Consider the following 144179-nt stretch of genomic DNA (forward strand, 5'->3'; position numbering starts at 1 on the left):
CAGCTGAAGAGTGGATGGAGGACCTGATAGACTCAGAACTTCAGAGCTGTTTAAATACTCCGTCAAGGCAGGTCTGTAAGGTCTTTGCCTTGGCTGGGAAAACATGACGCATGAGCATGTGATGGGGACATGTGGATGGATGTCTCCGAGGATGTCGGCTCTGCAGACCCCCTGCTGCCCCTTCTCCCAAGCCCTCAGAGCTTGTGGAAGTGGCCCCTTCCCAGTAAGATGGCCCTTCCCTGTGCTGGAAAGACACTACAGAGGCCACGGTCCTGCAGGGCGGCAGGAGTCCCCTCAGGAGCTGCCCTCATCTCCTCTCCTGGCCGCCAGGCTGACAACTAGGGTTCAATTCCAGCATAATTTGGCTGTACATAGACTGTTCCTGATCAGGGAGGAAGATGATTATATTCCAAAGGTGTTGGGAGAATCAGCAAGCACGTGTGGGCAGGAGCCAGGGGAGTCTCTCTGGGATTGGATTTTGAGGGGCTTCATCAAAGAGGCTAGAACATAAGATTGGGTAAGCAAGAATGCATCGATTTGGGGCACTTTATCAGACATGGGGTTTAACACCCTGGCAAGGCCTCCAGAGGAGGGGCAGACTCCTGCTGAGGTGGCCGTTAGAAGCCTGAAGTGCGGCAGCCAACACTGAGTGAGGTGAAAAGGCCTGAGCTGCCCTAACAGATGGTGAAGGAAGGAAGAGAGACTGAGGGGAATGGCCACACTGGAAAGCTTATCCTATGTGAGGCCGAAGACCCACAAAAAAGTTCCAGACGGGGCCATCAGGAACACATGGGGGAGAGGGACCCAGCATCACCAGGAAGTTCAGCGGTGGCTTTCTGCTGCAGCCCAGGGTTGATGGTAAAAGGGATGGCACAGAGCAGGGCTCGTTAATATCCATTTCCCACCCCCATGAAGTAGTAAAGACTGGGTAGCAGTGCTTAGCTACCAGAAACTGGAGGCTACAATGATTTTACAGCAAGATGGGAGGGTGCTTGACCAGCAAGAATCATGGGGATGGTCATTAGAGCATGGTGACCCTTGAGGCCAAGTAGATGGGGAGCCAACAGGGGCACTGCTTAACATCTACAACCAGAGCAAGGCAAGGCTGGAAGAGCGGAAAGCTAAGGGAACTTACCCAAATAAAGTCATGATCCTCTCCTCCGTTTCTGGACCAGAGTCTATTTTCAGGTCTGGAACCCATTACCTGATGAGTGGCCACGTCCTTAGGAAGAAGGACCCTGTAACACCGTGGCAAATGCGTACTGTGATGATCCCCCAGCCTCTCCCTGGAGGGACCTGTGGCCAGTTAGGTGACTGTATACGGGAAGGACAATACCCAGGCATTTGGAGGCTATGGCAAATGCATTCTTTTCTATTCCAATTAGAAAAGAAGATGAGAAACAGTGCATTCACATTGGATGGACAACAAATTCATTTACAGTTTTGCCTCAGGGCTATGTTAACTCTCCTGCCTTCTGTCATGATCTAGTCCAAAGAGAGCTGGATTGCCTGAACTGCCCATGGAACATCACGCTGACCCATCAGTCACATTGATGGTATGCTGATCAGATAGGAGAGCAAGAGGTGACTAGTAAGCAGAGGCCTTGGTAAGACATACGCTCATTAGAGGTGGGAGATAAACGCTATGAAGATTTAGGGACCAACCACTTCAGTGACGTTTTCAGAGGTCCAGTGGTCAGGGGCATGCCCAGATGTCTCCTTCAAAATAAAAGACAAATTACTGTATCTTGCATTGTCCATCAGAGAGAAGAAAACTCAGTGCCTGATGGGCCTCTTTGGCTTCTGGAAGCAACACATTCCACACCTCCAGCCCATACACCAGGTGACATGAAAGTTTGTCAGCTTTGCATGGGGTTGGGAGCAGGAAACAGTTTTGTAGCTGGCCCAGGCTGCTTGGCCCATAATATCCATCAGACCCTATGGTGTTGAAGGTGTCAGTGGTGAAAGAAGATGCAGGGTAGAGCTTATGGAGACCCCCTCGAGTGGGAGAATAACAGCACAGACCCTCGAAATTTGGAACAAGGCCATGCTATGCAGTTGTTTTGGGAAGTAGTTCCTGGTATGTTACTGGGCCTTGATCATGGGGTGCCAAGTGACCATGCAGGACTGTCCATTACGGGTCTTATCACATGACTCATCAAGTCATAAAGTTGAATGGACCCACCATCAGTCCATTGTAAGATGGAAATGGTCCATCCAGAATCAAGCCTAAGCTGGGCCAGATGGCACAGGTGGGCTACATGAGCAGGTAGCCGGAACCCAAATCACCACCAGTGTCATTTCCCCAGCTCACACTTATGGCCTTAAGCGGGGGGGTCCTATATGACCAGGAGGAAAAGACCCAACCTCGGTTGATGGATGGGTTCATCGGTATGTGGGTACAAGCTGCAAATGTACAGTGGCTGCATTACAGCTACGCTCAGGGGTGCCTTGAAAGACAGTGGAGAGGGAAAATCTTCCCAAGGTGTGGAACTGTGAGCAGTACACCTGGCCACCCACTTTAAGTGGAAGGAGACACGGTCTAAGGTGAGACTATACATCACTCTGGGCAGTGGCCAATACCTGGATGTCTGATCAGGGGCTTGAAATAAAAAGGATTGGAAGATGGGAGACAAGGAGGTGGGGTTAGACCATGTGATGGACATACGGGGGGGGCATGAAATGAGAAGTTATCATACATTATGTCCATCAGAAAGCATCACTATGGAAAAGGCAGTGAACAACCAAGTAGACAAAATGACTTAGCCAGTTGACATCAGTCAAACTTTGTCATTGACCCCCTGGAACTGGCATGATGGGTGCACAAGCGGAGCGGCCATGGTGACAATGAGGGAGGCTACATATTAATACATACCTAATATGGACTCTAAGTCCACTCTCTCTACTTCAGGCCCCTGGAGGCCAGTGCTGAGCCCCTGATATGGTAGTCTTCCTCAAAGGACCACCGCCAACCTCTTGGGAGCACGTCAACTACACTTGGCCCCTTCTGTTCTGGAAGGGCCATCAGTTGTTCCTCATCAGAGTAGATACCTATTCTTGGTGTGGGTTTGCCTTTCTTGCCCACAGAGCTTCAGCCAGCACCACTATCTGGGGGCCTCCTGAATGCCTTATCCATGGGCACAGAATCCCACACAGCACGCTGTAAGGCCAGGGGATGCTCTTCACGGTGAACGAGGTGCAGGAGCGTGTCCTCAATCATGAGATGTTGGTCATATCACATACTGCAGCAGCCAGGAACGCTGGCCTCGTGGAGCACCGAAGTGGCTACCAGCACAGTTGCAGCCCCAGTTTAGCAGTAACATTCGGAAAAGGAGAGGTGCCACCCTTCAGAGAGCAGTTTGGGCATGGAGTCAGAAATCTCTATTGTGGGACTGTGTCCCCAGTAGGAGTCCTTGGGGCTAGGAAACAAGCGGTGGAACAGAAGTGGTTCCATTTACCATGACCACTGATGACCCACTGGGGGACTGTGTGCTTCTCGTTCCCCAACTTTGGGCCCTGCAGGGTTGCAGGTCCTAGCCCAGAAAGGGGGTGCATTCTTGCTAGAGTGCACAGCAAGTCCCACTGAACTACAAGGACTGTTGTGGCACTTTCGCCCTCGTGTCCAGTGCCCAGCACGTGAGGGGCCACGATCATGATCGTGGGGACCGGGAGGAACGTGTGTGGACCCCGGGTGACCGGTGTGGCCACCTCCTGCTCCCCGCCTCAGCGTGGCTCTTCGTAGACCCTGGCAGCCCCTGGGCTGTGCAGGCTGTGCTTGCCGGGACTCAGCACCCTCAGGCCAGGAGGTCTGGGTTACACCAGGGACACCCCAAAGACCTGCTGAGGGGAAGGCTGAGGGTGAGGGGAACTGGGAACTGGGAACTGGTAGTGGAAGAGGGCGGGGGTGAGCCCCCGATGTGGCCCCCAGATCAAGTGCAGTGACAGGAGCAGGAGGGTGACCGCCAGCCTCCCTCCTTAGCAAGAGGCCCACGGAAACTGTGGAGGCGCTGCTGCCCAGACGCACGTGAAGACGTAAAGTCGGTCCGTGAGGCGCGTGGCTGAACCGTGACAGCCGTGAACGTGAGCTGCCCAGACGCCCCGCTGCGACCGAGGCCCCAGCCGCTGTCCCGGCAGATCCGTCGCCGCATCTGCGCCGAGGCTGTTTCCAGCCACTGACGGAGCCCAGGGGGTACCAGGACATGAAGACATGGGCTCTTCTGACAGGCCGCCACTGCTCAGGGCTCCCCACCGCCCCGGCTGGAACTTCCTTAGATCTGTGCTGCGGCCCGAGTCTGTCTGCCCTGTCCTTCCTCCCCGATTCCCAGGGCTCAGGCCACGCGGTGCTCTGCCGCCCTCCCCTCCCCCATCTCTTGCATCTCTAATCTCGCCTCGCCTCGGGTCGGCTTCTTGGAGGGTGTGAGCTCACAGAGAGGCTCTTTAAAAAAACTTTTAAAAAAAATTAATTAATTAATTTATTTTTGGCTGCGTTAGGTCTTCGTTGCTGCACGCGGGCTTTCTCTAGTTGCGGCGAGCGGGGGCTTCTCTTGTTGCAGAGCACAGGATCTAGGCGCGCAGGCTCAGTAGTTGTGGCTCACGGGCTCAGTAGTTGTGGCTCGTTGGCTCTAGAGCGCAGGCTCAGTAGTTGTGGGCTTCGTTGCTCCGCGGCATGTGGGATCTTCCCGGACCAGGGCCCGAACCCGTGTCCCTTGCATTGGCAGACGGATTCTTAACCACTGCGCCGCCAGGGAAGTCCCATAGAGAGGCTTTTTGGATTTAAAAGCTCTACTGCTGGGACATTTTCTCAAGGGGTTAAGGGTCTACAAAGAAGTTTAAAAATGTTTAGAACAAAAGGTAGCCTTTAAAACAAAATCAGCTATGAAAATGCAGCATACTGTTCTCATTTTTTTTATTTGCTCCAGATCGCTGAAGGAATCAGCGTGGATTGGGAACAGCGTGAAGCCTGGCGTTGAGGAGCCACCGGAGTAAAAGCTCCTCCTGGGGGCTCTCCTGTTCCCCTGGCTCTGTTGCTGTTTCTCTCGATGAGCCGTGAACTAAATTTGTGCTCACGTTGTGGCAGCTCCTGTGTTTTTCCCGTGAATGATTTGTGAAGAGGGGTAGGGATGGGACTTACTCAAGGATAAATGCCCTAACCCAGCCAACACAGGTGGTGGGTGAAGGCTCACTGTGGGAAGGACTTTGTTCTCAGGCAGTAGAGGTGATGGCTTCACGTGGATTTTCAAACAGCCCCTTCGGAGATGGAGTTGGCCGTTTCCTATGATCAGCATCATAGGTGCTTTTGAAGGCCGCTACCACGTTTGTGCTGTCTTTTGGAATTAATCAAAACTTTAATCCTCTGCTCGAAAAGTTTCTTTTGAACTATGGAAATATCAACCCTGTCAGAAAATATTTCTGAAGGGAAAACTGAAAACAGCTTAAACTCCTCTCTCTAAAGTTTTTTCCGAGTGAGCAATGTTTTAAACTTAAAAATGTTCCCGTGTAATTATGCCTCTGTGTGTATTCGTGCTTTTCTTCTGCTTGACTTCTATTCTGTTTATTCAGCAGTTAGGAGCCGTGCCACACAGGGCTCAGCTGATGGAAGACGTCCTCATGATGTGCTTAGAAAGCGAGAAAGGGGAGCCCAAGGGGAGAAGCCACACGTGTGCTGTGTCCTCCCCAGCATGGCGCTTAAGGGGGAAGGGCATCATCTTTCTGAGAGACCCTCCACTCTCCCTTCCTTATTAAAGGAAACATTTAAAGACAGTGAGAAACGAACAAAAAACGATGTGGGATTTAGGAATCCATCCAACTTAAAATCGGCTGCTGCTGAGCAGACCACACATGAAGAGACAAACGAGTGTAGGGTCAGAGCGACACTTTCCAGCCTTTCGGGAGCAGTGACCCCAGAGCTGCTCACTTGCCCGTTTTCCTCTCCACCCGCCTCAACAATATGACAACCAAGACCCGCTCTGAAGAGACTAACAGCTAATTTTTGGAGCATTTTGCAACACGTCTTGACAAGTGAGGTTCTCCACTATATCACAGAAGCAGAAGCCAGGAAAGTATCACAGTTTATCGTTCTTCAGTAAAAGAAATGGTTGCTCACATTTAGAAATGTATTCTCGGGACTTCCCTGGTGTCGCTTCCACTGCAGGGGGCGTGGGTTCGATCCCTCCTTGGGGAACTAAGATCCCACATGCCCTGAGGCTCAGCCAGAACAAAACAAAACAGAAAAACCCCAAAAACCCCCAAAACTACTAGAAATGTATTCTCTTGAATTTGAGCACATGCTACTAATGGGAGAACCTGAAACCAAAATATGACAAGACCACTCTCAAAGCAACTGGGCAACATACAGAGAAGGCACGTGACAGGCAGTCCCGGGCTGTGAGAGGTCCCGGGGGACAGGCGGGCACCGTGGTAACTGTAACGCCGACTCTGTGTCCCCAGAACCGGAAGAGTGCTTGGCACATAGGACTGCATTTTTTGAATGAATAAAAAAGAAATGAAATTTCTAAATCAAGATTTAACTCTGGAAAGCAGAAGCATCTGATAGTTGTTCGGGATTTGTCAGCATAAAATGTTACATAGTGAGTGTAACCAGAGATGCTAATTTTATATACAAGAGAATTACTAGAATTAAATGAATAGTTTAGGAAAAAGGCAGTCAAAACTGGGAAAGCTAAACACGGGTCGCTCCCTGAAGAACATCTGTTTGTGCTGCAGAATTCCAGCTGCCAGAAGGCCAGAGGCTGTGTCCTTGGGGTGCTGATGCTGTGTCCCTTTATGGAACATGCAGTGGTGGGTGCACGCGAGTGAGCACCGCCAGGACAAGGCAGCTCCTCCCTCCCTCACGAAGAATGATCCTCTGGAAGGACCTGAGGACTCAAAGTCCTCGGACAGCACTGATCTCGGTGTACATGTGGCAGAGTTCCCCTGGCCACTTTCACAGCGTCCTCGTGGCCACTGATCTCACGCTGAGCTCCCTAGAACAGACGACGACACAATGCTCCTCAGCACAGGTTGACCTCCTCTTGCTTAGCGTTAATTCAGTCAATGGTTTGAGAAGAAAACTGACCAGGTATATTGGTTATCTGATAGACAGTGGTGATAGCTTTCACAGGAATTCCTATATACACTACTACTATGTACTTGTAAGTAAGATACAAGTTAGTGACAGTATAGATAATTGAAATTCTCACATAGGATGATGTCTGTGAGTCTTTAAACTTCAGATGTGACAAGGTTCCACCTTATAGCTGATAATTACTAAGAGGGCACCTAGCTGGCAACTTGTTTTGTGTTTCTGCTTTTCCCCTTATTTGTCTTTCTCATGGGTGTTTGTTCATCAGCTTTCCCCCCAAGGTATTAAAACAGATGTTTCCTCCCCTAAAGTTTCTTTTAAGATTAAATTTATTAATTTATTTTGATATGTACTGTTTTAATACAATAAAGTACACTCACATAAATTGTGTAATTTTTATACAAAAATTCCCATTTTTAAATGAGTTTCGACAAATGGATACACCCATGTAACTTTGCCACAATCAAGATGTAAACACATCCATCACCCCAAAGGTTCCCTTGTGCCCTTTTCAGTGAATTCTATCCCACTGCTCTGTTTTCTGTCACTATAGATTAGCTTTGCTGTTTCTGTAATTTCACAATAATGAAATCATACAGAATGTACTCCTCTGTCTGGCTTCTTTCACTCAGCATAATGCATGTGAGATTCGTCTATGTTGTTGTATCAGTATTTGTTCCTTTTTAATCCTGAGTAGTGCTCCAATGTATATATAGACCACATCTGTTTATCCCTTCACCTACTGATGGGCACGTGGGTTGTTTGCAGTTTTGGGCTATAATGAGTAAACTTGCTATGTGGACTTCTGTTTTCATTTCCTTGGGCAAGTTACCCCAAAACCTTCCATGGCTCATTATTGCCTATTAAATTAAGCACATTCTCAATCATCCTCCACAGAATGGTCCAAATTACCTTTCCTGTCTTTTCTTCCTAACCTGTACTCACCTTTCAGCCAAGCGAGGTTCCCTGCAGATCTCTGCACAGCCCCTGTAGCTTCTAGACTCCACTGGGGCTCACACTGTTTCCCGCACCTGGAATGTCTTCCCACCTCTGTCAGATTCCTGCTTACCGTGAGTCCCATTTCAAATGCCTCCCTTTCATAAGTTGTCTCTGACTCAACCATTAGAAGTCATCTCTCCCATCACTGAACTTTGTACCCCTCTGTACAGCACTTGCCTTATAATTATAGTCGATTCTTGTTATTTATGGTAGCTGTGTTCTGTAAAGTCTCCACAAACACTGTATTAGTGAAGACTAAACTCCTACTCCTAGGGAAATACAGGGTTATGTTCCCATGAGCCTCTGGTCACAACGTTTTCATCAGCCAAGTAATACATGACCTTGTTTCTATGTGTGTTTCATAGGTACTCTTGACTCATTGACTTTGACCTCCCCGGCAGCACCATGACTCACGCCTGAACAAGGCTTAACCTGACACACTGTCTCTTCTCCTTAGGCACATCCTGGGCTTCCTGAACTCAGGAACACTAGACAGCACTTCAGCACTATGCTTGGGGGTCATCGTAAACAGCAAAATCACCAATAAAAAGCACAAAAATGCAAAAACTATGGCACTAAATAGACCATAAAAAAGGACAGGTGTTTATAGTAGGAGAACTGAAACAAAAAGGCAGGGTCCTCACCTTGTCTGTCTGACCTGAGCCTGAGTGTCAGGAAACTCAAAATTTTCATCGGTCTGTGCATGTCCATGAATGACTATAGTGAGTAGACAAATTCACAAATTTTATGAAATTCCAAGAATAACAAGGACTGACTGTACTGATTTCCCTTTTGTAAGCTCTAAGGCGGTGACTGTATCTGCCATGTTATCTAACACAATGCTTGGCCTATGGGAGGAATGTGATATTGAGAAGCATTTGGGGGAAAATGATAGAAAAATAAAGTTATACTAGGTCACCAAATTTATCAGGTAACTTAAAATTTGTTATGCACCTCAATGTGCCAGGCCCACATGGGGAGCAGGTACATAGTGGTGAACAGAACAAGAGACCCTGCCCTCACTCGCAGGAGTAAGACTAGGAAGGCTAGCGGAAGGAGGAGTAGCAAAAATTGAAATGCAAAATTTCTCCTCAGATGGAAAGAAGATTCCAGAGACTGAGAGCTGATCACTTACTATAGATACCTTGGAATAAATAGCAATAAAAATCCATCTGCAAGCCCCTCAGGAGAGCCTGAAGGTAGCTCACTGTAGTGGTTAAAAGCATGAGTGGAGTCAGACTGCTCGGTTTTTAATTTTGGTCCTATTAGCTGTGTGACCTTGGGAGAGTTACTTAACCTCTCTGCTTCACTTCTTCTTTTGTAAATGGGAATATCATATCCTCTACCTCTTTGGGTTGTTATGAGGATCGCATGAGTTAATATTTGTAAAGCATTTGGAACAGTGCCTAACGTAGTAAAAAGCAGGTGTTAATCATATTTTGAAAATTACACAGTGCCCAATTCATCTGCCGAAGAAGCAAACCTTGTCAGATCAACGTGATTACCTGTTAAAGAGAAACAGGGAAGTGGAATATGAGGTAGATAATCTCCTGGGCATCTCATTATCAAGCCAGGAAAGGTGTTCTTGGGCTCTCAGGTGAACTGTGTAGTCTGAGGACGTGCCGAGTAGAGATGTTCCAAGACGTTATCAAGGACTGAGTCACGGTTGGTCCTGAGGCTAAGAATCCCCACCCCATTCTGCTCGTCTCCTGGTGAGTCACAGACAAACCTACTGAGAAAATGCTCAGTACGTAGAAAAGGATTAATTTTGGATGGATGGTTAACACTGAAAGAGAAATTAAAGTTTAAATACTTTAAAACATTAGAAAAGAAAAGCTTCTATAAAAACAGCATAGGGAATTCCCTGCAGTCAAGTGGTTAGGACTTCGTGCTTTCACTGCAGTGGCCTGGGTTCAATCCTTGGTTGGGGCACGTGGCACAGCCAAAAAAAACCCCAAAAAACGAAACAAAAAAACCACAACAGCATAAAGTCAGTAGCCGTGAAGTAAAAGCACTGATGGATTAAGAAAACAAAATGTAACAAAAGCAAAAACCGGAGTGAGTAACTGGGTAGCACAATTCTAAGGTCAACCGAGTCCATGAAATCACCCTGAAGAGCATAGGCGGAGAGCTGTGTGACAAACGCCACAGGAGGAAACCTCCCACGTGCCCCAAACGTGAAGCCAAAAGCACAGGACATACAAGTGCCAGAAAACAAGCATTAAGCCCATTTTCTTTCTTATTTTAATCAATCAATTAATTATTAATTAATTAAGTTTTGGCTGCATTGGGTCTTCGTTGCTGTGCGCGGGCTTTCTCTAGTTGCGGCAAGCAGGGGTTGCTCTTCGTTGTGGTGCACGGGCCTCTCATTGCAGTGGCTTCTCATCGCGGACCACGGGCTCTAGGAGCGTGGGCTTCAGTAGTTGTGGCTCGCAGGCTTTAGAGCGCAGGCTCAGTAGCTGTGGTGCATGGGCTTAGTTGCTCCGCGGCATGTGGGATCTTCCCGGACCAGGGCTCGAACCCGTGTCCCCTGCATTGGCAGGCGGATTCTTAACCACTGCACCACCAGGGAAGCCCCAAGCCCATTTTCTGAATGAATAAAGATGCCAAAGGTTCTATGTCCAATTATAATTCATAAAGCGTGGTAGAGGAAGCTGGGGCCTTAGGAAAGGAAAACAGAGTGTATGAGGAAAGACTGAAGGTCGTTATTCTGTCTAGAGGAGAAAGCTGAAGGGTTACTGAATTGTATTCTTTGAGAACAGAAGGGCATTTTTTCCTCTGTATCCTTGTAGAAACCTGAGAAAATAGAACCTAATGACTCAATATAGTAACAAAATCCTTTTACTTGTGGACTCATGACTATGTAAAAAATGCCATGAAAAATGAAAGCTTCATACAACTCAAGGAGGTCTCAAGATTTCTGCACTGTAGCGAACGTAGATGTCAGAGCACATGTGCTCAGAGGAAAAAAATGCCAGTTGGCCGAAGGTTTTCAGCGAGTCCTGCTTATTCTTTATTTCATTTGTCTTGGTATGTGGAGGCCATTTGTTTCATGTAATGTGAAGTCAGTGCCTTTAACTATGGTACGTTAATGGTTGTGAACAGTAGAAAAGAATAAGATTGTGGTTGATAAAGAAATACAGTGACAAGTTTAAAAAACTTTGCTGTATGTTTTTACCATTCGATAGTAATGTAATTATGCTCTGGGATACTGAATCTGGTGCTTCAGTGAAAGGGTTTGTGAAATAATTCTATTAAAACCCCAAAAGATAGTCATTATGACTTCAAGCCAATTCGTGTAATAAAATGTACCCTTGTTTCATGGTGCCCATCACACAGGCAGTGTCTTGGTTATACATGCCTGAGTCACAAATATACACCTAGTCCCTGCTCTCTGCTATTGTTCCTTTAGTCGGAAGCCTGTCTTTCCACCCCCTTCTTGGGAAAGGGGAGGAGTTATTTCACATTTCACATTCCACTTTCTTCTTTCTTTCCTCTTCTCTAGACCAGTTTTCTCAGGAAAAATATTCTCTCATGTCCTTCTCTGCTTCAATTGTGAATTAAAAAAAAATCGATCCTCGTTATGTTTAAGAACAAGCCACGCAAGCATCTTTACCTAAGAAAAAGGCAAAATTAAAGCTCTAAAGTGAAATCAGATGTAACAGAATCAGGAGACTCAATTTCAAATGCCAAATTTCTGAATCTTCCAGAATATCCACAAAGGTCTCTAATTCTCCACCCTCTTCCAGAAACGCACGTAAGAGATTTGAAACATTTTCACTTAATTTCATTGTTAATTTACTTACCCCAATAGTACTGCACCTTATTTCAGTATTTCAAATGCAAAGCATTCCAGTTAATTAGTGATCTGGCCTGGGAACCTATCACTTATGATATTGGTCCTATGAGAAAATACATATCAAGTTCAAAATGGCTGTACCCACTGATTAACTTGGAATTAAATGTTAGAGATTAACTTGGTCCTCAAGAATCATTACCACCATCAACTATTATTGACTTCTTGCTGTACATAGGGTATTTACTGTGAGGACACAAAGGGGGTGTGTAACAATACCTGCCCTGTCAGGATGTAAATGGAGAGGTCAAAGTAGCAGTGAATGCCAAATGGGCAGAAAATATAGCAAGTGCCATGAGAAGGTGCAGTTTGGAAAGTTCTCACAACCTTGACCCTTGACCTGATGCTTGAAAGGTTAAACTTAAGTAGAGACAGGGGAAATGGGATGGACAAAAGTACATTGGGGTGATGTGGGGCGGTGCAAGATCTCTTCAGGGAAATGATGAGGCCAATTTAGCTGGAAGAGTATTCTGTTGGAAAGTAACAAACCGTCCTGAAAAGACGACAGAATTGTACAAGTTAAGCCCAGTCAGCAATGGGGAAACAGTAGAGGTTTCTGAAGAGAGCATGGAGATGATGTTCTCTCTTTAGCTGCAGGTGCAAGGTGAGAGGAAGAAGCCAGAGGCAGAACCAATTAGATCACAGTGCGAAAGGCACTGAGCCTACTAGGAACTAATGGTGGTTTCATAGGTGGGAGGGAGCTTTTTTCTTTTTTTGTAAAAATATTTTTATTTATTTATTTATTTTTGGCTGCTTTTGGGTCTTCATTGTTGCACGTGGGCTTTTCTCTGGTTGCGACGAGCAGGGGCTACTCTTCGTTGTAGTGTGCAGGCTTCTCATTGCGGTGGCTTCTCTTGTGGAGCACGGGCTCTAGGCGCGCAGGCTTCAGTAGTTGTGGCACACGGGCTTAGTTGTTCCGCGGCATGTGGGATCTTCCCGGACCAGGGCTCGAACCCATGTCCCCTGCATTGGCAGGCGGATTCTTAACCACTGCGCCACCAGGGAAGCCCAGCTTTTTTGTTTTTAAACTCTCTGGAAAGCATTGCCACGTTGAAGATACCACAGTATTTATTCACTATGCTATGAGGATCAATAAGCATTTTTGGAATGTAGATTGGTAAGTTGTAATGGTTTTACTATGTAAGTCGTCCCTTGGTATTCACGGGGGATTGGTTCCAGGACCGCCCCCAAGATATTCAAAATCCAAGGATGTTCAAGTACCTTATATAAAAAGGTGTAGTATTTTTTATGCTTTAAATGATCTCTAGACTACTTATAATACCTAATACAATGTAAATAGCTGCTGGTGCACAGCAAATTCAAGTTTTGCTTTTTGGAAGTTTTTGGAATTTTTTTCCCCGAGTATTTTTTTCCCAACATTTATTTATTTATTTGGCTGCGTTGGGTCTTAGTTGCGGCACACAGGATCTTCCTTGTGGCATGCGGGATCTTTCGTTGCAGTGCGTGGGCTCATTGCGGTGCGTGGGTTTCTCTCTGGTTGTGGCACACGGGCTCCAGAGTGCGTGGGCTCAGTAGTTGCAGCGCGTGGGCTTAGTTGCCCTGCGGCATGTGGGATCTTAGTTCCCTGATCAGGGATCAAACCGTGGCTTTGGAAGGAGGATTCTTAACCACTGGACCACCAGGGAAGTCCCTTCCTGAGTATTTTTGATCTGTGGTTGCTTAAATCCGAAGATGTAGAACCTGCAGATATGGAGGGCCGAATGCAGTTGGGATCAGAGGAGAGATGTATTTCTGCCCTCAGAAGAGGGGGAAAAAAAAAAAAAAGAGGTAAAAGAAGGGGATCTGTAAACAGAGGCTAGAATGAAGTGGACCTTGGGTCAATTTTAGGCTTAAAACAAATATGCAGATGTGCAAACACTGGACTAAGTCCTTTGAAGAAAGTGTTTATTTTCCTAGAGAAATAATTTGCTATTCTCCATCATAAAACGTACATTCTTTAGAGAGCTGGACATGCAAGAGAAATATAAACACACTTGATCTTCAGGTCAGCTTTGTAACCTTTGCAAAGCAATCAACCTTTTGACTTTAAAAGAGGGAAAGAATTACAGTGACTGAAATACCAAATTCTGATCGACTGAGATGTCCCTATACCAATTCAGAGAAATAAATAGTAAACTTACCATTCTGTTCATTAATACTGTTGAGAAAAATGCCTCAAAACCCATTCATACAGAAACATAACCCACTGTTTTAGGATAATCCGGTTCCTAGAGAGAAAAGAGGTTGGCTCAGATAGTTTCACATTAAGCCCCTCAACACCTCTGTGAGCAGGGTTTAACATTAGTATAATTATCTTCCTTTAACAAGGCAAGGAAAGAAAAGCAAGGGACTATCCCAGGGTTACAGAGTAAATCTAGGGAGATGCCTGAATTGGATCCCAACTGTCCTGACTCTTAAGGTTTGAGGGGTCTATCTGGGGAATAAGGTGGCACAGTATTAAAAATGCAACTGCTTTCATAACCTTCCTAAATAACTAGGCGAATTAATAAACTATTGTACTGTAACATGGCAATTCTATTTTTGAACTTGTAATACAGGACGAAATTTATAGTTGCAAAGACAATGCATTACCAAGCACTTTTAATGACTAACTACACTCCCTTAAAAAAACAACAAGAACAACAACAAAAAACACCAAACAGCCTATTACATATTGAGGGGGGGAAATCCAATTTAACAAATATAAAGCTACAAAATTGTACTTTCTTTAGAGGAAGTCTTTTCTCTCAGTTGCCTAATTGTATTTTCAGATGGAAACAATAAAAATTAAAATGCAGCCCTGAGTCATTTCATCTTCAAGTATAATGGATACAATTATAGTTTCTAAAAACTAGAACCAAAAAAAAAAAATATGTTCACTTGTCACGGAGAAATATAAGTATTTTGTAATATTATATAGGAAACTATGCTAATACCTGGCACGCAGATATCAAATCTGGAATGGCCTTTGGTGCCATTTAATATTATTTTCTAAGGCAACACAGTCAACTTCAATTACTCACAGACTGACGATTATATCTCATACCATTTACTTAAACTTATCATTGTTCACTATAATTTCCCATCAACATTAAACCAGGATAGATAGAGGAAACTGATGAAATGTCAGTTAACCTTGCTATTTATACACGCTTTGATTAAAATATAAAAGTTAATAGCTAATATAGTTTTGAGCTATCATAGATATGAGTTTATGTACAATTTCAATTCTCCAATATAAAGTCAATTAATATTACACTGTAGTTTGGCCCTGCTTGTCATTTAAAAAAATGGAAATTGTAAAAGAAAAATAAATTTTTATATTTTTTCCACAAAAATTCTCAATACAACGTGCATCTTTGTATAACATACTAGTTATATAGTAGATATTGGCCAACATTTTGTTAAAAATAAAAGTTTTCCTGAGAAGTCCAGTTTACATGAACCGCTAACTGCCCACCTCCCCTTTCAATATAAAGAATGTCAGCACCCAAGGATGATCAGCAATGAGAAACGAAGTCCATCTTTCCATCTGAGGCTCTTAGTACCTGTAATTCTATTTTAGTGCAATATTTCCTGAAGGTAGTCTCCAGACCACCAACATATCCAGACCTCATATTCCCTGGCAAAGAATATTTATGTCCTACTAGGTTTCAAAGACCAGTCAAGGCAAGGCAGAGCTTTCTGTAAGTTATGTCACAACAAGATCAGCAAGGGCTACTCTGCTCTTTTCAAGCTCAGAAAAACTGAGTCATAATTTTTTGAAAACTCAATGTAAAGGTTCTCTTCAAGAGAAGCACCACCATCCTCAGCACTTCCACATAATACGAGAGAGCAAATATTAACTAAATGGCTACTCAGGCTAAATGGCCCAAGAAATCACATTTTCAACAACGGGGTAAAGTGTAAAAACCCCAAAAGAAATAAAAGAAAAAGCTATAATAAACTCTGAAAAAAGCAATATTCATTTTTCTGCCTTAGCTTAAACATGATTGCTTTCACTCATTAGTTAAAAAGCAGCCTGGGGAAATTGATACAAATAATCCAAGAAATGTAGTGGAATGCCATGATGTCATGAGAAGACTCTAGAGAATGAGTTTTCTCTGGTTTATATTAACTATCAAATGTTCTGCTGGGGCATAAATTATCTCCTGTCCCACAAACTTTAAAAACAAGTCACAAAATCCACATTAGAATATAAGTTTTTTAATTTTTATAAATAACTTATCTGTTACAAAGATAGTTTTTACCCAGCTAAATCACAAAACCATCAACTCAAGATATCCAAATTACGTTTTATTAATAAAACAAGTAAAAACTGATTTATCAATCTTCACATAGAACTGCAGATGAAGCTGAAAAACAAGGCCTATTTTTAAAACAAAATGCATCAAAGGTAAGGGCTTTGAGTTTATTGTCTAATTAACTAGGATTGTCATAGTTCTTCCCATATACAAGATGCAAAGCCTGGAAGTTAAGGCTTTGACATTCATATAGAATCACCTGTAATAATCCTGTTTATTTAAAAATATTCATTTGCAAACATTTACAGTGGGTGACAGTCTACATTACCTCCTATCTTTTGCTACATTTCAGCACTTCCCTTAGCCCCATTCTAAGCACTGATATATAATTCCATAATTGTTTTTTAAAATGCATACTGTTATTTCTTTTTCTTGATTTCATTTAGTTATATACATTCCTGATCATCTGAATATTTATTTTCCTTATAAAAATATATCATCAAAATAAAGAGATGCTTGAGGTTGCTTCAGTGTTCAAGTTTGCTTGTTTTTCTTTTTTCCAGCTCTTCTTCAGTTGTCCTAAATATGACTAGCCTTGTTTTATAAATATACATGATACTGCCACCAAGTCAGGTTTAGAAACGGACTGCCCCAACAGTAAAGCATTTAAACTTCTCTCCGAAAAAAGGGCTGTAGGTACTGCTGCTGTTGCTGGTTTTGAAACTGTACTTTCCCAATAGTAATCTCTTGTGAGAGTTCTGTGGGACACGAGGCAGATAAAGCAAGCTTAACCTTGTTGCTGTCAGTGGGTTAAAAATATCTTTTGTTTTAAGCTTCCCTGTGGAAGATAAAACACTGTGTTGTGTTACCCACTGCTAAAGTCAGTATATAGTGTGACCTATAGACGTTAAGTCTTGTAATATTTTCTGCAATTCACTGTGCAGCATCTGTATGTCTTCACAGAACATCGGCACTCATGAGGGCAAAGTACAGAATAAGTAGAGGAAAGTTATTTTGTGCATAGTTTCATTTCATTAATGCTTTTTTTATTTTAAGGCATTGCTTCTCTCAGGTAAGGCTTAAAAAGGGACATGATCGTGCTTAATCACTAAAAGGAAAAAAGAAAATTAGTTAACAAAAGACTATTACACTATACATATAGAAATACAAGAAAATAATAAGGAAGAAAAGAAATCACTTAAAGCAGACTCGAGAGATCTGTACAGTAGGAAAAGCTTTGGGATATTTCACTCCATGTTTGTACAGACAATGCGTGCTGCTTTTCTTTTCATCTTTAGACCCTAGATGCTGGCTTCACAGAGTGGAGACGTTTTCAGGGAAGACAAAGACAAGGCCAAGAGTACCACAGATTTGTGAAGTTCTTCCCCTATCCATTGGCACTATATGGCAGCAAACAGTTTTTAAATAGTTAAACCTTGTTCCTTTTCTTCATGTTTGTAGTGTTTCACCGAAAGCTTTAAAAAAAAAAAAAAAAGCCATTGTTCTATTCCTTCCTCCTGTCAAAATTCAGTAGTGACATGAGGGGAAAAGGTACTGGGAACACCTAGGTATTAATATATTGAGAATTATCCTTAATGGGCTACTGGTAACACTGTACATGGTTAGGCAGTGGGCAACCAAGTCTTTCAGCAGATTACCTTCATGTGATGAATTTCAACTGCCCATGATATTAGACTGAGGTATTATTAGCTCTGTGGGTTGACATTTAACATTAGCACAACACCATCTTGTCACACCTTCAATTTGACAAAATCCTATGTAGCAGTGAAACTTTTCCCCTGATGACAGACTAGTTTCTTGAACTTCAGATGTGGTTTTAGGGAAGATATAGGGCCTCTTGGCTCAGAAATGCCTTGGCATCTCACACTGTTCACAACGGATTAAGGCTGGATGGTTCAAAAAAGTACAGGCAGTACAATTCCACTGAGCCCCCTCATCATCTTCTGTGTCTTGAGTCTTTGGTGTTTTGATGGTGGACCTTTGATCTGTAAGGAAGCAAAAATCACAAAGTCATAAATTACTGGCAACTTTAAACAGTATTTGTACTGCACAGCATGAAACAGCTTGTTAAACAAGTGAAGCATCTAGCTGAAACTGACACACATGCTTGATCCTCACAACCTGTCTCTTATCAGGCTGGCACTTCTCTGCTGGGGAAGAGCAACATGTAAATGACATAACCACCTCAATATCTCCTCAAAGGGGAAAAGAGCATCATTTCCCCCAATTTATAGCAGGAGAAAAGGGAAATCAATTCATATGGTAACTAATAGCCAAGATTACCATAATGTCACCTAAGATGGTGAAAAGGTGTCCAACTACAATGCAATACTGCTAGTGCATTTATGTCTGATTAAAGTTTGAGTTTCATTTCTCACTGAAGTAGTATTTATATTTTTGTTTTCTACCAGGAATGGAAGTTTTTGTTAAATGTTCTCTATCTGAACAACACAAATAAAATATAAAGATGAACTAATTTCTAAAATCTTATTTATTTAACTAAATATCGACAATAGACCTCGGAGGAGTAAATCAGTAGAAAATTTTACCAGACTTTATTTCTCACTTTATTTTAAAATCATATTTATTATGGAACACTAGAAAGACTATTAGATTAAGAGTTGTGAGAATGGAGTTCTACTCCTGGCTCTGCTACTAACTCCTAATTTCTTTGCTCTGTGATCTTAGATAATAAATCATGTATCCTCTACATCTAATCTTTCTTACTTATAAAATAAAGTCACTGCAGCTTTATGAGACCAATGTTCTAGAATGTTTGAATGTACAGAGGTATCTTAAATATAAGGAATAATTATATTCCTCCATGGTTGTGTCTAAGATGAAATTACGTTTATGAAACTACTTTTATGGGGGAGGGAGGTACCATTATAATTTTAGAATAGTATCCCTACAAATTATTGTGGGGACGTTTCAAGTAAAAGGAGCATGCATTGTTGGATCTCTCCAGTCAAGGCTTATAATTTGTAGTTTCCAAACTATGTTAAAACAATGTATATTAATTTGAAAATTCTACCTGCTCCACGGAGTTGGTAACTAAATGATAACTTTTCTGCTATTTTAAAAGACAAACTATTGTATATAGTAGATGAAAATATCAAGTTTCTATAACAAATTTAAAATAATTAAGTAATGTTTGGTACTTTGTACCCCTTTAGCAGCACTTTACTGTCTGGCGTTAAACACTTTATTGCAAAATTCCCACTTTAAGCATTGGTCAGAAGTTTTTGGGCATCACCACAATTTCTGGCACATGCATGAGCAGCATGGAAGTACTATTTATACAGTAATTTTCTTTAAATTGAATAACTTTAAAACAAATATCTATTTAAGGTTTACCTAAGTAAAAATATTTGAAAAATCAAGGGTCTGACAGTACTAATTAGTACCCCCTAAAACACATTAAAATAAATACAGTTAAAAAAAGTTTGACTTTTTACCATCTACAATTATTTCACACTCCATACTTGGGAAACATTTTATAGCATAATTGTTTTAATCTGGGGATAATCCAGTCTACTTACTAGAATTTTGGTCTCACCGAGGTTAGAAAACATTCCTACCTGGCACATTTTCAGTAAAACCTTGTCTTTCCTTTTTGTTTAACTACAAAGGTTTTTTAGGAAGGCTATTCAATCTATATTATTAACACTTCAATATATTATTAAGTGCCAGAATCTTCTTCATTATTTAAGTAATATCTAAGGTATCAATAGAGGACCTAAATTTTTTTAAAATGGAAAAATCTCCAATGGTTTTCTTACATCTGCACAATCTCTTTTGGTACTTAGAATTATGACTCTTATTTATGAGTGTTATTTGGAAACTAAGTAACCACCAGAATTGAAAAAAGAGGAAGTTAGGTTGCACAGGATGACTTGTGATTGCCACACTTCATTTTAGCTGTTAAAAAACCGTGCATTGTCTGTTGGTGGGAATGTAAATTGATACAGCCACTATGGAGAACAGTATGGAGGTTCCTTAAAAAACTAAAAATAGAACTACCATACGACCCAGCAATCCCACTACTGGGCATATACCCTGAGAAAACCATAATTCAAAAAGAGTCATGGGATGGGGCTCTTTGGTGGGGCTAATGGCAGACTCTGGGAGGGCTCAGGTCAAGGAGTACTTCCCAGAACTTCTGCTGCCAGTGTCCTTGTCCCAACGGTGAGCCACAGCCACCCCCGACTCTGCAGGAGACCCTCCAACACTAGCAGATAAAGAAACAGAGGCTAAAGACCCGTTAGCAGGAAAGTCAGCACTGGAACTCAGGACTTTTGACTGCAGAGACCACCCACACACTTCCACGTCTTCTGTCTCTCTCAAGGCCCAGCCCTGTCTTCCGAAGAGAGACCGGGTGCTGACAGGGTCTTGGTGCTCTGGCCGGGTGTCAGGCCTGAGCCTCTGAGGTGGGAAAGCCGAGTTCAGGACACTGGACCACCAGAGGCCTCCCAGCCCCACGTAATATCAAACGGCGGAAGCAAGGAAAAACACGCCAAGACACATATTAATCAAACTGTCAAAAATTAAAAACAAAGAAAAAATATTAAAAGCAGCAGGGAAAAGTAACAATTAACATACAAGGGAATCCCCATAAGGTTAGCAGCTGATCTTTCAGCAGAAACTCTGCAAGCCAGAAGGGAGTGGCAGGACATATTTAAACTGATGAAAGGGGAAAACCTACAACCAAGATTACTCTACCCAGCAAGGATCTCATCCAGATTCGATGGAGAAATTAAAACCTTTAGAGATAAGCAAAAGCTAAGAGAATTCAGCACCACCAAACCAGCTCTACAACAAATGCTAAAGGAACTTCTCTAGGTGAGAAACACAAGAGAAGGAAAAGACTTAAAATAACAAACCCAGAAGAATTAAGAAAATGGTAATAGGAACATACATATTGATAACTACCCTAAATGTAAATGGATTAAATGCTCCAACCAAAAGACATAGACTGGCTGAATGGATACAAAAACAAGACCGGTATATATGCTGTCTACAAGAGACCCACTTCAGACCTAAGGACATATACAGACTGAAAGTGAGGGGATGGAAAAAGATATTCCATGCAAATGGAAATCAAAAGAAAGCTGGAGTAGCAATTCTCATATCAGACAAAATAGACTTTAAAATAAAGACTATTACAAAAGACAAAGAAGGACACTACATAATGATCAAGGGATCAGTCCAAGAAGACGATATAACAATTGTAAATATTCATGCACCCAACATAGGAGCACCTTAACATAAGGCAAATGCTAACAGCCACAAAAGGGGAAATCGACAGTAACACAATCATAGTCGGGGACTTTAACACCTCACTTTCACCAATGGACAGATCATCCAAAATGAAAATAAATAAGGAAACACAAGCTTTAAATGATACATTAAACAAGATGGACTTAATTGATATTTATAGGACATTCCATCCAAAAACAGCAGATTACACTTTCTTCTCAAGTGCTCATGGAACATTCTCCAGGATAGATCATATCTTGGGTCACAAATCAAGCCTTGGTGAATTTACGAAAATTGAAATCGTATCAAGTATCTTTTCCGACCACAACACTATGAGACTAGATATCAATTACAGGAAAAAATCTGTAAAAAATACAAACACATGGAGGCTAAACAATACACTACTAAATAACCAAGAGATCACTGAAGAAATCAAAGAAGAAATCAAAAAATACCTAGGAACAAATGACAATGAAGACATGACGACCCAAAACCTATGGGATGCAGCAAAAGCAGTTCTAAGAGGGAAGTTTATCGAAATACAATGCTACACCTCAAGAAACAAGAAACATCTCAAATAAACAACCTAACCTTACACCTAAAGCAATTAGAGAAAGAACAAAAAACCCCCAAAGTTAGCAGAAGGAAAGAAATCATAAAGATCAGATCAGAAGTAAATGAAAAATGAATGAAATGATAGCAAAGATCAATAAAACTAAAAGCTGGTTCTTTGAGAAGATAAACAAAATTGATAAACCATTAGCCAGACTCGTCAAGAAAAAAAGGGAGAAGACTCAAATCAATAGAATTAGAAATGAAAAAGGAGAAGTAACAACTGACACTGCAGAAACACAAAGGATCATGAGAGATTACTACAAGCAACTCTATGCCAATAAAATGGACAACCTGGAAGAAATGGACAAATTCTTAGAAAAGCGCAACCTTCCAAGACTGAACCAGGAAGAAACAGAAAATATAAACAGACCAATCACAGGCACTGAAATTGAGACTGTGGTTAAAAATCTTCCAACAAAAGCCCAGGACCAGATGGCTTCACAGGCGAATTCAAATCAAACATTTAGAGAACAGCTAACACCTATCCTTCTCAAACTCTTCCAAAATATAACAGAGGGAGGAACACTCCCAAACTCATTCTGAGGCCACCATCACCCTGCTACTAAAACCAGACAAAGATGCCACAAAAAAAAGAAAACTACAGGCCAATATAACTGATGAAAATAGATGCAAAAATCCTCAACAAAATACTGGCAAACAGAATCCAAGAGCACATTAAAAGGATCATACACCATGATCAAGCAGGGTTTATCCCAGGAATGCAAGGATTCTTCAATATACACAAATCAATCAATGTGATAAACCATATTAACAAATTAAAGGAGAAAAACCATATGATCATCTCAATAGATGCAGAAAATGCTTTCGACAAAATTCAACACCCATTTATGACAAAAACCCTCCAGAAAGTAGGCAGAGAGGGAACTTACCTCAACATAATAAAGGCCATATATGACAAACCCACAGCCAACATCGTTCTCAATGGTGAAAAACTGAAACCATTTCCACTAAGATCAGGAACAAGACAAGGTTGCCCACTCTCACCACTATTATTCAACATAGTTTTGGAAGTTTTAGCCACAGCAATCAGAGAAGAAAAAGAAATAAAGGAATCCAAATCGGAAAAGAAGAAGTAAAATTGTCATTGTTTGCAGATGACATGATACTATACATAGAGAATCCTAAAGATGCTACCAGAAAAATACTAGAGCTAATCAATGAATTTGGTAAAGTAGCAGGATACAAAATTAATGCACAGAAATCTCTTGCATTTCTGTATACTAATGATGAAAAATCTGAAAGAGAAATTAAGGAAACACTCCCATTTAGCATTGCAACAAAAAGAATAAAATACCTAGGAATAAACCTACCTAAGGAGACAAAAGACCTGAATGCAGAAATCTAAGACACTGAAGAAAGAAACTAAAGATGATACAAACAGATGGAGAGATACACCATGTTCTTGGACTGGAAGAATCAACATTGTGAAAATGACTCTACTACCCAAAGCGATCTACAGATTCAATGCAATCCCTATCAAACTACATATGGCATTTTTCACAGAACTAGAACAAAAAATTTCACAATTTGTATGGAAACAAAAAAAACCCCGAACAGCCAAAGCAATCTTGAGAAAGGAAAATGGAGCTGGAGGAATCAGGCTCCCTGACTTCAGACTATACTACAAAGTGACAGTAAACAAGAGAGTACGGTACTGGCACAAAAGCAGAAATATAGATCAATGGAACAGGAAAGAAAGCCCAGAGATAAACCCACGCACCTATGGTCACCTTATCTTTGATAAAGGAGGCAAGGATATACAATGGAGAAAAGACAGCCTCTTCAATAAGTGGTGCTGGGAAAACTGGACAGCTGCATGTAAAAGAATGAAATCAGAACACTCCCTAACACCATACACAAAAATAAACTCAAAATGAATTAAAGACCTAAATATAAGGCCATATAAGGCCAGACACTATAAAACCCTTAGAGGGAAACACAGGCAGAACGCTCCATGACATAAATCACAGCAAGATCCGTTTTGACCCACCTCCTAGAGAAACGGAAATAAAAACAAAAATAAACAAATGGGACCTATTGAAACTTAAAAGCTTTTGCACAGCAAAGGAAAACATAAACAAGACAAAAATGGGCAGAAGACCTAAATAGACATTTCTCCAAAGAAGATATACAGATTGCCAACAAAGACATGAAAGGATGCTCAACATCACTAATCATTAGAGAAATGCAAATCAGAACTACAAAGAGGTATCCCCTCACACCGTTCAGAATGACCATCACCAAAAAATCTACAAACAATAAATGCTGGAGAGGGTGTGGAGAAAGGGAAACCCTCTTGCACTGTTGGTGGGAATGTAAATTGATACAGCCAGTATGGAGAACAGTATGGAGGTTCCTCAAAAAACTAAAAATAGAACTACCATACAACCCAACCCAGCAATCCCACTACTGGGCATATACCCTGAGAAAACCGTAATTCAAAAAGAGTCATGTACCACAATGTTCACTGCAGCTCTATTTACAATAGCCAGGACATGGAAGCAACCTAAGTGTTCATCGACAGATGAATGGATAAAGAAGATGTGGCACATATATACAATGGAATATTACTCAGCCATGAAAAGAAACGAAATTGAGTTATTTGTAGTGAGGTAGATGGACCTAGAGACTGTCATACAGAATGAAGTTAAGTCAGAAAGAGAAAAACAAATACCGTATGCCAACACATATATATGGAATCTAAAAAAAAAAGAAAAATGGTTATGAAGAACTTAGGGGCAGGACAGGAATAAAGACGAGCAGACGTAGAGAATGGACTTGAGGACACGGGGAGAGGGAAGGGTAAGCTGGGACGAAGTGAGAGAGTGGTAGTGTATATATGGACATACATACACTATCAAATGTAAAATAGATAGCTAGTGGGAAGCAGCTGCATAGCACAGGGAGATCAGCAGCTCGGTGCTTTGTGACCACCTAGAGGGGTGGGATAGGGAGGGTGAGAGGGAGATGCAAGAGGGAGGAGATATGGGGATGTATGTATATGTATAGTTGATTCACTTTGTTATACAGCAGAAACTAACACACCATTGTAAAGCAATTATACTCCAATAAAGCTGTTAAAAAAACAAACAAAAAAACCCCCTGCATTGCCAAGCAGAACTGATTTCAAGAACTAAGTAAACCTCTGTAAGTGAAACTAGTACCTCCCTATTTTAGCTTTAAGGCAAAAATGACTGATTCTTTATTTCTCCAAAAGTAGCCAGTACACAAGCTTCTATCTTTTGTGCAAAGGTTTTTAAGTACTGGAGTTTCTCTTTTTCTTTTCTTACTTTTTATCACGGGAGAACAGTGAAATAAACCCTCATGCACTTATCCTGCTTCTACAACTCTCAAGACGAATCTTATTTCATCTATATTCCACCTCCCTCCTAACCTCAACACATAAATACTGGATTATGTCGAAACAAAACATGATCTTTTTATATGAAAATTTTAGTTTTTGAAAGAGAGTAAAAAGATTGTATTAAGGCACTCATTTAGAGTCTAAAATACCCACTTTGCTTATTTTAAGAAGCTAGGCTATACCACTGTTTTCTTTATTCCTTTATTCAATTAACATCCAAATAGCATCCAATGTCTGAACACTGGCTTCCCCCATGTACTATGCCAAATACTCTAATCTCACTTTTGCTCCTTTGTAGTAAGAGTTCATTATGTTCCAGCTAACGATGTTTAAAAACATTTAAATTAAAAAATATGAAGATAAAGCTAGGCCTAATTAAATTATACTTGAACAAAAACGAATGGACAGCACAGGATACTGAATGAGACTACGAAAATTCTTGTAACAAACTAAAAAACTAGTAACATACTTGGTTCTTTCTTATTCCCATTTCTGTATGTTTTTTAATGCCTGGAGTAAAAAAACCCACACAACCGTTGCGACATTTCTTAGTTTGGTGTCTATATAGTCTGTGAATATCAGTGATGTAAAAATGATAGTAGGTAATTATTTTAAAAAACCATTCGTCTGAAATTCAGAGGATTTTGATTACAGAGAACTATGCGTAAACTAAATAGGACAGAATACTCATGAAAAATAAACTTTCCTAAGGTGTCTTCCTTAACGTTTGTCTAAAATTTCAAAGAATGCAAGTTTCTGCACCTGGTGATTTTTTTTTTTTTTGGCCAAGATTTGCTATTTTGGGAGTATATAATGAATCCTAAGGACATGCATATTACTTTTCAAGAGCTAAGTACATTACATTTTTGCACCCTCCCCAATTCCCAGCATGTAAGTGAAAATAAATATTTTCCGAATGAATCCATCCAAGAATGCCAAAGTCTGAAGCACTTCTAGAGTGGAAGGTTTTCCAAAACCTTGCTTTTCAAAATGCAACAGTTCTCACACTTACTGGACACACTAACCTTTGGGTTTTGGTGGCACAGGACCTACAAATCCAATATTGTCATAAAAGTTATGAATAGCGCTGGGATTAAAATGTGGTCCTGAAATACATAAAAAGTAAGTATATCAATGCTTATAGCTCAAAAATATTAAAAAAAATTGTTTAAAAAACCAAATATTTTCTTTCTAAAAAATATCACAGTATAAATAGAAGAAATACTTTTTGCACCTCTAATGTCAAATTACATGTCAGGATTTCAAAAACAGCTGAGATAGGTATAATACAGTACCCATAATAGAGGTCTAAGTGGTAAATTGGGGAAGAAGGCAAATTAATGCCAGTAAGACAGACAGTAACAGAATTAGAACTAGACCCCTGTTCTATGTGACAAGATAACTTAAAATTTAACAATTTAAAATACAATTTTAACATGGTCTTAAGCAACTAAATAGCTTGGCTTCAAGTAAGTATAAAAACCTTGTACTAATGTAATACAATGCTTCAGATTTTAAACAAAAGGAACAAGTTCAAGAATTATAGTTTCTAGACTGGCACTAACTTCCTTTTTCTCTCCAAAGTTAAATTATGGCATTTTCAATGAATGTTTCAAGATAAACAGCTTACTTACTAAAATAAAACAAATCATCTTTCAGTTTAATGGATTTTGGCACATACTAAGAAGTATGATTAAGGGCTTATTTTTTGGCTTCTTCCCTTTCCTGTCTTTTCCGTTTTATACATTTCTATTATTTCTAAACTTTAGAATTAGGTTTAAGTTATAAATATTCCTTTTAGTTGTCTATGGAACTGAATTGTAAACATTTTTTTGTTCTACAATAAGCAGTTATTGCTTGTCAATAATAGCTCAAGTATAATAAACTATCATTGTCCTAAAAATATATAAGCCGTATTTTTATTTTCTTCTCTATTTTAGCAATTAAGAAAGTACCATTAGGGTGGCGGTGCCTTTTAAATTATGTTCTTAAAAGCATAATTATTGAAAGGGAAAAAGGAAAAAGGTATATGAGGTTCGTACATTTTAATCTTAATAAATATTGTAACAGATTATACTAATACATAACAGCAATACTTTTGACAATACAGCCAGACACACTAATCACTGTCTTCCCTTAACACATGACTAAAGGGGATTTGAAGGCTATACAACGTATCAAATTACTCCGCAACCAAATACATAACTTTGCGGGGGAGTGGAGAGTGAGCAAAAACAAAAATCCAAGTAGCACTATATGGCTCCAAAGTCAAATCGGAAACAGTAAGATTACAATTGATAAGTCTGTTTTTAGCCGTGGGAAAAGAGTTGGTAAAAATGAATTTCAGCTGAGTATGCATTGAACTTTACCTCGGGCTTGAAAAAGATCAATTTCTTTGGTTAAGCAGTCAATGTCAATCTGGAGTTGTCTATTACAACTTCTCAACTGCTGCATTTCTTCGAGCTGAAAAATAATTCCATGTGAGAAGGATCTACATTGAACTCTTGTGTTATTAGCTAAGAAAGAGTGAAGTTTTGCAGGGGGAGGTAAGGACAGAGAAAGAAGTATGAATTAAGAGCATTTCTAGAAAACAAGATCAAGCTTTTATACTTAGGACAGATTGCCTATTCTCATGTTCAAGCATAGCAGTCACAACAGTTAGAGAAAGAAAGACTTACTGAAGGTATTTGGGATATGGAATTTGATCTTTTCAGACGCCTTCGAGTTAGATTATTTTCCATTTCATTGACCTCAGATTTTAGTTTATCCAGCTTTTTCTTTTGAATCTCAAGTTCTCTTTGAAGTCGTTCCATTCTGGCCTTCTGATGTACCAAAAGAGCTGCAATACATATTAGTAAATATGAGGACCCACCCAGTTTAGTCAATTAACCTTTAAACAGCCTTGGGAAAACAAAACAAATGACTACTTCTGTGACAAACAAAAGGCTGCCAAGAATCCCAAAGATAACAATAACACAAAATATTGTGAGTTAAACATTTAAAATTTCAAAATTTTTTACTTGAAAATTATTTTAATTATTTAAGCATACAAATGTCACTCATTTTTTGGGGGGGGGGAGGTTTTAATATGGCCAATGACAGCATTTTTGCCTATAACCGCTCAAAAGGTCTAGTAGAGTAATTAACCTACTTACTATTTAGTTCAAATTTGACCCCTTGGAAGGATAAGCCCCTCTACTCCAAAAAGTCTGACATGTTTGGACTATACATAAGGTATCCTAATATAGACATGTTATAGATATTTTAGAAGGGAACATGAGTTAGGTTAAATCCATTTTGATGTATACAACAAATAAAACTGATTTCAATTCGCATGAATGTTAACATTAAATTCCTCAAACTGCAAATTAAAAACCATACCATTCAGATAAATCAAACACATTTTCTTATACTGCAATTACATTTTGTGAAAATATTTTCCTAAGATTTCCTAAGGAAAGAAAATAAGCAATCAATCTTGTTGCATGAATGATGAATTGCTTGGGAAACCTTATTAAACCATAAAAATTGGTGTATGTTCTTGCCATCTCTGGACAATGTGAGCTTCACTTCTTAGGACACTGGACTGGTAGTGAAGATACCTGAATAGACTTCTATTAAAAGGCAGCTTGGGATGATTCTACCATGAGAAAACAGGCAGATTTGGGAAAATACAATAAATAACCTCTAAAAATGAAAAATAGTAATAAAATGAAAAAGTCAAGTTGATTAATCAGATTAGATTAATGCTAAACAGTCATCATCAATCAAACTCAAATTTCCATGAATCTAAAAAATAAGGAAAAGGCTATATACATTCAGGCCGTTCAATCCGGTAGTGTATTCTAGAATCAGAATTAGGGTGTGAGGTGCGGGAGGCTAGTTAGGCTCAAGCACTTAAAAATTACCTTTAAACAATAGATAATTTTTCCCAACAAAAATTTGACACTAATATAATCCACAGGTATTTCCTCTGTAATTCTCCTTTCTTACTTATTGGAAGAAAAGAATATTAGGGCATTATGTTTCAAGTTTTAAAAACCATGACTGATTCTTGGTACCCTCTCTCCCATTTTAATATATATTCTAAGAACACAGGGCAGTGTTTTTGGAGGTACACATGTTCCTGGTAGAAAACTCACTGTGTCTTTGTACATCCATACCTACCCCAAGCTTGTTTTGTCAGGCTTTTATTAATTTGGTTTATTTTATTTGAATTGCAGACTTTTACCCCTCTATTTCCAAAATATAAGAATTCTGCATTAGGGTTTATTTTATTCTCTTAAAAGAAGATGAGGAGTGGGCTGTTAATTTTTGAGTGGGATAATAAGAGGAGAAAGATGGAGGCATGAAGTGGGAATGAAGGGCAAGGTAAAGGAGAACTAGGAGTACATAATGCACTTTTCTTTATTTCTAAACCCTGACCACCTACCAACATGTCTCAAAAGTGGCATTAGACATTTGTTCAAATTAATGATTACTTAAAAGCAGTATTTCTTAAAATTAATGGAGATTTTCTCCCTAAAAGGTTTTTTCCTAAATATGTAAAAAAAAAAAAAAAAAAACTTAAAAAAAATACATTTATTTATTTAATTTTTGGCTGCGCTGGGTCTTCGTTGCTGCGCACAGGCTTTCTTTAGTTGCGGCGAGCAGGAGCTACTCTTCTAAAACACATTTACTTAGTGGTTCTAATGGTATGTGATAATTTATATTTGTGCTGAATTAGAAAATAAGATATACATTTGTTATATTATTTAATATTATATATGGAGAGGGGATAAGAACAGATTTTCTAAGAAATTGAAACCCAACCTATATCACACTCTGAGTGGTCAAAATTCATACCACGAGGGCAGGGAGAGAACCTCAAAGTAAGGAGTTACAACAATTAAATACGAAGAATCAATTATATTAGAGAGGACTTCCATTTAAAGATGATTGAGCATTATATTTACATAATCTTCTGCCTCCTGAAACCCCATGAAAATGACAGAGGAATAAAACTGATAGAATCCAACAATGATAAAAAATAGGAAGAAGGCAAGAAATGGACGAGAGATTTCAACAAGTTTCTGGAGAATGAAAGTAGATGAAGTGGCATAGATTTATGAAGGAGAAAGCTACAGTCTCATACACAAGCTAACCTGCCTGCAGAAACCTAAAGAGGCTCCAGACTTTGGAGAATGAAGGTAACAACAGAAGGCAGAAGTGAGGAGTGGGCCAGAAAAGGGGGTTAATTGGATGTCTCTTTATGGAACAGCTGATCTCGCCCCATCCTGTGGAAGGGCAGGTAGCTGTATGCTTATTCTTAAGGCTCCTTCAAACACACATTTCTCAAGCTGGTTCCCATACACAAAGAATGCTAGGTGGTGATAGTGGAGTGTTCTCTTGCAGCAGAAGGCTCTTCACTTATTCCTCACAAAGCAAAGTCTGCCAAGTGACAAGTCTCACTTTCTTAACACAGGGCTTTTAGCCCTCATAGTCCTTCATTCTTAAATATGAAGCAACAGCCAAGGATCACCACACATTTGAGGAACATCTGACATGTGAAAGACCTAGATAAACAAAGAGAAAGACTAAACCCAGACTAAGTGAATATAATTCAGTAGGGAGATGAGAGAACTCAACTTCTAATGAACATCATTAAGAGAGTTCAGACAAGAGCATCCATAAAACAGCAATCTGCTATGAAAAAGGAATTGGAGAACTAGCTCTTAGAAATTAAAAACATTACTGCTGAAATGAACATTTCATACATGGACTGAAAGAAAATTTAAGGAAATCTCAACTACAAAACAGAAGGACAAGGAGGTGGGATATACTGAGAATATGACAATGAGAAATAAATAGAAAATTGGTCCAGGACGTTAAATAGCTGATTAAAATAAGTTCTGGAAAGAGGCAATAAGAAACTGGAAATCAGGAGATTTCCTGGTCTGAAGGGGGACGCTAGCCTTCAAACTGAAGGGGTCCAATGAATGTAGAAAAATGGACGATTAAAAAAAAAAAGAAGACCTATACCTAGGTACATTACTGTAGTCTATATAGAGTAGTTATACATAGAATATATGTGTGTGTGTATATATATATACACACACAAGTATGTATACCTTGATAAAATTAAAATAATATCCAATTATATACAAGTAGTTAAACCATAATAAGGCACAGGTAAAGACTATGCTGCAGCTTCATTTGTAATATTTGCATTGTAATAATATTTTAATTATTCAGCCAAACCACATTAATTTCCCCTATTCTGGAATCCTAAATTATTTAAATAGTAATGGAGCTGAAACTGCTTTTTGTACTAGTTCAAAGGGCATTAAGTAAATTACTACCATGAGTGAAGTGTGAAGGAAGGAAACAAAGGGAATAAACTATGTCAAAAGCTTACATATTATTACTTTGTATTTATAAATTATTTCACACTAAAGGGGAATCTTTTTTTGTTAGATGAGTTCATTTCATTTTTTACTTGGAAAAATTCAGCATTTTAGATTTTTCATGATAAAGTACATTTCTCAATTAAACTGTAATCTCCTTGAGGGTAAACATTTTTGTATCATCTTGTATCTACTTTTAACCGTGAAAATTGTAGGTACTTGATAAATACCTATTAAATGTAAAATAACAACAATAATTTGACTTTTAATGGATAGTAAAATGAAATAGAAATGTCCAGGAAATACTGATAAAACAAAAATTGGACATTTATTTTAAAGTCTCCTTGAATGTGTACTTCTAATATTTTTTACTTAGCAAAATTTTAATAATTTTAAAATATGGCAAGACTTTTTTAGGTTGCTGACACTGCAGAAAGATGGCTCTTTTATATGCTAGTTCTACTAAGGAAATAAGGGTTATATTTAACTTTTCAATCATACAACGATTTCTTTAGTTTTCCAAACTTAACTATCTACCTTGTCCTTTTAAATAGACAAAAAGGGCTTCCCTGGTGGCGCAGTGGTTGAGAATCTGCCTGCCAATGCAGGGGACACGGGTTCAAGCCCTGGTCTGGGAAGATCCCACATGTCGCGGAGCAACTGGGCCCGTGAACCACAATTACTGAGCCTGCGTGTCTGGAGCCTGTGCTCTGCAACATGAGAGGCCGCGATAGAGGCCCACGCACCGCAATGAAGAATGGCCCCTGCTTGCCACAACTAGAGAAAGCCCTCGCACAGAAATGAAGACCCAACACAGCCATAAATAAATAAAAATAAATAAATTAAATAGACAAAAAAGGAGGAGGAATAACAGGCAGAGAAAAAATACTCAGTACGTTTCAAATCTTCTTTCAGTCAAAATTAAATTTTAATGGATAAAGGTAATTTAGGCATGCAACGCCCCCTGGTGGTTGTTAAAATAACTGACAATTAGTTACTTAAAATACATACTAAGGCTCTTAAAACCGCTTCTATAGGCATACTAGATATGTCACACAGCAATCTCCGAAAACGTAGGCTTTACCGAACTTTCGTCAGCTTCCAATAAACAATGGAGACAATTAGTTACTCAACTTTATTTGTAAATAGAAAAACTCACCTGAAGTTTCAGACAGTGTTAGCTTTACTAATTTTAGGCATTCTATAAGTGTAAATGACATCTAATTTCTCCAGAAGTTAAAAAAAAATAAGAGAATTGAATGGGCATATTAAAAAAAAGATGCCTTTGCCATTGGAAAACGTACCAGGCATTTATGGATACAAAGATTTTAGGCTTATTTTTTAAAAAAAGAGAGAGAGTGAAGGAGATAAACTTTATCACTGGAAACATAAGACACTTATTTCTAGTGTCTTTAAAATTTTTGTCTGTCAGGGCAATTTTAAATGCCTAAGTGTGGTACCATGTGGCCTAAGTCATTGTATCTAAAAAGGCACAATGTCACCTTCTAAAATAAATCAAGATTTTTCTGGACTGTAAGTGCTGACAGCAGGGATATTTAGATGTTTTATATTCCACCGTATAATTACAATCACTTATTTGGTGACTCAGTCACAAGATTCAGAGATGGCAATTACTCTTTAAAATAAAGCATGCTGATGTTTTAATCTATTTTGCCACTTTTAAGGACAGCTTGAAATCAGATCTTGCAACAGTGTTGCAACTGGGCCTGTAATCTGGGCAACACATTTTACAACAAAACCATGAATATAATGCTTAACCTCTGTAATTATTTTTAAGAAATTTAAATTATTTATATATTAGTATTAATAATAGATGAGTATGGGACCCCTGCTAGACAACTTTGTTGTCATTTATTTGCATATAATTAAGATGCTGCATGTACTCTTATAGCATTATGATATAGATACTGTCTAAAAGCTTTGTTTTAGAGAAAAAGAAAACTGGGGCCTACAGACACCTCAAGAGCCTCAAAGAAATACAACTGGATGAATCATAATAGGAACTGTGAATGTTTATAGCTTAGAAAGGTTTATACTTTTAAAGGGGATATGGTAGTTATTTTCAAGTTTTTGAAGGGATGCCATATGAAAGAGAAATAAGGCCAGTTCAATATGATTTCAAGGAGTATCACTGTAACTAAGGAGAAGATACACACAAGATTTCTGTTCTTTTCTCAAAATCTTGGAATGCAGAAGGGCTTTCTAAACATAAACAGAAGCCAGAGGAAAAAAAGATTAAAAAGTTTTAATGTATGAAAATAAAAAAATTTATAAAACAACAAAAAAATTTATTGACCAAGTTAAAAGTAACAACATATTAGAAAAAACAGACTAGGCACAAAACAAGCAAGTTCACAAAATAAGAAATAAAAATGGTTTAAAAATTAATACATGAAAAGATGCTCAACCTCACTCATATTCGAAGATGCAAATTTAAAAACACCAAAACAATATATTTTTACCTATCAGACAGACAAAGATGTATTTTTTTCAATCACCTACATAGTGATGGGTGGGAGAAAGAGAGAGGAAAAGGACGTTCTTATAAATATTACTAAAAATGTTCCCCATTTATAAATATGGGAGTATAAACTGGTAGAATCTCTTTAGAGAGAGTCTCAAAATTAAAATTGGCAACATGTACTGAGGCAGTCATCAGTGTCCTTCACCAAATATTTCTGCCTCTCTGCTTTCCAGGTATGTGGTAGAACTGCGCCTCTCCATTCTCTCTGAATTAGGGGTGGCTACGTGGACTTGTTTTTTCTAAAGAGTAACACGTGTCGGAGCAGAACTTAAGGAGTCAGAGGTGATTTGCTGTATGTCCTTTGACCTGTCTGAACAATCATCACGGAAGCACGGAGATGGAGCTTCCCTTAACCTGGGTACCTAAGTGAGGATGATGTAGAAGAGCCCACCAGCTAATCTATTTGGCAAGTGAACTAGAAATAAACCTTTGTTGTTTAAAGACACAGTTTCTTACAGCAGCATAACCAAGCCTAAATGATACATCTATCAAGATTAAAAATACACATATCCTTTGACACAGCAGTTTTCCACTCCTGGGAATCTCTTCTGCCAACATACTTGAGTGTGGGCAAAATTTGTACGCACAAAATTTTTACTGCAGCAGTTTGTAAAAACAAGACCCTAAGATCTGTCAAAAAAAGGACTGATTAGAGATTATGGTACAAAATACTATGCAGTCATTTTTAAAATAAGCAGATCTGCAATGCCTGACATGGAATACTCTCAAAGAGATAAAAACAAAAACACTGATAAAGACAGAGAGTAAAATACTATGTTTCATTTGTATAAAAAAAGGAAAGGTATAAATATATATATGCTTCATATACAATTTCAATTTCTAGAAGAACACAAAATGAACTGTTTGTGACCAGCTACTGGTTGTCTCCGGGGAGGGGAACTTTCCATCATAAACCCTTTTTGGTCTGCTTGCATGTTTTTAAAAAATCAAGTATATTTAGAAAAATATTTTGGTGTTATCCCTATAGAATCCTAGCTGACTTCTTTGTAGAAGGTGACAAGCTGATTCTAAATTATATGTGGAATAGCAGGAGACCTCAAAGAGCCAATCTAAAAAAAGAACAAAGTAGAACTTGCCTGCCCCAATTTCAAAACTTACTACAAAGTAACAATAATCAGTGTAGTAATGGCATAAGGATAGACATACAGATAATTAAAAAAAAAACTGAAAGTCCAGAAATAAACCCATGTGTTTACGGTCAACTCATTTTCTACAAAGGTCCCAAGACCATTCAATGGGAAAAGAAGAGTCTTTTCAACAAATGGTGCTGGACTGCTATATTTAAAATAGGGAACCAACAAGGACCTACTGTATAGCACAGGGAACTCTGTTCAATATTCTGTAACAACCTAAACGGGAAAAGAATTTGAAAAATAGTAGATACAAGTATACGTATAGCTGAGTCACTTTGCCACGCACCTGAAACTAACACAACATTGTTAATCAACTCTACTCCAGCATAAAAAAGAAAAAAAAAAAAGGCCACCTATGGTACAGGAGAGAACTTTGCAGCAACAACACAACAACAGCCCAAATGGTGATGGGACATCTGGACTGCCACATGTACAAGAATGAAACTGGACGCTTATCTCATACCATTACATAGAAATTAACTCAAAATAGATGAAAGACCAAAATTTAAGCTCTAAAACAATAAAATTCTCAGGAGAAAACACGGGTAAATCCTGATGACCCTGGATTTGGCAAATGATTCTTAGATATGACAGCAAAAATATAAATAATGAAAGGAAAAACATAACTTGGACTTCAGCAAAATTAAAAACTTGTGCTTCAAGGACACTATCAAAGTGACAGGATAACTTACAGAATGGGAGAAAATAGCTGCAAATCATATAAGGGACTTATATCTAGAATATACAGAGAACTCATACAACTCAGTAATAAAAACAAATAACCCAATTAAAGAATAGGCAAAGGAAATAAACAGGCATTTCTCCAAAGAAAAGAGGTGACAGATAAAGGGTATGGAGCTTCTTTTTGAAGTGATGAAAATGTTCTAATATTGGTTGTGGTGATGGTTACACACATGTGACTATACTAAAAATCACTGACTTGTACACTGTAAATGACTGATGAACTTTATCTCAATGAATGTTAAAATAATGACTAAAACTTTTTAAAAGTAAATTAAAAGAATGAAATATTCATACATGCTAAAATAAAATGATCTTAAGAGATGTTAAGCAAAAAATGTATATAATATATCCCTAAAGAGTATGTTTATGTTATACATACTGTAGAGTATGTATATATTATATAATGCCACATATATGTATGTATACCCATATACATATATTGCATTCCCATTAAAAAAAAAGTGTGAGTGTGAGACAGAGAGAGAGAGAGAGAGAGAGAGAGAGAGAGTGTAATTATAAAGGGAAGGAGGATCAAGAACTGCTAATGGAGATTACCTCTGATAATTAAACGGTGGGATGGCTGGGGGAAGGGACAGGTCAGGGGTCAAAAGGAGACATTTTTATTGTATCTTCCCTTTTTTGGGTTAAATTTCTTTTACCATATGGATATGTTATTTTCATTAATACTTCTAAAAAATTCAGTTTAACATAGGAAATAACTTGCTAGTAGGCAGAACTCTTCAGAAATGGAATGTGCTGCCTTAGGAGGCAATTTGTCCCTCAGAAAGCACGCAGTACACAATGGGTTTACGCCTGACAGGGGTCCTGCAGGACCAACTGCTGGATGGGTAAGTGGACTGGATAACGTTTGTTGCAGAGTTCTAGATGAAACAAGTCTCTTCCAGCCTTGAGATTTATTCCAAATTAAAAAGGTAGGTAGTCTTAAGACCGGGAAGAACCTACGAGAAGTAGGCCAGATTCGAAAGGAAAAAAATTCTTTAAGTGATTTGAAGTCAAGCTTAATTACTGAGTTAATTTAATGTGACTTCAATGCCAACACAGTGAGTCAATGTTCGAAAAAAGGCATTTCCAATCATCAGGTGAATAAAAGTCAAAGTGCAAATTTTAAAATTTAATTTCTAGTTCCTTTTGAAAAGAATATCTAGCCCCCTCAATTTTTGTCATGATTAGCATTTTTTTTAAAAAATAAAGCCCATTTTTTTTTTTTAATTTTATTTATTTATTTATGGCTGTGTTGGGTCTTCGTTTCTGTGCGAGGGCTTTCTCTAGCTGTGGCAAGTGGGGGCCACTCTTCATCGCGGTGCGCGGGCCTCTCACTATCGCGGCCTCTATTGTTGCAGAGCACAGGCTCCAGACGCGCAGGCTCAGCAATTGTGGCTCACGGGCCCAGTTGCTCCGCGGCATGTGGGATCCCCCCAGACCAGGGCTCGAACCCGTGTCCCCTGCATTCGCAGGCAGACTCTCAACCACTGCGCCACCAGGGAAGCCCCCATGATTAGCATTTTTATTAAATCTCATTAAATAGAAAGGTGTTGTGATTTGGAGGGAAGTACTGCTGAAAAAAATGACAAGGAATGAGAAAGTCCAAGAAGCGAATTTCGTCTCATACATTTTCTTATTTGTATTTCTATTTTAGGTTTAAAGTCATAGCTGCTGTTTGACAATGTAATGGGACCATAAATGTTAACTGGAAAAAAAAGTATTAAAGTATCATTAAAAATGCTTATTACTTTAGCTAGATCAATGCCATAGATGCTTTCTGTAGCGATAACGGAGAAGAAGAAATCATTTTTGGCAGCAATGTTAGTTTGGTAAGAGCCTCTGGCAACTGTAACAAAACACAGACCACAGGCCACTGCCCCCAACCCCCCACCATGAAAACTGGTTTGAATGAGTGGAGCATTTGTTCTCCACACCTACAGAAGTTTCCAGTGTTACAAAAAGCATACTTTTATGAACAGGGGGAGGACACCAGAAAGTCTCAGAAGACAGTGAATGATTAAGGACTCAAGTATAATTTACTTCCTTTACAGGGGGTGATGGCGATAGACTTGGTGCTGAGATGAGCAGGGTCGCGAAAGAAGATTCATTAACTGTCCTCTTTTTTCATTCTATAGCAGAGGGCATATGAAACAATAGATCTTTAAAAAACAAATTCTCATTTTTGAAATTTTTATTGTAGTATATTTATATTTCAAATGTTAAATGATAAATAAATGAAAAATAATGCGTTTTGTTTACCACATTTATTTAGGCATGTTCTCGCCTCAATTTGAGAAAAATATTTTCCAATGATTCTAGTACCTGGCTTAACTTGCTTTTCTACTCTGAAACAGTATGATTCAGGAGCTTTAGAAAGATCAATTTCACTGCAGGAGGCAGAGATATTTCTTTTCTCTTTATTACCCATACCACACAAATTAGAGTTCAGAAAAGATCCTTACTTAAAGATCAGTATTATTCGGGTCACCTCATTTAGTGCTGTGTAAACTGTAAAGCATTACACATGTATAAGTTAACATCGCAAGAGATGCATTTTGCTGGAAAGAACAGTCCTTTGATTTGACTGGAACCAAGTCAATAAAACACTAGATCAAGATTTTGACACTGGATGATACATAAATCTTGGTCAACACCAGTTCCACACTAAACAGAAGGAAATGAGATAAGAGGCTGCAGAACAGCACCCACCCCAATACAGTGTGCACATGCAGATAACACAAGGGTACACAGCCATACGAATGTTAGGAAATTCCTTACATGTGTAGGTATACTTAAAGAAAGTGATCATGGTTGTTACAGCTGTCTGGAGGTTGTTCAGTAAAGACAAATAATTTGTGGCCCATTCTGGCGAAACCTGGTTTTTTTTGGTAGGCTTTGAGCTCTCAAAACAGAGCCCTTATTCATTAGCAAAGTTTTTTTTTTACCTTCAGGTTTCTTTATAAGGTCTTCCGGGACTTCCCTGGCGGTCCAGTGGTTAAGACCCCGCGCTTCCACGGCAGGGGGCACGGGTTCGATCCCTAGTCGGGAAACTAAGATCCCGCATGCCACGCAGCGTGGCCAAAAATAAAAGAAAAAAATAAAAAGGTGCTTCCTACATCTACCAAGGGTATTACTTTATTGTTTCAAGTTATTTCAAATTATATCTATATATTATCTATATTGTGATTTCTTTTGTGATAGCTGCCTCTTTTTATTTATTTTTATTGAGTGATCTTCTAGCTCCATGCTTCTCAAACTGAGGCATACACAGCCCCTACAGTGGTGCACCAGGGGTTATATGAAGGTACAAGATAAACCTGAAGCATCTTTCCAGAGGGTTTATTTTGAAAATCTGGAAAGACAGTGCCGTGGGCCCTGTGAACTGCCTACGTGAGAACCCTGCCCCTGCCCCTTGTCCTGTGGCTACGTATTTAACCTATGTGTTCCTAAGCATTTTAAGCTGAAAACAGGAATACTACTAGTGCCTATTTTATAGTTGGTTGTGAGAAATAAATGGGCTTTCAGAACAATGCCTAGCACATTATAAGCTTTCAGCAGGTACTAGCTGTTATATATCTTAATATTAGATTATTCATTTCCCTGTTGAGCAAATACAAGCAATGATGGAGAGACAGGAAATGCTGGGGGGGGGGTGGATTCAGATAGGGAGATCAGGGATAGTCTCACTGAAAAGGTAGACTTCTGAGTAAAGACTTGAAGGGAGTGAGGGAGTTAACTGTGGAGTCAGGGAGAAGAGAATTTCAGACAGAGGGAATAGCAAGTACAAAGGCCCTAAGGTATGCCTTCTATGTTTAAAGAATAGTAGCATGAAGGCCAGCAGGGCTGGAACAGAGTGAGTGAGGTGGTAAGTAAAAGGAAAAGAGATGGGGGAGAGGCAGTGGATCGCTGAATGAAATAGGTAGTGATCATGTGCAGAGGAGTCATATGATCTGACTTATGTTTTTAAAACTGTATCCCAGTGGATGCTGAGTTAAAACAAGACCATAAGTAGGCAAGGGTGAAAGCAGGTAGGCTACTGCAATAATTCATCTAAGAGATGACAGTAGCTCAGGCCAGAGTGGTGACAATGAACGGGGGTGGTAAGAAAAAAGAATTCTTGATATACTTTGAAGGTTAGAGTTGACAGGATTTATCGTCAAATTAGATGTGAAATGTGAAAGAAGGAAGGAGTCAGTGGTATTTCTGAAGTTTCTGGCCTGATTAAGCTGCCATTAATGGAGATAGGAAGAGTGAGTTGGGGGCAATGTCAGAAGTTGTTTCAGACATATAGTAAACTTGGGATGCCTAGTAAACATTCAAATGGAGATGTTAAGTAGGCAGTTAATTAAACTGCTTGAAATTCAGGAAGTCCAGGTTAGAGTTACAAATTTGGGAGCTCTTAGCATAGAATAATATTTAAAGTTATGAGGCTGATTGAGATCATCTAGGGAATGGTAAAGACAGAAAAGAGAGAAGGCCCAAGGATTGAACTTTGAGGCTTTGATCTCACTTCTTTCAACAAAGAAGTGGAAGAACAAAGAGGTGAAAGGTCAGAGAGATGAGGGAGAACCACCAAAGAATAAAAGGAGAGGTGGAATCCTAGTGTATTATCATATAGTAAGTCAAATGAACAAAATGTTTCACAGAGAAGAAGGTGCTTGACTATGGCAAACGCTACTGATACAGATCAAGGAAGACAAGGGCTGAAAGACTACTGGGTTTAGTAATGATGCTGTCACTGATGACCTTGACAGGAGCAGTTGTGGCTGATTGCAGTGGGAAAAACCCTGACTAGAGAAGACTCAGGAGAGAATGGGAGAGAAGTTGGAGTTAGCACATACAAGCAACACTTTATTTTCACACTCCAGTTAGTATACGAGTATCTCACATCTACTTTAAGCAAAAATTCCCCTTATCAAGTTATCTTCATAAAAAAAATTACTCTCTGGGGGGTGGTGGTGGGAGGAGGAGAGACACAGGTGAGGGAGATTAAGAGGTATAAACTTTCAGTTATGAAATTTTGAGTCACAAGCATAAAATGTACAGCATGGGGAATATAGTCAATAATTATGTAATATTTTTGTATGGTGACAGATGACAACTAATCATCATGATCACTTTGAAACGTACAGAAATATTGAGTCACTATGATGTGTACCAGGAACTAATACAGTGTTGTAGGTCAATTATACTTCAAAAACAAACAAAGAGACATCAGATTTGTGGCTATCAGAGGTGGGGGGGGGGCGGAATTAGATGAAAGCCGTCAAAGGTACAAACTTCTAGTTACAAGACAAATAAATACTAGGGATGTAATACACAACACAGTAAAGATAATTAACACTGTTGTATGTTGTAAATGAAAGCTGTTAGGCATAAATCCTAAGAGGGACTTCCCTGGTGTTCCAGTGGTTAAGAATCCACCTTACAATGCAGGGGATGCGGGTTCGATCCCTGGTCGGGGAACCAGGATCCTACATGCCGCGGGGCCACTAAGCCCACGTGCCGCAACTACAGAGCCCACCCGCTACAACTACTGAGCCTGTGCGGTCTGGAGCCTGCCTGCCACAACTAGAGAGAAGCCTGCACGCCGCAACAAAGAGCCCATGAACCACAAAGAAAGATCTCGCGTGCCACAACTAAGACACGATGCAGCCAAAAAAATAAATATTAAAAAAAAATTAAAAAAAAAGAATAAATCCTAAGAGTTCTCAATCAGAAGGAAAAAATATTTTTAAAATCTATTTCTTTAATATTGTATCTATATGAGACGATGGATGCTCAGTAAACCTACTGTGGTCATCATTTCATGACGTACATATGTAAATCAAATCATTATGTTGTACACCTTAAGCTTATACAATGCTATATGTCAATTGTATAGCAATAAAACTGGAAGAAAAAAATTACTCTCCATTTAAGAATCAGTAACTATCCAAACGTAGGAAATCTACTATTTTGATGGAAGGAGAGTAGAAGAAAGGACTTTGGGGGAAGAACAGGAATTAAGTATCAGTGGAAAAAAATACTGTTATATTAAAAATAATTTACTGCCGAAACTAAACAAAAATGGTTCCAGTTTAGTCACAGATATATGGAAAATAAAGTCTCAGCACAGTTTCTAGTGAAATCAGAATCACCCATGGAGCTTTAAAACACACACGAGCACCCATGCCCATGTGCACCCAGGCTTCACCATTAAGAAGCTCTAATTGAGCAAGTGTGGACTGAGTCTGGGCATTTTTATGTTTTGAAAGCTTTGTAGTTGATTATAGAATTTGAAAGCACCACAGCCTAGCTTGGGCTGTGAATCACTAGAATATAATTGTTTAAAACATAAAATAAACCAAAACAATCAGGCTCCTCTAAGAAACTCAGCAGTAAAATCACTACTTTTAGAAATTCTAAAAAGGACAAGTGGTACTAGTAGTAGTAGGAGGCTACATGCTGCATGGGGGTGATGATGTAGTATTTTCCAATCTATAATACTTGGAACAATTCATTGGCGATATAAAGATGATTGAGATACATCCTTACTCTAAAGGACTCCAGCTAATTTACAAAACCTGCGTCAATATTCAAGACAAGCATCCTCTCCTTTTTTATCTGAATGAATTTAACAGTTTCCTAAGGAAGATTAAATAACTTAAGGGGTCAGATAAAATGTGATATGATAGAAATTATCTCTAATTGAATTAATATAGATATAATTTAGTATTACGCCAATATTAACTAGTCTATTCCAGAAAAGGACAATCAAGTGAGATAGATTTAAAACTAATGTTCTCATTCACAATTCCAAACAAAAAGAAAGGTTGCACTAACTGATGTTTAAGGGAGACTGAAAGAAACAAGTATCAGGAATAGGATTCAAATTTCTCTTTGAGTTATTCAAGAATTCACAGCAATTTAGACTTTGTTATAAAATAAGACAAATAATGTTGTATTAGAAAAATGAAGAACAGAGAATTCTTCTGGTCAAAGAAGGCAGATTTACTATATAAGTTCACTAATCTCTTATTAAAATGTGTTTTTATGAATTTTTATTTGAAGAAAATTTAAAGGGAAAATCTGCATCACTGCAGGTGACAGAGTTACTGAAAAGAAAGTTTTATAAACATTAAGAAAACAAATCAAGAGTTGATTATTCTGAAGATCTGATAAGGTTATCATTCAAGCTTCAAGTTATAAGATAAAACTGATATTCAAAATTTATATGAATACTCTCAAAGGTTCTTAAGATAGCATTATTTCAGGCAACATTTAAAAGATAAAATGATAGTGATATCCACCTCTGCAGTGAAATCCAATGTACACCACTTAAGCCCAGAATGGAAAATGATCCCATTGCCAATATTATTACCTTGTGTGTAGGCAGCATCGTCAGATCCCATACTCAACTTCCGTGCTTCACTTATTCTATCCACATGTGCTAAAGCAGGGTCCGTGAGGTGCTGAATATTCTCTGTTTCTACATAATGATCAGGATGGTTCAGAAGATTTGTAAGTTCAAAGGTAGGGGACACCACCCCTGGTGAAACTGCAGGGGGTTTATTGGGAGAAACTGTAATTTTGAAAGTATATTTTGTATTGGGTTGAGTGACCACCACTCGAGGAGAAGTTGCAGAGTTATTGCCTATTGCTCGACTTTTGGGAGGGTGGTGATGAATAAAGGCAGGCCCCATGCTCACTTGCCCGGACATATTCCTGGAGGCAGCAGATGCTCCAGAGTTTGTGGATATGAAGAGAGTGGGCTGATTCCGCATGACCTGCTCATCTCCTGTGGTGGCATTAGCTGAAATATAGACCTTAGGTTGACTACGGGACATCACCTCATCGGTATTTGGGGGACTGGCAGCTATGTAAACAGTGGGCTGATTTCTGTTTAAGGTCTGGCTGTTGACCGAAGAGGAACTGCTGGAGGTTCGAGGTCCAGAAGAACGCAGTTTCGAAGAACTGCTTCTTTGCGGGGGTTCAAGTTTGATTTCAATCTGGTTTTTCCGAGGTCCTGTTGAAATATTCTGAATGTTATATTGGCTATGGGTAGAAGACTGTGAGCTACCAGACGAATGAATTGTTGGTGGTTGTGGAGTAGTAGGTGAACTGATGGGCATGTAGACATGAGAGGTCTGGTGGCCTTGCTGATTTGGCTGCTGGGCTGAGGTATGTGGCAGAGGATTAGATGCAGGATATGTAGTCCAGGGACCAGCTTGTGAAGGTTGATAAACTTGTTGAGGGTTCATGGGATTAAACTGAGATACCCAGCCAGAATGCTGTTGTGTCTGTCGAGTTGTACCACTAGGAGTTGTAATGTAGGGCCTAATATAGATAGAATTTCCCTGTGGACTGTTAAGTACAGGTGGAGGTACACCATGTATGTGCAAAGATGTAGGAGTATTACGACCAGTCTGGATATTTGGGGCTAAAGTTACCATAATGGGATTAAATCTTGGAGTTTGTTGAGAAAGGTTAGATGTTCCTTTGCTGCCTAAGTGAAATCCAAGATGTGGTGCTGAATTTGAAGCACCAGATGTACTGGACATTCCAAAAACATTAAAGCCTTGAGGAACTTGAGCTGGTGCTGTCTGTGGCTCCTGCTGAAACAGTTCATTATTGGACTGACCACCTTGAAGTTGTCCATCACTAATGCTGTGCGTTAGAGTCCTACTTCCATTCATTCTATTTCCTTCTCTTCCATGGTGGTAAACATTCTGTGACTGCAAGTCCAAGTTGAGAGAAGTCATGTGATTGCGTAGACCAGAAATTCCAGAATCATCCGAAAAATTCAAGTCTCCTTCACCATAAAGATACCTTGTACTCTCCTGAGAGAGAACTGCACAGCAGGCATCCAGGTTATTATTATTCTATAAAACAAAATAAAAACAGCTTGTGTTAACAACCAGAAGCCAACGCATATACTCTCATCACTACTAAAATATTACACGATTAACAAGAGATTAGTTAATACAATTATAACAGATACACTTGAGCTCTTTTACTTGAGAAGAACTAATATTTATGCAAATAGTTGAATTAAAAATCCTCACTACTAATGTAATGGAAAAGTTCTCTAACTAGCAATAGCTAAAAGTGAACCAAGTCATTATTCTGTTTTAGGAGTTATTTTATAGTAAAGTGGATTCATGCAAATATAGTAAAATTACAACTTAATTAAAAATGCAGTTTGAATTTTGAACAAAATATAAGCATTTAACTTAAGCATGTAATACTGTATAATTAATATTTTGCATATTCATGTGCTATGTAATTCTTTTAAACCAATGACCTTTTAAAAACTATTATTTGTGGTATTTAAATTAAAAAGTTCTAAAATTCATAACAAAGGCATTACAGTTCCTTATGTGCTTCCTCTTGTGTTAAAAACAAACAAACCGCATACATATACATATGTAATGTAAGGTCAAGGTAGCCTCCAGAGTAACTGAGTTCACATCTTTGCCTTTAGACAGCATCATATAATTCTACTCCAGAGAAATGAAAAACAAAACAAAACAAAAAAACAATTAGACTGTTTCTAAAGAATTCTCAAAAGAAACTAACCACTACTTATAAATTATCCATAAAAATATTTACTGAACACCTACGATATGTACATCATTCTGTTTGAGACTGTGGAAGACTCAAATGATGTATAAAACCAGACTTTTCCCTAGAAGAGCTTGCAACTCAATTAGGGAGACAAACCATGGATTTATGAAAAGGTAACATTATTAAAACATGAATATATGTCAAACAATAAGTGGTATTGAAGTTCAACAGAGAGTTAATACCATAGGCTACTGTAGAAAGGACTGTGTTAATGAGGGAGGTATAATCTCATGGGTTTCACAGTATATGTAGGACTTGGATAGGAAAAAAGGCATTCCTGGTGAAGGGAATGGCATGACTAAAGACAGACATAAATGTGATAGTAAGGAAAAGTATGTTCTAAACAAGGTGACTGGAGCAGATCTGGCTGGAGTTAAAGGTTTGTATTGGAAATTTTGTGGAACAAATTGTTAGAAAAGCAGATTGGGATTAAATAATTGGGGCTTGTTAAAAATGAGTTATACTAGAGTTTGGGCTCTAATACAGGCAATGGGGAGAGCCACTGAACATTCATTAACAGAGAAGTGAAGACACAAAGGGTGTTTGGGGAAGATAAAGAACTCCACTGATACTTAAGATGAAGAGGAAAGGGAAAACTTTTTGACAAGAAGATCGGTTAGAAGATATGAAATAATGACTGATGGTGGAAACAAATTATGAAAGACTACAAATTAACAGTCAACACAATTTGGCTATAAGGGAGAAAGAGAATTCAAAGAGAACTGGAAGACAAAGAGCCTGACAGAAAGGGGACAGTTTTAGACATAAAGAGGATGAATATAGCCAAGTTAAAATGTCTACAGGTGGTTTGACATGAGATAAAATCTTATTAGAGAAAATGGAACTAAAAGGCATCTCAAAGTCTTGTTAAGAAATGGTATAGTCCACAGTTTGACCAGATAATACGAAAGAAAAGATTAGTGAGCAACGTTTGACTTTTTTTCTTCCCCAAACCAACACTTCAAATCTCTCATGCTATAAAAATCCTTTTATCTTACACATAATTCTGAATTGATATATACTAGTTTTTCAAAGAAAATTTAAAAATTCATCACAATCTTTATCAACTGATTACTCCTTATCATAGTTAGACCTTATCTTTTGCCAAACCTAATTGGTGCTTTTTGCTTCAAGCTAAGTTTATTGTTATTCTTAGTAAATTCTTCTCCCTCCTAAGCCAAAGCTCACAAAGACCTCTTCTTCTCATCTCCTTTGCCGACATTCCCAAATTAAAATGTATATTCCCTACTAAATCCAATCCCACACTTCCTTTTTAAAAGCTGGTACTGCTATTTAAAAAGTCTTCTTCTCTAATTCTCTTGAGCTCTCAAAAATCCTTTCAATTCTTTATAATCTCTCACTATTTAATATGTCCTAGTCCCAGCTATGCCATAACTCATGTGCCCTTAGGTTTTTTACTCTCTACAGACATTAGTTTCTTATCAGCAAAACATAAAAGAACTTACAGGGATTTTACAAGGTTACAATAGGATAAAAGGAAACGTACTTTTTATTAAACATTTTATTTTAGAAAATTTTAAACATGTATGAAAATAGAGAGTAAATACGACAAACTCTCCTATATTCATCATCCATCTTTAAAAATATCAATATATGGCAAATCTTTCTTCATCCAATGTGTACGCCCCAGCTGCTCCCTTCATCAAGCTAGATCAAGCCTGACATTATTTCATTTCCATCTGTAAATACTTCAATATGTATCTTAAAACATAACCACAATGCCATTATCATACCCTAAAATAATCAACACTTAAGATTGCATAATATCCAAATAGTGTTGAAGTCCCTTGATTGTCTCATAAGTATCTTTTTAGTTAGTTTAAATCAGGATCTAAGCAAGGTCCACATATTTCATTTGGTTGATATGCCTCTTAGGTTTCTTATAATAATAATTAATCCTCCCCTCTTTCTCAAATTTTCTAAGCCATTTGTTTTTTGAAAAATGATCATTTGTCCAGCAGATTTCCCATCTGGATTAGCTGATTGCACCCTGTGGTATCAATATTTTCTGTATTTCACTGTGAACTAGAAGGTACAACTAGAGGTGTGCGCAGGTTCATGTACAAATTGTTAGCAAGACCCTGTATGGGCTTTATTTCATAGCGTATCACACAGGAGGCACAATAATATATCTGCCTGTCTTTTTGTGATCTTAAGGCTGATTGGTAGGTTCTGATGTTGTCACAGCTTGATCCAGCTGATGATTTTTATCAGCCAATGATAATCACCGTTTAGAAACTTTATCTCATTAGGGGTTGCAAAATGGTGCTATTGGTGATATTCCAAATATAAGATTCCTTTATCATGTTTTAGCTACAATTCTTCCTCATAGAACTTGATCTCTTTAACTATTTACTTACTCTTTGCACAGAAGAGGCAGGATAAATAAGTTCTCTTTATTGGTTTTTAGAATAATGAATTGGTGCCCTAGCAACTTCCAAAGGTGACACTTATTTTCAGTATCATTATAAACTGTATCTTTAACATTTTGATATGTGTCAACTGATTGTGGGCATTATATCCTATCTTCAGCCTAGCGGGAATGACTCCAAGTTGGCTCCTGTGTACGTATGACATGAGCCCATTAGTCTTTCATAGCTTCCTTGCTTTCTAATATGACAAGATGTCTAAGATCATCTTGTATACTTCTTATCCCAGACCTGGGACCAGCTGTTTCTCAAAGAAGCCCTGGCTACTTTTAGTGGGAAACTGTATAGGACTCCCTTTAAGTGTATCAAAAGAGATGGGATGAGTTTTTAAAAGGTTGAAAAATCACTTCTTTTTTGTATAATACAAATCTGCATTCTTTTCAAAACCACAAAAGAGTCTGAATCATTATTTTCAGTTCATCTTTCATTTCCCCCCAAGCTTCTTGCACAGAGACATTACAGACAATATCAAAGTATACACTATAATCATCCTTCTCAAACTCTGATTCATTCACTCTTTCAACCGATATTTACTGAGCATCCCATTAGGATGTAGAAAGGAATATAATCCCTGCTCTTAAGGATCTCCCAGTCCAGTGGAGGAGATTAATGTGTATGCAAATAAATATAATGTACAATGGTAGGTGTTTCAATAGAAATATGAATAAGGATTATGGGTGGAGGGCACCTGAGAAGGCTTCAATTAAGGATATGGTAAGTAACACAACACATTACTTTGAAAAGAAATAGCAATTTTAAATTTACAGATTTAATCGTCATACTAAAAGAATTAAAAACTAGTGAAAATTTCAGTTAAAAAAATTAGTGTCAACTATGCAATATTTTTACACTATTCTAAGTTATGATTTAATTACCAAATTTTAAAGATATGAATTACATCCACTGATAACACAGCTATCTTAGAGAATTCCATAGCACAAGGAAATGATGTGAGTAGTTCCAAAAAGAGGGGGCTGAACAGTAAACAAAGTCAGGAAGAGAACAGAGGATAGATATTTCTGTTCTCCTCCTAAGAACATGTATACAAAGTGGTAGTGTGACATGATCCTTTAGCTACTAATTTTCAATATTCTATATACTTTTTTTTTCATCTAGAAAAGTTCTGAACCAGTATATTATAGGGAGGATCTCTCCAGAGAAAAGACAGCCTACCCAACTGAGAAAGGGAGAGCGGCTCCCAGAAGAAAGGCTGTCACCAAATAAGAGGTGTTTATACTACATTTAGAGGTAGCTTATTTGCCGTTACAGTTTAAAAGTAACTCTAAATTTGGGAAAACTTACACCTTAGTTGTATCCCCAGAGGAGCCCTCCGCATTCCTTGCTTGTCACATTTTTGTTATCAGCTAAAAGGGACATTATTCGAATGATTAGCAACTCAATTTAAAAAGAGTTGGGCATGGGGAAGCATGTCATACGGAGGTTTGTTTTTGTAAAACCAGATTAACACAGTGAAGGTTGATACTACTGGGTGCCCAAAAGAAATTCTAAATCATCTATTTTCTATTTTTTGGTAAAGTTGAAAACATGTTTACTTATTTTATTTTTTTAAAAACTAGGTAATTCATTTACAAAGATCAAAACAATATTAAAAGATACACGCTGAGAAGTCTCACTCCCATCTGGCCTATTCCTCCTTGCCCACCATGGGTAACCATCTTTTATTAACTTTGTTTTTAATTCTTCCAGTATTTCCTTATGCAAACAGGGGCAAACATACATACATGTGAATATTTATTTATAGATGTATTTACATACATCTATATATACTGCTCTACATTTTTTTTTAACTTAATATATCCTGAAGATCATACTGTAAGTGTTTCTCTCTCCTCCCTCCCTCCCCTCCCCCTCCATGTTCTGGACAGTTCTTTCAGTAGCAAATCTTATTGAAGAACCTATAGTATTTTTGAATTTTTCAATGACTCACTGAACATTCTCAGTATAGTCTTATCAGAAAATGCTATTTGAAGAATTAGGAAGAGGTACCTGAGTTCTAGGGGAAGATACCTTCCCCTCACTATCTCTGCTCCTTCCCATACTTTCTTGAGCTTCTGACTCCATTTTTATTACCCTTTTTTCCTCTTTCATTTCACTGCACATCCGATATCAACAAATATGGGCTATTGATTCATTCACCAAATATTCATTATGGGCCTTCCATTATTATTACTGTTATTCGTATTGGTTGCTAACATTTATTGAGCACTCATTATGAATCAGGTATCCTACTAGTTGTTTTCCTGCATTATCACATTTAACTCTCTGTGAACTTTCTTTATTCCCATTGTACCCCTGAGGAAAATGAGGGTCAGAAAGGTTAATTCAATTGCTGCTAATAACTGTCAAATCTTGAACTCAAGTCTCTTTATCAGCAAAATATATACTATTTGTTATTATTTAAATTTTTAAATTTATTTCCCCCTAGCTTTAACTGAGGTATGATTGATAAATAAAAATTGTATATATTTTGGTTGTACATGATTTTTTTTAAAGGTATACAATGTGATGATTTACTATACATATACATTGTGCAATGGTTACTACAATTAACACATCCACCACTTCACATAGTGAACTCTTCTTTCCTTCCTTCCTCCATCCTTCCCCCCACCCCCCCACCCTGGCTTCTTTCTTTCTTTTTTGGTGGTAAGCATACTTAAGATTTGTTCTTTTAGCAAATTTCAAATATACAATACAGTATTATTAACTCAAAACATATGCTCTTAAACAATACACCACAGAAAGAGCCAGACATGTTTGGAGAATTCCAATCAGTTGAGGATGATTATAGCATAGGGTGTGAGGGAGGAAGGACTGGGTAAGAGATCATGCCGCAGAAGAAGGCAGGATTTTAGATCACAGACCTAGTATGTCCTAGTCAAGATATATAAACTTTACTCTGAAGGGTATGGGGAACAACCATGAGGTTTTTAAACAGGTAAATATATAATAAAATCTGCATTTAAAAAGACATTTTTAGCAGAAGTGAGGAGGATAGATAGGAGAGACCAAAGCTGGGTTAGACTAAAGGTGGGTAGACCAATTAAATGTATAGATAAAAGATGATAGGGTATGAACAAAATGTAGTCACTTGATATCAAGTACAGATATTGAGCCTTTAAAGTTTCATATAATTTCAAACTTTAAAAATCATTCATCAAGAATAAATATGTCTGAAACCAAATCACTTTTTTATATCTCCATTTTAACAAGCTGAAAAATAGTTCTTGATAGAAAGATTTCCAGTTTAATCAAATGAGAAGGTACACTATCATTAAATATTTAGAATTACGGATTTCTAAAATTGTACATACTAAGAAAAATGTAAAAATTTATTAGATAGTGGTATTAATTGGAAAACTTACAGATTAAATTAAAAGATATAAAAAGAAACTTTTTCTTTAGAATTGGGACTTCAGGCATTGTCTAGTCAAATTTCCTCATTTTACAGATAAGAAAACTAAAGTACAAAAGAAGGCATATTACTTGTCAAATATGTTTAGGGTGCCCATTTAGGATTAGATCCCAAGTTTCCTGATTCCTTATTTAATGATTTTCTCACTTTCATATGAAGACCTGGAATTTTTAAAAGTTCTGGCAAAATGGGGAAAGGGGGGAGTGAAGCAAGTTCATAGTAAGTGTGGACCATGTATCAATGCTTTATATTGAGATCTCATTTAATCCTCATATCTACTTTACAAGGTAGGTAGTATCCATATGACAGATGGGGTACAGAGAGCCTAATAACTTGCTAAAGGCCACATGACTATCAGACACCAAAGCTCATCTCTCCATCATAGCACACTAATGCCAAAGAAGATAAAAGAGTTTTCTTTCAGTGTTTAAAAAAATACCAAGTTTGTATTAATAAATTCAGAAATCATTGAACACTGACCTGTAACATGCACCTGGATACAACAACTTCAGGTACTTCAGGGAATTTTTGTCGCAGGTCATGTAAAACCTGAAAATCAATTTGGTGGCTTCCTTGGGCCATTCGTATATTGCCTGATCAGGACTATTTGTACAGTAGGCAATTCTAGGCCTTAGTGGAAACAGTACTCATCTCTTCTGTCCAAGCATTTTCTGTGAAAGAAAGAAAAAAAACTTTAATGAGAACTGTTATAGAATGAATATTGTTGTGGATTTAAAATTTCAATACAAAAGGGTATGTGCTTTAGTACCTAACATTTAATATAAACTATAAAAATATTATTTAGTCCTATAATGCTTCCCATATAGTTATACTGTCTTTTCAGTTTATAACTACTGATGGCAAACTTTAAAATGTTCTAATTCCTATGTATTTGTATGCTTGTATTTGTATGTGCCAAAAGGCATTCAAATGAAACCGTCAAGGTTGTTTTAAAAGGGAAAACTGAAAAATGCTTTATAATGGCTGTACCAAAAGGCATTCAAATAAGAAACTGTCAAGGTTGTTTTAAAAGGGAAAACTGAGTAACTTTACTGATTTTTTTCTTAATGATCAGAGGACAGCCTAAAGTAAGTAATCTTGTTTATTCTACTTAAAATTTTTAAAGTTTGGATCCTGAAAAAGTTTGGTCCTACAAATAGCTTTGCCTGCTTTGTCTAAAACTGATCTGTAAATCAAAACATTTGATATTTTGCCTTAATTTTCAGATATACTTAATCTTAAAATGTGTAATCAATTCATTCTCAGGGGCTTAGCAGCATTTTATTCCCTCTGTTTCTATAAAATCAGTATTTTAAAAATACTAATGCTTGGGCCCCAACCCCAGAGGTTCTGATTTAATTGGTTGGGAGCAGCATGAGTGTATGGATATTTAAAAGCTCCCCAAGTGATTCTAACGTATGGCCCAAGTTGAGAATTACCTAACTTATTTATATTCCTAATATTCCTAATGTAAACCGTGTTTAATCTTGAAAGCCTCTTTGGGATATAAATAGTATAAAGTATATTAAACCTAAATAACATATTAAAATATTTAAAATCATTCCATTTGCATAATAATTAAAATACATTTCATTTTAGTATAAATTTGACAATAAGACAATCTCTTTAAAACAAATTTCTTATCTGTAGTATTTCTCTTTTCCATAAGCTTAAATACAAGTCTGTAAACTCTATGAATATAGTAATTAGGTCTCTTTTGTCCATTATTACACACCTAGCGCTTTGTAGACAGTTTTCAGCATAACAGTAGATATTAAAACACTTTTGAGTAAATTTAGTTATGATAGGACTCCCGAATCCTCAACACAATAAAAGCTCATTGAGATATCATGTTTGGTAAAGACTCTCAAGCTTTTTATTATCATTTGGTTAATTTTTCCTTAATTCTTTTGTCTCTGTGACTTCAGCTTAGTTACATCTCATAGGTAAAAGCACTGCCAAACCAAGTTATTTGCATCACACATTTCTCAAATCTATTTCTAAAACACACACACACACACACACACACACACACACACACACACACAATTTTTAGCACTCAATGTAGTGTTTCTAGAAATGGGTTGCAGGAGAAAAGGAAAGTACTGGAAATTAGTAAAGATATTTAAACACAACAATAAGGGGCAATAAACAGGCTACAGTACTGCTCATCTTGAGAAAGCCTCCTTGACTTCACTCCAGCTATCAGCTCATTTATCTGCCCATTCCCTCTTTTGGGCTGAACTCCTTGAAAGGGTGGTTTATACTTTGTCTTCATTTCCTTCCTCTTATCACTTTTAAATCTACCCCAGTCAGGTTTTCATAGTTTTTCTCCACTGAAACTACACTTATCAAAGCTGTCCTGGATCTTCAGGTTGTCAAACTTAACAGTCACTCCTCAGGCCTCATCTCACCAGACCTCTCTGTAGCTTATGAACTAGTCAACCACTCCCTCATTCTTTAAACAATTTCTTCACTTGGCTTCTGAGATTTATACTCTTCTGGATTTCCTCCTACCCACTAGCAGCTCCTTCTCAGTTTTCTTTGTCAGATCCTCTTCCCTTTCGGAACATCTAAATGTTGGGGAGTTATGGAGTTCAGATCCAGGGTTTCTTTTCAATTACACCTACATTCCTCTTCAAGGTAATCTCATCCAAACACACTACTTTAGAGAGGCTTTGCAAATCTGTATGTCCAACTCCAAGGGAGCTCTCTCTCCCTTGAGTTCCAGACTAATATAACCAGCTGCCTGCCTCACATATCCTTTTGGATATCTAAAATTCACTTCAAACTTACTATGTCCAAAATTGAACTCTCAATTTTCCCCCATCCAAACCAAATCTTTCCCAGTCTCTTTCACCTCCGTGAAAGAGAGATGGTACCACCAGTCATTCAGTTGGTCCTTCTCACATGCCATATCTAATCCATTATAAAGTTTTGTTGGCTGTTATCTGCACAAGAATATTCTGAATCTGACCACTTCTCCCCACCTCTATTACTGCTCTTGTCCAAGCCACCATCATAGTTCACCTAGACTACTACTGCGAAGGTCTCCTAACTGGTCTCCTCCCTGCCTTAACTCTTTGCTCTACCCCCACCTCACACTCTTTTGAACAGAGTGATCTTTGTGAAAAGTAAATCAGAACAATCATTTCCCTGGCGCAAAATCCTACACAAGGCCCCTGGCTAACTACCACCCGTGGGACTTTGTCTCCTACCACCATCTTTATTCCCTCAGTTCCAAACTAAGTTCCCTCACACTGGTTACTTTCCAAAGAGAAGCCAATCTCATTCCTCCCTTAGGGCTTTTAGACTCGTTGCTCCTTCTGCCTGGAACACTTTTCACTCAGATACTTGCATGGCTCTCTCTCTTACTTCATTAACACCTCTGATCAAATGTCACTTCCTCAGAGACTGCTTCCTTGACCAATCTCTCTATCTAAAATAATGCCACACTTGTTTCCCTACCCTCCCTATCACATCCTCATACCTTGCTTTTACTTCATAGCATTTATCAATATCTGACATACCTACCTACCCATTGCCTATCCCTAAAGCATTAGCTCCACAGGATTAAGAACTTTGAAGTTCACTGCTGTATCCCCAGGATCTCAGTCAAAGATGTAACATTTGTTGGATGAAATAAAGGTTTTACTGGATGGTTTCTTCATATTTTTTGCTTCTAAAATGCATTTCAAATAATCTAGATTGGAAATTTATATACATAATTTGAGGGAGAGGCAAATAAATAAATTCTCAGTCTAATTCAGGACAACCTTTCTTATTTAAAAGTGGATGAATCATGAAAATAAATTTCAACTTATTCTATTGTTAAAACATATACAGAAATTTCTAAAGTTCTTTGAAAAACTCTTATCACACTTGCTTGCTTTTCTAATAAAGACTATCAAGTACACTAACAAGAAAATTGTTCAAACGTACAACTGTATTTTAGGGATTCCACTTCCTGTAATGCCTAAGTAGCTCCTACTGGACGAATTCTCTCATGAGCAACTTCTATAACTAGACAACATATAAAGATGTTGAAGGCAGAAACAGCAAAGGGAGAGTGGTGGTGCTGGGGGTGGGGAGGTGAAGGAAGTCAGTACGTAGAAGAAGTGGACAGCACAGGGTGATTTTCCATTTTTTAAATGGCTTTTAGCCAGAGAGCAGGCCTCAGTTGGTTTGCTCAGCTAAAACCCAAACAAGAAAATCTGTAGTCTTACTCACTTAATGAACCAAAGGATAGGTCATGTTGTGGCATGACCACAACAGCTGAAAATCTAGCCAGTAAATCATAGAAAGGAGAGAAGCACCAAATTCTGTGCATAAATTCTGCACGTATCTCTGATCCCCAAACTACACATATGCGAGAGATTCCAAATGGCCAGGCTAAGGCTAAAATAACAGAACTGACATTTCAGTTTGAAGTTTGATTTCAGCCAAGTTAACTGCCTACTGAAACAAACAAGTAAGGAAGCAAACCACCAACAAAACATCAATACCCACTAGAGGAACACAGTAGACTCCAGAGTCTCTACAATGTGTCATTCACAATGTCCAAGTTATAAACTAAAATTATTACACATAAGAAAGAGGAAAAACTGACCCATTCTCAAGAGAAAGGCAACTAAGGGAGACCAAGCCCAAGATGACCCAGATGCTAGAATTAGCACATAAGGATTTTAAAGCAGCTATTTTAACTATGTTCAAGAATGTAAAGGCAAATATACTTGGATTTCTCAGCCAAAAAAAAAAAAAAAGAAAAAAGAAACTATTAAAAAAATGCAAATTCAAGAAGTGAAAAATTTCTGAAATAAAAAAATTCACTGGCTAGATTTAACCACAGATCAGAAATGACAGAAGAAAGAGTCAGTGAACTTGAAGACAAAGCAATAGAAATCATTCTAACCTGAAGAGTGGAGGAAAAGAAGAATGGCTGAGGTAGGGAGACGAACAGACCCTCAGGGGCCTGTGAGAAAGAATCAATAACTCTAATATAATATACCTGTAAGTGGAAACCCAGAAGAAAAGGGGAGAGAGAATGGGGTAGAAAAAAGTATTTAATGAAACAGCGGCTAAAAATTTCCCCAAGTTAGTAAATGATATAAATTTACACATCAAGAAGATCTTGACTGGCTCCCCGGCCATCTTGGAGGTTGCTCTTGGTTGGGCGCCATCCTGCACCTAAGGCAGGAAGGTGGTGGTCATAAAGAAGACAAAAAAGTTGCCTAAGTCAATCAACTCTAGACTCCAGATCAACTCAAGATTCCAACTCCTTATGAAAAGTGGAAAGTACATGCTGGAGTACATGCAGGCTCTGAAAATAAGACAAGGCAAAGTGAAACCTGTCATCCTCACCAACAACTGCTCAGGTTGAGGAAATCTGAAACAGAGTATTATGCCATGTTGGCCAAAACTGGTATCCATCTACAGTGGCAATAATGTTGAATTGGGCACAGCGTGTGGGAAATACCAAAGAATATGCACAATGGCTATCAATGATCCAGGTGATTCTGATATCATTAGAAGCATGCCAAAACAGATTGGTGAAAAGTAAATCATGCAAAATTTTTCTATAATAAAACTGGCCAGAGCCTGTTTTAAAAACAACAAACAAACAAAAAGATCTTGATCAAGAAGATCAGCAAACCCTCAACAGGAAAAGCCAAAGAAAACCACACAGCAGCCTAACAGTAGAAGTGCTGAAAATCAAAGAAAAAGAAAATCTTGAAAGGAGCCAAAGAAATGAAATATAGGGAAACAACAATTCAAATGAATGCCGACTTCTCATAAAAAACAGTGGAGTCCAGAAGATACTGAGATGACAAAATTTAAGTGCTGAAAGGGAAAATAAACAATCAACCCACATTCTGCATCCAGCAAAAGTAAACTTTAAGGACAAGGCAAGATAACTATTTTTAAATGTAGCCTTTGTGGGTGAGTGAATAAGTTTTACAACTAAACACATTACTGAAACAAACAGGTATTTATTTAATTATGAAAGGAAAACCAAGAAATACTTTACAACTTAATCTGGAAAATTATTTCTAATAATAAATAGAAATATATTTTCTATGGTTAAGATGCAAAATGACTGCTCTTCTGAGAAAATAAAGAAATCATACTTTATAGGTATGCTTCTAACAGTAGGTGCAAAATTTTGGCACCTAACCTGCCACCAGCTCAAATGATCTAGGAGGAATAATTTCTTAAGGATTCTAAATAGTAGCAGAGTATACACAGTACTACAAAACCCAACCGTAAATATACTGGCAAGATTTACAAAATGTGCCATGTTCTTTCCTTTCTTAGAGTACGTAAGCAATTTATTTCTGACCTCTCAATACTATGACAGTGCAGAGTACTAAGTATCGGTTAATGGCTCACTCAGACTTCATGTTATGATAATTATCAAGTCTTCATTTTCACTATTGTTTACCATGGTGAATTCTTCCAGGACTGTAAGAGTATAACACAAATAACGGTTTAACTGTACTCACAAGAAGAGACCACAGTCTTCAGATTAAAAAACAACGATAAAGCAAAGCAACAGGACTTATAGGTCTGATCAAAATTTGAGCATTTATGAGGTAACTGGATATTTAAAATTGGCCTATCATCATCATCCACAACCCACGAATTTAAGGAGTGCCTAGTATGCAGCAGGTACCTTGTTGGAGATACAAGTATTAGAGTCTATACCCTTGCTCTCCAGGTCACAGACATTCCTGGATTAAAGGCACATCAAAACAAGCTCATAATTTAGGTAACTATTTTAACTTGTCCACTATTTTATCTTCTGTCTGCCTCCTGCTACCAGATCTGCTGCCTGCTATCTCAGTCTACCTTGTTGCTGACACAGTAATCTTTTTCATCCCTTTCACATCATTCAAAAACAGACTGGAAGGGAGTACATGAGGAAAAACTATAGAGAGCAGCAGCAAGAAAAAGGTAGGGGCCACATCGTGAAGTGCCTTTTGGGCCATTAAAATTTGGAGGTTTTAGCTTCAGGGTAATGGGAAGCCACTGAAAGATTTAAGCTCAGAGGCAGGAAAGGTGACATGATCAAGAAATCCTGTATGTATGAAGAATGGCTATAGTACAGAGAAAAGGGGCAAAAGAATGTATGAGAAGACCAGTTAGAAAAATGCTGTAGTCAGCCATGAAAAGGTTAATAGCTTGTAACTGCAGAGATAGCAATGGACAGTGAGTAGAAGGAAAATCTTCAGGGATATTTAGGAAGTAAAATTTAATAGAACTTTGAGATGGATTAGATATTGGGGTAAAGAAGGAGGTATAAAGGTTGCTTTCTTATTTGCTCAGATGGTGGTCCCATCTATAAACTGGGGAACAACAGAAAAGGTCCAAGAAAACAAAGGGGTAGATTCTAAGTTTAGTTTTGAACATACTGAGTCTAGGGTACCTTTAAAACCTCAAAACAGTGATATCACAGAGGGAGTTGGGATATATGGACCTGGAGCTCAGAGGAGAGGTCTAGGCTGCAGATAAACGTTTGAGAGGCATCTATGGTGCTGCCATTAACTAAAATCTGAGCATAGATGAGACAATCCTACCATAGAATTTAAGAACACTCAAAGAAAAATATTCTTGGTTATACTATGTATAAAACATTATACAGTCATTATTAATTTTTTCCCTAAAGGCCAACATTTCTTCCAGCCCAAACACTAAACATTATATACAAAAATTGATTTTAAAATATCTTAACTTTTTGTTCTGGAACTATTTTAAGGACATACCCTATAATGAAAAATTAAATAAAAATTTAAAGAAGAAAACACATACATAGTTTTTTAAAAGCCAAATAGTACTACAAAGTTTATCGAGAAACCAGCAATTTCCCTGTCTCATGCCTCTCCACTTTTATCCTATTCCATATTCCACTGTCAACACTGAGCTGTTTCTCCACATTCCTACAAAGATGATTATAGGGCTATTTCTTGATTTTTCAATTTTATACATTTTCTATGGATTTCCTACTGTGGAAAATGAAGAGTTAGCTTTATAACTTAGTTCCCATCCCAGAACATAACCATGCTTCTTCACTCCTATGTCCATCTGCCCAATACTTATTTCACAATTTTTTGCTTCAATCCATATTCAGTATTTATATTACTTTTTCCTGTAAATACTGTTAGCCTAGCCACCTAATCTATTATGAGGGGTGGATTATATCGCCAAGGTCCCTCCCCTACTAGCATTTTGGTAAGAAAAGTGTGTGTGTTGTTAATGAGAAAACTGTAGAATATTAACCATATGTGACCAGAAGCTGGCTTTCCATCAAGTCCGAGAAAACAGCAAAGATCTTGCAATTCTAACCCCAGGAGAAATGGGGAGAGATGAGAGGGGAGGGGATAGGGGTAAACACTACTATTCTACTATTGAAATTATAGATTTAGATGAGATGTATTACTTTTAAACAAACCTTGATAAGAGATTAAAAAACAAACAAAACCCCCAAACTATGACTATACAAATATGTAAAAGATTAAAGTTGACTGCTCCTGTCCAGGAGGTACCATACAAAATAAATGATGGAGCAAAGCAAAATTCCCAGAGATCCAACTTTAAAAAAAAAAGGAGTGGACTTCCCTGGTGGTGCAGTGGTTAAGAATCCATTTGCCAATGCAGGGGATATGGGTTCGATCCCTGGTCCAGGAAGATCCCACATGCCACAGAGCAACTAAGCCTGTGTGCCACAACTACTGAGCCTGTGCTCTAGAGCCTGCGAGCCACAACTACTGAGCCCTCATGCCACAACTACTGAAACACGCGTGCCTAGAGCCTGTGCTCTGCAACAAGAGAAGCCACCGCAGTGAGAAGCCTGTGCACCACAACAAAGAGTAGCCCCCACTCACCACAACTAGAGAAAGCCCGCGCACAACAATGAAGACCCAATGCAGCCATAAATAAATAAGTAAATAAATAAATAAATTTATAAAAAAATAAATAAAAAAGAAGGAGTAACTGGTAATGTATCTTATATAAACTACTTAGATTTACATAATTTAAACTTGACAAAGTGTTGGCCTTTATTATTAAAGTCTTATTAAAAAAAGAAATCAATGAATAAATTAAATGTAACTCTCAGATAAGCTTAAAACTTTCCTAAGCAGTAGAATTTCAAGAAACAATACTCTAACCATCTGTTTCTAAAATTTTCTGGCGAAAGAACACATTAATAATTAAAGACAGAAATAACACTGCTAAATATTTCACCCTCAATTTCTACATTAGTGGGCATTGTTTCATTTAATAAGATGAGACAATTAAATGGCTGGTTAAGTATAAATTCTAGGATTCTATAATCTGTGCTCATTTATTTATGAAATTTAATCTGTCACTTACTTGCAGTGTCTTCTTGGGCAAATCATTAAACTCCTCTGTGTCTCAGTTTCTTCACCTACAAAATGGTGATGACAGAGTAGCTACCTCACATGATTTTGAGAATTAAATGAGTAATACACATAAGATAATAAAAAGGAACACAGAGCAAGCAAACAAGTAAATAAAATAGCTTACGTAAATGGTAGCCATTAACACTATCATTTCTTCCTTGTAAAATGAAGGAAACTCCAAGAATTTACAGGGTTAGTGATAACACAGTGAAAATTAATGGTATTACACTTGCCTCGCCTGTAGCAGAAATTACAAACACTAGTAGTAATAATTATTTATTCTAAATATCATGAATTTCCACAAAGTACAAAGGAACAAAACCTTAGCAAACACAGCTGCAGGCCACTCTGGCTGCAGAATACTGAAGGAGTTGACTGAGCCTTTGAGGCCTTCCTTTCCCATGTATATGGGACAAATAATTTGTTTTAATTGGGTAACTCAGATAAAGCTACCTGAAAACCAAATATTAGGTTGCATATAAGTGCCAGATAAGTGATATAAACTGTGCTATAGGTGTTTAAAGGGCTCTCTGGGCTGAGGGAGGGTGTGGGAGGGTCTTGAATCATGGGTACTTAAATAAGAAGGTTAAAGTATGAAGCAAGTCAACCAAATACTGGGCAGGTTCTGGAGACAATGAGTCAGTCACCTGTCTGGCTAAAAGAAGGAGGGACAGGAGGAAAGGGAATTATGAAGAAGGAGTTTGGGGTGGTGAGTATCTACAAGAGAAGACGAGAAAGGCCAATGAAGGCTGCAAGTGTACAGTGGCCTTTATTATAGAAGATCTTGAGTTAACACTAACGGTTTAGTATTATTATGTAAACTGGTATACATACTTTATCTTTGCCCAGTTTGTACATGGTTGAGTTTTGCTGGAACAAATTTAATTATTATAACAAAAAATATATAGTTCATGCTGAAATATCACAGAGAAATAGGATGAAATATATAAAACTAAAATTCACTTCTCAACTGCACTGGGATTCTCCTTTAGCTTACGGACAAGAAGGAGGTCTTTCCACTTTAACCATATATACCATCCTAAAATTTAACTCTGATTTCCATAGTGACTTCCAGAAATGATAATTTTTTCTATAAACAATGGAATCTTGAGTTGGATAGAACCCTAGGAAATTGTCTTGTAAAAGTATATATATTTAAGAGGTTAGAGAAAAGCCTTGCTGCCCAGTAGACTCTTTTTACCAGACTTCCTCTTCCATTCATCTATCCAATTTTACCTCTTAAAACTAACCCTTGACAACAAACAGAAATTTTTACACAAGTAATGTTAGTTTCAAAGTGGAGAGACTACCTTGTTCACTGCTGCTGTACCCTGAATACTTAGAAAGTGTAAGGCAAGTAGTAGATGTTCAAAAAATATTGTTGCAATAAATCTCTAAATACAGATCAGAATACATCTAGATTAAAGACTACTATAAAAAATGGTAGCTATCCCTCCAAACTAAAAGTGTTTGCCTTACCCTCGGCTATGTCAGTGCTGCTGTAATACTTGTTTTGAAACTGTAAATTTGTTTCAATGCAATTGATATGTTAGGGAACAATTTGAACACTAAATGAATTTTGCTGTGATTTCATCTGCCAGAAACACTAGGTGAATGCAGAAAACCATACTCAGCTGAAACAAGCTGCATGTGAATACACAAAATGTGAATGTGAACACACCTCAAACATCTGCCAGCTACCTTAGCTCACTGCATCTTCGTGGAATCAGTCACACCCATCCACAACTTGTGTTCAACTTCCCTTGTGATTTCAGAAAACCCTTCTTCAACCACTTCACAATAACAAGTTTCCACAACTATGTGGAAACTTCTTTTACAAGGCAAACTTCAGGAGGGTTTAAAAGCAAAGTACAATATTTATTTGTATAAATATTGTACAAGTATTTACATATTTCTTAGCCATTTAACATGTGTAAAACTACACTATCATGTTTTTTAAGGTTCCTGTCTTTCTAAATGTTCACTGATGACATTTTGAGTGTTGTACCCCAATTCCATGTTTCCCGTAAGTCTTGTAGGGTTTTGTTTTTTTATTTTTTGACTGTATTATTTTCCATAGTATGGTGTTTTTTAGGAACACATATGTCAAATTGTAACAGAACTGTTTGTACTGCAAAGCCCCTGACCTCAACAACGGTTACTCAATTCCCCAGGATGTCTAATTGGAAGGTAGAATGTTTCAACTTAACATATTTGGTTGTCAATATGATGTTAACAGTTTCTTATTACTAACTTTAACTTGTGTCTCTCTGTGGACTGGCTGACAGGATCAGACTGTGCAGTGAGTTAGCTATAACTTTTTTAAAGTTAAAGCAAGTTTTGAAACTTTTTGGCCTCAATGATTTCAGAATTCAACTTAAAAAAAAAAAAGTATTACCTTCCTAATTACATACACTATTTTAAATGTCTTTTTCATTATTGGTGTAGTATGTAAGTATCTCATCAAATGCCAAGTAGGTAATAGTTGATGCACTTCACATCTGATTAACTTTAAAAGAATTTACAAATGTCATTAATTGAATATGAAAAATCTCAAAATTAATTTTAACAGCAAATTTTTTGAACTGTATTTCTTGGAGCATGATATTACATCTTTATTAAGGCAAAGCAAACTTGCTGCCCCCCAAATTCTATAATATCAAATTATTTTCCTAAGATTTAAAATGTAAGAATTATAGCTATGGCAATTAAAAATCTAAAATTCAAATACTATCATCATTTACAATTAAAAACAGGATAAGTATAATTCACCTGTAGCATAAACTGTAGCATAAAACAGCTGTAATACTGAATCATTTTACATAGATATTTGCAAAAATAAAATAACAGAAACACACCAAGTTAGTCACCTAAATGCTACTTACTTTAAGTTACCTATCATGTTGAGATTTAGTGTTAGTTAAAAGCTTAAAGGGAACAAAGGATTATGTTACCAGAAAATGTATTTCTCAATTTTATAAGCCTACAGTAATTTATTTTCTAAAGAAAAACAGTAAATATTAATAACTGAAGTAACATAATGATCCACATTACCTCCTCTTAAAAAAAAACTTCCCAAATTTCTCATTTAATACACTGCCTCAAGTTCATTGAACGCTGACCATTTCTTATGGTTAAAAGGCTTACCAGTTATAAGTTCCTCTAAAAGGAATGTGCAAGTCAGCCACACTTGGCAATTTATGTATTGTGGTTTTGTGGTGAGTGCTACCATTTTCTAAGGATCAAGAAAAGTGCAATAAATCTAAGGCAGAATGGTTATAATCCATCAAAACATATTATATAACTAACTACCTTGTGTGTATTTTCCAATTCATACCCCATTATTATCTTTCAATACATTAGGGCTTTAAGATGGAAACAAAGTTACTTCTGAGTGTGCCCCTTTTAATGTAATTTTTGGCTAATGCATCCTGTATGCAAATATCTTTAAAAGAAAACATGATATAAATATGTGATATGATAATAAGCTCCTATTTATGGGTAAAAGGGAAAAAAAGAGGAGAAAAGGAAATGAAAGCAATTGAAAGAACCAGTTTACATCTTACATCAACCATAAACATTTGGAATGAACTAACAGTCTCAGTGATATGTGAAAATTATAATAATTTGGTTAAAATATTAATCTAGAATGGCATTTTAAGATGAAGATTCAGAGAAAGTTATAAGAAGTTTCACAAACTGATCTCCATGCAGTTTCAACCCCTTCCTTGACCCCTGTTTTTTCTGTTCATCTCATCTAACTTTGCCCATCTTCTTTCTACTGTCATGGCCCTTAGCTGACTTCTCCCCAGCATAGACTGCTGGCCAGATGCTAGGTCTGTGTGTGTGTTATGGCACTGAGAGTGTGATGATTAACTTCATGAGTTAGACACAGTATAAATGCACAGTTATTCTCGATCTCCAAAACCTTTAATAACTAACAAATAGTTAAATCAGTAATTTAAAAATCATATACATACACTTCATTGGTAATTGACAACTGTGGTGAATCATGAGACTGCTAAGCCTGCTAATGGAGAAAATACATAAGGATCTATGTGCAAAGGAAAACATTTAAATGAAAGATTTTATTACTATAACAGTATTCAGAATCTTCAAAAGAAATTATAGTGTATTTAAAATGAGTGGTTAAAACAGTGAAACAATATTAAATTGAATCAACTCTCTAAAAGAAAATAATTTTGTTTTTTGTTATGTGCCAGTCTTTCAAATCTAACACTACAAAACTGTTGAAAAGTTGGCTATTAATCTTGTTATAGTTATGGGGAATGAATTTTATATTAGATGGTCAAGAATAATCTCAAAACTGTACAGAAACTTCTATCTCAGCAGATTTATTACATATAAATCTATTTCACAATTCTCCAATTATAGATACCCTTAGGGAATACTCAATATTTTTAATTGTATAAAATAGTTGAATAAAGAACCAGAAATCTCATTATACCATACTTATCCATAAATCTAGAGACTTCCATAATAAGAAATATGAACTGCAAAAATATATGAAAGTGATCATCTACTTAACATTTTGATTTATGAAATGACACGTTTTCTAATGTATTATTGTTATATATTATACTTGCATATGTACTATATAGTATACATATTTTGCTTACTCAATAAACATTTGTTGAGTATCTGCTACTCACTCTATATGATAATGGGTGCTGAAAATATTAAAATTAATAGAAGCACAGTTGCCTCCACTCAAGAAATTTACATTTTAGTAGGGGAAGACAATACATCAACAAGTAAATATAATAACTGAATTGTAACTGAGTTGTGCTGCAGTATACATGGGAAACAAAGAAGGGACCCATCAAATCTGAGGGAAGTGGAGGATTTAAGGCAACGATTAATTAAAGAAGGCAACACCGAGACAGCGGAAGCAAGAAGAACTACAATCCTGCAGCCCGTGGAACAAAAACCACATTCACAGAAAGATGGACAAGATGAAAAGGCAGAGGGCTATGTACCAGATGAAGGAACAAGATGAAACCCCATAAAAACAACTAAATGAAGGGGAGATAGGCAACCTTCCAGAAAAAGAATTCAGAATAATGATAGTGAAGATGATCCAGGACCTCGGAAAAAGAATGGAGGCAAAGATCGAGAAGATGCAAGAAATGTTTAACAAAGACCTAGAAGAATTAAAGAACAAACACCTAGAAGAATTAAAGAACAAACAGAGATAAACAATACAATAACTGAAATGAAAAATACACTAGAAGGAACCAATAGCAGAATAACTGAGGCAGAAGAATGGATAAGTGACCTGGAAGACAGAATGGTGGAATTAACTGCCGCGGAACAGAATAAAGAAAAAGGAATGAAAAGAAATGAAGACAGCCTAAGAGACCTCTGGGACAACATTAAATGCAACAACATTCACATTATAGGGGTCCCAGAAGGAGAAGAGAGAGAGAAAGGACCTGAGAAAATATTTGAACAGATTATAGTCGAAAAATTCCCTAACATGGGAAAGGAAATAGCCACCCAAGTCCAGGAAGCGCAGAGAGTCCCAGGCAGGATAAACCCAAGGAGAAACACGCTGAGACACAGAGCAATCAAATTGACAAAAATTAAAGACAAAGAAAAATTATTGAAAGCAACAAGGGAAAAACGACAAATAACATACAAGGGAACTCCCATAAGGTTAACAGCTGATTCCTCAGCAGAAACTCCACAAGCCAGAAGGGAGTGGCATGATATATTTAAAGTGATGAAAGGGAAGAACCTACAACCAAGATTACTCTACCCGGCAAGGATCTCATTCAGATTCGATGGAGAAATCAAAAGCTTTATAGACAAGCAAAAGCTAAGAGAATTCAGCACCACCAAACCAGCTCTACAACAAATGCGAAAGGAACTTCTCTAAGTGGGAAACACAAGAGAAGTACAGGACCTACAAAAACAAACCCATAACAATTAAGAAAATGGTAATAGGAACATACATATCAATAATTACCTTAAACGTGAATGGATTAAATGCTCCAACCAAAAGACACAGGCTTGCTGAATGGATACAAAAACAAGACCCACATATATGCTGTCTACAAGAGAACCACTTCAGACCTAGGGACATAAACAGACTGAAAGTGAGGGGATGGAAAAAGATATTCCATGCAAATGGAAATCAAAAGAAAGCTGGAATAGCAATACTCACAGCAGATAAAATAGACTTTAAAATAAAGAATGTTACAAGAGACAAGGAAGGACAATACATAATGAATGATCAAGGAATCAATCCAAAAAGAAGATATAACAATTGTAAATATATAAGCACCCAACATAGGAGCACCTCAATACATAAGGCAACTGCTAACAGCTATGAAAGAGGAAATCGACAGTAACACAATAATAGTGGGGGACTTTAACACCTCATTTACACCAATGGACAGATCATCCAAATGGAAAATTAATAAGGAAACACAAGCTTTCAATGACACAATAGATTAGCTAGATTTAATTGACATTTATAGGACATTCCATCCAAAAACAGCAGATTACACTTTCTTCTCAAGTGCACAAGGAACATTCTCCAGGATAGATCACGTCTTGGGTCACAGATCAAACCTCAGTAAATTTAAGAAAGTTGAAATCATATCAAGCATCTTTTCTGACCACAATGCTATGAGATTAGAAATCAATCACTGGGAAAAAAAAAACGGAAAAAACATAAACACATGGAGGCTAAACAAAATGTTATTAAATAACTAAGAAATCACTGAAGAAATCAAAGAGGAAATCAAAAAATACCTAGAGACAAATGACAACAAAAACGCGATGATCCAAAAACCTATGGGATGCAGCAAAAGCAGTTCTAAGAGGGAAGTTTATAGCTATACAAGCCTACCTCAAGAAACAAGAAAAATCTCAAATAAACAACCTAACCTTACACCTAAAGGAACTAGAGAAAGAAGAACAAACAAAACCCAAAGTTAGCAGAAGGAAAGAAATCATAAAATTCAGAGCAGAAATAAATGAAATAGAAACAAAGAAAATAATAGCAAAGATCAAGAAAACGAAAAGCTGGTTCTTTGAGAAGATAAACAAAATTGATAAACCATTAGCCAGACTCATCAAGAAAAAGAGGGAGAGGACTCAAATCAATAGAATCAGAAATGAAACAGGACAAGTAACAACTGACACTGCAGAAACACAAAGGATCATGAGAGATTACTACAAGCAACTCTATGCAAATAAAATGGACAACCTGGAAGAAATGGACAAATTCTTAGAAAAGCGCAACCTTCCAAGACTGAACCAGGAAGAAACAGAAAATATAAACAGACCAATCACAGGCACCGAAATTGAGACTGTGATTAAAAATCTTCCAACAAACAAACGTCCAGGACCAGATGGCTTCACAGGCGAATTCAAATCAAACATTTACAGAAGAGCTAACACCTATCCTTCTCAAACTCTTCCAAAATAGAGCAGAGGGAGGAACACTCCCAAACTCATTCTATGAGGCCACCATCACCCTGATACCAAAACCAGACAAAGATACTACAAAAAAAGAAAATTACAGACCAGTATCACTGATGAATATAGATGCAAAAATCCTCAACAAAATACTAGCAAACAGAATCCAACAACACATTAAAAGGATCATACACCATGATCAAGTGGGATTTATCCTAGGGACGCAAGGATTCTTCAATATACACAAATCAATCAATGTGATACACCATATTAACAAACTGAAGAATAAAAACCATATGATCATCTCAATAGATGCAGAAAAAGCTTTTGACAAAATTCAACACCCACTTATGACAAAAACTCTCCAGAAAGTGGGCATACAGGGAAACTACCTCAACATAATAAAGGCCATATATAACAAACCCACCACAAACATCATTCTCAATGGTGAAAAACTGAAAGTATTTCCTCTAAGATCAGGAACAAGACAAGGATGTCCACTCTTGCCACTATTATTCAACATGGTTTTGGAAGTCCTAGCTACGGCAATCAGAGGAGGAAAAGAAAAAAAAGGGATACAAATTGGAAAACAAGAAGTAGAACTGTCACTGTTTGCAGATGACATGATACTATACACAGAGAATCCTAAATATGCAACCAGAAAACTACTAGAGCTAAAACAATGAATTTGGTAAAGTTGCAGGATACAAAATTAATGCACAGAAATCTCTTGCATTCCTATACACAAATGATGAAAAATCTGAAAGAGAAATTAAGGAAACACTCCCATTTACCATTGCAACAAAAAGAATAAAATAACTAGGAATAAACCTACCTAAGGAGACAAAAGACCTGTATGCAGAAAACTATAAGACACTGCTGAAAGAAATTAAAGATGATACAAACAGATGGAGAGATATACCATGTTCATGCACTGGAAGAATCAACATTGTGAAAATGACTATACTACCCAAAGCAATCTACAGATTCAATGCAATCCCTATAAATTACCAATGGCATTTTTTACGGAACTAGAACAAAAAATCTTAAAATTTGTATGGAGACACAAAAGACACTGAATAGCCAAAGCAGTCTTGAGGGAAAAAAATGGAGCTGGAGGAATCTGACTCCCTGACTTCAGACTATACTACAAAGCTACAGTAATCAAGACAATATGGTAGTGGCACAAAAACAGAAATACAGATCAATGGAACAGGATAGAAAGCCCAGAGATAAACCCACGCACCTATGGTCAATTAATCTATGACAAAGGAGGCAAGGATATACAATGGAGAAAAGACAGTCTCTTCAATAAGTGGTGCTGGGAAAACTGGACAGCTACATGTAAAAGAATGAAATTAGAACACTCCCTAACACCATACACAAAAATAAACTCCAAATGGATTAGAGACCTAAATGTTAGACTGGACACTATAAAACTCTTAGAGGAAAACATAGGAAGAACAAATCTTTGACATAAATCACAGCAAGATCTTTTTTGATCCACCTCCTAGAGTAATGGAAATAAAAACGAAAATAAACAAATGGGACCTATTGATACTTAAAAGCTTTTGCACAGCCAAGGAAACTACAAACAAGACGAGAAGACAACCCTCAGAATGCGAGAAAATATTTGCAAACGAATCAACGGACAAAGGATTAATCTCCAAAATATATAAACAGCTCATGCAGCTCAACATTAAAAAAACAAACAACCCAATCCAAAAATGGGCAGAAGACCTAAATAGACATTTCTCCAAAGAAGACATACAGATGGCCAAGAAGCACATGAAACGGTGCTCAACATCACTAATTATCAGAGAAATGCAAATCAAAACTACAATGAGGTATCACCTCATACCAGTTAGAATGGTCATCATTAGAAAATCTAGAAACAACAAATGCTGGAGAGGGTGTGGAGAAAAAGGAACCCTCTTGCACTGTTGGTGGGAATGTAAATTGATACAGCCACTATGGAGAACAGTATGGAGGTTCCTTAAAAAACTAAAAATAGAACTACCATATGACCCAGCAATCCCACTACTGGGCATATACCCAGAGAAAACCATAATTCAGAAAGACACATGCACCCCAATGTTCACTGCAGCACTATTTACAATAGCCAGGACATGGAAGCAACCTAAATGCCCATCGACAGACGACTGGATAAAGAAGATGTGGTACATATATACAATGGACTATTACTCTGCCATAAAAAGGAATGAAACTGTGTCATTTGTAGAGACGTGGATGGACCCAGAGACTGTCATACAGAGTGAAGTAAGTCAGAAAGAGAAAAACAAATATCGTATACTAATGCATATATGTGGAACCTAGAAATATGGTACAGATGAACTGGTTTGCAAGGCAGAAATAGAGACACAGATGTAGAGAACAAATGTATGGACACCAAGGGGGGAAAGTGGCAGGGAGGGGGGTGGTGGTGGGATGAATTGGGAGATTGGGATTGACATATATACACTTATATGTATAAAATGGATAACTAATAAGAACCTGTTGTATAAAAAAATAAATAAAATTCAAAAAAGAAGAATGGGGCTTCCCTGGTGGCGCAGTGGTTGAGAATCTGCCTGCCAATGCAGGGGACACGGGTTCGAGCCCTGGTCTGGGAAGATCCCACATGACATGGAGCAACTGGGCCCGTGAGCCACAATTACTGAGCCTGCGCGTCTGGAGCCTGTGCTCCGCAACGGGAGAGGCCGCGATGGTGAGAGGCCCGTGCACCGCGATGAAGAGTGGCTCCCGCTTGCCGCAGCTGGACAAAGCCCTCGCACAGAAATGAAGACCCAACACAGCCAAAAATAAATAAATAAATTTATAAAAAAAAAAAAAAAAAAAAAAAAAAAGAAGAATGATGACATGAAAAACAAAATGATTACAAGATTATAATTAAAAAAAAAATAAAATAAAGAAGGCAACACCTAAGCTGGGTTTTGGAAGATAAAAATGTGTTCGCTAGATGGTCAGGCAAGAGGGAAAGAATATTTCAAACATAAGTAGTTGTCTGGGAAAACAGTTTAAATGTATGGCAAGTTTGGGAAACCACAAGTAGCTGGTTAATGTTAAAGTGCAGGGAGTGAGACTAACAGGGAGAAAGTGTGATAAAGGATGAGGCTGAAGAAGTAGGGTAGGCACGGGCATATCCTGGATGATCCTAATTGCTTTCCTCTGCACCATATGTGCTGAATCCCACAAGTCAGCAAGAACAACATGCCTCTCACTTTCCAGATTCAGATAATTTATCTCTGAAGTTCCAATCCCTGCCTGGTTCTGTGACATTCCACCAAGTCCCAGAGGTGGGCATGCATTCATTCAGCAACATTCACTCTGTGCCATTTAGCGGTGTATAAGCTGCAGTGCAGATCAGGAGGAAGTGCCTAAAACTTAGGAATTAAGGAGAGGCAGGAGAAACTTCACAAAGAATGTAGTGCTTGAACTTAGCCATTACAGATGAATTATAAAAGTCTTGCAGGATATCACTGACTACTGTTTGTATTTCGGGAAAGACCATGAAAGAATAAATTTGAAGAATTATATCTGTAGTGTAGAAGGGAAGTGAGATAAGGCTAAAAAGGTGGAAAGTTTTCAGTGAAAAATGTACAGATTCTAGATAATGTAAAAGATCTAAGAAAATTCTACTGGCCTAGAACTTTCTCATAAATGTGATCTACTTTTTGGTTCACCAAATGGATATCTGGGATCCATTCCACAAACACTGCCCACTATAAGCCTGGTAATGTGCTCTAAACATGCAAAGATGAATAAAATATAGTCCCTGCTTCTGAGATTATAAATTAGTAGAATTCAGATTTATATTGGACTTCTTATAGCATATATTTGTTATCTAACTTCATCCTCCCCACATGTGAAGCAGAGAAGACAACTGGTAAACCATTTTTTTTTTCTTTTTAACTGAAGAGAATCATGGAAAGACGTATTAAGAGATATATCTACAGTTCCAACTAAGTCAGTAGCAGAGCAGTATTCTAGGCCAGCAGTTCTCAACTGTGGTGTCACTACCCAGTGCTAGCGCAATCAGTTGTAAATGAAATTTGTTGCTGATCATTAAGTACCAGAGCTCTATAACAATATAAAGTATCTAACCTATGGACAAACACATGTGTTTAAAGAGGAGCATATAAGGATGTCACTTCAGTGTATATTACTAAAAGAACAACCTGAATGACCATCGAGGAATGAATAAATAAATTACTGTATAGCAATACTAAAGAACATCATACAACTTTTTTTTTAAGTGGAGTAAGATATCCAAGTAATTATATGCAAAGACCTATAAGACATTACTGAATGAAAAAAGATGCAAGACCCATGTATAATGATACCCTTTGTGTTAAAAAAAAAAAAAAGGATACAAAAAAATTTTTAAACAGATTATTTTTATATGAACGCACAGGAAATGCTCTGAAAGGATACACACTAATGAGAGTCGGCTGGGTAAAGGGACACATGGATGGAAGATGGTCCAAGGAGATTTAGTCATCTCTGTTATGTTTTAATTTTTTATAAGAATATATATTCATGTATTACTTGTATAATTAAGCATAAACAATTGAGCTTAAAGCAGAATATTTTCCCTGTAAAGTTATTTCCTACATATTTCCCCATAACACTACTAGTATTCTGATATGTGGGTAGGAGAGTAAGAGCAGAATAGAAAGAATTATTTGAAAGCACCTGAACTGAGCCAACTCAATGTACTTTCAAATAACTCAAAGCCTATCAATGCTGAAACTGTTACCGATACAGTTAGCAACTGCAACAACGCTCTATCATCAGGAGTCCTGACAGACGAGATTTAAACGTCCATACATAAAGGTGGACAAGAGCACTCTCCTCTGAACTTATAGCATAATCACTCTGGTTTAGCACTCACTACAGGCTGGGCTCTGTGCTGAACGCTGTTAACCTGTATTATTTCAATTACTTCTTACAACATTCCTGTAAGGATTAAATGAGAAACTGCAGGTAAAAACTCTTCACACATAATGCCCAATCACATAACAATAAGTGTTGTCCTTTATAGGTGTTACTACTGCCTAATCTCTAACCTTATCAAGTTTCAGCCCTCACTGTACAGCAGTCAGCTTTTCAAAAGCCTCACTGACTTAAGTGTGCCAATGCTAAGAAATCTGCAATGGAGTCTCATTACCTACTGAACTAAATCCAAACTCCTTCATCAGACATTTGAAAGCATGTGTGACACAGCTCCATCACCCATCATATTCTTCTGTACCCTACTATTCTGTAGGCACATTGGAGTGCTCACAATTTTTAGAATATATTATATACTTTGACTTCCATAACTTAGGAATACTCTTGTCACTCTCGCTAAAGAGTTCTATCTACTCTTCAAGGTTCTGTAGAAATATTACCTTCTCTACAAAGTTGATTCTCTCTGGCACTCTGAAGTACATTGTTTGCACCTCTATTATGATACTTTTTTTGTATTACTTGTTTGTAAGCTGACTGAAAGCAAGTTTTATTTATTTTTATATCCCTACTGTGCCTAGCACAGTGTTTTATACACAATTTGCATTTAATAATGTAGAAAACTTTCACCATTACTCATAGCCCCAGTGATAACCAGTACAACTTGAAATTCAGAAGTAATTCTCTCTAATTTCCCCTTCAATTCACCTACCAGTGGTAATGACCCTATAGTATCTCTGGTAGTAACTCTTTCCAGTCCTAATTCAACACTCAGTGAGATATAATTATTTCCATACGAAACAAATGAAGTGGCACATAATCAGTGACCTAATGCTGACAAGATTGGCTGACATTAAATTCATTATGCATTAACACTGGAGGAAGGAATACAAAGCATAAGCTAGAATATTAGAATCATCTTTTAAAATCACAATTGGGATATAAAATTCCTCTGTTCAATTTTGGGTAATCTCTAACCTAACTGAATTGAACTTTAAAATCAAAGGGTGTGTAAGGTCATCTACCCATTTAGTAAATAAAGTCACCTTTTATGGATTAATTATTTCTAAATCTATACAAATTGGTAAAAGCAGTAAATGTCCTTAAAAGCTAACTGACCTCAGCCCTCTGACCATTCGTAAGTGGTTTTTTCTCGGTTAAAATCTAAGGTAGCAAGAAACCTCAGTTTTTAGTTTTGTTGTTAAATTTCACGACATTCCAACTACTAATGACTTTGGTTTCTTTTGAGCAATCAAGTAAAAACATAGCAACTACTAGTTATATACTTACATTTAAAATATAATTAAATTCTTCAGGCGAAAGTATTACATAATACGTTACTTGATTCTATCCAGGAATCTTACTTCTTCCAATTTTTGAAAACCATATTAACTCTTTATGTGAAGGCATTCGTAGTGTAGAATAGTTGAGGATCTCAGGACAGAGAACTGGTTTCATTTAATTCTCTAAACTACTTGTACCATATGTGAACTTCTTAAAGGAAGACAGTTTTGTTGTTAACTGTTTACTTTTCAATGAAGACCAGAGTACTTTTTGGAGATTTACAGGGCTTAACTCAATAGCATGTCAAATTTATTTTTCTTAAATTGTTTTTGCATTAGTTTGCTACTACTAGCAAACAAGTTAAATTAGAAATATTCAGGCAAAGGTACATTAAAGTCAATACTAGCTGCATGTTATCTAGGTGTTAGGGATGTTACCAAACTTTAAAGCAAGATGACCACAAGTTTTGAAAGTAAAGTTTTGGTTATTATAGATTTCATAGTAAGGCAGTTACATGGCTAAGCTTGGCTGGTACCATGGACTTTAGCATACCTGGAAATAGAAAAATTCAAATGGTAGCTGTTCTTGATTGGCCCATTGCCATTTTTGCAGCTTACAAATTTTTAATTAAGTAACTGCAGTGAGCTCATCTCTACTGGATACTTCTTTTCCAGGGCAGGTCCAGGAACTGGGTCTGGAGCCTTGAAAGCAGAAGAGAAACTAGAGTAAACTAGAGGTAGGCAGAACAAGAAACGTGACCAGATAACATTGAGATCTAATAGCAGTGAGGTAGTCCCCAATGTCTCTCACATGAAATATTTTTAAGTGGAAAAGAATCTCTTAAATTACAAGTTACCAGAAGATGCTATCTGCATTAGTTCAGTCATTGTCTTAATCTACACAACTCCACTCTGAACTCCCAATTCTAGAAACTAAAACAGTAGCCTTTATGAAATCTCTATTGGCTTTTAGCAATAGACTGTCCAATATGGGACCACAGAGTATAAAAGAACGAGAAAAACAACAATAAATTCATTTTCATTGGTAAAATTGGAATTGTAAAGTCCTCGTTTTCAGGTCACTTTTCTCTTTTGCTATCTTATTTCCAATCATCTTCTAATTGTTCCCCTAAATTCCTACAATCAATTCTCAGAGGTTTCTTAAGAAATTCTTTAGATATATCCAAGCAATGAACTGAATTTCAAGTTCCAATTTTTAAAAATACTTCGTAATTCTTAAAGAGGGAGGCAAAGAACAGCTCATAAGATGTGGTTCTTAACCACACTGGAAATTCTTTTTTCCATTACCAAAACAGATTCAATGATTTTTTTTTTTTTTTGGTTAGGTCCACATTATTTAAAAAAACACACACACGCAAAAACTTGCAACTACAAAGGTTACAGAAATGGTAGGCTATTAAAAATGTTAGACTGTTGTACTAATTAGATTACTAGGGCCTGGAAATGATGTCCTTATGTTTGGTGAGCTGATACCCTTAGAAGTCTCTCTCTAAGAAACGAATCAATCCCACAGCAGTCAAAATAAACTGAACCCTCTGCTGCTGTCAAATGATGGGAGATTGTGAGAATTGTAACAGGACAAAAAAGTAGTGAAGACAAGGATTCAAAGAACTTAACTCCCTGCATTTCTAGTAACTAGAAACACAACAAAGCAAAATAAAATGAAAGTAGTTTTTAAGAAAAATGTCAGTTTTCCACCTTTTGTGATGGCATGTTGCAGGTGAAAATATTCAGGTAGAGAAACATCTAGGTTCAAATCTGGTTCCAGTATAAACTAAAATGCTGCAGAAGTTTCCGGTCTATTAAATGGGATACCATCCCCCACCTCACTGGATTGTCATGAGAATTAGCACCTAACGACCTGGCACACAGTAGGTATTCAATACATTTTTCTGCATAATGGAACATTATTTTTTTGTTCTAAACATATGAGTATACTTAAGCTTTCATTTTCATAAATGCTAAAGCAACAGCTGTGTAACAAGCTTTAGGTTTAAATAACTCAACTGTGTCACATCCTAAGAGATATAACTGATTTATCAACACTGATTTCAGAACAAAGCAAATGTAAGAACGCTCAGTTCTGAGAATTGATGATAAATAAAAATATAACAATTTACATTTAGGATATAAAGAGAATTAGTGGTAAACAAGTAAGTAGACATGTAATTCTTCCTCCTCCAAGTAAAGGAGAAAATACTTTTGTCAACAGGTTAAAAGGTTATAGATCTGGGATACAGTGCCTTTTAAAAAACAAAAGGAATCAATATATGATCTAACTAGGTCTTTAAGTCAGGAAATGCTTTAAGGGCAAAGAAAAACCTTACATTTGAGCAATAATTTTCCTCTTACTGATAGAACAGTGGGTTCCACACAAAATTATTATTTACCAAATATGGTTCAAAGATCAGATTACACCTTCCCTGGCATTACCAAGTAATAGAACATTATCGCAGGCCACAAGGAATTTTAAAAAGAAAAAGAAAAAAAAAATTTCCTTAAAGTTACTCGAAATGTATTCACTGCTACAACTTTATTTCAAATAGTTTTTAAAAGTTAACATGGAAAAAGTCTTACTCAAAAGAGATTGCAATTTACTTAGAGATGATAAGATTAAACTAAATTTTGCCAGAAGGCAAAAAAAAAAAAAAGTATTTAAAAATGAGGATTCCTATTCATTAACCCATATGGATAGACTTTCAGTTTAAAGACATCAAGAAAAACACTTTTATAGACAAACCATTAATTTTTGTTTTTATTTTATAACTACTATCATATTGAAATCTCATTACTCAAATAATGTTTCAGTTGATTCTTTTGGATTTTCCAGATATAAAATGTCATCTACAAATAAATGTGCCTCCTCCCTTTCAATAATTACACTTCCTATTTTGTTTTTTGGTCTAATTATATTGGTCAGCATTCCCAAGACAATGTTATGTAACAGTAATGCTGGCCAGACCTTTTTTGATTCATGACTTTTAAAAAGGAATTTAGTATTTCACTAAATACTAAAATAGGAATTCTAGTATTTTACCATTTCTAGTAACAAAATGCTGGCTTCCGGTCTGAGATATATAAAATCTTGGCTATGTTCATTCGTCTTGTTTCACTAAGCATTCTTATTAGAAATAAATGTTGATTTACCTTTTTTTTGATATCCCTCAAGATATTCATACCCCCGTGACCTACTAATAAGACTTAATTTGATTTATCATTATATTCCTAGAGTGAATATTACTCAGTTATAGTATTATTCTGTTAATGTAATGCTAGATTCCATTTGACAGTTTTATTAAGCATTTTTTGCACCAACTTTTGTGAGACTGATGTGCAATCTTTTATGTTCATATTTTATGTTAAGCGGCTTTGTAAAAAGAAACAGGAAGCTTACCTTTTTTTCTCTGTGTTCTGAAATACACAGCTAATTATCTGGTGCTTTTTGCAGGAAAGAGTCTCATGTCAGTTAAGACCAGCATTTTCATTTGTGGCTCCAGATCCTATCCCTTTCTTTCACATTTCCACAACACCCTTTCTTTTCAATCTCTCACTTCAACCTACGAACCTGTTTAAGTCTTCACCATCTTAAACATACATCCATGAACACATTTGTACCACAAAAACTTTCCTTCCCAGTTAAGTCTTGCTCAGCAAGTATTTATTCACAAAGCTATTTATTAAAACTGCTACTCTATTCAAGGCACTGCGAAGGAACTGCAGTTCTGGCCCTCTATTCCTAATCTAGTAAGGAACACAACCATGCACACAAAAAACTGCAATAGCAATGCAAAGAATAAACAAGCTATGCCAGGCCATCGCTCTCTTACCATCTGTGCCTTGCCAAACTTCTCTACTGAGTAGTTATGTTATGGTCTCAAATTTGTTTTAATCTGCCTTCAAGTTTCGTCCCTTGATAAGTTTTATTCAAATCACCAAATCCAATAACCTCTTCGGGAGCCTTACCCACCATTTTGCAAAAACTTTGCGGCTTGTTTCATATTTTTTTAATAAATCCAATTAGATCTTCAAATGTATTGTTAAATTTTGTTTTTTAAAAGGAAGTTCATAGAATATTTTATTCTTTAAAAATTTATTTATTTATGGCTGCGTTGGGTCTTCATTTCTGCACGCCAGCTTTCTCTAGCTGCAGTGAGCTGGGGCTACTCTTCGTTGCGGTGCGTGGGCTTCCCATTGCAGTGGTTTCTCTTGTTGTGGAGCATGGGCTCTAGGCGCACGGGCTTCAGCAGCTGTGGCATACGGGCTCAGTAGTTGTGGCTTGCGGGCTCTAGAGCGCAGGCTCAGTGGTTGTGGCGCACGGGCTTAGCTGCTCAGTGGCACGTGGGATCTTCCCGGACCGGGGCTCGAACCCGTGTCCTGTGCACTGGCAGGCGGATTCTTAACCACTGCGCCACCAGGGAAGTTCCCATAGAATATTTTAAGTTTTACTAGGCACTTTTAATTCACCATATCATTTGATGCTCATGAAAAACCACCCAGTAAGGCTAGGTAATTATTACTCTCATTTGCAAGGTTCAGAAAAATACACCAATTTACTGATTATCAAAACTCCAATAAGCAGCAGAGTTAGGGCCAGAGATGTATTTGTGGCTTTCTAACTCCAGGTCCAGGGTTCCCTCCTCTATATTTTATTAATTTGATTGATTAATTACTAACTTAAATACTTATTGATCATTCTCTTCTTTAAAACTTTTCTGGTCAACACTGCATATTCTTCTAGCGTCCTAGGTTCCTTATTTTGGTACTTCTTAATGTTTGTCAAAAGGATGTATAAGTAAAAACTATGACATTTATTCTCTCATTTCTTGCTCTGGCATCTCATCTACAGTTACAGCATCATCTAGGGAGAAGCTCCTTTAAATTGTAGTTTAAGCTTTCTGTTCTACTTGATGAAACGTAAGCATTCAGAATCATAGAATTTGATGTTGAAAGGATCTTAGAGATTATTTAGTCCAACATTTTTATTTAACAGAAGAAAAATATAAAGTTCAATTCACACAAGTCAGTAGCAGAATTTGAATAAAAGTAGCAGAATTTGAATAAAAGTTTAAGACAAAATTTGCCTTTTTAAACTTATGAATCATAAAACAAATACATACATATACAATAAACAGAAAGTAACTAAAATTTCAAGAGTAATTACTGGCCCCTGTTTCATTTTTGTTAAAGATACTTATCCATATTTCTAATATGACAATACTAATGTATGAGTCCATTTATCAAAGTAATTCTTTAAAAAAATCATGGAATGGCAATAAAGTTAAAACCTACTCAATTCTATATATTCATGCATTAATTATCTATCTTCCAGATTTTTAGAGTGAACTGGGAATCAAAATCACACCACTACCTAGACTAATGCTTCCCACCTAGGATGATAATCATGACCTAGTCTACAAGGCAGGAACAGATACCACTAGACTGTTTGCTGAACACCACTTAGAACAGTGCCTAGTGCATGTGTTAAGCACTGAAAACGTGTCAGCTACCACTGCTTCTCCACCAATTACTACTTCTGAATACATTCATATGATTATAAATATGGCCATATTAATGATTCAGCCATACAGACAAGCATCCTGTTAGAGGACCAGTACCTCACCCTTCTCCTTTGGTCTATTGTCCAAGTTTTGTTCTAGTGAGCAGGGCCACAACCCTTAGTTATCTAGGAATACCTTTCCAACAACTCCCAAGCTAGAAGTACTTTAATATCTCAACATCAGAGTCTATAGGCTCTGAAAATTAACAGCTCATTTTAAAAGGAAATTTTCTACTCCAACACTTCTAAACTTTTAAGCTCATTTACCCATGATACAGAATGCATGAGAAATAAAAGGGAATCTCATGTGAAGCAGGAAGATTTTTTTTCCTCTTAATTGTGCTTAAGTTTAAACTTAAACTCTTCCCCAAACTAGCTTCCCCTCTTCAACTTCCCATTTTTATCAGAAATAGCAATTTTCTTGTTAGCCTGAAAACTGAAATTACCTTAACTTTTCTCTTGCCTTCCTTTACCTTTCTCAACTGCTTCAAATTTCATCCATTTAATAACTAACGTTCCTCAAAACACAACTCCTGAGACACTCCTCACTGGATGTTACAGTCAGTACAGTTCACAATCACTTCCACAGTTCTGAAATCTAAAAAGTTCTGAAAAGATTTTTTATGAAGCTTCATGTCAAAACTCATCTGGTAGTGGCAAAAATCTGCTTTGAACTGACGTGAAGCTACTTATAGGCTTTATTTAGCCACTTACTGTAAACATTTCCATTTTTCACTGCAGAGATACTAGTGTTTAACTACTGGGTGATGCCTCAAACCTTGCTGGGCATGTTACATAGTATACAATATATACACGTTACCTTTCTAAAATTCAAAAAATTATGAATTCCAAAACATAGCTGGCCCCAGGGTTTCAGAAAAGGTATCATGGACCTATACAATATTGTTCCAAGAATCCTAATTTAGGCACCCTATTCTTAACTTTCTTTTTGATACTTTCCCTTACACCACTCCATGCATTTCAGCCTCCGTATTTACCACCAAGTCCTACAGGTTCTTCTTTCCACATACCACAATTGCCAATTCTACTCCACTCCTACTGCTACCACACTATCCCAATCATCCAATTTCTAAATGACCAAACCCATAGTTTACCTCCCGGCCATTAAGTTCTTCCCATCTGACCCATCAAGCAGATTAAGAAAGGCTCCTATATAACCACTTAAAATATTTCACTTCTTTGCACAAGAACTTAATAAACTGGAACAGATACATAATAAGAGGGTAAAGATGGTGATTGTGTGATTATAGATGAATTTTTGTTACCTTTTAAACCATATCTATAACTGTAAGCTAAGAAGAGGTTCTCTTTTTTTTCAAACTTAATGAAGTTTTAAAAATTTCTAAATTGACTTATATTTATTCTGTAATTAAACCAACACAAACAAATGAAAAATATACTAGGCCGCTCCCCTATTTATCACTTCAACTAAAATTCCTCAGTGTGGTTTTCAAGGCCTTCTCCAGTTTGGTTCCACTAGGACTGGTATCATGGACACCCCCCCGGTCAACCCCGGCTTTTCAGTAAAAGCCAGTTTTACCGAAATATAGCTAATTATTTTTTAAAAAGAATGATTTTTAATGAGTAAAATAAATGATCACAAAGAAAATCAATTATACTGAAAAGCACAGTAATCAAGTGTTCTTTAGAACCCATATTTACGATATATTTATATATTTGCTTCTTTATTAACACTCAACACAATAAAATCCAGCAGGGGTCTAATAACAACTATAATTTTGAAGTAGTAATCTACATAAACTATACTCAGAGACAGCCACAACAGTAAAGTAATATGAAAATATCTGTGCTTTTTTCTATTAGTAATAAAGTCACAGGTACTACTAATACTACTGTGCTTTACTGTTTAAAATCATAATGGAAGGAAATATCAAATTTCAGTTACAGGTTATTCGTTAGTAAAAATATACAGATTTTTTTTTTTCAGGGACTCCTTTAAATCCTCTCCTCAGACCCTCTTCAGGGTTATGGAGTCTAGAGTTAAACTCTATTAAATCCACCTACTTTTATTTCCCACTAGTCCCCACAGTCAGAGAACTTCAGTCAGGCTTTGTCTGAACATGTTCAACCCTGCTTTCATTCCTGACTATGTTACTGCTCTAGCTTAGGATATCATTTCTCCACCTGGATGCTTATCAAAATCTTAACTATCTCTTCAAAAGTAATTCATGTTCTATCTTCTTTTTCTACTGCTTCAGCCCACATGGATCTCTCTATTCCTAGAACTCCTAATGTACCTGTGGGTCAATGCTTCATGACCCAACATGTAATTATTTTCTTATAGTTCCACTTCTTTGTCTCTTCATCCAAGGTGTAAGATCCCTGGGGACATGGGTGACATGCTTGTATACAGGACACTGCCCACATATAATATAGGCACATAGAATGTATTCAATAAAGAAACTATTCTCAATAAACCAAGTATCAGAAGACAATTTCTTTGGGAAGTTTAAGTACCAGAAAATACATCAAGAGGACTGAAAATTCCACTAAGCAGCAAAAACAGACTCATAAATTAAGCTTAATATTAATAATTCACCTCAATCAGAACCTAGATAGTCATATTATATTAAAAACTCAGAAACTTATTTACTAGGCAGTAATGAATTCCAAGTAATAAATCAGGAACGGAGTGCTAAAGTAGGCATAAAACAATGATTCATTCAAAAAATATTTGCTAAGCATCTACTACATGCCAGGCACAATTCCAGATTCCACTGATTCAATGGTAAAAAAACAAAAAACAAAAAACCCAAAAGCCCCCCAAAAACAATGAAAAACAAAATCAAAAACAACTCACACAAGAATTTACTATTAGGCCTTGGACTAGAACCTGGGGCTCCTGATTCTCATTATGAAGCTCTGGAACAAAAAGCTGTTTCTGTCTTTCAGAATAGGTAAAGTTGGGGTGGGGAAATGTTCTCAGAAGGCAGTAAATCATATAAAACATTATAAAGAAAAAGATTTGGAGCTATTAAAATATATATATAATCTACATAGTATATAAATATAACATTAAAATCTCTATACATAAAATCTATAAAGAAATAGATTTGGGGATAAGTTTCAATTGTCTATGTAGAATATTTATTGCCTAATGATACTAGATGAACCAGGTATTACTCTACTCATTGATTAATATTTTAATCACAAACACTTCATGAAGTTTTATTCTTCTTCAAAGAGCTCTGCCAAGTTGCCTCATTTACTTTATATAAAAATATAAAAACTTAAATACCAATATCACAGAAGTGGGGTGGGTGATAGAAGTCATGGTGGTAAATATTATTCTAAGTAATCTTTTTCATCGGAGGGAAGAGCCCAAAAGAGGAGGATAATGCGAATGTGGGTAGGAAACCAGGAACTGCTCTCCACACATTTCAATCTCTAGTGCTGTTTATGACCAAATAGAAATTACTTTTCTTAAAGGGAAGTTCTTAGACTAATAGCAATGGAATTCAGAGACTGAGTGAGTGAGTGAAGGGGAAGGATAAGTGGGTGGGACTGGAACAAATAAACTAGTAGTCTGACAGTGCCATGCTAGTAACCTTAAGTCATCTTGTCCAAAACTCAACCCACTGCCTCCCACACAATAATATAGCTATATGTTAATTACTAATAATAGAGCACTGATTCTGGAGTTAGAAATCTCAGGGTCTTCAATTCTTTTCCTCACCATATACAATCACTGGCAAAGTTCTACTGATTACTCCCACAAATGTTTCTTGCATTAATCCCCTTTTCTAGTCCCACAACCTCCTTGTTCAGGTATCTTTTACCTGGATAATCGAAGTAACACAATAATCTCTTATCTGATGGCTTATTCCACTCTTAAGCCTTTCTAAGCTATATTTCACAGTGGTAACAAGCTTTCTAGCTCCTAAACATAGCTGGATCATATCACTTTCCTCCCCAAGAGAGGTAAAAGATTTTGTAGAATTAGACTGTACTGAGTTTTGGTAGAAGGTGATGACGTTGACCTAGGGAATAATGGAAAAGAGGTTGGGCAGGAAGAGAGGAGACTTAAAGACCAAGAATTTACAACAAAGGAGTCAGAAAAGTTAGATAAAACGCAGGAAAGAATGGGATCAAGAAAGCCAAATGAAAAGAGTAATAACAATAAAGTTTTAAGTTTATTATTTTTATAATAATTTTGTAACAATGAATAGCTAACATTTATTAAGCATTTATGTATGTGCTAAGCACTGGGCCAAGTGATTTATAATGCATTCACTCATTTAATGCTCTCAATAATCATGAGAGGTAGGTACCTCTGTATCAGACTCAGCTGACTACACATTGTTCTCTCCCAGAGAAAATAAGGATTATTTTATATAGCGCACCCCCCCCACCCTGGCCTTATTCCCTACAATAGAGCACCAAACAATTTACATTCTTACTATGTTGGTGTCAACAATACCAGAGGAAAGCCATTTTTCCTATGAATTTCATTAACATGTCATTGACTAGCACAATATATACATGTATATACAGCTATATACATACATACACGTACATAAACATACACATACAAACACACTAGGGATCTGGAAATAAAATACTACGGCTTTCAAAAATAACTCTTCTCTTGGGACTTAAATCTGAATTGGAACAGTAAAGGCTCAGGGTACTTTTGTCTTGTAAAGCTCAAAGGAGGAAAGGTAAATGAAAATCTTTTTAACTGAAGAGAAAAGAGGCTTATACCCCTACCATCTACCTGGAAATAGGGAGGACCTAGTCCTCCTAAAGGCAGATGAAAGTTACTTTCTTCTAAAATGTGTATAGGAAATTTCCTATGAGATACTACTATGGACTAAACTCTAAGCCCAGCCTACTATTTGCCATGTGTGCTCCATTCCGTACAAGAAGTCTGGGACAACTTTAGATGATTTTGCATAAATCCACTACCACTAGGAAAAAAGAACAAATAACAAATGGCAAAATGCGTGCTTCACTGACCTTGGGTTAGTAAAGTTGCTATGTTTGGGTGCATTCTTCAGGAGTGTAATATTTGTTTGAAAGCATCAGGGTACTACTCAGAAAAGACATTTGACCATAACCTATACTCTGGAATCTCAAAAACTCACTTACTTTTAAAAGCAAGCAAATCTTCTAGCTTTAAACTTTAGTAGTATGTGTGTTCACTCATTCATTCACAAATATTTACATAGAGCTTAAATGTCAAGGCATTGTACTAATGCTGTAAAAACTTATTTAGTGGGAGAAACTGAAAAATAAACAGAATATTATAATAAAATATGGTAAATCCTGTGATAGGGGAAAAAAAGTGCTGAGATATTTAAATTATAAATAAGAAAAAGCATTAATCAGTTACAACAGGAAATATCATGCCACTTAAAAAAGTATTTTCCAGAATACCTTAATATGAAGAAAACATACCTGAATGGAACTCAGAAGATCTTTTTACCAAGTCTGTAAACTGAGGCTTACCCTTTCCCTTTACCAATTTAATTCTGGCTCTAAGTCAGAAATCTAAGTCTCTCCTTGCTAGCTATTTTGCATTCCTGTTTTAAATTTTTGTTTTTGACCTGTCTCTTTGGCTACCTGTTTTATCTACAAAAGAAATGTTGCCACAGAAAGCCTTTCAGTCACTTAATAATAGTGTCAAACCCTTTTCACAATATGCATAAAGCTACTTCATTTACAAAGATTTAGGACAAAGCTCTGAAAATTAGTAAAGCACATGTGTCTATACTACTATTATAGCCATCTACTTATCAAATAAGCATGATTAAATACACATTACGATAAATATATATCCCCCAAATTTGTCTTCCAACCACATAATTTCCAGTGCACTCAATGTGAGATAAACAACAGTGTTGATAAACAGAACCAGTCAAAATTTTCACAAAGTTCTTCACGTGCTAGGAGAATCTTGCTTTTTGTTAATAAGCCTTAAACAATGGTACAGTAAAAAGAAAAAGGTTACAGGTATAATTTTTAATAACTATCACTATAATTTCTCACATATCAACTCAACTGATGACTCTCTAATTTCTATTTCTAGCCTGAATTTCTTGCTTGAATTCCATTTGCATATCAAATTACCTACTTGATAGGTCCAGTTAAGTGTCTAGTAGGCCTTTCAAAGTTAACACATCCAAAAAAAAAAAAAAAAAAAACCCTCTTGATTGCCCAGCCCAAACTTGTTACTTCACTGTCTTCCCCAACTCAGCCAACAACGACTCCATACTTCCAACTGCTTGGGCCAAAAATCTTGGAGTCATCCTTGACTTCTCTTTTATGCCTCAGATCCAATTCATCAACAATTCCTGCCCACCCAGGGTTTGTAATATATCCAAAATCTGACCTCTTCACACTCTTTCCTGTTGTTACTCTGGTCTAAGCCACCATCAGCTCTCATTTGGATAACTGCAATAATTTCCAATATGGCTTCCCTGTTGACATCTTTGCCCTGCTCTTATAGTTTACTCCACAAAGAGCTGCCAGAGTGAATCTTTAACAAGGAAAGTTACCTTCAGTTAACAGTTTAAAGAAGAAAAATCATATGGTCATATCAAGTGATTCTTAAACTAGGAAGAGACAGGCACCTACAAAAAACCTACAGCTAACATGTACTTAATGGTGACAGACTTCATGCTTTCCCTTAAGATCAGGAATAAGACTAGCTTGTCTGATATCACCACGTCTACTAAACACAGTATTGGAAGTACTAACCAGAGCAGTAAGGCAAGAAGAGGAAATAAAAGGCATCCAGATTGGAAAGGAAGAAATAAAACTGTCTCTATTCATAGACACATTAGAAAACCCAGTCTCTACAAAAAAACTACTAGAATTTATTAGTTTAGCAAGGTCTCAGGACAAAGGGTGAACTCATAGAAATCAACGATATTGCTATAAACTAGCAATAAACAACTGGAAACCAAAATTTAAAACACAGTATCATTTACAACTGCTCCAAAAAAAAAAAAAATGTATCTAGTTATAAATCTAGCAAAACATGTATAGAATTTGTGTGTTGGAAGCTACAAAATGCAGATGAAAGAAATTGGGCAACCTAACTATAAGGAGGGATAAACTGTGTTTATGGCTTGAAAGACTTAACAAAATAAAAATGTCAATTTTCCCCAAATTGATCTAAGGGTTTAATGCAATTCCTACCAAAATCCCAGCATGATTTTTTTACAGATTCTAAATTTTCCATGGAAAGGAAATGCAATAGTTAAAACAATTCTGAAAAAGAAGAATTAAGTTAGGGAAATTTTACTACCTGGTTTTAAGACTTACCATACAGCTACAGTTATCAAGACAGTGTGGTAGTAGTACAGAGATAACCACAAAGATCAGTGGATCAGAATAGAGAATCTAGAAATAGATGCTCACAAGCACAGCCATCTGACTTTTGACGAAGGTGCAAAAGCAATTCAATGGAGGAAGGATAATTTTTTTTAACAAGTGGTGTTGGAACAGCCGAACAATCCACAGACAAAAAGTGAACTTCAATCTAAACTTCACACCTTTATGTGAAGATTATGTAAAAATGGATCATAGATCTACATATGCAAGATGTAAAGCTTTTTAGAAAACTTTTAGAAGAAAAAAGGAGAAAATCTTTGGAACCTAAGGTTAAGCAAAGACCTCTTATTAGACTTGACAACAAAAGGCACAATTCATAAAAGAAAAAAGATAAATTAGACTTCATAAAATTTTTTTTTTCTCCACAAAAGCCCCCATTAAGAGGATGAAAAGATAAGCCACAGATCAGGAGAAGATATTTGCAAATCACATGCTTGACAAAGGGCTTGTGTCCAGAATATATAAAGAACTCACTAAACTCAACAACAAGAAAACAAACAATCCCATCAGAACATAAGCAAAAGACTTGAACAGACACTTCACCACAGAGGATATACAGACAGCAAACAAGCACATGAAAATACATTCAACATCATTAGCCATTAGGGAAATGCAAACTAAAGCTACAAAGAGATGTCACTACATATCTATTAGAATGGCTGAAATAAAAAATATACTGACAATACCAAATGCTGACAAGGATGCAGAGAAATTAGATCTCTCATGTACTGCTGATGGGAATGTGAAATGGTTCAGCCACTCTGGAAAAGTGCCAGTTTCTTATAGAGTTAAACATACATTTATCATACAACCCAGCCACTGTATTTCTGGGGGTTTATCCTAGAGAGATGAAAAAGTATTTTCACATAAAAACCTGTGGAAAACTGTTCACAGAAGCTTTAGTTTTAGAGCCCCAAACTGGAAACACAAAAGTCCTTCAATCAATGGCTGAACAAATTGTGGTACATCCATACAATGGTATACTTCTTAGCATTAAAATGCAATGAACTACTGATACAGGAAACAACTTGGATGGATCTCAAGGGCATAACGCTGAGTGAAAAAAAGCCAATCTCAAAATATATAACACAACGCATGATTCCATTTTTATAACAATTCTCGAAGTGACAAAAGTATAGTGATGGAGAACAGATGAGTGGTTGCCAAAAGGGTTAAGGCTGGGTAGCACAAAGGAGTTTCTTTGTGTGATGGAACAGATCTAGTTCTATATCCTAATTGTGATGGCTACACGAATCTACATACATGAAAATAATATAAAATTATACACACGCAACCACTAACAATTAAATCATATTCTAAGAAGTGAGAGGGGGAAAAAAGGCAAATAGCTCACGTCTTAAAATCCTTCAGTGGCTTCTAATCTCATCCTGAATACTAAAATCCTTTCTACAATCTAAAGAGCTACAAGGAAAGCACATCAGTAGATGAGAGGATCTCATCTACTCTTCTCCCGCTCTCTTAACTCCAACTACACTGGTCTTCTTGCTGTTGGAACACGGCAAGCATGCTCCTGCCTCTCTATTTAGAAAGCTCTTTCCCTTTATTACTTCACTCAGGCACCTGCTCCAATGTCATCTAATCAGAGAAGATTTCCGTGTTGCCTCCCAAATAAAATGATGTCTTCTTCCTCTTTCTCTCTCTATAGGAAGCTTAAAACCAACAAACAGAACTCAAATATCTTCCTCACCTGTTACTGCCCCTGGTATGCTCTTGTATTGATGAATGGCAGGCATTATACTATGCACTCAGGTACGCAAGCCAGGGCGTGTGTGATTACTTACTTACTTCACACTCAGTATTCTCAAATTCATCACCTACTCTTCTCCTTAATTACAGCCTTAACTCACATCTTTATCAATTCTCAAATAAATAGTTATAAGGCTACCTCCCGGCCCCCGGCCCCCGGCCCCCACCCCCCGGCCCCCACCCCCCCGCTCTTTTTTTTTTTTAAACCCCTAGAACTTTAATTAATTTATTTATTTTTTATTTTTGGCTGTGTTGGGTCTTCGTTTCTGTGCGAGGGCTTTCTCTAGTTGCGGCAAGCGGGGGCCACTCTTCATCGCGGTGCGCGGGCCTCTCTCTCACTGTCGCGGCCTCTCTTGTTGCGGAGCACAGGCTCCAGACGCGCAGGCTCAGTAGTTGTGGCTCACGGACCTAGCTGCTCCGCGGCATGTGGGATCTTCCCAGACCAGGGCTCGAACCCGTGTCCCCTGCATTGGCAGGCAGATTCTCAACCACTGCGCCACCAGGGAAACCCACCCCCGCTCTTTTCTAAATATTCTCTACAGCCATCAGAAACTACACTGCAGCCAGAGAAATCTTCCTAGAACGTTAATTTAAACATTCCATCATTTATGGGATGAAGTCAAATCTACTTTACAGAGCATACAAGTATTTTCATGCTCTTTCTTCTCATTTTCCACCTCACTTCCAATTAACCCACCACTGGTACCTAATGCACTGTGGAACTATTCACAGTACTGAATAGGTGTGGACTTTCCTACCTCCATCCTTTATGCATGTTGTTCTCTCTGACTGCAATGGCCTCTCTTCTCCCAACTTGTCCTCCTCTTCCTTGCCTATCTGACACAGATTGTGTCACCCTTCCTATGAAGAATTCCCTCTTATATCCCTCCTTCCCTCACTGAGTCAGCCACCTCCTGTAGATTCCTAAAGTGTTTTATGTCTAACCTTGTCACTGCATTTGCTAGTGTTAGTATACTATTGATAGCTTGTATACCTGTCCCTTGAGGGCAAGAACAATATGTTAGTCATCTTTCCAATCCCATCACCTAGCAAAATACCTGGCACACAGCAGGACTCAAAACTAATTCAAAACCACTGGATAGGTGAATTAGGTTGACCAATAAAGAAGGTAGAGATGAGGCATGGTGAAAGAATGAGTCAGGCAAGATTTTTTGGGTTAGCTATTTTGCACAGGTATATCATAGAAGCCATATGAAACAAACTCTATGGAGTTTCTTTCTATTCTTTTGGTCGTGTGATACCCTATAGAAATTGAAGTACTGATTCCGTAGCTTGGTTTGGCTAAGATCACCAGTTCACTTTTCCCATGAACCAGTTACCTTCCTCAAAAGAGTACTTCTTATTCCATTCACAGAGCTACAGCAACGGCTCTGAACAGTCATCCTGTAAATTCATGCCATTGTTCATGAGGGGAAAATCTCATGAAGAGAATGAGGATGTCTCACTCAGGCCAAGCACCACCTCAGCTAGAAAAATCTCAAAAAAGAAAAAGAAAAATCAAGCCCAACGAATACATGTCAATACATTTTCATATGTAAAAAAGCAGAATTGGCTTTGTGGAAATGGAAATTTTTTTTTTGAAACCCCACTTCCACATGTTTATTTTTCCATTTCCTTAGAAAATCATCATAAAGTAGCAAACAGTGCTTAGTCAAGTACAGTTCAGGTATATGCTAGTCACAAGGTAAACAGCAAGTTACTCTCAACGCAAACACACAGTACCTGTATTTTCACCAACTTTTGTTTGTCAATGATCCCTTAGATATCTTGAGTACTTTTTCTCTTCAATTCTAGTAACTACTTAACTGTGATGCCTGCATGCATCTGCTTGAGTTCCAAAGAGTAGACGCCCATGTTTGTCAGGTCACTAACAGTCTTTTAAAAATTAACCAAGCAATTATACCACAATATGTGCTCAATGAATTAAAATGGAACACACACTCTGTTCTGAAGCCTTTTTAAAAAGCAAATTTTCTTGCCTATATTGCTATCTTCTCTGTTACTATTTTCTAGTGATAACTTAGCACCAATAAAAGCTGATGAACAGAAAATGTTTGTATAAGCATCACTGTATAATACAAACTGTATTATTAGGTTAAAATATTACTTATACAAATAGCAATTAATACTAATTAGTACAGCAAAATATTCTACAACAATCACCAGTTCACTCAATGAATTAAGATAAAAAAACTTTTAGGAAAACTCAAAGCAAAAAATCACAGTTAACCCAGTAATGAACATCAGGAAATTTAGCACTGTATCTTTTTTGAATGTGAAACATGGACACAGAAAAGAATACTATTAAAATAATTGAAAAAATATTAACTAGCAATTTAAAACAAAAAAATTACAAAGGTCACCTTATACAGATGAAGTGGTATATGTTTTATAGTATTATATTTAAGCTCATATATTTTCAGTGTTTTCAAAATCTGATCCATGCCAATTTTCTAATGCTTTTCATTAAAAAACCTAAATTATGGGTTGTGAACTAATTTCAAATTAAAAATGTGGGCTTTTTCACAGGAACAGATAAGAAAAATACAAAGAATTAATAATTTGCATGTTTATTTTGTAATTAAAAAAATAATGGTGATGTTTTATTTCACCCTTGGTCTGAAGAGGTACAGTAAATTAAACAATATAGACGTTATCTCCCTTTTATTCTACTTTTTGGGGAAAATGAATTGAACAGGTATTCTGAACGAAAAACCTAACAAAGATAAATTCCAAATGTAAGATTACCTCCCATTATTTGAGCTACATGTCTACTAGAAAAAATAATTCACCTTGTTCTGTTTGAAAGATTAATACTTTTTGAAACTGAGCTTCGCTAAATAGAAGCTAATATTGATATAAGAAAGTTACAGGGAAGAAAATCTGCCTCAAAAAGCATAGGATATATCAGACATTTTGACTACTACTTATTGATGTCTACTAAGTTCAGGTAAGTACTGTGCTAGGTAACATAAATACAGAGCTAGCTAACATAAGAAACGCAGATAATGTAGTTAAAACTACCATGCAAGGTAGGTATTATTATACCTATGTATTTTTCTAAAGAAAAGTCCTAGACTCAAAGAGTTTGAGTGATTAGCCTAAGACCACAAAGCTATAGTTAGTAATAGAACTCACATTTGAACTTGGGCTCACCTGACTTTAAAGACCAGGTCTTTTCTTATCATACGTCACAGATTCCCAACACGATAAACTTAAGATGTTTAGTTAAAAGGGTGGAGGTTGACAAGTTGACAAGTTAACAGAGACCAACTCAAACTCAAAAGTAGTATTTTCTTCAGCAGCTGAGAGAATTAAAACTAGGTAAACTCCCTTCTACTCCTATTTTCCCAGTTCATATCAGAATGATTGTTTTTGTTGATTTCTCTGACTAAACAAAACTTGCCTGGTGTGAGAACTGTGTTCAGCAAGGTCAAATTGCAGAGTTCAAGTTTTCATTTGTATTGGCAAGTATTTCCTCCCATTGATAGGGAATGGAAAATCATTCCGCTGAACTGCCATTGGCTCTACACTAATGAAACAAGCAGTATCTGGCCTGCCTGACTGGCAAACCGACAGGAAGCAAACTTGTGATGTGCTCCATTTTGCTAACACTAAAAAGGTTAACATTAAGATATTATGGGTCAAAATAAGTTTTCCTTAATATAAATGTTAGAGTAAAACTTTAAACATTAAAACTCAAAAGAAGAGTATTATTTAATAATTCAGATGAAAGTATAGTTAATAAACCAAAGAATAAAAAGAATTTACTAACTGAAAATTTACTCTTTTTGTGCACTTTTTTTCCCTCAATAATTCACTGTCATCTGTTATTCTCCCAGAACCTGTCTTCTGCACTAGCCAAACAGACAAGTTAAATGGTCAGAATCAACCCTCAGAAACTCTGAAGTTTTTGATGGTAGCACTAATCTCTATAATATACCTCGGAATGTGGCATTGCTTTTGACTTACTATTTTGGCAAGCTTGGGCAGGGGCTGGTTGCAGAGACCACGAATTTTCTTTAACAGAGTAATTCTTTTGAATCATTTTATTAAAAGCAATCAGCATTCATATATTTCCACCAGAATCTTTTAAATTCTACACTTCTTTACTCTTGCTTCTCTTCTCTGTCTCTCTCTGCAGGACCATTCCAACCTCAACTTTATTATTTGGCTTCTGAGGCTTGTACCAGGACTGTTTTTTGTTTTTCTTCTTAGGTGAAACAAGAATGCCATTTTCTTTAACAAGGCAATTAAAATACTACAAATTCTTAAAATGCCCTGGTCTATGTTGTACCTATTTGTGGATAAATCAGACTGACTTTCTTTCTGAAGCCACTCAAACTGACACCCTGTAGTAGTATCCCTTTCCAGTGGTAGGTTGTTACAGTTCAAAACAAACAAACAAACAAAAACCCCCAAGAGTATAAAAATATCCAATTGTAGATATTTCTATCTTATTTTTGAAACAGTATTGTGTCATACCAAGTTTAAAAATTAAGCAATTTGTTTCTATACATCTTCAAGGGGAACTTTTTTAAAAGCCAAGAAATATTTTGCATAAATGACTAAAGATCTTAGAACTTAAGGGAAGTCTTCAGTTTTAGGAAAGCTAAAATTATTATTCATTAGGCAGAGAATAACTTGCTACAGAACAGGAAAAAGCTTACTGGTGCTAAGATTCAAACATCTGAAAAATGGTTACTGTTAAAGTAGGGTAGGGTGGGGTGGGATGTTTTCCCTTTTCCGTGAAAACACCAATATTCCCCACATCACAGGAATGTAAGAAAGTGACTGAGCCATTTAATCCATAATGTCAGTATAACTGTACAGTTGCACTGAAATTGCCTTAAAGAGGTAAGACAAACTTGTCTTTTAAAGGCTGGTTAAGAGCACATAATTATATATGAATTATTTTTTCTACTCTGCTTTTAAAAATTTCTATTCACTTTTTCACTTTAATGTCAACAACTTCATAGGAATAGGTTAATGAATACTAATTTAGCTGCAAATAATTTCTTTCTTTTCTTCCTTTTAAGTTCTAGGATGTTTTTTCAAACTTTTGGCTAGATTCAAAAAAATAGCATTCAGAAGGCTTCGTGTGATATCTGAGTCTGTGCTTAAAACTAGAGATTCAAAGACTTAAGTCCAGTGCAAACACTTTTCAAAATCAGAAGGTGCTTACTACCAAAAAGAGTTGTGATACACAGGAAAACTACCACTAAGAGCCATTCAGCACTGAACACACAGTATTTCTTGAGCTCCTTAAGTACAGGCCAGGCACTGAAGATATGGTGAAGTCAAGACTGAAAGGAAAATAAGACACAGTCTGTCCTTGAGACAATTTAGTGATTTCCCAGGCTAAAAATGAAAAACAAATATTGCAATTTGATTGACTATTCCACTCTTTCTTCAAAAAACTTATCCACAATTTGCATTACTTTCTCTTCATAGAAGTTTTCCTTAATACTTTGTGAATTCTCTGAATTACCCCTTTTCACACAATAAAGGTATAATAACTAGTGACAAAGCGAACATTTATTGAATACGTAAACTGTACTAAATGTTTCACAAGTACTTCCATGAACTGGGATCTTATACGATATTTTTATCTACTTGTCAAAATGCTGAAATCCAGATCATCAAGATATGTCACGTTTCCTCATCATAAAGACTAGGTTTACTCCTGACAGCATATTGACTAGATAACATGTGCAAATGCTCCAGAAAGTATGAGTGACCATAAATTACAGTTGAGTTTTAATTAACCTTATTCTATCAGAGAAGAGTGCCTTAGTTGTTCAAATAAACTGTGTATTAAACAATGTCCCCCATAGTGCTATGAAAGCTTCTTGGAAGGGTTACCAACATCAACTATTTTGTTTTACAACAGAACTCCAGATAAGCAAGAGACAAAAAAGTTGCAGTTTACTGAGCCCCTTCTATATATCAGATAATTCACACAAAATGTATAATTTGTCATCACAACAAACCTATAGGTATTCTACTCCTTTTAAAGAGAAGAAAACAAGCTCAGAGAGGCTGAGAAATTGTAGTTGGCCCCAAATCACAAAGCTAGTAAGTGGCAAACCAGGATTCAAACCAGGATAGCAGACTCCAAATTTTCTATTGAGCCACAAAGCAGCTTTCTGAAGCACTAACAATAGGAAATCACTATTAACTAAAACTCTGAAGTACAAACATAATGTTGTTCCCAAGTTATGAAGTATATTTCTAAAAAAAGTTTCTTATTGGAGTATAGTTGATTCACAATGTTGTGTTAGTTTTGAAGTATATTCTTAAAGAAAAAAAATTTATGTATGGAAGTTTTTGTTTTTGAAATCAAAGATAATATCCACTATGCAGTTTTTAAAAGAGCAAATATGCAATGTCTGTTCCCCAACCTCCTGTTCTGTTTTACTTTTCTCCACAGTACTTTTTTCTCCCAGACACGCTTGATTTTACTCATTTATTATATCTTCCACTACTAAAATGTAAACTATATGAGGACAGAAATTTTGTCTATGTTATCCACTGCTGCCATCTCCAATATCTCAAAGAACCCTGTGCTCAATAAATATTTGTGAAACGACAGAAACCTTGGCACTTAGTAGGTATTCAATAAATATTAGTTTCTCTTTCTTTTACTATGCAGGAAACACTAAAAAGGTTAATGTTAAGATATTAGAGGTCTAAAGAAATTTACCACTCCCTTGATACCAAATTTTGAACTGAAACAGATTATCAGAAATCCGATAGAATTTCTTGTTCAAGTTTTACATTAAAAACGTTGAGGCAAATCAAAAAGATACATTCGGCAAAGCCTCATTTATAAAGCACTGTCAGGAGATACGGGGGTCTACATGAATTATATTTTGAACAAAGCACTTTTAAGTGGCAAAACTTTAATCAATTTTCACAGAGATCTTTCACTGATATTAATATTCGCAATTTTGCTTTGTGGCAATTCTGACTTGGATCTTCTAAAACATCAACTTCTCAGCTGACACATCTTACTGTGCTTTTAACAGTAGCCCATTCCTTCTGAGGATTAAGAAATTAGAAACTAAGCATACTTTGTAAAATGAGTCAATAAAAATCTAAGTGAAATGCATAACTTTAACGCTAGAAGGCTAGTAGTAAGTACTACTTAGTACCAAACATTGTGTTTTGAGGGATGGAATACTTAGAAAATGAAGAAAAAGACAGCCATTCTTAATCTCTGACTCTTATCAAGATCACAGGCAAGTTTAGCAGTTAACTAAAGGGAATGTAAAAAGTACAGTACTGGCCACCCCTGAGTACTTACTCTGGGATTTTAGATTTCTGATTAAGTAAATGTCCTTGATTTTTAGGGTCGGAATCATAAAAAAATGAAATGTTAAAATATTATAAGTATTTTGGAAATATGAACCAGAGGCAAATAAATATGAACATGCATACGTTTAGATTTCATACAATTTCAAAGTGTCCAAATCCTTACCATCTTAATACAGAGGACTTAAAATAAAATGACATATAGACTGTGAGAGTCTACCGAAAGATTCAGCCCAAACCTCCTTAGAATCGTTCAGCATGATCATCTTCCTCTGCTTGGCACCCACCACTACCCACATCTCCATTTTCCTAGTTGCCTAAAACTGTTCATCTAATCCTCTACTAGCATCTTATCCCCTAGCTTCTCCTCCTTATTACTGTTTTGCCCCATTTTCACATTTGCCTCTGTTATTCCCTCATAATCCTTCTATTTTATAGAGTCCCAATCTTAGATGGACCAAATAAAGATGACGTAAGTGAAACAACAGAAAAGTGCTACTACTGTTCTCTTCTGGGTCATAGGAGTGTGGCCAGGTAGAGATATAATGAAATTGAAGCTTTTCTGAATTACAGTTTAACTTACAAACTTTGTATGTTGTAAAGATTATCAGGAACTTTTCTTCAAAACATCTATAACAAGGTAAACATTGCCTTTTAAATACATTGATAACCATTAAGAAATACACTTTTAGTCTTGATGAATTTATACAACTAAAAAAAATGCTGTTTCAGAAAATTCAAACATTCCTCATGGGACTTTTTTGGCATGAAACTCACAAAGTTTCATGTAAGTGGTGCCCATCACACCCATTTTGCAAAATGCCATATGTTCATAGATACATATGTAGATTTCATCCTCAACAGTATTTTGAGAAAAGAATTTTCCCTACAGAGAAAACTACAGAAGTAGAATAAATTTTTATTTCTGTCAAGACACAAGACTAATCATGTTAAGACACTTACCCAAGTATAACGTGTTACTAATACTAAAGAAGCAATTCTCAATAATAACGTAACTGGGGATCTGAGTAGTGTGCCCACTTAACTCTGCAGAGTTTAAAAACCTCCTGGTTTCATTAGATGCAATAACTGTATGCAAGTTTTAAACAATATCACTAGCTGAAGGCAAGCGCTTCTTTCCAGTAAAGAGAGGACCAAATATAGGTGTTATTTCAATCAAATCAGATTAAGTTAAAACTTATTTTTCAGTAAATTTGTATCAGATGAGACTGATCATTTACCCACTTCTTAACAAGTTACAAAAAGCACAGGTTCTACTATGCGACAGTTCACTAAAGAGGGCTGAACCGCTTGCATTTCATCAGTGTCCCCTGAGAATACTTTTGAACTCAAGAAAAGGTATTCCACGTGCCCAACAGGAAAATGAAATAACGGAGTGTATTCAGTGGACGACTTACTCATCTAATTAACGCATTCAACTTTCAGTTGATCCTTTAAAGATTTAAATCTTAAGCACCCTCTATTAGAAACTGATTATATTTAAGGGGAAAAAAAACCCAACAGAAGTTCTGAATCACTGGAATTTTTGTTCTATTTCCTGTTAACACACTGATAGTGCCATCATTCAATATATTCGTTCCAGACACGTTTTTTCAAAGCTATTGAATCCTTTTTAAACTTGGCCTTATTTTAATTTGTAACTCATTTATCTGACAATTCTTCCCATTGTTTCTAATTTAAGTGCTCAGCCAAAGCTTACAGTGAGATGAAGAGCATGTCTGTCTTTATTAGAAAATGCAGTAGTTTCAAAATCTAAAGTTTCAAACTGTCAGGGTTTAAAACCAATCACGACTTCACTGTTCCAAGGAATTCAAAGATATTTTTAAAAAGGTGTCAATACTCTGCTACTGTACGAAGAGTGTGGTAAGCAGCAGCAGTGTAAAAACTGAAAGCAAAATTGTATTCCATGCCCACCAAAATTCCCGGCCAAATCTGAAATTGCATAATGAGCAACGTACTCTTTAAGAGTGAGCTAAAGCACAAACGAATTCCTCTTATAAAATGGGAATCAACCTGACCCTAAAGTTCGACACTTTACAAACTTACCTAAAACAGACAAAATGGATGCAAAAGTATACTGCTTCACTGTTGCCTCAAATACGACCTTAGTGTTCAAGAACTTTCCAATGAAGAGAGGCACTCAAAACAGCCTCGCATTGGGGACCCCGAAACGCATGAACTCCTGAGAAACCCCCGTGAAGCTGCAAATTCCCTCCACTCTCCTGGAAACCCCGCTTATCAGAAACATTTGAAGAATTCCTCCACGACAATTAAGCTGACTTGAAGAATGGAAACCGAACATCGCAAATATACTATATATGGAATGAAACATGGCCAAACGCATAGATACGAAGCCACACGGGCTCCGCCACTCTGCTATACTACCCCGCCCGAGCAGCCGTACAGCATCAGCAACGGGACGATACACCTGTCACCTGTTCAGCGATACCCAGACCCTTTCAGCCTCCCGGCCCCAACCCCAATCTTAGGGTTTGAGGTTGACGGGACAGAAAGCTAGAACTATCCTCTGAAATCTAAGGGCCACACACTCACAGCGGGGCTGCTCCCCACTTCCAGAAGGCTGCAGAAAACCCACTTCGGAAAAGGAACCACGCTCTCCCCTCGACCTCCACGTAACTCCCTCGATCTCTCCCCGCAACACCCTCGCCCCTAAGTCATCCCTCTTCGGGCCACGGCTCCCCCAGAGGAGATCTCTGTCCCCCCCCTCCCAGCCCCCCATATCTCACACATGCCAAAGGGGCGGGCCGGGGGCACCCGTGCAGGCAAGGGCCCTCCCCGCCCCCGGCACCCTCCCCCACCCGGGGCTCTCCCCGGCGCCCGACTCCAATGAATCTCCCCCTCCCCCTACACACTTCGTCCCGGGAGCCCAGGCCGGGCCCGATGCTCCCCACCCCCGCCCGGTCTGGAGGACTTGGGGGGCCTCCCTCTCTGCCTCGCCACTGGGGAAGGAAGGAGGCGGAGGGAGGAAGAGCGAGAGGAAGAAGCGGACGCCCCGCAAGGGCCTCGCGAGTCGGCAGAGTCCCTTTCAGATGAAGGGGGGGCGGTGCGGGGAGCTGAGGGGAGAGCCGGGATTGGGGATCCCGCCGAGGCCCGGCAGCGCTGTCCGCTTACCCTTCGCCGCCGCCGCTTCTCCCTCCTCCTCCTCGGCCGCCGCCGCCGCCTCTCCCACTACGGCAGCCGTCTCCACCGTCGCCGCCGCCGCCTCCACCACCACAGCCGCCGCCAGCGCCGCCGCCGCCTCCGATTCCACCCGGCAGGGGGGACACCTCAGCCCTCCCTCCCTCCCCGCTCAGCCCCTCCGATCGGCCGCCGCCGCCAACTCCCTCCGGCTGCCGCTGCCGCCGCCGCCGCCGCCGCTCGTGGCTGAGGGGGAGGGGAGGGGGGTCGGGTTGGGTCGCCCCGCCGGCGGCTGCTGCAGATCAGAAACGATGGCTGGGTAGTGTCGCCTCTCCCCGCTCCTCGGCTCCAGCTCGCTCGGCCTCCCTACCTCCTTCGGCCCCCACCCCCCTCGCGCTTGCTTGCCCTCCCCCCACCCCCCCAGCTCTCGCTCGCTCTCGCCGCGGCTCCGCCAGTCCAGTGCAAATCAAAATACTGTCACACAATATGGCGGCGCGGCCGCCGGCAAACACCGCGAGATCTGTGGGCGCTGCTGAGGCGGCGGCTGTGACGAGGCCTCCCCCAGTCGGGCGGCGGGGGAGCGGCCGGCGGCGGTGGCGGCGGCGGCGGCGCGGAGATGCTCTTTCTCCGCCCTGCACCCCTCCCCCGACTCTCGCAGACTCCACACCCGTCTTGCGAAGGCTGAAGGGAGAACGCTGCCCGGCCGCGCGGACTGGCGCGGGCCGCCGCTGGGGCCGTGCTAGAGGGGGCGCCGAGGCAAACGGCCCGAGGAGGGCCCGGGATCCTACTTTTTAAGTTTTATCCCTGCCGCCGTTACTTGGAGGGTGTGTGTGTGTGGAGAGAAGGAGCAGGTTTACCCTTCAACGGGGGCCGATAGCAGTTTGGGTTGAAAGGAGAAAAGAACTCCCCGCGGCTCGGCCCGTCCGGAAGCGGGCGGCGGGACCAGTGGGCCTGCTGGCTTCGCCGCGCGGGGAAGGGGCTTCGAGCTCCGGGCGGGGGGCGGACCCGATGCCGCGGCACTGCAGCCGCCCCGCGCCTTCCCCGGGCCCGGGCCGCCGAGGGCGGCAGGTGGGCCTGCGGCGGAGGCGGGTGTGCGGCCACTGCGGGGCGGGGACACACCCCTTTGGAGGCGGGCGGCGCCGAGAGCCGCTGGCTGACGCGGGTGACCAGAGCGGGAGACCAGCGTCGTCCCGAGAGTGTGCGGGACACGTCCTAGAAGGCGCGGAACTCGCAGCTTCGAGTTTGGAAAAAAATGTTGGGCTCTGAGTCTTCTTGAGCGCTGGAAAGAAAAAACCAGTGTAAATGCTGCAAGGGTTTTGTTGTTGCGATTTTATTTAAATTGCACGTTCCTAGAAGTCCTAGAAGCAGAGCCAAAGACACTTTAACTTGGGGAGGGGGGGGAGGAGGCGAAGGAAAGACTTCTGTTTCTATCTTAAAGAAATATTTAATTTCCCCCTAAAATGAAACGTGTTTAACACTCACACGTTTCTCACAATGTAAGATATTTATTTAAACATTCTAGCGCTTTAATGGTGTCCAAAACACTACATTTTTTTTTTTTGTCCATTTCTCTGCCAGTTTTTTCCTTGAAACAATTCTTACTCCCCAGAAAAATCCTGAAGGAGCATTTTTATTTTTCTATTTCCAGTATGAGCGCTGTAGTTACAGCGAGAGCCTTTAAACACACACACACACACCCCCAAAACAAAACAAAAATCTCTTAAGAAGTACAGGCTTCTCTCCGGTTAAGGTACTTTTGCCAGTTCTTTTCCCCTCACTCATCATTTAAAAATACCTGAAATATTGGGATAGGGCACCAATTCAAAACCCTTACCACGTCAAAGCCGGAAGTACTTATTATTACTTACTGTATCAGAATTTAAGTATTTTTCTCTCCATTGTCGATATCATTAAGAGAAGTAAATTAGGATTTTAAAAATGGGAAGACTATAGTTTTAATGTATGCAATGCTTGGTAATAAAAAAAGTCACTGAACCTTAATACTTAACAGTAGTCCTTTCTGAGGAACTATTTCTGAACTAAATGTTAAAGTAATTGATGAAATGAGTTTAGAGAAATTGAATCCATTATTAAGTAAATTTCACTTCTCTTTGAAACCACTATAAAATATAGAGCCAACAATTGCTTTTGAAATGGTAGAATTACATATTTTATACAAAATATTGTTAGAAATTTAATGAAATGTATATATACATATTTTAATGGCAATATAATGCTTTGTAAACTTATGAATACGATAGGTGTGAATAGCTCAAGTCTAAGAACCAGTGGGTGGCAGAGAAGGTATGTATAACAATACATCCTTGCACCAACACTGAAGAGCTTTAACCTGGATCTAATCATGAGAAGCATCAAACAAACCCAAATAGAGGAAAATTCTACAAAATAGCTGGCCCATATTCTTAAAACACTTTCAATGTCATGAAAACAAAACAAAACTGCAGATTAAAGGAAACTAAAGACATAACAACTAAATGCAATATGTGACCCTGAACTAGATCTTTACTGGAGGAGGAAAATGCTATACTTTAGGATGTTATTGGGATAATCGATGCAGTTGGAATATGAACTGTAGATTAAAGTACGTTATCCGTGTTAAATTTCCTGAATATATTATGTATGAGAATATCCTTGTTCATCAGAAAACACACTGAAATATTCCCTGCGGCCACCAGGGAAGTCCCCTTGGTTATTTTTAAATTTTAAAATAGTTTAAATATTTTTAAAAACTTGGTGAATATGGGAATTTCTCTACTATTCTTACAAGTTTTCACTGTATGAAATTATTGCAAAATAAAAAGTTTTAAAAAACAAAGAGCTTTAAACTGCAGAGTTCCCTGCTTAACCAAGAGAAGGAATGTTGTGAGATGGACAGATAGAGATAGAGAAATAGATATCCTTTCATAATGGAACTAGCCATCTGTTTCTCAGTAACAGATGGGAGTTTTGGTCATTCAACTTTTCCTTCTTCTCGCCTATTTAATCTACTTGAATTTGGAACAGAGATAGTTAGGAACCCTTACTATATATTTGGTAAATGTGATACCCATATTTACTGATCCAATAAATATTCAGTGTCTATTATCCACAAGGCTCTGTGGAGAAAACACGAGGGAACAAAGCAGACTGTGCCTTTCAGATGCTCTCTGTAATGATTAGAGAGATAAAACAAGATATAATCCCTGTACTACATTCAAGAGTCTTTTAGTCTGGTGCTGTGTGGCCACTAGCTACCTGTAGCTATTTACATTTAAATTAATTCAGCAAAATGAAATGTTCAGGCCCCCAGTTGCATTAGCCACATTTCAAGTGCTCATTAACCGTCTTCACAGACAGTTCTATTATTGAACAGCACTGGTAGTAGAAGAGAATACACTATGTAAATAACACCAATACAAAGTAGATGGTAATAAACACCATAGAAGCTTAGAGGAAGGAGAGTTTACTTTGCAGGGGGTGGCAGTAGAGGAAATGTCAGGGACAGTTTCAAGAAGATTGTGTACAGGCAAGTGGAGATGGAGCAAGAGTATTCCAGGCAAAGACAACATGAACAAAGCGGGAAAGGGAGAGGCATATTCAAGGGATAGCACTTAGTTCTATGTATCCATAGTGCAAGGTATGTAACAGAGTGTAGCGCTGTACAACACCACAAATGCTGAACTGCTGAGCTTGGACTAATTCTCTAAGCAACGGGAAGCTACTAAAGAAGTTGTCTTTTGGACAAGACAAAAAATATGATCAAATAGTTCTTTAGGAAGGATAATCTAGCAGCAGATGTATGAAATGGATTAGAGTTGAGGGCATAAAGACTACATAGCATTGCAATAGCCCAAATGAGACATAATGAATTGATATAAAGCTGTCTATCAGTAAGGATGTAACAAATTCCAATTTAAAATGGCTTAGGCTACAAGGAAATTTATATCTCACAGATTTGGTAATTACAAAGTAAACTTTGGGTTCGAAAGATTCAGAAGCTTGATAATGTTGTCAAAGACCAGGTTCTTGCCATCTCTGCTCTGCTATCTTGGGTGTTGGCATTATTCTCCAGCTAATAACAGCAAGATGGTAATGGCAGCTCCAGGTATCATTTCCTGAGGTCATAATGTCTGGAGGGAGAAAAGAGTTCTTCTTAGGAGAGGGAAAATGTTTCCCAGAACCACTCCCCCATCCCCCCTCTGACTTCCCTCCCATCTCCTAGGCCATAGTTGAATCACATGCCTATTCATGAAGCAGTCCTGGGTTTACATGATGGAACAAGTGTGAAGGAGTCAAAGACGGAGAGATGAAAGTCAAAAATGACTCTACAATTTAAGCCTAAATGACTAGGGTCCATAGGAAGAAGAGAAATTATTCAGGGAAAGATGATGATTTTTGTGAGAGTCCTAATTTGAGGTATCTAGGTGGAAATGATCAGCATGTGAAAACATGGGATTGACGTTCAGAATGAAGATCAAAGTTGGGGATATGCATTGGATGTCCTCTGCAGAGAGAAAATCAACAAAGCCATGAGATTGCCAAAGGAAAGGAGGGGTAGAGAGGGTCTACAGCACAGTTTCAGAAAATAAGGTGGACGCAGGGAAAGCATGGTCAGAGAGGTAGGCCATATATTATACATAAATCAAGGGGAATGGATGGAGTTTCAAGAAAGCCAACAGTGTTAAGTGCTATGGAGAGATTCAGGATGATGCAGATTTAGAAACATTGGGTTGCCAACTAGGTAACTGTGATCTTTAAGAGAGATGTTTCATAGTAAGGTAGAAGCAGATATATTTCAGGAGTTAAGGGATAAGCAGATAGATAGGAAGAAGCATGAAATATTGACTATTCTTTCAAAAAGTTTAGTAGTCACAAAAGGAAAAGCTATATTAATGAAGGTGTTTATAGCAATATTTATTTATAAGACTAAAATTTGGAAGCAACTGAAATTTATGAACGTATTATTATTTAAAAAATTAGGATTTGTGTACTCAATTATATGTGATGCAGTCATTTAAATAATTAAGATTATGGAACAATATGGAAAGATATTTATTAAGCAAAGGAAGAAGACAGAAAACTTAAAAAAAACACCGAAGACATGGATTATAACAGCAAAATGTATATATACATGTGCATATGTAAGATACTATAAAATATACAAAATAATTGTAATTGTCTTGGGGTTGTTGAGCAATGGGATATATATTTTCCAAACTTTGTATGTTATAGAAATTTTATAATTAAAACACATATGCATATATTTTAAAATATTAAATGGCAAAGACAGAGAATGGTAACTTGAGGTAACTGTAAGTTTGAAAAACATTTGCTTTTTTTGGTTTGTTTTGCTTTGGCAAGAAATAAAAGACATTTGGCTGTGTTTATAGGCTGGGGGTAAAAATTCAAAGTAGAGGGAAAGACTGAAGGTGCAAGAATGAGGTGATGACTCTTGAGCATCTAAGAGAAACTTATAGGAATAATATTGAAGGCACAAGAAGAGAGTCTAGCTTTTTAGGACAAGGGACATTTTCTGAGACAAAAATAATTAAGAAAGGAAGAATATCCTAAAATATTTGTGTGTGTTTGTGCATGTGTGTGTGCAAATTGAAAGGCGATTCTAAAGTTTATGTGGAAATAGAAGGGTCTATAGTAACCAAGACAATTTTGAAGAACACACTTAAGACTTAACACTACCAAGTTTAAAGACTCATTAAAAGTCTCAGTAATTAAGACAGTGTGGTGATGGCACAGAGACAGATAAATACACAAAAGGAACATAATAGAGAATCCAGAAATAGAACTTGATTTATGACAAAGGCACTGCTGCAATTCAGTGAGAAAAGGATATATTTTCAACAAATGGTGCTGGAACAATTGGCCATTCATATGGAAAAAAACGATACTTGACTCCTACCTCACACCATATACAAAAATTAATTCAAGATGGATCATAGACCTAAATGGGAAGTTTTAAAAAGCTTCTATTAATCAAAAGACACTATCAGGAAAGTGAATAAGAAAGAGAGAATATATTTCAATACATATATCTGACCATGGACTCACATTCAAAATATATGAGAAAATTTCCATAAATCAATAAGAAAAACCAAACAACCCAATTTTTGAAATAAGGAAAAACTCTTGAAGAAGTACCCTATAAGATGATTTCCAAATGGCCAATAAGTTCACAGAAAAGTGTTCAACATAATTTCTTATCAGGGAAATGCAAATTACAAACGCAATGACATATCAGTACCTACCTAACAGAAGGGCTAACGTTAAAAAGTCTAACAGTGCCAAGTGTTAGCAAAGAAAAGTGTAGAGCAACCTGAACTCTCATATACTGCAGATGGGATTGTAAATTGGTTCAACCACATTGGAAAACTCTTTGACAGTGTTTACTAAAGCTAAACATATGCCTACTTTATGACCTAACTATGTTGTTTTATTTTATGTGTTAATTTGGCTGGGCCATGGTGCCCAAACAGCTGGCTGAACATTATTCTGGGTGTTTTTGTGAGGGTGTTTTTGTATGAGATTAACATTTAAATTGGTGGACTTCGAATACAGCAGATTGCCCTCCACAGTGTAGATGGGCTTCATCCAATCATTGAAGGCTTGAATAGAACAAAAGAACAACTTTTCCCCAAATAGGAGGAATTCCCCAACTAGGAGGAATTTCCCCAACTAGATGGCTTCCTGACTTGAACTGGAACATAGGCTCTTCCTGGTTCTCCAGCCTGCTGGCTTTTGAACAGAAACTGCAACATTGGCTCCCCCTGGGTATCCAGCCTGCCAGCTCATCCTGTAGATTTTGGACTTGCCAGCCTACATAATCATGTGAGCCAATTTCCTATAATCTCTCCCTCATTCTTTCTCTCTGTATCCTATTGGTTCTGTCTCTCTGGCAAATTCTTATACACCAACAATTTCATTCCTGGGTATACACTCAGGAGAAATAAATGCACAGGTCCATCAAAAAACCGATAAATGGAATATTATTCAGCAATAAAAAGCAGTGAAGCACTGATACATGCTACAACAGCGATGAACTTTGAACACCTTCTGCTAAATGAAAGAAGCTAGTCACAAAGGACCACATATTGTATGTTTCCATTTATATGAACTGTCCGGAATAGGTGAATTCGTAGAGATAGAAAGTATATTAGTGGTTGCCAGAGGCTGGAGGAAAGGGTAGAATATGGAGTGACTTTTAATTGGTACACAGTTTCCTCTGGGGATGATGAAAATGAAAATGTTCTACAGTTATATATTGGTGATGGTTTCGTAACTCTGAGTATACTAAAACTCACTGAATTTTGCACTTTGCAAGGGTAATTTTATGGTATGTGAATTATATCTTAATAAAACAGTTACATGTTTAAAAAAGAATTAATTACTGATACACTTAACAAAATCAGTGAATCTCATGCACATTCTGAGAGGAGAAAAAAAAACAGACAGAAAAGAATACACATTGTATAATTCTGTATATGTGAAGTTCAAGAACAGGCAAAAGTAACTGGTGGTAATACAATTCAGAATAGTGGTTACCTCTGGGGGGTACAGGATGAGGAGTTTTGATTAGGAGGAGTCATGCGGGAGCCTACTGGGGCACTAAAATATTCTTCATCTTGATCTGGGTGGTGATTGGATTTAAACACATGCAAAAATCCATCGAGTAATATATACACTAAAGTTAAGCGTGACTTAGGCACTTTACTGAAAATATTTTGTACTTCAATAAAAACATTTTCTAAAAGGAGAACAATGGGTGACAATGTAGAGAAATTTAATCTTAGAAAGAGGGACAGTAGAGAGGTTGTGGTGGCCTCCAAGCTTTTGAATATGCAGAAAGCAAGGTCCTTTGCTCAGAGTAAGAGTGTTGGGAAGGGGATTAAAAACTTATGGAAAGGAGATAGTGATATGAAGGAAGAGGGTCACTCATTAATTGTTGTCTTATTTCTCTCTAGGATAAACAATGTGATTTATGTCACATGCTCTCATGTGTACAAAATATGGTATGTGTGTGTTGTGTGATGCCACTCTGGGTAGAAGCACCAGAAGTTTTTATGAATAATTTAAAAACTTATTCCAGGAGAATAATAATAACAGACAGATCCACGAGAAATCAACAGTCTTTTTCATGGACTCAGCTACCCTTCGCCTCAGGACTAGACTTGAAAACAGAGAGAATTAGAATGGCTAATATTCTCATCTTTGTCTCTCCCTTTCACCCTAGGTCATAAACTCTTGAATAAAAATCTGTTTCATTCAGAATAGTTTATGTCAGCATAATTAGCTAGTGTTTAAATTCCATAATCTAGCTTTAGGCTGGACTTGGGTGCTGAGTACTTTTAAGGCTCTTTTTCACCTTTGGATAACCATTAGTTAAAAACTGTCTTATCTTCCCAACTAACCAGTCATGCTGATTTCCATTTTTGAGACTAGATCATGATGCAAGACCTTATCAGAAAATGTTGTGACTGTCTGATGTAGAATATGGCACGTTGATACACTGGCGTAATGCACAAATGTGATAGGAACCCAGGGCATATAAAATTTACCAGTTATAAACCACTATTTATTATACAGTGCTTTACAATTTACAAGGTTTTCTCACATATATTATCTTCTCTGTTTGTCACAGTTTCTTTTGTTTTATACGTTATTACTACCACCACCAATTCACAACTAAAGATTTTAAGGTTCAACAGGTTAAATGACTTACTTTAGATTGGGTAATCTAAAACAATTATTAAGTGAACAGTGGGACTTTGAACAGATCCTCTGACCACATAGCCCAGGTCCTTTTCACCATACCATCCTGCAAGACATCTTCTCTTTGCTTAAAAAATTTACAGTGATGATAATAATAGGGTGGGCAGTTTAAGAGAAACAAAGTTACTCTGGAAATTCAGAAGAGGAGGGGATCACAGGAAAGGTGTCTTGGGGATTATATTCCAGATGGGCCTTGAAGAGGTGACGGGATTGCAAAAGACCAAAAAACCCCCAAAACCAAACCAAACAAACAAAGACAAGGGAAAGCATTCCAGGTGCATGTAATAGTAGGTGCAAAGCCATAGAGTCAGAAAAGCATAGACCATATTTTGGGAATATTCAGTAGTTTGTTTTTGTTGAACTGTAGGAAAAATGTAGGATAGTGGTAGGAGAGAAGACAGAAAAAGGTAGCACTATGAACTAAGTTTGATGGGCAGTAGTGTACCATTGAAGTCTTATGATCAACGGAATATACTTAAATCTGTACTTCATCTGTCCTCTATTCAGGTGGAGAAAGAAGAGGCTGGAGGTGGGAAGACCACAAAGCCAATCATTTCTAGGCAAAGGTATGGACAACCTGAACAAACCTGTGGCAATAAAAAAAAAAAAGTCAGGAGCAACAGAAATTTCGATGGTAGATTTTTTTTTAACATCCTTATTGGAGTATAATTGCTTTACAATGGTGTCTTAGTTTATGCTTTATAACAAAATGAATCAGCTATACGTATACATATATCCTCATATCTCCTCCCTCTTGCGTCTCTCTCCAACCCTCCCTATCCCACCCCTCTAGGGGGACACAAAGCACGAACTGATCTCCCTGTGCTATGTGGCTGCTTCCCACTAGCTATCTATTTTACATTTGGTAGTGTATATATGTCCATGCCACTCCCTCACTTCATCCCAGCTTACCCTTCGCCCTCCCCGTGTCCTCAAGTCCATTCTCTACGTCTGTATCTTTATTCCTGTCTTGTCCCTAGGTTCTTCAGAACCATTTTTTTTTTTTTTTAGATTCCACATATATGTATTAGTATACAGTATTTGTTTTTCTCTTTCTGACTTACTTCACTCTGTATGACAGACTCTAGGTCCATCTACCTCACTACAAATAACTCAGTTTCGTTTCTTTTTATGGCTGAGTAATATTCCATTGTATATATGTGCCACATCTTTATCCATTCATCTGTCGATGGACACTTAGTTTGCTTCCATGTCCTGGCTATTGTAAATAGACCTGCAATGAACATTGTGGTACATGACTCTTTTTGCATTATGGTTTTCTCAGGGTATATGTGCAGTAGTGGGATTGCTGGGTCGTATGGTAGTCCTATTTTTAGTTTTTTAAGGAAACTCCATACTGTTCTCCATAGTGGCTTATCAATTTGCATTCCCACCAACAGTGCAAGAGGGTTCCCTTTTCTCCACACCCTCTCCAGCATTTATTGTTTGTAGATTTTTTGATGATGCACATTCTGACTGGTGTGAGGTGATACCTCACTGTCATTTTTTTCTCTAATAAGTGAGGTTTGTATCGTCTTTAATTTCTCAGTGAGGTTTGTATCATCTTTAATTTCTAATGATTAGTGATGTTGAGCATCCTTTCATGTGTTTCTTGGCCATCTGTATATCTTCTTTGGAGAAATGTCTATTTAGGTCTTCTGCCCATTTTTGGATTGGGTTGTTTGTTTTTTGATATTGAGCTGCTTGTAAATTTTGGAGATTAATCCTTTGTCAGTTGCTTCATTTGCAAATATTTTCTCCCATTCTGAGGATTGTCTTTTCGCCTTGTTTATGTTTTCCTTTGCTGTGCAAAAGCTTTTAAGTTTCATTAGGTCCCATTTGTTTATTTTTGTTTTTATTTCCATTTCTCTAGGAGGTGGGTCAAAAAGGATCTTGCTGTGATTTATGCCATAGAGTGTTCTGCCTATGTTTTCCTCTAAGAGTTTTATAGTGTCTGGACTTACATTTAGGTCTTTAATCCATTTTGAGTTTATTTTTGTGTATCGTGTTAGGGAGTGTTCTAATTTCATTCTTTTATATGTAGCTGTCCAGTTTTCCTGGCACCACTTATTGAAGAGGCTCTCTTTTCTCCATTGTATATTCTTGCCTCCTTTATCAAAAATAAGGTGACCATATGTGCATGGGTTTATCTCTCGGCTTTCTATCCTGTTCCATTGATCTATATTTCTATTTTTGTGCCTGTACCATACTGTCTTGATTACTGTGGCTTTGTAGTATAGTCTGAAGTCCAGGAGCCTGATTCCTCCAGCTCCGTTTTTCTTTCTCAAGATTGCTTTGCCTATTCAGGGTCTTTTGTGTTTCCATACAAATTGTGAAATTTTTTGTTCTAATTCTGTGAAAAATGCCATTGAGAGGTTGAAAGGGATTGCACTGAATCTGTAGATTGCTTTGGGTAGTATAGTCACTTTCACAATGTTGATTCTTCCAATGCATGAACATGGTATATCTCTCCATCTGTTTGTATCATCTTTAATTTCTTTCAGCAGTGTCTTATAGTTTTCTGCATACAGGTCTTTTGTCTCCTTAGGTGGGTTTATTCCTAGATATTTTATTCTTTTTGTTGCAGTGGTACATGGGAGTGTTTCCTTAATTTCTCTTTCAGATTTTTCATCATTAGTGTATAGGAATGCAAGAGATTTCTGTGCATTAATTTTATATCCTGCTACTTTACCAGATTCATCTTAGAGGAAATGGTTTCAATTTTTCACCATTGAGAACGATGTTAGCTGTGGGTTTGTCATATATGGCCTTTATTATGTTGAGGTAAGTTCCCTCTCTGCCTACTTTCTAGAGGGTTTTTGTCATAAATCGGTGTTGAATTTTGTCAAAAGCTTTTTCTGCATCTACTGAGATGATCATATGGTTTTTCTCCTTCAATTTGTTAATATGGTTTACCACATTGATTGACTTGCGTATATTGAAGATTCCTTGCATTCCTGGGATGAACCTCACTTGATCATGGTGTATGATCCTTTTAATGTGCTGTTGGGTTCTGTTTGCTAGTATTTTATCGGGGATTTTTGCATCTATGTTCATCAGTGATATTGGCCTGTAGTTTTCTTTTCTTGTGACATCTTTGTCTGGGTTTGGTATCAGGGTGATGGTGGCCTTGTAGAATGAGTTGGGGAGTGTTTCTTCCTCTGCCATATTTTGGTAGAGTTTGAGAAGGATAGGTGTTAGCTCTTCTCTAGATGTTTGATAGAATTCGCCTGTGAAGCCATCTGGTCCTGGGCTTTTGTTTGTTGGAAGATTTTTAATCACAGTCTCAATTTCAGTGCTTGTGATTGGTCTGTTTATATTTTCTATTTCTTCCTGGTTCAGTCTCAGAAGGTTGTGCTTTTCTAAGAATTTGTCCATTTCTTCCAGGTTGTCCATTTTATTGGCATATAGCTGCTTGTAGTAATCTCTCATGATCCTTTGTATTCCTGCAGTGTCAGTTGTTACTTCTCCTGTTTCATTTCTAATTCTATTGATTTGAGTCTTCTCCCTTTTTTTCTTGATGAGTCTGGCTAATGGTTTATCAATTTTTTTATCTTCTCAAAGAACCAGCTTTTAGTTTTACTGATCTTTGCTATTGTTTCCTTCATTTCTTTTTCATTTATTTCTGATCTGATCTTTATGATTTCTTTCCTTCTGTTAACTTTGGGGTGTTTTTGTTCTTCTTTCTCTAATTGCTTTAGGTGTAAGGTTAGGTTGTTTATTTGAGATGTTTCTTGTTTCTTGAGGTAGGATTGTATTGCTATAAACTTCCTTCTTAGAACTGCTTTTGTTGCATCCCATAGGTTTTGCGTTGTCGTGTTTTCATTGTCATTAGTTTCTGGTATTTTTCGATTTCCTGTTTCATTTCTTCAGTGATCTCTTGGTTATTTAGTAGTGTATTGTTTAGCCTCTATGTGTTTGTATTTTTTACAGATTTTTTCCTGTAATTGATATCTAGTCTCATAGCATTGTGGTCAGAAAAGATCCTTGATATGATTTCAATTTTCTTAAATTTACCAAGGCTTGATTTGTGACCCAAGATATGATCTATCCTGGAGGATATTCCATGAGTGCTTGAGAAGAAAGTGTATTCTGTTGTTTTTGGATGGAATGTCCTATAAATATCAATTAAGGCCATCTTGTTTAATGTATCATTTAAAGCTTGTGTTTCCTTATTTATTTTCATTTTGGAGGATCTGTCCATTGGTGAAAGTGGGGTGTTAAAGTCCCTTACTATGATTGTGTTACTGTCGATTTCCCCTTTTATAGCTGTTAGCATTTGCCTTATGTATTGAGGTGCTACTATGTTGGGTGCATAAATATTTACAATTGTTATATCTTTTTCTTGGATCGATCCCTTGATCATTATGTGGTGTCCTTCTTTGTCTCTTGTAATAGTCTTTATTTTAAAGTCTATTTTGTCTGATATGAGAATTGCTACTCCAGCTTTCTTTTGATTTCCATTTGCATGGAATATCTTTTTCCATCCCCTCACTTTCAGTTTGTATGTGTCCTTAGGTCTGAAGTGGGTCTCTTGTAGAGAGCATATATACTGGTCTTGTTTTTGTATCCATTCAGCCAGTCTATGTCTTTTGGTTGGAGCATTTAATATATTTACATTTAAGGTAATTATCGATATGTATGTTCCTATTACCATTTTCTTAATTGATTTGGGTTTGTTATTGTCGGTCTTTTCCTTCTCTTGTGCCTAGAGAAGTTCCTTTAGCATTTGTTGTAAAGCTGGTTTGGTGGTGCTGAATTCTCTTAGCTTTTGCTTGTCTGTAAAGCTTTTAATTTCTCCCTCGAATCTGAATGAGGTCCTTGCTGGGTAGAGTAATCTTGGTTGTAGGTTTTTCCCTTTCATCAGTTTAAATATGTCCTGCCACTCCCTTCTGGCTTGCAGAGTTTCTGCTGAAAGATCAGCTGTTAACCTTATGGGGATTCCCTTGTGTGTTATTTGTGGTTTTTCCCTTGCTGCTTTTAATATGTTTTCTTTGTTTTTAATTTTGATAGTTTGATTAATATGTGTCTTGGCGTGTTTCTCCTTGGATTTATCCTGTATGGGACTCTCTATGCTTCCTGGACTTGATTGACTGTTTCCTTTCCCATAGTAGGGAAGTTTTCAAGTATTATCTCTTAAAATATTTTCTCAGTCCCTTTCTTTTTCTCTTCTTCTTCTGGGACCCCTATAATTCGAATGTTGGTGTGTTTAATGTTGTCTCAGAGGTCTCTAAGACTGTCCTCAATTCTTTTCATTCTTTTTTCTTTATTCTGCTCTGCGGTAGTTATTTCCACTATTTTATCTTCCAGGTCACTTATCCGTTCTTCTGCCTCAGTTATTCTGCTATTGATCCCATCTAGAGTATTTTTAATTTCATTTATTGTGTTGTTCATCACTGTTTGTTTGCTCTTTAGTTCTTCTAGGTCCTTGTTAAACGTTTCTTGTATTTTCTCCATTCTATTTCCAAGATTTTGGATCATCTTTACTGTCACTATTGTGAATTCTTTTTCAGGTAGACTGCCTATTTCCTCCTCATTTGTTTGGTCTGGTGTGTTTTTACCTTGCTCCTTCATCTGCTGTGTGTTTCTCTGTCTTATCTTGCTTAATTTACTGTGTTTGGAGTCTCCTTTTCACAGGCTGCAGGTTTGTAGTTCCCATGTTTTTGGTGTCTGACCGCAGTGGCTAAGGTTGGTTCAGTGGGTTTTGTAGGCTTCCTGGTGGAGCGGACTGGTGCCTGTGTTCTGGTGGATGAGGCTGGATCTTGCCTTTCTGGTGGGCAGGACCACGTCCAGTGGTGTGTTTTGGGGTGTCTGTGGCCTTATTATGATTTTAGGCAGCCTCTCTGCTAATGGGTGGGGTTGTGTTCCTGTCTTGCTAGTTTTTTGGCATAGAGCGTCCAGCACTGTAGCTTTCTGGTCGTTGATTGGAGCTGGGTCTTAGCATTGAGATGGAGATCTCTGGGAGAGCTTTTGCCGTTTGATGTTGCATGGAGCCGGGTGGTCTCTGGTAGACCAATGTCCTGAACTCAGCTCTCCCACCTCAGAGGCACAGGCCTGACACCCAGCCAGAGCACCAAGACCCTGTCAGCCACATGGCCAGGTACGTGGGGAGTTTCTTGCCTCTTGGGAAGTCAGTAGGTGTTCTGTAGGAGTTGTTCCACGTATAGATGTATTTCTGATGTATTTGTGGGGGGAAGGTGATCTCCACGTCTCACTCCTCCACCATCTTGAAGGTCTCCCAGATGGTAGATTTTTTATAAAATCATTTTAGGCAAATGAAAGGGGTGAGGAAGAAAAAACTTATCAAAGAAAGACTGATTTTGAGCCTAAAAAATGGTGAATTGTTATCACATTAACAGAAACGAAGAAGTGTTTTTGGTGGAAATAATGAATTAGATTTTCAATGTGTTGAACAATGGTTTTAGTTGCCCTCTGCAGCTTTCCAAGCCTCTGTCATTCAGATGTTTAAAGATGAGAGGATGAATTGACAAAGAATACAAATGGCCAATAAATGTATGAAAATGTGTTACCTCATTGGTAATAAAGTAAATGACATTAAAAAAAAAAGGAGATATTTTTTTCTTCCAGTGTATCAGATGGAGAAAGGTTGAAAAGACCAACTGTTCAGAAACAAACTTAAGAAATATTTAGGATTTATAAGAAAATGAAAAGCTCTGCTGAAGAAAACAAAACAAAAAAAAAACTAGAAGAAAAATAGAAATAATATACCTTGAGTTGGAAGATAATATTTTAAGGACAAAATTGTCCCCAAGGTTATAAATTTAACTCAAGCACAATCAAAGATTGACAAAGTAATTTTAAAGAGCATCTGGATATTTTATTAAGTAAAAGTTGCAGAACAGTGTGTATAGCATGCTACAGTTTTTGTAAAGAAAAGGGGAAATACACACACACACACACACACACACACACACACACACACACATACATGCACTGGGGAGGAAAATGGGGGCATCTGAGATGAGGGGGAGAGAGTGAGACATCTCATTTTTTTAAAATTAATTTTTATTGGAGTATAGTTGATTTACAACTTTGTGTTAGTTTCTGCTGTACAGCAAAGTGAATCAGTTACACACATACATATATCCACTCTTTTTTAGATTCTTCTCCCATATAGGTCATTACAGAGTATTGAGTAGAGTTCCCTGTGCTATACAGTAGGTCCTTATTAGTTGTCTATTTTATATATAGTAGTGTGTACATGTCAGTCCCAACCTCCCAATTTATCCCTCCCCCCACCTTCCCCTTTGGTAACCATAAGTTTGTTTTCTACATCTCTGACTCTATTTCTGTTTTGTAAATAAGTTCATTTGTACCCTTTTTTTAGATTCCACATATAAGCGATATCATATGATATTTGTGAGACATCTCATTTTATTCCTTTCCTCCTGATTTAGAAAATGTGAAAGTGTTACACATCAAAATTAATGAAATCAATTGAGAGGAAGAACTAGAATGGTTTTTTTAAGGAGAAATAATTCGGGTGGGGGTAGGGTGGGATTCAATGACTAGACAAAAGGCTTGTTACAAGGATTAAATGAAGGAACATAGGTAAAGTTGTTACAACAGTTCTTGGTACATGTGGTGTACACAAAAATGCTTGTTGATATTATTTTTTTATAATCTTTAGATGGGAACTACATGACTCAAATATGTAAAGAAATATATTGATAGATTTTTTACGACATGAAGTTTAAAAACTTGTGGATGGGGAAAAAGGATTGAGAAAAACATAAACTGGAAAAATATACTTACAACATATACGAGGGAAAGGTCAGTCATTCCACAGATATTTTTTGAATGTCTGCCTTGGGTGAGGCATTACACTAGAGGCTGGCTATGCAGTGATGAAGAAGATGGTCTTGGCCCTCATGGAGTTTATAGTCTATATAGAATAGTATTACTATCCCTAATATATAAAAGCTTATTAAAAGTCATAAGGTTGGAAACTTACAGGCCAACAGGAGATGGACAAAGGACATAAAGGGGTTGTTTTAAAAAGTATTGCTGATGGTCAATAAACATAAGAAATAAATTCATTCTCACTAGTCAATTTCACTCATAAACAATGAAATTTAATTTTTTGTTTATTAATGGTGAAAATTTAAAAAATGTGGAACCCCAATGTTGGCACGGTGGAGACAGAGGCATTCTTATATCCTGGGATTGGGAGTAGAATAGTATAAGCTTCCCACAAAGCTGTTTAATAACATGTATTGGAATATTAAATATGCAAACTGTTTGACCTAACAATTCCACTCCTAGGAAGAAAAAATTGTACATATATTTGAAGGTATATGTTCAAGGATGTTTACTTCAACCTTCCTTATGATAGCAAAAAAATAGAAAACAACCAGAATATATCTTAGTGAGTAACGAGCTAAATTCTGGCGCATTGATAAAGAATACGATGCAAAGATTAAAAAGGGTGATGTACTACACACATTGACATGAAAAGATGCCACAATATTATATTAAGTGAGGAAGGCAGATTGTGTGACAGATTATTAAAAAAAACTCTGATCACATTGAAAACAGTGGATGTATATGTATAGAAAAAATTCTTGCAAGATAGGCTCCAAAACATAACACTGGGTGACGATAAGAGGGGCCACCTTTATTTTATGTTTTATACTTTCCTGGGGGTGGTATTTTCTGAATTTTTAGCAATGAATACATTACTTATACATCCACACACAAAATGAAACTTCAATAAAAATAAACAAAATAAAGCTATGTTTCTTAAATATTTTCCTTCAAAAGTTCTTTAGGAATAATCTTTGTTTAACTAAAGCCACGACGATTGAAATTTTTATGATTAGGACTCTCAGGTTTTGCACATTCATAATTTTTCCTGTCCTAAGTCAGTAGGGAAATCTTTTGTAAATAATAAAATATTTCAAGAATTTGGAATGAAATGACAATCACAGAGTACTGACCTCATTTCCACGATGGTTAAAAGAATCGAAGGAAAAGAAACCTTGACAGGGCAGCAGACAAGAAGTCTGAGAAGCACCGGCTGCCTGAGGTTTGCAGCAGGGTCTGTGGCAGGGGCGGGGGGTGGTGGAATGGAGGAGAGACGGGCAGTTTGCCTCTTTTTTGGTTTGCCATCCATACTTACTCTTCCCCAAACTGTGTAAATTTCCACATATGTAAGTCTTTAGGATACAAGAGAACTCCTCTCCTTGTCCCTGTCATTCTTCTATCCTTGTTGAACCAGGTCTTATGTGCACTGTTATCTGGACATTAAGTCCTCTTGGCTCTGCAGACATTATTATGCAAAAATGACTGAAAATCCTTAATTCAACCCACTTTGCTATGGGATTCAGAGGCCTAATGCTTATCATGTTTGCAACAGAATCGCTCCATGACTCACAACGCTACCCATCTATGGACAGAGAAGAACTGTGTCTCAGCCTCAGATCTTGGAGTTGGAGAAAGGGGCCCAACTCCACAGACCATGGGGTTATTGTAAGGAGCCAGTGATTTTGTATAGGTCCCAAGCCTAGTCTGAAAACTAAATTGACAAAGTACAACTGCTGCTGTATGGAGAGGGCCACATTATTAAGATACTTAGATTAAAAAGGAGTTCTTAGTGTCAAAAAATTTACCAACTACAAACTTAAGATGATAAACTTTGTATGGTCTTTCATGCCTTCATCTCTCTCTGTATATGAAGGGTCTCTCGCACCCCACCCTACCTTCCTGCCCTGGTGAATCCAGCAAGAGCATGACGCCAAGCACACAGTAAATTTTCAGTAAGACTGTTTAGTCCAAATTCTATAGATCTGTAGAACAGAACCCCCTCTTCTTACTCTTCCTCTTATTTCTCTTAGAGCAAACTTCCTATATAAATACAAGAACAAAAAATAAAAAATGAAAACCAAGTTTGATTGTTCAGAGGCGGGGTGAGGAGAGGCACTGAAGAATTGTTATGTTCCTAGACCTAGTTATTGGTTTACTTACTAGAAAAAGTCACACATTTTTCTAAACAATTTTTTCCAAAATAAATGCTGAGATGCTCACTATTCTAAAATGGAAACCTTATGAATTCTGAAGAATTTTAAAATAATGAGTCTATGTGTCTGAATTGGAGGAAAAAATGACATGCGAAGGAAACACTTTAGACTCTAGTTTCAGCTACTATAGCGTTTCTTTAAAAAAAATTCAAAAGAATGTTACCTCAGATTTATGAATAACTGCTTTGTCTGTGTTACACTCAAAGTCAGCATTTCACTGCAGAATTTTGTGTTCTATTGTTTTTTTCTTCGAACTACTTTTCTTTCCACGTGATAATGTCAGGATCTTCCGTTTCTAACTGCTCATCTATTAACAGCAGAGAACAGGCAGGACATTTGAGATAAGAAAATGACTTGGAGGTGCTTTTATACGTTTAATGGTTCCTGAGTCTGAACAGTCTTGTGAACTTTGGATAGTGCCCTTAGAAAAAGGAAATGAGTTCAAAGAGACAAGCTATTGCAGTATTTGAATTTCAAGCTTGTGGTGAGCCAAGTAACATGATGGGCTCATGTAGCAGAAGTTAATAATAGATTATCTTAATGATGCACACTCCCACCCCAGTTCTACCCTACTTATAGTAATACTCGACATTTCAGTAAGACATTTGAACAGGAAGAAAGATGTACCAATCATGACAAAATAACTTTCGACAGTTTTCAAGTGATACTCCCAAATTTGGAAAGACTGCTGTACTGAGCCACTTTTAAACAAATGAGTCTAGTCCTTTAGGTGAAATGATGGGAGATCCTGTGAGATCCTAGTTGTGGTTCACCTGTGCCATTTTCCACAGATAAACCAGGGTACATGTTACTAATTTGTAAAATCAACTACTTTGTGAACATTGGTAGAGCATTGGGACCTAACCTTTTGCTGTTGCACCTGTCATTTTTTCCACCTTTACCCATCAAAGTGTGACCTGTTCTAGAACGTGTCTGTCTTTGGTGAGGGACACGCCCAACTTCTGAAGCTCCAAAAAGAGAGTTTATCTGACTAAAACAGGCACTTGAAGACTGAATTCCCAGACTCCTGTTACTGAAAGAATAGGAGGAGCCAGCAGGAATCTGAGCTGTCTGGCAAAACCCACTGTGCCCATCAGTACAAATGAAGATAAGATCACTGTAAAAACCAAGAGCATCTTTCAAATTAATGAGAACTCCTTTAAGATGAGAGAAGAATTTGAGGAAACCATACTAGGTGGCCAGAAAACCAAGAATACAGTGACCTTAGATAATGACTCCTTGATTCAGGTTCAGGACTGGGCTGGCAGGGAGACCCCCAGAAGGAGAAAGTTGGTGGATGGGAAAATGGCGATGGAAAGTGCAAAGTGCCATGAACAATGTTACCTGCACTGGGACACATGAGAGACAATAAACAAGCTGTCTCAAACTCTGAGGCACTCCCAAACTGTGATCCAAACTCCTGAGGTGGTTTCAATAAAATTCCAAAATTAAAAAAAAATTACCTGTTCTTTCAGGGTCTAGCTGAAACGCGAGACCCTGGTCTTCCTAACAGGGGTACTCTTTCCATCTTTTGGATCTTCACAGCACTTTGAATGTAATGAGTAGATATGTCTTAATCCTTCAAAGTTTCCTTCTGTTCTCCACAATGGTGGCTCAGGGACTACTGAGTCGATGGTTTTATAAAGTGATTTATTTTGCAATCACAAAAATAAGATTTGAAAGAATGTTGACCTGTTCAGTATAGTGTTTTCTGACAAGTATTCTTTGAATACATAGCCCTCTTCTTAGTGAAGACAAAATATTATATGGAAACGATAGATGAAGACACTACAGCTTTTTGACACAAAATAACTTTAATAAATAAAAAGAGATTTTAGAATGTGGACTGACATTCATAGAGTTAGGGTTTATAAACATGGGTTCTTATTACTCCTAACCGTATTTTTTTTGATGAATGTTTAAGTGTAATATGCAGAAATGACCATTTCATCCCCTTATTAACTCCCTGCTGGGCTTCATTTTAAGAAATTTTAATAGTTGAAAACATAATCTTTATACTGCAGACTTCAACAACCTCAGTGTATAATTAAGATTACAATTACCTTACTACTCTACATTATAATGTCCCCAAGAATCTATGACTTGATTAGCAGGCTTTCCAGTTTTTTCCCAGGGTTATTGTAATTCCCCTGTTAATATCCATTAGAGGAGAGAGAACTCAAATATTCCTTGGGGCTAAACTCTGTAGCTGTTGGTTCCTTGCCATGTCTTCTGGTTTTGGCTGCCTCAGGTGCTAGAGATTTGCCCTTGGTGTCACTGGTAATGTTATATGGTTGCTGACCACCATGTCAAGAGACCCCACTGTCCCACAGAGATGTGTCTCTGACCAACCGCACTGTGGACCTCTGCCAGTTATCCCAGTTCACGATGATTCCAGGGATGAGAGGGAAGGCAGTCTCTTGTCATCACTCAGTCTCTATCCTGGTTATCTCATAGCAAACTCCCCAAGCCCTGAATGATGCAGCATTCAATTTACACATGGGTTCGTTTTTGCCAAGGTGCATCCAATGCACTTGGCTAACTGAGTCAGGATCCTCCCTTTCCATGCAGCAAAAGATGCAGAGTCCAGAATATTCCATGCCAGTGACTTAGGCCTTGAAGCTAAGGATCATTGGTATTGACAACCCCTCTCTCAGCTTTCAGCCCACCTCTCCCTGTCTTTGCCTCCTTAATTTCCTGCTGGAACCCCTGGTCCTTTCCTCAGTCCGACATTGGGCCTGTCTTTTAACCGCAGTGGAGTGTGTGTGTGTGTGTGTGTGTGTGTGTGTGTGTGTGTGTGTGGGATGGGGTGAGGTGGGGGGGACATGGTAATGGGGGGAGAGATGATTTTAGACACATGACTGACAAAAAGTTCTGTCGCATAACACTAAACTGTTCTCTAAGAATAACATTCAATCCGAAAAAGGTTGAAGGAAAGAGAATGATCCTAAAGCATCACTTTCAGTCCTAAATTGAATTTTAAAATAACCCACAGAACTACAGAATTTTACAGCTGGAAGTGATTTTAAAGACCATTTCATGCACTTCACTTGACCTGTGCAGAAACTAAACGATTTGCTCAAAATCAGAGTTATTGGCAGAATCAGTTCTAGAATCAAAATTATCTGACTCCAGTCAATCTTATACCCATGATTCAGCAAACATGTCTTATTGATCAAAACCATTCTGTATGATTTTTCCTTTTATATGAGAGAAATAGGACATTTGAGGTCTCTTGAGCCAAACATACAAATAAGGGCTTAAATTTAATCAGAGTAACTATTAACAATATATAGACTTCTTAGGATGAATCCCTTTACCTGGATTCACTCACAAATGATCAGAATCACAGGGTCTATCCTCAGTTTACCATCTTTCTAGTCCTATATAAGTTATTGTTCCTATATTGTTAATACTTCAAGACCAACATTCTTCAATAACAATAAAAAGAAAAAAATTATTCTGTCTTCATCCAGAAGACATTCATCTAGCAAAAATGCTATCTAGTTTATCTAGCTTCATTTTTATCTAGCAAAAACCTGGGTATAGGAAAAATAGATTTCCCTTAATTTGCACTGCACCATTAACTTTCTTTCTGTTGCAACTTATAATGGCAGCTGACGTTAGATACACTAACGTAATTACTATAGTCTCTTGACCAGAATTAAATATTTCGAACCAATGCTGTATTCACAGATGAACATTTCCACTAAAATTAGACAGATTCTTAACATAGTTTTTCTATTCCACTGTAACACTTTTCATTTTCTGTTGTATTTGAAATATGTAAAAACATTCAGAGTAAGCTGTCCAGTCAAGGAAAAAAATTAAATCTCTGTATTTATTTAGCATGAAAAAGATTCTTTAAATAAATCCCCAATGAAAAGCTATGATTGATAGTAACAATGGAGCTAGGCATATATTTTTAATTCAAAAACAACATTAAGGGGAAGGAATGTACTTAGCCAGTTACAGAGTTAATCCTTTTAGCTGAGATTATCTTCAAAGTTCTCAAACAGGTTCTGCCAAGTGGGAGAATATAATATCATTTTATGGGATTTGCCCCTGAAATAAGGAAAAATAATGTTTCCCTCTGTGTCTGTGTGTGTACTAGACTTTCTAAAATGTCCTCCATATTTTAATTCTCCCTTAGAATACCTTGAAGAGTAAATACTATAATCTCCAATTTATAAATGACAAAACTGAAGTTCAAAGAGCTTAAATGACTGGTTCAGGGTTACACATGTAGTAAGTAGTACAGTCTTGATTTAAAATGATGTCTTCTGACTTTAAAACTACATATCTTTCTCCAACAAAAATGCATTTCCTAGGAATATCATGTGTATTTTCAGAGATATTGAGCTCTACTCAAATCCCCTAATCAGCTTGACCTCCTTCAGATCTTTGGGAATGTCAAACCTTGAATTTGGTGTAAGGTGGTCTTGGGTTGGTAGCATGCCAGTCTTGGCAGAAGTAAGCACAAATCCTCTTTGGAGGAAAGTGCCTTCACTGTAAGCCTCAAATTATTTCTATAAATTATTCCTTTTACAAATGCAATATGTAGTGCATGGTTAAAGATAACCAGGCACAAAGATAACTGAGAAGAGCAATCGTGGTGGATTTGAAGCTGTCAGCTATAAAAACCAGAAGTAGATGAACACATATGTGAAAAAATTTAGTTTAATTTTTTAAACTAAAAAATTAGTTTAGGGCTTCCCTGGTGGCGCAGTGGTTGAGAATCTGCCTGCTAATGCAGGGGACATGGGTTTGAGCCCTGGTCTGGGAAGATCCCACATGCTGCGGAGCAACTAGGCCCGTGAGCCACAACTGCTGAGCCTGCGCGTCTGGAGCCTGTGCTCCGCAACAAGAGAGGCCGCGATAATGAGAGGCCCGCGCACCGTGATGAACAGTGGCCCCCACTTGCCGCAACTAGAGAAAGCCCTCGCACAGAAACGAAGACCCAACACAGCCATAAATAAATAAATAAATAAATAAAATTAAAAAAAAAAAATTAGTTTAAATTGTTTTAGTTTAAAAAAATTTAAACTAAATTTAAATTTAGTTTAAATGGTTTTAACCATTTAAATGGATGGTTTTTTTTTTTAATGTTTGCTCATTGGTTTTTAATTAATTAATTTATTTATTTTTGGCTATGTTGGGTCTTCGTTTCTGTGCGATGGCTTTCTCTAGTTGCGGCAAGCGGGGGCCACTCTTCATCGCGGTGCGCGGGCCTCTCACTATCGTGGCCTCTCTTGTTGCGGAGCACAGGCTCCAGACGCGCAGGCTCAGTAGTTGTGGCTCACGGGCCTAGTTGCTCCGCAGCATGTGGGATCCTCCCAGACCAGGGCTCGAACCCGTGTCCCCTGCATTAGCAGGCAGATTCTCAACCACTGTGCCACCAGGGAAGCCCTAAATGGATGGTTTTAACCATAGGTCAGAGACAGCTAAAAATAGAATTGATGAACTATATAATAGGTCAGAAGAAATTATCCTGAGAAGAGAGAAACAAGAAGAGGGTTCGAAACACAGAGATACTGAGAGAAGATCTAACATGTTTAATTGGAGTTCCAGAAGGAGAGGAGAGAGACAATAGGAAAGAGTAATGTTTGAAGACATAATGCTTCAGAATTTTCCAGAACTGATGAAAGATAGCCACACATTATACATTCTCAAGCCAGGTAAGTTAAAAAAAAAAAAACAAAAACCTTACTTAAACTCACTGTAGCAAGACAGCAGAAAACCAGAGACAAAAACAAAGTCTTCAAAGCAAGCAGAGAAAAAAAAAGATAGCTTATCTTCAAAGGAGAGACAGTTGGGCTAAGTAAAGGCTTGGATGGCTTCACTGGCAGCTCTACTAAACATTTATGAAAGAAATAAATCAGATCTTCCACAAATTCTTCCAGAGAATTTTGAGAGTCCACTATATCTTAAGAGTCCACTATAACATCCACTCATGATGAAAACTATTCAACATTGTACTAGAGGTTTTGACGGTACAGTAAGGTGAGAAGGAAAAATAAAAGTGTAATGACTGGAAAGGAAGAAACAAAACTGTAATTTAGAGGGCATGATTATGTACTTTTCTATATCTGCATTATATTTCACTCTAAAAAAGTTTTTTAAATGCCTTATAATTGCATAGCACTGTGTGGTTTTCAGTGCCCTCTTATATTAATGGTTGTATTTGATCATCACAAGTCTGTGAGAAAACTCAAGTTCAGAGAGGTTGGGTCACAAAGCTGGTCTATGGTAGAAGCTGCACTAGAACCCAGGTTTACTGTCTACTGACTCTTCAAGAGCCTTTCCAGTTCATAGGTATTTATACTATGGCATCCATTTTAATAACAATTGTCCATAAAGTAATCTATTTATTCGGGAACATAATTTATATTATGTGCAGTGCTGTTTGTTACAGAGTAATACCAAACGACACATGACCTTGCAATCAGATAAGAGAAAGAAACTAAAAAAAAAAAAAAAAAAAAAAAAAAAAGAAACTATAACCTAACCAATGCAGCTGCTTTACCTGAGTGTCTTGGCTTATCAAAACAGCAGGTGGTAAAATTATGTTAGAAACCATTGATAAAGCTAATGTTATAATTTGAATTGTGCCCCCTAGCCCCCCCGCCCACCAATTTATATGTTGAAGTCTTAACCCTTACTACTCTAGAATGTGACTGTATTTGGAGATAGGATCTTTAAAGAGGTAAAGTTAAAATGAGGTCATTAGGGTGGGCCCTAATCCAATATGACTGATAAGAAGAGGAAATTTGGGCACATATGGGTACAGAAGGAGGACTATGTGAAGACATAAGGAGAAGATGGCCATCTATAAACCAAGGAGAGAGATGTGGAATACATCCTTCTTTCATGGCCCTTAGAAAGAATCAATCTTACAGACAGCCTCCAGAATTGTGTGAAAATAAATTTCTGTTGTTTAAGCTACCCCAGTCTGTTGTATTCTGTTACAGCAGCCCTAGCAAACTAATACAGCTAGTGACATACATACATACATAAATGCCATTACTCTTGAGCAAAACAGATGCTGGATTTGTACAATGACACTTAGGATTTATAGCTATTCACTTATATATAGCTTTAAAAGCTTTCTATTTGTTAAGTTTTTTTCAGGGAAAATAACTTTGTTATTGAGTGTTTAACACTCTCTAGATCTCTGCCTTTTTACCATTGAAACAATTGCTTTTATAACACTGTACTGAATTATTGACTTTTTCAGTAATTAAATTATCACAGCAGAATAAACATTTTTATGATGATTCGTCTAATATTATCAGATGATGTAAATGAAGTCATATTGTCTGTGAAGTGATCTTACAGCATTTTGAAAGATATCATAAATTTCTCCTTAACAGATCATGTTAAGCTTATATTTAGAGGATGGTAATTTTGAAGAGTTGAAGTGAATTGTAATTTATTAATGCTTTTAAAAGGCACGGGGGTACTGTCACATATGCCTTTCTCAACCCAGGCTGATGTACCTGGAACATCTGGTTTTTCATTCATTAAATTCAACATTCCAATGGAAAATGCTATTGGAATGTGAAAAGATTCAAACAACAAGCCAGGACACCTGCATCTGAGACCAGTTTTGTTTTGAAACCAGAAAACCCATGCAAATAAACAAACAGCAACACACGTAAGGAGCGAATTAATGACAGCTTACTGGAGATAACTCAAAAAGAAAAAAATTTCAATAGTAGTTTCCAGACTTCTCTCTAGAATCAAAAGAGTTGGGTTAATAATTATCCTGAATGAGATGGTAGATTTATATAAAATGAATTTATTCTACATTAAATATAAGAAAATATTTCAGAACATTTTATACTCAATGATCTTTCAAAATAAAATAATTCCATTTACACTTCACTATAAATTTCTCCTCTCTCCATCCCCCCATCCCCTGTCCCCAATTCTAAATGAAGAAGAAGAGAGACAATTCAAAAGTTTTCTAATGTCCTATTGTAATTAGTAAGCCCCATAACCAGAGGCCTGTGGTCATGAAGCCCGGCCCGAGAAAGCAGTTTCTGGAGTTCACAGGGTTGTTTTCATTGGGAAGCAAAACTCAGCTGGAAACTCCCAACTTGTCGGCTTTTCATTTAGGGGAACTAATAAAGATATGTACCAGGAAAAATTGATTTATTCATCTAGTCAAAAAATTTTAATTCAATCCTCATATATTGAGTAACAATGAAAACTTTCATAATTAGCTTGAGTTATATGATATTTTTATTAAAGAAAAACAAAGGAATTTAATTAAGATTAAGGATGTCAAGGAAATAGGTCATATGATTAGCTATGAAATAACTTTAACTTTTGAATAAGGTCATTGTTGCTTAATTAAGGTATATTGATTTGTAGAAACTTCAGGGGTGCTTTTGTTACAAGTTGGAAATACGCTGGATTTCTTAATACTGATATGTAAATTTTATGCTTCTTAATTTACCTATTGGAACACTGTCAATAACACAGTTCAATTCTTTCAAAAATAAATTTAATGATTAGCTCTTCCTCTATTTAAACAAATCTATTTAGTTAATTTTATGCTCTTTCTTAAAATAAACAAAAATTCTAGATAGTCTCATTGTTTGAACTTGCAGCTCTATATTTATAGCTAGGCCCTTACTTACTAATAACTTTAATTGCATCAATCATTCAGTCTAAAATTGTGCTTTTTATTTTGACTTGTTCAGTGCTCATGGACTCCTGATTAAGAAACAGTTTTCTGATGCCAGCACGGATGGAATTCAATCTGTGGTCCAAAGCACTGGGAAATGAGATTAATCAGTCTGTGTTGTCAAAAATTTACCGAAACACTTACTCTTTCCAGAGTGTTGTGCTAATCAAAGCACCATACTTCTGTCTAGGTGACTCAATCTGCTTGCCATTCCTACTCTTAAATTCTGCAAAATCCAGTTGCCAATCACTTCCTTCTAGAAGGCTGCTAAGATTACCCATTTATGTTCCTCATTTATATTCTTAATTTGTGTCATTTTAATGAATATTCATTGGTATGTTGCCTTATAACTTGTTTCTAATGATTTAGTTCCTATGATGTGTCTTCATAGTTAGACTGTAAACCCTTGAGGACAGGCACTGTCTTCTATTGCTCATATGATCAGCAACATCCCCGAGATTAGCACGTATTCACCTAGAAAGCTCAAATAATACTCCTAATGATGACATCTAGTCACAGTAAAATTCTGAAGTGGTTTCTGAATAATCAAAGGAAGTTTAAACTGAGTTTCATGATGGACTCTCATTTTTTGAAATGCGACAATCCCTGGATGGTCAATGTATGCGGTCACTTTTGGTTCACAAAGTATGCATTCCCCAATCATTCTGAAGAAACAGGAGCTTACTGTGTGGTGTTCTGCATGCAGCAGGAGTTCAGGGATTGTGTCTGATTTTAACAAAATGGCACAAACCGCCCCACCCCCCCCCCCACCCAGGAAGAAACTGTCTTTAATCTGGATCCTGTTATTTTAGATTTTGTGATAAATTGTCAAACAAGGTTCAGGCTGAAGCATATCTTTGTTTTTGCTGTGAAAGCGGGGTTTATCTAGTAAATTATGAAGAAGGTGAGGAAATTTTAAATCATTCCCTCATTCAACAGCTATTTATTTAACACCTACTAAGTATCATATACTCTTCTAGGCTCCTGGGATGTATAAGAAAGCAAAACAGACAAGTATTCCTGCCCTGATGGAGTTTACATTCTAGTGGAGAAGAGTAGGGTAGGAAATACAATTAAAAATTAGTAAATATATGGGGTAGTGACAATTGCTATAGAGGCAAATAAAGCAAGGAGGGAGGATAGAGATGAAGAGAAGAGGGGAGAGGACACAAAGGTTGGTTAGGTAAGTACTCTTTGTTTGAACAAAGACATGTTGAGGCGATAGCTGAGCCAGGGGTAAACCTGCAAATGCAAAAGCAGTGAAGTGTGTACCTGTCAGGCACAGGCACCAGCAAGCAGCCCAGTGGCCTGGAGTGGGAGAGTGGTGGAAAATGAGGTCAGATCCTGCAGAACTGGTTCTCCACACTGCCTGTACATACAAATCACCTGTGGAGCTGGAAGGACTCAGGCTCAGGCCCCAAACCAGAGACTATGGATTTCAAAGGCTCCTCAGTTGATCCACTGAAGGCCATGATGAGAACTTGGGCTTGTGTTTCTATTTAAAAAAATTTTTCCCCAGTTTTTTTTTTTTTTTTTTAAATTTTATTTATTTATTTATTTATTCATGGCTGTGTTGGGTCTTCGTTTTTGTGCGAGGACTTTCTCTAATTGCGTCAAGCGGGGGCCACTCCTCATCGCGGTGCGCGGGCCTCTCACTATCGCGGCCTCTCTCGTTGCGGAGCACAGGCTCCGGATGCGCAGGCTCAGTAGTTGTGGCTCACGGGCCTAGTTGCTCCGCGGCATGTGGGATCTTCCCAGACCAGGGCTCGAACCCGTGTCCCCTGCATTGGCAGGCAGACTCTCAACCACTGCGCCACCAGGGAAGCCCCTCCCCAGTTTTACTGAGGTATAATTCACAGACAGCACTGTATTAGTTTAAGGTGAACAGCATAATGATTCGATATAAGTATATAACGTGAAATGATCACCATGGTAAGTCTAGTTAACAGCCATCACCTTACACAGTTATGAATTTGTTTTTCTTATGATGAGAATTTTTAAGATCTACTCTCTTAGCAACTTTCAAATAGACAATACAGTATTGTAAACTATAGTCACCGTTACATCCCCAGGACTTATTTATCTTGTAACTGGAAGTTTCTACTTTTTGACCACCTTCACCCATTCCCCTTCAACCCCTGCCTCTGGTAACCACCAGTCTGTTCTCTTTCTATGAGTTCAGTTTTTTTCAGATCCTATGAGTGAGATCATACAGTATTTGTCTTTCTCTGTCTGACTTATTTTACTTAACATAACGGTCTCAAGGTCCATCCATGTTGTTGTAAATGGCAAGATTTCCTTTTTTATGGTTGAATTATGTGTGTGTGTGTGTGTGTGCGTGTGTGTGTGTGTATATATATATATTTATACATTTTCTTTACCCATTCATCCATCGATGGAGGCTTAAGTTTCCCTCTCTGGCTTTTATTTTGAGTGAGGTGAGGGTCACTGGATGGTTTTGAGCAGAGGAAAGACATGATCTATCTTTTAAAAAGCATTCCCTTGATTCCTGTGTCGGGGTGCAAGTGCAGAAGTAGGGAAACCATTGACTTAAGAAAAGCTACTTGTGTGCAGTTTTACAAAGAACTGCCGTGAGTTCAAGACACTTATTAGGACATCATCAGATATCGTCTAAGTTCCACTATCGAGTATTGCTTGGTCCTAATAAACCAAGTATATTACAAGTTCCTTTGTGCATAGTACAATTGCATCATTCGAAAAGTATGCTGGAAATCAAGGTTTTCACTAATTTGATTAGCTTTTTCTGCAATGGTGTGGGTTGGAGACGTTTTGCTGGACAAAGAGAAGGCCCTTTTCTTTCTCTACCGGCAGTGGCATATCCCTCTCCCTCATCACTCCTGTCTCAGGGACCCCAGAGATGAGCAGAAACAGAGGAAAAGGAGCTGGTAGGGTGGTGATGTGGCCACGGGGGCGGCTTGCGTTTGCTTGAGGCTTTGCCTTGAGGTGCACAGAGCCCAGACGGGGCCGAGGAGCCTTGGTTGTCTCTGTGAGTTTTTAACTGTCTACCCTCCGCTGGTCCGCAGAGATGTGAGAGTAAAAGAAGAGGGAGCGAGAAACACATCCACTCTGCTGAGCAGACCATGGTGTGAGATGGAAACGATGCAGGGACCACTGTGTTCGGATCTTTGCCCCTCGGGTTCCTCATTCAGAGGTAACAGTGCCCACCTTATAAAGTGATTTTGGGCTGGGTGAGGTAATCCACATAAAGTGCTTTGCACAGTAGCAGGAGCAGAGTAAGGCCTTAAACATATTTAATGTCATCGTGCTATTTGTTTGTTGCTGATATTTTTAAACAATTAACTAATTCATCATAACCATAATTTTATTCTTTGGCACAACAGTAATTTGATGATTGAATTTAAACATGCTACACATTTTTATGAGAGCATCAAAACTCCAGATATTATTTAGTGGGAAACTAAATTTTGTGGAGCAATTGAAATTAATGCTTAAGACCTCCTTGTAAAGATTATGCCCAGTGCTTAAGTTCTGGGGACTTTTATTTACTAGTCCGCTTTAGAGAGTGTTCAGAACTAACCTGCTTTTTCCTGAATTTCTCTTTACAGGGAATAGTGTTACCTGGCAGTTTAAGTGAGCACAATGTCTTTATTTATTAATTTATTTTTCTAACATCTTTACTGGAGTATAATTGCTTTACAATGGTGTGTTAGTTTCTGCTGCATAACAAAGTGAATCAGCTATACATATCCCCATATCCCCTCCCTCTTGCGTCTCTCTCCCACCCTCCCATTCCCACCTCTCTAGGTGGTCACACAGCACCGAGCTGATCTCCCTGTGCTCTGCAGCTGCTTCCCACTAGCTATCTATTTTACATCTGGTAGTGTATATGCGTCCATGCCACTCTCTCACTTCGTCCCAGCTTCCCCTTCCTCCTCCCCGTGTCCTCAAGTCCATTCTCTATGTCTGTGTCTTTATTCCTGTCCTGCCCCTATGTTCTTCAGAACCATTTTTTTTTCTTACCCAATGTCTTTATTTTAACACATATAAAAAATAAAACCAGGCACAGTACCACACTGAAAACAAATTCTGTAACAGGCTGATGGAGTGGCCCTGTGCTTGGTGGGCTGGAAAAGAAGTTGGTATACACATGAGTAGTTTGTATCAAAAGAAATACCTTTACAACAACTTTTAATAAGCAGATTTCATTTTCCTTTGGAAAAAGTCACAACTTCCTACTACTCTTAAAAAAAAAGACACCCAGAAAACAAAGTTTGCTTGTTAATAGTCCCTCCAATATGTAGGGGAAGCTTATTTTTTCTATCCATTTAATATTTCTGGGAACATTTGCAGTTTGGGCATAAATTTATACATTTCAGGGGCTTCTACCATTTTTATACTTGTTTCTAAAACAATGTTTATTGTTTTCTATTTATAAATTAATACATGTGTAATGTAGGAAAATATAAAGAAGAAAAGAAAATCACCTATAATCTTTTCACCTGAAGAAATGTTCATCTGTCAACATTTCGTGTTTTGCTTTCAGTCTTTTAAAAAATACATTCTTTTATGGTTACAAAGGCAAAGTTAAATGATATATACAATTGTTAGCCTGCTTTGTTCCCTTAGCATTATATCATAAATATTGTCCTATGCTACTAAAAATCCTTCATTTTAAGGGCTGTCAAATATACCAATGTACAGATGTATCATAGTCTACTGAATTAGCCCCCTATTGCGATAGTTGGGTCTCAAATTTTTGCTATAATAAATAATGCAGTGGTGAACATTTTTGTATATAAACCTTTTGTCAGGTTATTTCCTCAAGATTGGTTTCTGAAAGAGGAATGAATGGGTCAAGACATGTGAAAACTTCTAAGGGTTCTGATAGGTACTGGGAAAGTCCTTTCCAGAAAGATTGAACCAGTTTGCCCTCCACGGGACTTCAAAGTACCATGCACTTTCAAACATATATTTTTTTAGAAACATTTTTTCCTTTTTAGAGGGTTTTAAAAAATGCTGTTTATATCCTGTTTGAAAAAACAAAGTAGAGTAACATCAAGTATTGGTAATAACTTAGAAAACTGAAAACAGCCATAAAAGCAAATTATTATCTTAGATATACAGAAGTAATTTGTAAGAAATGTACGCCGTATAATAATATTTGAAAATTGTTTTTTCTTCATGTTCTGTGCATATGTCAGATATGAAAGTCCATTGGTAGCAGCTGGGATTTTTCTAAACTCTAAGATTTAAGACCAGGGCATTGGAAAAAATTAAATAGTAGTGCGTAACTAAGTTTGAGAAACTGGATTGGAACTACTAGATTATTAAAAAGAGATTTTTTTGAGTAATGTATACCTCATTTTTAAAAATGAGCAAATTATATCTTAGAAGAATATTAGAAGAATTTGTGAAATATATTTTCAGTGCCTTTCTTTCTCTGAAAGGAAAACTAGGACTTCAGTTGTTTTAAGCCGTACACAGTGTTATTTAGAGCACTGCTTCTCAAAGTGGAGTCCCCAGGCCAGCGGCAGGAGCATCACCTGGGAACTTGCTACAAATTCAAATTCTCAGACTCTAAGGCCTAATAATTGGACCCTCTGAGCATAATTCCCAGCCATGTGTTTTAACAAGGTCTCCAGATGATTCTGATGCATCCGCAAGATTGAGAGCCACTGATTTAGGATTTAAAAGCAAATCAGTTTGTCCATCTCCCCAACCACCACGACCTGAGGCGAGATAGCAACCGGTTGGACATAGAGAAGGACATTTCTGCCTTCCAGGTTTTGTTTATCTACCAGTGTTTGGGAAGTCACTCAGTGTGCTTAATTAGTTACATGTCTGTATGTGATGAAGCGGGTATATAAGTATATTAAAATACACATCTTAGAACTTTCCCCCTATTTCTTACTTCATAAGAAGGAAGGATTCTTTGTTGCTCCCAGAGTTTACAGGGATAATAGGTGGAAATGGAGAGAAAGTTAAGAGAAAGGAAGTAGCTCACTGTTTAAGATAGGGCTAGTACTACCCCTGGGAGATGGGGGAAGCTGGTCCCCTGTAAAGAGATTCTAGGAAATGTACAAGACTCTAGGCTCCAGGCACAATTGTAAAATATTTGAGAGTTGTCTTCAGTGCCCTCTGGCTTTCTCTCCCCAGGTCTGTGCTTTCCGTCTACCCACTTACAAGAGTGTGAATGGTAACTAACTTATTACTGAGTGCCTGTCCTGCGCCCTCTTGAAGAGCTCAGTGGGCATTGTATCATTAAATCCTACAACTACACCAGGAGAATGTGGCCTCTTAAAAGCAACTAATACTCAGGTAAAATAACCTGCCCGACATCACAGAGGTATAAGAGTCGGAGGCAAGTCAAACCAGACTTTCCTGATTCCAACAGCTGTGCTCTTCGTCTCTGAGCAGTGGCCCAGATGGGATGTCTTTAGGCAGCGCCCCAGGCTGCAGAACTGCCTTCCTCCTGCCTTTAGCCAGCTCCGCTCTCTCAGAGCTCCTGGCTCTGTGGGGGCAGTGGGCATGGGGAAGTAGCTCCAAGGGGATAGGGAGCATGATTCAGGGTAACCTCTTTCAAGATTGGTTGTGCCTAAAGGAAGAGGCAGTTTTTTAGATGTTAACAATTTGCGGGTGGCCTCTCTGGCAGTATAGCAGCTAATGGAGAAGGTATTTTGGAGTGGATTCAGGGGAACTTTCTAGTAACTTTTCAAATCATGCCCTTCAGGCAACTGCCTACCCTGCCCATGAGTAAGGACAGATTGCTCATGTGCTTTGGGAATGTGTGTGTGTGTGTGTGTGTGTGTGTGTGTGTGTCTGTGTAAAGGGATCATTGTGTGGCAGACACAGATTAACCCAGAGTGAAAATTAGCTCTAATTTTTGTTAGATGCTTCCTCCTCTTAGTCCTTGTGAGAGTTGCATTCTCAGAACTAACTAAAAAAAACACTTATTGAGCATTTACTAAAACTCAGTAATAGGCACTGGGATACAAAGACTGACTTCAAGAAAGGATCTAGTAGGGAAACTAAAGATACAACACTATATAATTTTGTTGAAACAGTGCTGGAGATGTTCACAAAGAATTACGGGAAAGAGAAGAGGAACCCAACTCAGCTTGGGGGCAATCAGAGGAGGGTTGCCTGTGGTGCAAGTAAGGTGTTGCTTATTCTTGGAGAAAGGATACAAGTCAGGGTGGAGAGCATGGCTAGAGGCACTTGGGCTGGGTATGTGGGGAGATGAAGCATTTTGGTGTTGTGAACTAGTGGGGATGTAGCAAGTGGCAGGCTGTTAAATGCCCTAAGAAGAGAAATTGACAAAGGTCAACTTGCATTTTAAGTGTATAAGCTGGCAAATGAGTGTTAAGTTTCGGGAAACCAAATGAGAAAGAGACATTGCAATTAATCATTGGTGGTCAGATCCTAGTGATAACACACCTACAAGATTGTTGTTATTTGTATTCTGAAACCTTGAACTATTCGCCCTACTAATTTTAATGATTTTTATTATATTTCAAAAATGTTTTTAAAAATAAAAGTTATACATGCGCAGTTATAAGCCGTAGTGCCCTGCCCTCCTTTATTCAACTCTAGTCCTGTTGGGCAAAAGCCACCACTTCTCTTTGAGTTGTTTCTTCTTGCAGTTATTTCTACACCTCCAAATGAGACTCTTCTGCCCCTAATTTGTGATTTATTAAATCTAGGTATAATCAATGAACTTCCTGTTACATTATACGAAGATATAACATACCCTCTCCCCTTCTTCCATATTTCCATTATACTTATATTACTTTTTTAATTTCCTCTGTTGGTTACTGATCTATTTACATAGGTCATGACCTGAAGTCCTTGGCTTCTACTTATCTATACCCACTTAGCATCAACCAAGTGGTGCAAACAGAGTGGGATAGGACAGAGTTGCTCCTGAGAGGTTCCAGCCAAGGGAGCCTGCCACAATAGAACTACTCAAGTCTACTAACTGGAGAGATGTTTAATTTATTAGATAACTGTGAGATTATTCTTTCTAGAGTGACAAAACAGTGACAAAAGTCAACCTTTTGTTTATTAAGGTAGGAAATAAAGTCTTTGCTAAAAGTTTTTTTTTAAGTCCACCCTTCCCAACAAATCCCCTAAGCTGTCCCAACCAGTTGCAATTTATTATGAACCAGCAGCCAAGAATGCTTTTCTGTGATGTATTATCACCTGAGGTGGGTGGGAAGAGATTTTTTTTTTAATGCAGGCAATATTTTCTTTTGCCCGTACATAGCAAGAGCTGCTTCCCTGAAGAGTGGTGGCAACCAGAGCTCCTTCAGTGTGTGACTAATTCATGTGACCCAGTCACAGTCTTGGTTTTTGTTGTGGAGAGAGAATCAATTCCTGCTGAATTCACATTTGCTCTGATATTTGTCCTAAACTATGATCTGAAAATGCAGTGAGTAACGTTTTTAATCACACATTTAATAATCTCAATGATTTCTCTTTCCATTCCCTTAATTTCTAATTTAATTCCATTGTAGTCAGAGAATATAATTTGTATGACTTGAACCCTTTAACATTATTTGAATTTGTTTTGTGACTCAGATTATAATCTAATTTGGTAAGCGTTCCATATGCACTTCAAAAGAATGTCTACTTTGTTGTTGGCGAGGGGAGAGGAGATGTTCTACAATGAGGTATCACCTCACACCAGTCAGAATGGCCATCATCAAAAAATCTACAAACAATAAATGCTGGAGAGGGTGTGGAGAAAAGGGAACCCTCTTGCACTGTTGGTGGGAAAGTAAACTGATACAGCCACTATGGAGAACAGTATGGAGGTTCCTTAAAAAGTTAAAAATAGAACTACCATACGACCCATCAATCCCACTACTGCACATATACCCTGAGAAAACCATAATGCAAAAAGAGTCATGTACCACAATGTTCATTGCAGCTCTATTTACAATAGCCAGGACATGGAAGCAACCTAAGTGTCCATCGACAGATGAATGGATAAAGAAGATGTGGCACATATATACAATGGAATATTACTCAGCCATATAAAGAAATGAAATTGTGTTATTTGTAGTGAGGTAGATGGACCTAGAGTCTGTCATACAGAGTGAAGTAAGTCAGAAAGAGAAAAACAAATGCTGTATGCTAATACATATACATGGAATCTATAAAGAAAAAATGGTTCTTAGGAACCTAGGGGCAGGACAGGTATAAAGATGCAGACATAGAGAATGGACTTGAGGACACAGGGAGGGGGAAGGGGAAGCTGGGACGAAGTGAGAGAGTGGCATTGACATATATAGACTACCAAATGTAAAACAGATAGCTAGTGGGAAGCAGCCACATAGCACAGGGAGATCAGCTCGGTGCTTTGTGACCACCTAGAGGGGTGGGATATGGAGGGTGGGAGGGAGACGCAAGAGGGAGGGGATATGGGGATATATGTATATGTATAGCTGATTCACTTCGTCATAAAGCAGAAACTAACACACCATTGTAAAGCAATTATACTCCAATAAAGATGTTAAAAATAAATTTAAAAAAATGATTTTTTAAAATTATGAAAAAAAATGTCCGTCAGGTCCAGTTGGTGGATAATTCCTTTTGACTCCTATATTCTTACTGATTTTCTATTTGTTCTGTCGATTATTGAGAGGGGTTATCAAATTCTTCCACTATAGTTATGGATTTGTCTGTTTCTCCTTGCAGTTCTATCAGTTTTTGGCTTCATGTGTTTTGAAGCTTTGTTGTAAGGTGCATAAACATTTAGGATTATTCTGTTCTCCTGATGAATTGACACCTTTATCATTAAGAAATGACTTAAAAAAATTTCTGGTAAAATTCTTTGTTCTGCAATAGATTTTGCCAGATGTTAATATAGCCACTCTGGCCTTCTTTTGGTTAGTGTTGGCATGGTGTATTATTTCCATCCTTTTACTTTTAATCTTTTTATGTCTTTATATATAAAGTTTGTTTTTTGTAGGAAATATATAGTTGTCTTGCTTTTTAATCCATTCTGAACAATCTTTGACTTTTAATTGCGGTGTTTAGACCCCACTTGCATTAATATGATTACTTATAAGGTTAGGTTTAAATTGGTCATCTTGCTATTTGTTGTCAGTTTATCCCATCTGTTCTTTATTCCCTGCTTTTTTTTTTTTTTTTTTTTTTCTCTTTTCTGCCTTCTTTTGTTTTTGGTTTTTTAAAAAATTATTTATTTATTTATTTATTTATTTATGGCTATGTTGGGTCCTCGTTTCTGTGCGAGGGCTTTCTCTAGTTGCGGCAAGCGGGGGCCACTCTTCATCGCGGTGCGTGGGCCTCTCACTATCGCGGCCTCTCTTGTTGCAGAGCACGGGCTCCAGACGCGCAGGCTCAGTAGTTGTGGCTCACGGGCCTAGTTACTCCGCGGCATGTGGGATCCTCCCAGACCAGGGCTCGAACCCGTGTTCCCTGCATTGGCAGGCAGATTCTCAACCACCGCGCCACCAGGGAAGCCCTCTGCCTTCTTTTGAATTAATCAAGTATTTTTATGGTTCCATTTTATTTGTTGACTTACTAGTTATAACGCTTTGTTTTGTTATTTTGGTGGTGGCTTTAGGGTTTATGGTATACATCTTTGACTTATCACAGTCGACCTATCACTTCAAATTAGTATAAGAACCTTACAAGAGTATACTTTCATTTCCATTCCTCCCACTTTTTGTGCTATTATTGTTATATATCTTTATACAACTTTTCATATACTTTTAAGCTACGTTGTTATTATTTTCATTTAAACAGTAAATTAATTTTCTTTTAAGGAGATTTAAATAATTATAGAAAAAATCTTATATATTTACCTAAGCAGTTACCATTTTTAATGCTCTTCATTCCTCTGTGTAGATCTATATTTCCATTTGGTATCATTTAACTTTATATTATTAAGATGTTTTCAAAGAGTGCTGTAATTAGGACTAAATGTATCATAAATCATATTTCTAAAACTACCTTTAGGCTGTTTTCAAGTAAAAATGATAACAAATACTAAAATCGTGAATATCATGCATTAATTCTGATGTTTCTGTTATGAGTCATTTAAAGGAAATAGAAAATGTAATAACTAACTTGAATTCTAAGTAAGTGCATTTAGATTCTCTGTTATATGAGTAAGAATTCTGAATCATAAACAGCAGCCTCTTATTTCTCATAAGGTAGAGTTTTAAAACGTTTCCTTTTTTTGTATAGGTATCATGTTTATGTAGTTCTAACATCAAAAGGTATAAAAAGGTATTCCGTGAAAATCTCCTACCTCTGTCTCCCATTTGCCCAGTTCCTGCACCCACCCCCATTCTTTATGCCCAACTAGATAATCACTGTTATTAATATTTGGTTTATCTCTCCAAGGACTTAAAAAATACACTTACAAGCCAATTCCTATCTCCTTATATATGTTAATGATATATCCACTGCTCTGCATCTTGTTTTCTTAACAATATATTTTGAAGATTTTCTATATCAATATATAAAGAACTTGCTTATTCTTGAAAAAAAAGTATGTAGCATTCCATTGTAGGGATGCATCTTCCTTTATTTAACCAGACCTTTAATTCATAGACCTTTCAATTTTTTTGCTATTACGTACAATGCTGCAATGAATCCACTTGTACTAATGTTATCTGCGTGTGTGAGTATCTCTGTAGGGTAAATTCCTAGAAATGAAATTGTTGGATCAAAGATATAACCTTTGTAATTTTGATATTGCCCAATTCTTTTCCATTGGGATTTTACCAATTTACATTCCCATTAGCATTGTGGGAAGGTGGCTGTTTCCCCACAGCTTTGCCAACATAGTGTACTTCTAGATTTTTGTATACACTATGTGATAAAAAATGCTATCTCGGTTTTAATTTATATATCTCTTATGATAAGTGAGGTTGAATAGCTTTTCAAATGTTTAAAAGCTGAGGGTAGAATTTTAAAAAGTTTATGATTGGTTTACTAAATCTCAAGAAAACACTTTGGTGAAAGTAGGGAAATCAAAGAAGGAAAAATTCAAATAATTTAAACATTTTTAACCATAAAATTCCTATTAAAGACAATAAATGTTTCTCAGAATCACTGAGTACCACCTCAAACATCTGCCACTGTTAATATCTCACGTTATGTAATATTTTCTTTGGCTCCCAATAGAATACAAACCAATGTACAAATGTATAAGCCAATTAACAATCATACTGACGTCTCTAACTCTAATCCACTATCACATGGATCATTTTAACCTCTTCAGGAGTAGGATTTTTAAAATAGAAAATGATCATTTTAATTATGTAACTTCAGAGTATAGGCTTCCATTGAAAGCTGGGGATATGTATGGGGTATGAATATCAGTCCACAACTCAAGTTCTTTGTTTTCCTTTAAATCAACTTATATCTAGCTCTGAGTCTTATCTTGTGGAGGGAGGAGGAAATTCCATTTCAAACATGCTTGGGGCCCCATGCCTCAGGGCTATCAAAGGTCCAGGGGTCTTGTGCAGCCCCTTGGCACTGGGGCGGGTTGTCTTTCCTCCCTGGTTGGTGCTGAGATGCCTGTGGTGGGAGCCACAGGGGTCCTAAGGCTACACGACTTGTGCCACACATGAGGTGGGGTACTCATCAGTAAGAAGAGGGTCCTGCTCTGGTACGTGTGTGGCCACCAAGGTCTGGCACCTCCTGGGGCCCTCCATAAGCATTGCCCTGGTCCTCACTTTCTCTGGAACCCCGACTTCCTTCCCTCTTCCAATCCAGGCCCAAAGCTCCACTCTTTTTTTACACTTTTCAAAGACCCATTCCCTCCAGGACAATAAGTGCAGCTTCTTTAAAGGACTAAAGCTTTTTCAAAAACAAGAATGGGAATTATCTTTTCAGGCAACTTTCTTAGACATCCCATTATTATAGGGTGCAAAAAATGTCTGGCTATCTGCTTGAAATGGTGGTGGGGAAAAACACAGGGAGAACAAAGATAAGGTAATATTTCAATACATGTCTCCTATAAGTGAGTAATGGTGGGTTTGAAAAGCCAAGGTAATAAAACGCTTTCAATTAGAGTTATGAGACAAAAGAAACACTTTCTACTTAGAGGTTGTACAGTCTACAATTCCACTCTTAAGAGCAAAATGCTCAGGTCACATCCATACACATTAGCAATGGGATCCCTTAACTGGGTCCCTAGTCCCATGAAACTTTTGGATGACTGAAGGCAGGATCACCCAGCCACAGCAATTCTAATGCACTGCTATTTGTGTCACATAGAAAACTGTTAGTTCTGGGCCCTGGATGCAAGATTCCATCATGCTTTTGAGTTTTGAACTGACGTCCTATCATGTTTCCAACAATGATACTGGTCAATGGAAATATTATACTTTTAAGACATAAAACTAGACTATTAACAGAGATTTAACTTCGTGAGGTGCAAGCAGAAACTTTTATTTTCTCCGATCACTGCTTCCAATTGCCATCTGCCCACTCTTTTTGTTCTATTAAGTAGCAGATTTTTAAGACACCTGGGATTGATCCTTTTACTTTCTAGTGATTTATTGAAATTAGTCCAGTTTCAACTCTAATCGCATATCACATTCAAAAGCTTCCGTCTCCCCATCACAGGTCAGAATTTTAAAGGACTTTGAACAAGGAAGCTGTGTGGTCTGCCTTTCTGTTCCCTTTCCCTGTTTCTTTTTGAGGGATCAGGGACAAAGGGAGGCACGAGGACCACCTCCTTGTGTTGACTGTTGCTGGTTCTTTGGCTAAACTGATGGGCCATGGATACTGTCTTGGTGCCAGATGAACAAAGGCTGATTCTCTCATGGAATGTATAAATCGGCACATGAAGCATCCTCCTTGCACAGGTCCTGTTCTGGAAGGTCTGGCCCTGGCCCAACCTCTGCCAGCCTCCTTTAGCACTGCCCTGGCAGTCTGCCCTTGCTGGTGGAGTTCACTCACTTGGTAGACAGATCTTCAGAGTGCGGCACCCAGAGCAGATTCCTCTCAGCACCCGTCCACGAGAGCCACTCAAGTATCTGTTGCACAGGATCTAAGCCACAGGAGCCTGAGGTATCTCTTCTAGGCCAAGAGTAGAAACTCATGCTGCTCCCTGCCACCTCTTCTCTAAGACCTCTATCTGCTAGATGAGAGTTGTGACCATCACAAACGTCCCCAAATATTGCCAAATGTCTCCTGGTGATAGGGTGACCAACTTTCCTGGCGGTAGGCCTGGAAGTCCCATGTCCTGATGTGGTACACAGAGTACTGTCCCCCCCAAAACTGTCCACATGCAAATTCCCCAAACCTGTGAATCTATTACTTTCCATGGCAAAGGGACTTTGCAGAGGTGATTAGTTCAGCATCTTGAGATGGGATGATTATCCTGGGTGATTTGGGTGGGCCCATTGCGATCACGAGGGTCCTTAGAAGAGGGAGGCAGGAATGCTAAAGTCAGAGAAGGAGCCGTGATGATAAGAGCTGAGATCAGAGTGATAGAATTGCTGACCTTGAAGATGGAAGGGGGCCATGAGTCGAGGAATGCAGTCAGCCTCTAGAAGTTGAACAAGGCAAGAAATAGATTCTCCCCGAGAACCTCTAGAAGGAACACGACCCTGTCAACACCTTGATTTTAATCTAAGGAGACTTCTGATCTCCAGAACTGTAAGATAATAAGTTTGCATCATTGAAGCCACTAAATTTATGCTTGTTTGTTATAGCAGGAATAGGAAACAAACACACCCACAAACTCCTTGGTCCCAACCCTAACCAGGATTGTGGGTCATCCTACCTGGGGGGCAAAATTGCCCCTGGTTGAGAAACACTGCTCTGTTTTTTAGGAGTAGTTTTCTTGAACTTTGCTCACTTAGCTTCAAGAAGGGGCACATGCTTTTCCCTTCTCCCAGGATGAGGAAGGAATTATCTCTTACCACAGAAAATTACATTCCCCACAAGGAAATTACTCAACAACTTCCTCTTACCTCTCAACCAACTCAGACTTCGGGAGGTTGAGGGTGGGGCTGGAGGTGTGTGGTACTGGTTTTGTGTCAGCCAATACTGACACAGTTGGTCTTGGCTCCCTTTTTTACTCAGCTTTTTCCAACTCTTTGCTAATTCCAAAGCAAAAGGAAAAAATCACATTCAACTTTCTATTAACCTCAGAAGTGGCTTTAAGCAAAGCCTTTTGCAACTTCTGCTTTCTGGTTGTCCATAAGTGTGAGGAAGAAGATCTGATTGTAGGTATGACAGCTTCATTTCCTATCTCTGGTGGACTCTACTGTCCCCCCCCCCCCACCATGTATCCTTTTCCATAGTAATAGTGTTTTAAGGAAACCACTTGGCTGCCCAGCTAGTGGGTACACTTTCAAGCCTTCCTAGCAGCTAGCTGTAGGTCAGCGACTAAGATCTGGCCAAGAGGATGTTAGTAACTTCTGGCTCATTTCCTAAAAAGGAAGTGGCTTGCCCTCTACTTCCTCTTTTCCTTAGGGTAGGAATGCAGATAAAATGATGGTGAATTAACTTCAACCAAGCAGATGAAGACAATATGTCAGAGGATGATGGAGCCACAAGATAGAAAGAACCTGGGTTCCGGGATGACCCCATGGAGTAGAGCTGCCTACCCATCCTTAAATAAGCTTAAGCTGTGTACAGGACATACTAACTCACTAAACAAATTATTTGTATCCCTGTCCATTTTCTGTGTTCCATATAGTAGGAATTCCCAAACACTGTCATGCCAACGACATTCTCGGCAATATTTTCAACTGTCCAAGTCAAAATGAAAAAATAAGAATAATGCAGTAGCTAAGAGATGGAAAAGAAAAGCCACAGGTAACGGAATTGTTTCCAGAATATAAAAAGGACTCTCAAAGGTCAATAATAAGAAAACCAAACAAGCCAATTAAAAATGGGCAAAAGAATTAAACTGACATTTCCTTAAAGAAGATATATAGATGGCAAATAAGCACATAAAAAGGTGTTTAACATCACTAATCATTAAGGAGATGCACATGGAAACCACGAATACCATCAAACACCTATTAGAATAGTTAAAGGAAACAAAAATTGATGTTATCAAGCACTGTCTAGGATAGTAGCCACTGGCACCCCATCTATTGCTGGTGTGGTGCAAAATGGCAGAGCTATTTTGGAAAACAGTTTGGCAGTTTCTTGTAAAGTTAAAGGTACACATCGTATGACCCAGCAATTCCTCTCCTAGGTATTTACCCAAGTGAAATGAATACCTGTGTTCAAACAAAAACTTGTATGTGAATGTTTCCAGTGGCTTTATTCATAATCACCAAAAACTGGAAACAAACCATATGTCTCTCAATGGGGTAATAGATAAGCATAATGTGATACATTCATGTAATGGAATACTACTGAGTGATAAAAGGAATGAATTACTGATACATGGAACAACATGGCTAAATCTCAAATACATTATACTAAGTGAAAGAAGTCAGACTCAAAAGCCTACCTATTATATGCTTTCCTTCTATGATAGTCTTGCAAAGACAAAATTACAGATCAGACGACAGAAAAAGATC

The 144179-nt window shown here is 37.7% G+C and overlaps 2 protein-coding genes, 1 long non-coding RNA gene and 1 pseudogene across 8 annotated transcripts; 2 read left to right on the plus strand and 2 right to left on the minus strand.

Moving 5' to 3' along the window:
* Nucleotides 1-16219: 16219 nt before the first annotated feature.
* On the minus strand, nucleotides 16220-100515 carry TAB2 (TGF-beta activated kinase 1 (MAP3K7) binding protein 2). Of its 5 annotated transcripts, none has more exons than XM_082405477.1 (8): nucleotides 100135-100513; nucleotides 75469-75617; nucleotides 52268-52458; nucleotides 43656-45156; nucleotides 28139-28299; nucleotides 27830-27923; nucleotides 26486-26566; nucleotides 16220-18186 (listed from the first exon to the last, which is right to left on the minus strand). In XM_082405477.1, the coding sequence occupies exons 3-8, from the start codon at nucleotides 52367-52369 to the stop codon at nucleotides 18044-18046; spliced, it is 2082 nt and encodes a 693-aa protein (XP_082261603.1). In that variant the 5' UTR covers nucleotides 52370-52458; nucleotides 75469-75617; nucleotides 100135-100513; the 3' UTR covers nucleotides 16220-18043. The 5 variants fall into 5 exon arrangements, with proteins under 5 accessions (XP_082261603.1, XP_082261604.1, XP_082261605.1 ...); XM_082405478.1 differs by lacking the exon at nucleotides 100135-100513 and adding an exon at nucleotides 99049-99661; XM_082405479.1 differs by lacking the exon at nucleotides 75469-75617.
* On the minus strand, nucleotides 37801-43648 carry LOC309634974. The gene is made up of 2 exons (XR_014248545.1): nucleotides 39238-43648; nucleotides 37801-38421 (listed from the first exon to the last, which is right to left on the minus strand). It is a non-coding gene; the product is annotated as an uncharacterized lncRNA (long non-coding RNA).
* LOC309635197 (large ribosomal subunit protein eL30 pseudogene) lies at nucleotides 56050-61153 on the plus strand (annotated as a pseudogene). The gene is made up of 2 exons: nucleotides 56050-56077; nucleotides 56980-61153. The product of its transcript is annotated as a large ribosomal subunit protein eL30 pseudogene (transcript).
* On the plus strand, nucleotides 58705-111612 carry LOC309635198 (uncharacterized protein; the record flags this gene model as incomplete). Its single annotated transcript, XM_082406068.1, has 3 exons — nucleotides 58705-58741; nucleotides 100112-100964; nucleotides 106798-111612. The coding sequence occupies 2 exons, from the start codon at nucleotides 58705-58707 to the stop codon at nucleotides 100933-100935; spliced, it is 861 nt and encodes a 286-aa protein (XP_082262194.1). The 3' UTR covers nucleotides 100936-100964; nucleotides 106798-111612.
* Between the last annotated feature and the right edge of the window lie 32567 nt (nucleotides 111613-144179).

The sequence above is a fragment of the Balaenoptera borealis genome, assembly GCF_965194805.1.
Source record: "Balaenoptera borealis genome assembly, chromosome: 9".
Taxonomy (NCBI): Eukaryota; Metazoa; Chordata; class Mammalia; order Artiodactyla; family Balaenopteridae; genus Balaenoptera; species Balaenoptera borealis.

Bases quoted from the DNA above. Each gene is read 5' to 3' on its own strand.
- TAB2 (XM_082405479.1), bottom strand. From the start codon at position 52,369: ATGGCCCAAGGAAGCCACCAAATTGATTTTCAGGTTTTACATGACCTG. The intron at 27,924-28,138 runs GTAAGTCTTTCT...ATTATTTTTCAG, and splicing joins CCATATCCCAAATACCTTCA to CTCGAAGAAATGCAGCAGTT. The intron at 26,567-27,829 runs GTAAAGTTCAAT...TATGTATTTCAG, and splicing joins TGATCTTTTTCAAGCCCGAG to GACCACATTTTAATCCCAGC.